The 142,960-nt window shown below is 44.3% G+C and overlaps 2 protein-coding genes and 1 long non-coding RNA gene across 8 annotated transcripts in view; 1 reads left to right on the plus strand and 2 right to left on the minus strand.

Moving 5' to 3' along the window:
• Positions 1-3,531: 3,531 nt before the first annotated feature.
• On the minus strand, positions 3,532-17,056 carry LOC311597926. Its single transcript, XR_014779402.1, has 3 exons — positions 16,986-17,056; positions 16,439-16,509; positions 3,532-3,655 (listed from the first exon to the last, which is right to left on the minus strand). It is a non-coding gene; the product is annotated as an uncharacterized lncRNA (long non-coding RNA).
• A 7,483-nt stretch (positions 17,057-24,539) lies between these two features.
• On the minus strand, positions 24,540-120,367 carry LRRC49 (leucine rich repeat containing 49). Of its 5 annotated transcripts, XM_084783842.1 has the most exons (18): positions 120,066-120,367; positions 119,662-119,755; positions 119,360-119,416; positions 116,935-117,022; positions 112,358-112,495; positions 111,926-112,028; positions 109,309-109,512; positions 105,193-105,259; positions 103,641-103,784; positions 89,396-89,457; positions 66,862-67,009; positions 54,704-54,787; positions 50,149-50,312; positions 41,477-41,714; positions 40,209-40,394; positions 36,644-36,753; positions 30,712-30,865; positions 24,540-25,237 (listed from the first exon to the last, which is right to left on the minus strand). In XM_084783842.1, exons 2-18 carry the CDS (start codon positions 119,680-119,682, stop codon positions 25,034-25,036), a joined length of 2,172 nt encoding a protein of 723 aa, XP_084639968.1. In that variant the 5' UTR covers positions 119,683-119,755; positions 120,066-120,367; the 3' UTR covers positions 24,540-25,033. The 5 variants fall into 5 exon arrangements, with proteins under 5 accessions (XP_084639968.1, XP_084639967.1, XP_084639970.1 ...); XM_084783841.1 differs by lacking the exon at positions 119,662-119,755; XM_084783844.1 differs by lacking the exon at positions 112,358-112,495.
• Positions 120,368-140,731: 20,364 nt separating this feature from the next.
• LARP6 (La ribonucleoprotein 6, translational regulator) overlaps positions 140,732-142,960 on the plus strand; it is a 21,083-nt gene continuing 18,854 nt past the window's right edge. The window contains exon 1 of one of the 2 annotated variants that reach the window (XM_084783958.1): positions 140,732-141,577. In XM_084783958.1, coding sequence (XP_084640084.1) covers positions 141,378-141,577 — 200 coding nt within the window. In that variant the 5' untranslated portion in view covers positions 140,732-141,377. The remainder of the gene's footprint in view (positions 141,578-142,960) is intronic. The other variant, XM_084783957.1, reaches the window with a different exon arrangement.

Raw genomic sequence — 142,960 nt, forward strand, 5'->3', positions numbered from 1 at the left:
TATGTGTATATATTTATATCTTTATGAAATAGTAATTTAGTGGGAGTAACAAAACACCTGTATAATAATGATGCCCATTTAAAACTTCGTTATCAAGAACTATATCCATAATTGAGGAGCTTACCACCAGGGTTGGAGAGTTGGCTCAGTAGGTGTGAGCACTTGCTGCTCGTCAGAGGCAGCAACCATTAGCACATGCAAAGATGTGTCATACACACACACACACACACACACACACACACACACACACACACCTCACAAAAAGGAAAACAAAAGGAAACCTTAAAACAATACTAAGTTTTAATTTTATGTAAATTTTTATATTTTATACTAACTAAGTTTTCCTTTGGGGCATAATTATGAATCCATTGGTCCTTTATAGGCCTAATTTACTTCAAGAGTCCTCAAAAAACTAATACTTTGTGCCAGAACAGCCCCAGCTCCATCCAGAGACCCTTAAGTTGGGTCCTGTGCCCCTTGGCTGCTGCCCCTAGCATGTTTTTAAATAAAACCCCTTCTTTCTGGTAACAGCAGGCTATTTCAGGCTCTTTGTGACTCTCCCAATACAAGGGCACATCTGTCCTCAGAGGGGTCCTGGTTTCTTTTCCTTCACAATCGAGTTAAACAGTGGGCCTGGGAGGGTGCAGATGAAAGGAGACTGGGGGAATCCTGCCAAGGCTGCCGAAGCATCTGCTTTGGAAAATGACCTGTCAGCTAAATCATGGTTTCCACTGGTTTTTTGTTTTTGTTTTCATGTTTTGTTTTGTTTTGTTTTGTTTTGTTTTGTTTGTTTGTTTGGTGCTATATGGAGTTGAGGATGTAGCTGAGCTGGCAGAGTGCGTGCCTAGCATGCAGAAAGCCCTGGGTTTCTCGGCACCCTATAAAATCAGGTGTGACAGCCACGTCTGCAATCCCAGCTCTTGCAATGTGGAGGCAGGAGGAGCAGAAGTTAATACCAGCTACACAGTGGGTTCAAGGCCAGCCTAGGCTACATGACCCTGTCTCAAAAACAAAACAGGAAGCATGCTCCATCACAAAACCCCACTTTTCATAAAGTAAGTGATGCCTTCCAGCACTAACACTGTGTATGTACCTCTAGCAACAGCCAGCTCACTAAGCAGGTGACCTAGCATACTTCAGCCTGTCCCTGAGGGCAGGGACAGTAGGAAATCGCAGGAATTAACACCCCTACTCTGTCCTCTTGGCCATAGAGCCTTAGATGCTGCTTGTTCAAATACCTTATTTCCCTACCACGTGACAGCACCGGGCATAGTTTATAGAGACAGTAGCAAACATGGAGATTAAAAAAAAAAAAACATGTTCATGGAGGTCTTAAAAACAGAAACAAAGGCACAGATTGGAAAATGGATACACCCAGACGCGGACCAAAAAAAAAAAAAAAGGACATTGGCGATAGTGAAGTCCAGGGCTAGAACAGAGCTCAGTATGGACGAACACTGCCCAAGTGGAGGATGTGGGTGCGATGGCATGTGGCCATGTCGTCAAATGCCCTGTATCTGATGTTTCCTTCTTCACCCCCCTTTTAGATTTAATTTAATTTTTGTGTGTGTGTTTTGTCTACATGTATATGTGCATACTATATGTGTGTTTGGTGTTCTTGGAAGCCAGACGAGGTTATCAGATTCCCTGGAACTGGAGTTACAGATGCTTCTGAGTCATCATGTGGGTGCTGGGAACTGAACCTGGGACCTCTGCAAGAACAACAGATGCTCACAAACACTGAGCCATCTATTCGGCCCCTTGCTTTGTGTCTTATAAGTAGCTAGTAGAGACTGGTTCCTGCTGAAACGCTAATGCTTTCTGATCTCCACCCACCAGAGGATAATGGAGAGAGGGGGGTTTATGTGGGGGGGGGGCAGGGAAGAAGGAGAAAGATCTGAGGGATGGAGTGAGAACTACACACGGGGAATACAGTGAGTCAAGAGACCAAAGTAAAAGTAGAGAAACCAATACAGAGGTGATGACTGGTGTGCAGAAGGCATTTGCAGCGAAACGGGAGAGGCAGAGGGAGGAGGTGACTAGACAGGGCCTTCGCTGGACTCCAAGTACAGCGGACAGAAGCATCAGCAGGTGATGTCTGTAACTGAACTCAGATCTAATGTGGCGCGGCAGGACCAGGCTCCGCATCAGGTTTGAATGATGTTGTTGTTTGTCAGTCATCGGTCTCCTCAGATGTGGCCACAGCATCTTCAAGGCCTTCTCGCTGGCCACTGTGGAGTAAAAGCTTTGTTAAGAACCATGACTACTTAGGCCAGCCAGCCACAGTTCCAAACTCCCCTGCTTTCTGACACGCAGGGCTGGGCTTCTCTGGGAAGGCTTTGCTCTCTGTCCACAGGCTCTGTCAGGACCATCCTGTCCTGCTCCCCTCCATCTCTGCCAACACACAAGCCAGATCCTTTATCCATACAAACACTAAGTCTTTAGTCTCTGTGTTACAGCTGTACACTATGACCTGATACCATTCGCCTGCCTGCAAGCCATCCTGGCAGGGATGAAGATATTCCGAAGGACCACTTAATGCTCTCCCTTTGCCAATCAGACTATTGAAATGGTGGACCCTCTCCTCAGTTTGGATTTTCCCCAGGAATGTCACCGCTGTGAGAAGGAAAAGTCCCTGGTGCCAGCTAGGGGGAGGGCAAGAGGTTTACATTTTACAGACCTTGCAAGAGAGGCAGGAGCTGAGAAGATGATGGGCGGGGCCATACCTTGCCAAGGACTACTAAGTTATACATACCCCTGGTCCTCCATTTAAACCCAGACCTCATTTCAGGACACGGAAGATGGACTCAGGGGTGGGGGTGGGGTGGGGGGCGGAGGGTGCCTGTCACTTAACATCTTAGTTCCTCTTCCCAAGGTAGCCACCCTGAACACATGCCCGTTTATGCTTTTCATGATGATATTTTGGGGCTAGGCAGCTGGACGTGCTTCGTTAGAGGTGCCAGCTTCTGACTCCAATTCTGGTGACATCTTTCTAAAGATGTGTCATATTCAGCAGGGCCTGGCCTGTTCCTGTGTCAGGCTCCAAAGAGGCCCTTAGAACAGTGACTACCCAAATCTGCTCCCCCATTTCAGTGCAAGGAAACAGGTATAAGCCCTTGACATTTGAAGACGGGTAAAGTGACCACTTCAAAGTCCCTTAGGGAAGCCATCTTTGGATTCTTCTTTTTCTTGCAAAACCACTTCTTCATATTAATATGGGCTCATATAAAGTGGACTCCTTACCTGACTTCAGGGACTGGCTCAGAGGCGCTTGACTCTAATGACATTAATGGCTAAAAACACTGGTCCCAAAATGTGCTAGGCAGAAGAGCCCTGCGGGAGCCTGTTCACAGGCTGCCAAGGGGGAAAGACAACTACAATTAAAGACTTCACATAGCTCATCTAAGAGAAATGCCTTGAGGTGGGCATTCCCAGGCTAGGCTACAAGAAATGTTTCAAATAGGTCTTTGCTAACCTTCAGGACAGTGTCTTGCCAATTCTGAATTATCTGCTGTTTGAGTCATTCATGGGTCCTTTAAAGTGGTCACCATCACCAACATAAGTTCTCAGGACAGGTACCTAGTCACTGTTGAATGTGATGGGCAGAGCTGATGTACATGCGTGATGAGTTGCAATCCTAGGTGCCCTTGTAAACCTGTTAAGGAACCAAAAGTTCAGGCCGGAGAGATAGCTCAGTGGGTAAAAGCAAACATGAGGACCTGAGTCCAAATCCTCAGTACTTACATAAAAAGTCATGTATGCATATACACACACACACACACACACACACACACACACACACACACACATATATACCCCTGGCCACATATGCTAATAACCTTACCACTGAGGAGGAGAGGAAGACAAATCCAAGGTATTCACTGGCTAGCATCCTAGCTGAAATGGTGAGGCCCAGGTTCAGTAAGACCCTGCCTCATAGAATGAAGGCAGAGAGTGATGGAGAAAGGCAAGCAGTGTAGTCTGTAACCCTCGGGTCTCACTCACACGGTATACACACACAGACACGTGCATCTGAACATACAGGTACACACATACACATACACCATACATATGTACCACCTCACACAACAACCAACAACAATGACAAAGAGATTTTTATGCTGAGAGAGAGAGAGAGAGAGAGAGAGAGAGAGAGAGAGAGAGAGAGAACACTACAGTACCCCCTACCCCCTTCCATCGTTGGAGAGATGTTTCCAGCATTCGGTACACATGCTTTGCATTTTTGTCCTCTTCTGCTCTATGGCAGTTTCATCACGCCTAATGACTTCCATCTTTGGCCACTGCAGTACCCATGAGGTCTTCTTATCTAGTATCAAGAGTACATATTTTCCCTTTTCTGCTCTCTTTGTTGTGCACACATGGTGACTTTGATAAGATGGACAGTTGGCTGCCAGGCAGGACCACCACGGGATTGCTCTGAATGGCCTTTGATGCTGGCTTCTAAAGGCTTGGCATCTGGGAGATGCACAGGCTGGAAGCAGGATGTAAAGATTCCTGGTTTGGGCTTTTTGTTTGCTTGCTTGTTTTGTTTTCTTTTGTCGCAAGCTAGAGTCATCTGAGAAGAGGGAATCTAACTGAGAAAAATGTCCTGATCAGATTGTCCCATAGGCAAATCTATGGGTGCATTTCTTGGTTGATAATTGATGGGGAAGGGACAGTGCACTGTGTAAGGGAGGGAGGCAGCTCACTGTGAGTGGTGCTATTCCTGGACAGGGGTCTTTGGATGTCTGTGGAAGCAGGCTGATTAGCCACGAGGAGCAAGCCAGCAGTCAGTGCTCCTCCATGGTCTCAGGTTCAGATCCTGTCCCCAGGTTCCGCCCTGAGTCCCTCAAATGAGGGGATATGTTGGAACTGTAAATAACCCTCTCCTCCTGAGTTGTTTCTGGTCGTGGTGTTTTGTTACAGCATAAGATGCTAAGAATGGAGTAGGAGACTGTCTCTGAATGGATTTGTCTACAAAGCCTGAGGTAATGCTTCAGGAGACTACTGATATTTTACTAACTGCTAGAGACAGGACAACAAAGGAGATGAGGCATTACAAGCCAACTTAGGCCCCAAGAAGAACAGGTAACTAGAAACTTACAACAATTAAATAACACAGTTAAAGAAGTGTAGGGTGCTGCATGCTTGCTGACAATGGTATCTTACCCAGACTGGGCTCAGTATGATTCATCAAACAGCAGAACGGAAGGGAACACTACAAAGTGGCAAATGATAATTTTCGAAAAGTACAGCAACTGGGTGATGTCACATGCCTTTAACTTAGATCATGGAGGCAGGATGGCTAGAACTTCAAGGTCACCTCTGGCTTTATAAGGACCTTTAAGCCAGCCCAGGCTACATAAGACCTGTCTCAAAAAACAAAAGGCAACACAAAACCTAAGTGCTGAGGTAGTTCTGAGAAGGTAATTGTAGTGATATGGCTTTGATATTTGCTGGGAGCTTACCTCTATGCTCCAGGGTCTAAAGGGAAGTGATGCGACTCATGAGCTAGGTCAAAAGATGATGGAGTTTGGGATGCTTGTTCTTGGGACTTAATCAACATGCTAGGAAGCTCAAGCAGACAGTAGAAGAGGTTTGTTTTACGTGACAGTAACACTGAGATTCTGCTAGTATCCCATGTCAAGCACCATGTGACTAAGCCTCAGACGATGCCAGATCCCAGACTTTCTATCTTCCTTGCTGAGGCCCCAAACATCATGTAGTGGATACAGAGTTTAGTAGTACAGTGAGAGTCAAGCATAGCTCTTCTTGTTGCTCCAATTTCTCAATTCTCACTTTCCCTTGTGGCATTAAAGTAGCTATAGGAACCATGGCTCCACATTCAGAGTGCTTCCCTCTTGTTCCCAACCACACAGACAAGTGACATAAAGCACCTCTCTCTGATTGATCTTACTTGATGAGATGGCTCGGCAGCTAAAGGTACCTGTTGCCAAACCTGACATCCAGAGTTCAATGTCTGGGGCCTACATGGTGAAAGGAGGGAACTGACTGTTTCAAGTTGTCCTACTGTGTGTGGCATGGCATGTATCCTCCCAACTAGAAGAAACCCACCTGGACTTACTGAAGTCAATAATTGATGTGCTCATTGGCTTCGGTCTGGTTGATTTTCCAAGTGTCACTGCTCTACAGGTGGTGTGGCCTGGGAGACTGGAGCTGATAAATGAAGCAGACTAAAGTTTCCTGCAGTAGCCAACTTTATTCAGAGCATCAGACAATTTATACTCTGAAGGTTAGGAGTCACCTGAGTAAAGTGTCCAATCACAAGGCAAGCTTCTCCTAATTTACATTCTAATGTCCACATGCGTTCCATGGTGGCATCTCTCAGTGTTCATGAGAATCACACAGCCACAGCGCCATGTCTGACATGTATTAGAGATCTCAATAGATCAAGCAAGGCACATTGATGCACTTCTGCAATCCTGGCACTCCTCTAGGAGGCACAGGCAGGTGGATTGCTGTGAGTTCGAGGCCAGACTGGTCTACAAAGTGAGGCCAGGACAGCCAAGGCTACACAGAGAAACCCTGTCTTGAAAAACAAAACAAAACAACAAACAAAAAGACTCAAAAGATCCTTGTTGAAGGATCTTTTTTTCAAAGCCTTTGTTTTTGTTGTGATTATCACCAACTCATAAAATTACTAGAGAGATGGCTCTGTGGTAAGGAGTAATTGCTGCTCTTCCAGAAGACCCAAGAGTGGCTCCCAGCAGCCATGTTGGGTGCCTGTAAGTGCCTCCAGCTTTAGGAGATCTGACACCCTCTGCTGGCCTCTGTGGACACTGCACTCATGTTATAGACATACATGCAGACACACATAAGACCAAATGAAAATAAATCTTTAAAAGATGTTTTGTTGAAAGAGCAGTGATAAGTAAATCAACACTAAGAGGCAAATAAGATAAAATAGTGAACTTAGTCCAGGGTAAACAGTGAGAGAATCTGGAAGCCAATGGTTTCCCACAAGTAAAAGAACCAATGTGTGACTGGAAAGCATGGTTGCAGGTTAGTAACTCTATGTAAAGTTTGGGCTTCAGGGGCAGGATGGATGGCTCAGCACTTTCGAGTATGGATTGTTCTTCCAGAGGACCCAGGCTTGGTTCTCAGTACCCACACTGCAGCAACAAGGATCCGTAACTCCAGTTCCAGGGTATCTGTTGCCACTTTCTGACCTCCACCGGCACCAGGCATGCAGGTGGCACACAGACATATGTGCAGGCAAAATACATGTTAGAGGATAAATCCCTCACACAGACATACATGCAGCTACACACCTATGCACATAAAAATAAATAAATATTTTTTAAAATTTGGGTTTTATTTCATTGGTGGCCTCTTTACCTCTAGCTCTTCCCTCCTTATGGAACTACACCAAGGACTACATTATTATTAGACAAATCACAACTTTGGTAAATAAATTTAATTTTTCCAGAACAAACAAAACACACCACTTTATCATATGAAACAGATAAACTCTACTACTAAAGGCAGAGATGAAAATGGCCGAAGCATTGATATTTCATTCCTCAAAGAAAGCAGGTCCAAGCCACATCACTATCTACAAGGTGTAAGCTAGCCATAAACAGGATGATGAATGTTTGGCTGGGTGGAAAGTTGGAAGCCCTCTATCAGTTGTCCCTGGGTGTTATGTAACATCATTGGCACTTGAGGTGGAGCCCAGACACTCTCACGTGTACCTACAGATGTTTGTGGTTGTGTGGAAGACAGGCTGTGTGGAACCCAGATTGGAACTTGGCAATCGGTAAGGCATGTATGGGGGGGGGAGGAGATTAAGTGGCCATCTTCTCCAGACAAGCCCTGGGCTGGACATTCTTTTATTGTTTAGTTGATGCCAATTTTGTGATGTAAACTGAAGACGGGGCCTTTAGGTGCTTGTGATTGGCTGAATATCAGCTATGTTCCAGGCAAGAAAGTTGATGTTAACAAAAGGGATCTATTTCCACCCTGTTTTACAGAATAAAAACGCTGTTTGGTATTTTCTTTCTGTGTGTGTGTGTGTGTGTGTGTGTGTGTGTGTGTGTGTGTGTGTATGCACTTGCACATGCATGTGCATATGAAAGCCAGAGATCAATGTTCTCCCCAGTTGCTCCCTGTCTTATTTTTTAAGACACAGTTTCTCACTTGACCTGTGACTCAATTTGGATAGACTGCATGGGAGCCTCCTGTCTCCATCTCCCCAGTGCTGGGATACAGGCATCCATCATTACCACACACAGCCTTTATATGGATGCTGGGCTGGGCATCTGAACTCAGGTCCTCATGTGTGTGCAGCAAGTACTTTTTCAGCCGAGCCATCTCCCTAGCTAGCCCTCTGGCTTCTGGTTTCTTTGTGTTGAGAATATGGTAAAAATAATTCATCAAAAGGAAGTTGCTACATGTCCGACATTTTACCATGCTAGGGGAATAAATAGGCAAAACTCAGGAGATGTGAGGATGATAAGGTTTGGTACCCAGGAGATATTTGACTGAGCATAAGGAAGAGAATGTCCTAAATGGGATGTCTCTCTCTCTCTCTCTCTCTCTCTCTCTCTCTCTCTCTCTCTCTCTCTCACACACACACACACACACACACACACACACACACACACACACCAAGGCTTAGGGATCTATGTGGAAAAGGTGGAGGAAAGACTGTAAGAGCCAGCAGTAGTGGGCAGACACAGAGTTGCCCAGAGACAACAGCACTGATGCACATAAGAGCTCACAGAGACTGTGGCAGCATGCACCAAGTCTGCACAGGCTCAAGCCAGACAGAGTCCAGCATTGAGAGGGGAAGAGGATCCAACCTCGAACAAAGAAGCTATTTGCAATTGGGTTTCTCCGGTAGAGTGTCACTGGGTACATTACCCACACTCCAGGGCAGGCCTCAGGCCCCAGGAGTAGTGGGGGGGAACACAGAACAAGCTCCATGTTTATTTTTTGTTGTTGCAAGGGGGCGGGCTTTTTACTTTGGCACTTTTTGTCTTATTGTTTTTATTTGTTTTGATTTTGATTTTTGGCTTGCTTTTGCTTCTTTGCTTTTTGTTTTGTTGCATTTTTGAGACAGGCACACACACACACACACAGAGAGAGAGAGAGAGAGAGAGAGAGAGAGAGAGAGAGAGAGACAGACAGACAGACAGACAGACAGACAGACAGACAGAGACAGAGACAGAGACAGAGAGAGACAGAGAGTCAGAGACAGAGACAGAGAGACAGAGAGACAGAGAGAGCAGTTGAGTGGGTGGGAAGGTGGGGGGGATCCGGGATAAGTTAGAGGAAGGAAAAATAAGATCAAAATATAAAATTTAAACCAAAAAAAATTAAAAAAGAAGTGAATTCAGGCTACCTTCTCAGCTAATATGTTCTTTGTGGACCTGGAAGCTACTCCACCCTGAGTGATCCTAACACAAGTGATCTGGAGGAAGGAGGCTTTATGTCACAGAGCCTCAGGTATGAAGAACAGATCACCTGGGCTCCTGGACACTAAAATGGAGGGCTGAAAGGGCAGATCAGTTAGAGCCAGTGGTGGCTCAGGAGACACTAGCAAACAGGGAGGCCATCTGTCCTGTCAGATGGAGAAGACAGGCCCTGAGGATGATCCTGTACAAACCTTTTGTTTGGCACCAATACCACCAGGCAGTTAACCCTGAATAGTGCAAGGACAGGAAATGAGAGCCCTTGTCACAGATGGAGGGAGTGTTCTCATGGCCATCCTTACTTGATAATCTAGCTTGACAGGGAAGGAAGTGGACCACTGTGCCTTCTTTTCTATATACTCGATGTGACTTCGGTACTCCAAGGTATCTTGATTTCAGAATACTAAGACTGGAAAATACAAATGGGATCTGAAAGTTCCCAAGACGAAATGCCAAGCCTTCAACACATGAACCTTTGTGGGGATACTGTGCCCAAAGCATTACGCCATATCAAAGGGAGATGAGACGGACCAAGGGAAAACTGTTTCAAGGTTTTTGCCTTTTCCAGAAGCATAAACATAAATGAACATTATAAATCAATATTAATCAATGTAGAGATAAGAGATTATGCAAATATATTCTAAGGAAATTGTCCTCAAAGTAGAACCAGATTGTTCAGCTCCGAAATCTATAAAGGGTCAAGTATGTGGCTAAAGAGTATTCATGGGGCTGAAGGTTGACCACTGGCTAGTATGTGTGAGGTCCCGGGTTTGACTAGCAGCATCACAACAAACAGCAAACAATTTGGTTTTCATAAACAAAGCAATTGAAAGAATACAAACCATGGGGTAGGTAAGACAAGTAAAAGCACACATTGGGTGCTTACTCAACCCAAGTTAATTTTGTAATTAGTGAATAATAGGTGAACTGAATTTACCTTTTAAAGGGTTAGTTATTGGGTTTTATAGGAATAGACATTGAAACGACACACCTTTAAAAGGAATCACATGGAGCCTGGGTACGGTGATACACGCCTGTAATTCCAGCAGTCAGGAGTCAAAGGCAGGATGAGGGACACAGCTTTAGGGAAGCCAGACTGCAGAGTGAGACCCTGTCTCAAAGAAAACATAACTGCACAACTCTAGCAGGCACAGAGCTCTGGCTTCAAGGTATTAAAGAATCGATCAGCCGTGTAGACAAGTAAAAGGATGAAGATGATTGGAGCAGGTAGTTTGGAATTTTGGCCTAGTTGACACTAATAGATGCTGTGGTCTTCATTCAGAAATGGCATGGAACGCCCCAGTCAGCTTTCCAGTTGGATGTCGATGACATCACACACATGAATCATGAGAGGAAAAGGCTTGGTATTCACATAATGGGACCAAAAATTTGGAAATTGAAAGTATGTCTCTAAACAGACATACTTTCTATGTCACTAGAAAGTGAAGGACATATTTTAAAGCTTGTGGCTCTTCCAAGTTGATTTTTTTAATAAACTGGAATAGAAGGGAATATGTAGACAAAAATTTTTTATAGACCAATACCTTTAATAAACATGGAGACATATACAAATAAATATGAACCAATAAAATCAAGCAATATTTGAAAGGATAATATATAATTATTCTAGGAATGCAAGGTTGGCTTGAACTTTGAAAAGTCAGTGAGTATGATCAACAGCAGCAGCAGACTGAAGAGGAATCATGTGATCATTTCAGGAGAAGTAAGTTCTACAAATTTCACTATTCTACTGTGATTTTTAAAAATTCTCATCAGATTCCATCTAACACCTGTCAGAATGGCTAAGATAGAAAACTCAAATGACAGCACATGCTGGCAAGGATGTGGAGAAAGGGGAACACTCCTTCATTGCTGATGGGAGTGTAAACTTATACAACCACTTTGGATATTAATCTGGCACTTTCTCAGAAAATTGGGAATAGCTCTGCCTCAAGACCCAGCTATACCACTCTTGGGTATATACCCAAAACTTGCTCTACCATGTCACAACTATGTTCATAGCAGCTTTATTTATAATAACCAGACTCTAGAAATAACCTAGATGTCCCTCAAATGAACAATGGATAAAGAAACTGTGGTGCATTTACACAATGTAACACTACTCAGCCATTAAAAACAAGGAAAGCATGCAATTCACATGCAAATGGATGGAACTAGAAAAGATCATCTTGAGTGAAGTAATCCAGACCCAGAAAGACACACATATTATGTACTCACTTAGTGCATTTTATCCATATAGTACAGGATAACCACACTACAATCCACAGACCCAAACAAGATAAATACCAAGGAGGACCCAAGGGAGGATGCTTAAATCTCACTCAGAAGGGGAAATAGGACAGCGGAAGTCGTTGAAGAGAGGGAACAAGGTAGGAGAGGGAACACAGAGAGAAATGGGGGTTGAGATCAGACCTGGGGGGAGGACAGCAGGAGGACGCAGGGCCTGCTGAGAGAAGAGAAACTGTGATGGAGACATCTCCGTGACAAGCCGGAGATCAAAGGCAGGGTAGGCTTCTGGGAGGACATGGGCGTAGCTCTAGCTGAGACTCCTAATAGCAGGGGTCCTGGAGACTGAAGATGACACCCTCTAACTAGACAGGACACCTAGTGGAGGGAGAACACCAACCCACCCACAAGAACTTTGACCCAAAATTTACCCTGCTTACAAGATATGCAGGGATAAATCCGGAGCAGAGATTGAAGGAATGTCTAACCAATGTCCCAGCCCGAGACCTACCCCAGGCGAGAGAGCCAACCCTTGACACTATTAACAACACTTTGCTATGCATGCAGAGCCTAGCATAGCTGTTTTCTAAGAGGCTCCACCCAGCTGAGACTCACAGCCAAACACTGGGCAAAGTGTAAGAGTCTTGTGGAAAGGTGGGGGGCGGGGGGAAGGATAAAAGGACCTAGAGGTGACGGGGGCTCCACAAGAAGACCAACTATAGACCAGATAGAGCGAGTGCACTGTAGACTGGATAGAGCCCCAAATCTTAAAAAAATATTAGCAAGCAGGTTCTAAAATTTATATCAAATTGCAAGAGACAGATTAGCTAAAACAACTCTTTAAAAATAAAAACAACATTCAAAGTATTATAATGCTTCTTTTGGGGACTTATATAGAAATGCAGTAGTCAAGGCAGTGCAGAATTTGTGTAAAAAAAAAATGAAAAAGGGGTACAATAGTAATAAAAAAGAAATCTATACAAGTATATAGAGGCCAATGGTAGACTTTGCTTTTTCTTTTTAAATAACAAGACAGTTCAAGGGGGCAATAAAACTCTTTGAAGCAAACAGTCTCTATTGGAACATGTGGGCTCCACAGAAAAGGAAACAGGAAGTTTGATATCCGCCTCACACCATTCACAAAGAAAATTCCAAGATGAGCATGGTGGGTGTATATTTGTATCCCTAGCACTTGGAAGGCTGAGGCAGGAGGATGACAAGTTTGAGGCCAGCTTGAGTTCAGCCTGGACTACCTTATATCAAAACAACAAAAACCAATCAATCCAAGAAGGACCTTAGTCCCGAGTGTAGTTGGCACAGGTTTAAAGCGTACACTGGTTCTCCACCTTTTATGACCCTTTAATACAGTTCCTCATGCTCTGGTGACCCTAACCACAACATTATTTTTGTTGCTACTTCCTAACTGGAAGCTTTGCTACTGTTCTGAATTGTATGTAATGTAAATATTTTTTGGAGCTAGCTGTTTGCCACAGGGGGTTACAACCCACAGGTTGAGAACCACTGACAGCGAGGTGTGATCTGCAAATGTGAGGTCGGAAGAGCATTTTTAGGGAGAGCATAGAAATCACGCAGCATAGAAATGTATCCACTGCTACTGTGTCTAGAATCCACAGGGGGCTCACATAAATCAATGCTGAAGACAGTAAATAGAGCCACAGGCCTGAACACTTCACAGAAGATTTTATAATGACCACAAAGCATGAAAATGTGCCCAACAGAACTTCACATCAGTGAAAATACCATTAAAACAGCAATGGAATGACCGGAAGAGCCACCGAGCACAGCTGACATTGGTTTCGAAGCTCACAGCATGTGAGGGCAAAGTGCGCAGCTCTTGGAGCCTCTATTCACTGCTTTTGCTAGACGCTGTGTAGAATTGGCTGTCCACAAGGAAAAATGCATGGCCATTCCTCCTAATCTTACGCTTGCAACTCTTTTATGACAAGCAGCTGTGCTGCAGAAAAGGATTGCTGCAAAAATGTCGTTACCTGTTTTACCAGAAACCAGGCTGGAAACAGCCCAGTGGAATGGGTAATCAAATTGTGATATATTTACACGAAGCAACACAAATCAATGGATTAGCACATAACACAATATAGTTGATTCTCAAAGCACCATGTTGAGTAAGAGAAGCCAGACCCGGAAGAGTGTATTCTTGTATGGTTCTGCTCCCAGTGGGGGGTGACCACCATAGCTGCTTAGTTGGGAGAGGGGTTGTCTGGAAAGGACTGACTGGGTTTTCAAACTGCATCAAATTGTGTATTTACTGCATTCTACTGTACACTAATTTGTTGTTAATTTACCAGTGCAGCCTAATAATGTTTATTATCCGGCCTATAATTATTATTTTGACAGTATTTTGTAACCCACTAGCAATCAGTCAAGACACAGACACCTGTTATATTTAAAAATAGCCTTAGTTAACCTGGGGCAGGAAAGATATCAATCCCCTAAACTACTTCCCATAGTGGGGCAGGTATGGGATCCCTGCCCCAATCCCATGCCGTCTGCTTTTAATAACTTTTATCAAGCTACCTCCCACCTATAATCCCAAATACTTGCTAATGTTCTTCATCTGGGCCAGATTCTCCATCCACACCAGCCACATGCTTTTCTTCCATCTTACCCAAGGCAGCCTTCCTTCTTTTCCCTTCTCCTCTGGTCTCCCTTCTTCCTCCCAAGAGTCTCTCTGTCTCCCCAAGCCCGGAAACTTGGCCATGCCTATCCCATTTGCCCTGCCCAGGTGTGAAGGCCTTTTATTAACTACCATCAAAATACATCAGTCCAACACTAATTTGCTTTCTATCACTGTGATAAACAACATGACCAATGGTAACTTGGGATGTGTGTGGATGGTGGTGTTTGGCTTACACATTCTGATCAGCCAATCACTGAGGAAAGTCAGGGCAGAAACTCAAGCAGGAACAGAGGCAGGAGGCATTGCAGAATGCTGCATACTGCCTTGCTCCTCATGGCTTGCTCAGCCTGCCTTTTTGTACCACTCAGGACCACCTGGACAGGGTGGCAACAACTACATTGGGCCAGGTGCTCACACATCATCAATCAAGAGAACACCTCACTGATGTACCCATAGGCTAACTCAAGGAGGCAATTTCTCAACTGACACTCCCTCTTGCCCTAGAGACTCTAGCTCACTTCAAGTTCACAAAAATCTAACCATCACAGCTGTATGTAAACTTTATCTTAATACAAATCCTTGAATAATCTTTCCTCTGCACAAAAGTCACCAACTTAGTATGCACTATACATACAAAACCTGGCACACATAACCTGGCACACACACACAACCCGACACACACACACACAATCTGGCACACACACTACCTGGTGCACATACATCAACACACACATGAACACACACACACACAACCTGGCACACACATACAACCTGACACACACACACACACAATCTGGCACACACACTACCTGGTGCACACACATGAACACACACATGAACACACACACAACCTGGCATGCACACACATGAACATACAAACACAACCTGGTGCACACACATACAACCTGGCATACACATATAAATGCATACATACAACCTGACATGTAACATGAACACACATACAACCTGGCATACACATATAAATGCATACATACAACCTGACATGTAACATGAACACACATATAACCTGGCATACACACACAACCTGGCATGCACACACAAAAGCACACACACAACTTGGCACACACACACATACACACACACACATAACCTGGCACATACAATTTAGCATGCACACACAAACACCCATATAACTTGGCATACACACATGGACACACAAATACACACACAACCTGGCATAAACACATGGACACACAAACATACACACAACTTGACATATACACACAACCTGGCACACACACAAATGAACATAAACACAACCTCAAATACACTATGAGCACACAAACATACAACCTGGCATATTATATACAAATACACAGAGAACCAGACATACTTACATATACATATTTACTTTCACACACCAGAATACAAAACCTGAAAATTTATCTGTCAGTGATGGTGTGGGAAATTGGAGATTGTCTGCTTGTGGAAGAACCTGGTAGACATCTCTTTCTAAAGCAATGTGACAACAGTGAACACAGCTGTGCATGCTGTGGGCAGCAGTTCCTGTGCACACTGTGCGCCACAGCAACGGTATGCTCAACAGGAAGTACTTAACAGCCACTCACAGGCCCCGCCCACAGAGGAAATGACAAACAGCGACCAAGGGAAACAAGGATGAGCCTCAGGAAAGTTGAAAAGAAAACGTAGGAGGGAAAAACTGCACGTGACTTATACAAATTTGGAAACTATAAAACTCAAATAAACTCCCTATGTATTTATGCACAGCAGGCATAGTAGGGCAGCAGGAACAGATAAGCAGCGTGACGACGCACACAGTGCTTTCCTTTAGGGAGGGGATGGGAGGTGGGCTCAGGGCCTCCTCCTCTATTTGTAATGTGTTATTCTAAGAACCTGAGGCAAATATGGAAAATATTAAGATCTGTTATGCTTGGTGGGAGAGCCGGGTATTTATTTGAGATACTATTCGCCGTGCATTTCTGCAAGCTGAAATATTTCAAGATAAACACGAAGAAGGAGGCAGTTCTCTTATTGCTGAAGAGACCATAATAAGGAATTCACAGTTTCACAGTCTCCTAAAGAAACGCTTGCCGCCCGCAGGGACTGTACTTACTCTCTGAGGCTCCTTTACTTGCTAGGGTTTGGAACACACTTTGAGTCTTTCAGGAAAGGATTCCAGGTAGCCTGCAGGAAAAGGCACATACAAAGAACCAGGAAGACATAAATATAAGTAGAAGGTCGGGATCAAAGATGACAAATATTCCATCAATACTGGTTGACCACAGTGGTTGCGATCAAGTTCCAGCTTGGCTCGGAATTTCTTGGCAACAGTAACCACCCCCTCCATCTCGCGCTGACCCAGAAAAGCAGGCTACGAAAACTAACCTCTGTTCTTCAATGTTTAAAATTAATATTTTCCTGAGCAGCCTTCTCTCTTTATTTCTTCTTGTATTTGCTTTGCTGCCTAACCAGGCCCCTCCCTCCTCTCGTTCCCCAATTCTGACCCAGAGTATCTTACTCAATAGTCTCAGAGCTGGGAGGATTAAAGCCTGAGCTTGCCCAAAGGAGAGATGACTGGGGCATGTTTAGGTCTGTCCGACAAGCACGGGGTCACAGGAAGGAAGGGGATGGAGAGACGGCTCAGTCTGGGAAGTACTTGCCATGTGAGCATAAGCGCCTAAGTTCAATCCTTAGCACCAGTGTGAAGCAGCCAGCGGGGAGGTGTATCTGTAACGCCAGCGTCGGGGAGGCGGAGACAGGAGGATCCCTGGGCTCACTGGCCAGCCAGGCTAGCCAATCAGCAAGCTCCAGGTGCAGTGAGAACCCTTGTCGAGAGACCTCGTCTCAAAAAGCCAAGTGGGGAGGAATGTCAACCTCTGGCCTACACACTCACGTGCATTAACACAACTATATGAACATACTCCACACACACACAAAATATAGGAAGATGCTAATTATTATCAACTCTCGATAAACTTAATTATAATCAAATCATCAAACACTAACAGATGAGACTAATATAAGAAAAAACAGTATATTTGTTTTTGTTTTGTTTGTTTTTTGAGACAAGGTTTTTCTGTATAGCCTTGGCTGTCCTAGACCCACTTTGTAGACCAGGCTGGCTTTGAGTGTGCAGTGATCCACCTGCCTCTGCCTCCTGAGTGCTGGGATTAAAGGCATGAGCCACCATACCGGGCATAGTTTTCTTAAATATAAAGTAATATGATACCTGATGCTAAGTGCTGATGGCTCACAAATTTATTATTTAGTTCGCTCCCAGCTCCTCCCTTCACCTATAGCCACACCCACTAAATGTCTGCACTTGGATGTTTAGCCACTATCTGCCCTTCCTCTGGATGGCTGCTCCACGCACCACTGCCTCTTATCTCTGTGGTCAGCTACAGGGTCTTCTCGTTTTCCCAAGCCAATGCCCTAGCATTATTACTCTGTCTCTCCTACTCCACATCCCACCAGTCAGTAAATCTTTTTTAAAATTTTATTATAATTTATTCAGATTACATGCCAATGGTTATCCCCTCAATTGTATCTTCCTGCCCCCTCCCTCTTCCACTCTATTCCCCTCAACAGAAGGGGACTTCCTCCCCCACCATATGGCCACAGCCTATCAGCTCTCATCTGGATAGCCTGCTTCCCTTTCCTCTGTGTGACCACCAGGCCTCTCACCAAGAGGAAGTGATCAAATTGGGGACACCATAGTTTTCATGTCAGAGGCAGTCCCTGCTCTCTCCCACAACCAAAGAGAATGAGCTGTCCATTGGCTACATCTAGGTTCACTGCATGCATTGTCCTTGGTTGGTACAACAGTTTGTGCAGGACCCCCGGGGTGCAGATCCATGAGCCTTGATGGTCTCTTTGTGGTGCTCCTGAACCCTCTGGGTCCTTCCATTCCATTCTTCCATACCACTCTCAGCACTCCACCCAGAGTCAAGCATTGAGTCCCAACATCTGTCCCGATCCCCTGCTGGGTGGAGTCTCTCGGACATCTATGTTTGGCTAATATCCACTTATAAGTAAGTATATACTATGCATGTCTTTCTGGGTCTGGGTTACCTCACTCAGGATGATCTTTTCTAGTTCCATCCATTTGCCCGCAAATTTCAAGATGTCCTTGTGTTTAACAGCTGAGTAGTATTCCATTGCGTAAATGTATCATTTTACATGTTTCTTTATCCATTCTTTGGTTGAAGAACATCTAAATTGTCTCCAGATTCTGGCTATTATGAATAAAGCTGCTATGAACGTAGTTGAGCAAATATCCTTATAGTATGGTGGAACATTTTTCAGGTATATGCCCAGGAGCTGGATCTTGAGGTAGCACTATTCCCAATTTTCTGAGAAAGTGCTAGATTGATTTCCAAGTGGTTATACAGGTTTGCACTCCCACCAGCAATGGAAGAATGTTCCCTTTTCTTCACATCCTTGCCAGCATGTGCTATGACTTGAATTTTTGATCTTAGCCATTCTGGTAGGTGTAAGATGGAATCTCAGAGTAGTTTTAATTTGCATTTCCCTGATAACTAAGGACATTTCCTTAGATGTTTCTCTGCCACTCAGTGCGTCTCTGTTGAGAATTCCCTGCTTGGCTCTGTACCCCATTTTTAAATTGGATAATTTGGTTTGGTGGTGTTTAATTTCTTGAGTTCTTTATATATTTTGGATATTAGCCCTTCGTCAGATATAGGGTTGTTGAAGGTCTTTTCCCAGTCTGTAGACTGTTGTTTTGTTCTGTTGACAGTGTACTGTTAAGTTGCTTGTATAAGATATTTCCAATCTCTTTATGAAGGCACTTAGTGCTATAAATTTTCCTCTTAGTATTGCTTTCATTGTGTCCCATGAATTTAGGTATGTAATACCCTCATTTTCATTTAATTTTAGGAAGTCTCTAATTTCTTTCTTTCTTTCTTTTCTGACCCAGTTATCATTGGATAGAGAGTTGGTCATTTCTACCTGTGTGTAGGCTTTTTGTTCCTTCTGTTGTTGTTGATGTCCAGCTTTAGTCCGTGGTGGTCTGATAGGATACAAGGTATTGTTCTAATCTTCTTGTATCTGTTGAGGCTCGTTTTGTAACCTATAATGTGGTTAACTTTGGAGAAGGTTCTGTGAGGTGTTGAGAAGAAGATATAATCTTTTGTGTTTGGGTGAATAGTTCTGTAGATATCTATTAGGTCCAGTTGATTCATGACATCTATTAGAGTCAGTATTTCTCAGTTTAGCTTCTGTTTGGATGACCTATCCTTGGTGTATGTGTGTGTGTGTGTGTGTGTGTGTGTGTGTGTGTGTGTGTGTGTGTGTGTATGTGCTGAAGTCTCTCACTATTAATGTGTAGGTATCACTGTATGATTTAAACTTTATTAATTTTTCTTTTACAAATGTGGGTGCCCTTTTATTTGGGACATAGATGTTCAACATTGTGATGTCATCTTGGTTGAGTTTTCCTTTGATGAATATGAACTGTCCTTCCTCATATCTTTTGATTAATTTTGGTTGAAAGTCTATTTTATTAGATATTAGAATGGCTACTCCAACTTGCTTCTTGTGTCCATCTGCTTTGAAGACCTTCTTCCAGCCCACTGCTCTCAGGTAATGTCTAACTTTGTGGCTGAGGTGTGCTTCTTGTATACAGCAGAATGTTGAATCCTGTTCACACATGCATTCTGTTAGCCTGGATCTCTTTATTGGAGAATGGAGATCATTGATGTTGAGTGAAATTAGTGGCCAGTGACTGTTAGGTCCTTTTATTTTGATATTGGTTGTGGTAGTGTTTGTGTGCTTGTCTAATTTTTGTTTTGCTAAAGTGAAATTATCTATTTCCTGTGTTTTCCTGGGTGTAGTTAGCCTCCTTGGGTTGGAGTTTTCCTTCTAGTATCTTCTATAGGGCTGATTTGTGGATAGATACTGGTTAAATGTGTTTTTGTTGTGGAATATCTTGTTTTCTACATCTATGGTTATTGAAAAATTTGCTGGGTATAGTAGTCTGAACTGGCATCTGTGGTCTCATGGGGTTTGCAAGACATCTGCTCCAGCCCTTCTGGCTTTTATGATCTCTGCTGAAAAAGCCGGGTATGATTCTGATAGGTTTGCCATTGTATGCTACATGGCCTTTTCCCTTGCTGCTTTTAATACATTTTCTTTGTTCTGTACATTTAGTGTTTTGATTATTATGTGATGGGAGGATTTTCTTTTCTGGTCTATTATATTTGCTGTTCTGTTGGCCTCTTGTATGCTTATAGGCATCTTTTTATTTAAATTAGGGAAAATTTCATCTATGGTTTTATAGAAAACATTTTCTGGGCCTTGGAGCTGGGCATCCTCTCTTTCCTCAATTCCTATTATCCTTAGGTTTTGTCTTTTCATGATGTCCTTGATTTCTTTGATGTTTTGTGTCAGGAATTTTTGAGATTTAACATTTTCTTTGATGGCTGCATCAAATTCAGTCAGTAAATCTTATTGCTTCTGTCTCTAAAATAAATCCAGAGTGCAACCACTTCCTGACAGCCCCACCCCTGCCATCTGGACCCAGCGCTATCTCTTCCTCCATGGGTCCACTATTTGTGCAACATGGCCTCTCTGATGTCATTATTGCACTTGACACCTCAAGTTGATTAGCTACACATTATTGGTATGAATACAGCTAGTATTCTTATACTTTTCATATATCCTGACTACATAGCAGGATGCATGTGTTCATACATATTAACTCCATACTTACTGACATTTCATGTTAGTATTTATACTTTATGTCCTTCAGTGTTCTATACGTATTGAAGAAATTCTGTTTTAAGTTCTCAACATAACAACAAAACACAAAAGCAGATCAAAAAACACCACTGGCGGCAAAATTATTCCTGAGGCTGGTGAGATGGCCTGGCTGGTAAAGACACTTGCCACCAAGCACGATGGCCTGACTTCAATCCCTGGAATCTACATGGTGGAAGGCGAAAACAGACTAATACCAGTTGTCATCCGACCTCCATATGTACACCTTAGTGTGTGCACAAATACAAGACACAATAAGCAAATAAATGTAACACACAATAAATAAATGTAACATACACACAACTTTTTGTGAAAATGAGTGGAGGTCCTGCTTAGTTTTGAGTTGAAATGTACTTAGCTGAGCTGCCAAACTTCTCTCTGCCTCAGTTGTCCAATACTCAGATAGGTGTATCTCGAATGCATGTTTTAAACTGTTGGCTTAAATAAGAGGGCACCTGCAGTGACCCGTGAACGGCCTAAGACACTGCTCAATGAATCTTGGTTTTTGTGGTCATTGTCATTCAGCGAGGAGAGTATGAGTCAGAGCATTCCCTGGCCTGATCAGGAATGGATCAGGAACACGGAAGGACTGTGCTGGGCCACACGCCAGGCATTCGGTGGAGTGAAAGGACTATTAGTGGGAGTTGATATCAGCTCCTTCCTTGGCTCAGTGGCAGCTAAGTCACTTTGGATCCAATGGCACACTCTGTAAGAACCCTTGGATCTGACTGCTGAAGCTGACATGGATGGGTGCAGTATTTCCCTAATGAGGGGAGACTGGGTGTTTCTACATTGGGGGTAACCATGAGTTCAATTTCTGCTTGAGAGCACATTAAGAAAAAAAATGATCCTTTGGCACATAGTAACGTGTACTGGGGGTGAGATTCAGGAGGTCTGTTATTTGCTCTCCTAACTCGATAGCCCTGGAAATCACAAGTAGAATTTGCTCTCCCCTAACAGAGAACTCTGGGTCACCTGGTATCATTTTGAGGTGATTATTTGCACCTTAGAACTCTATTAAGCAAAACGTGCTTGGAGGGTAGAACTTGTCTGATTCATGAGAAAGTCTGATTCATGCTTAGAAGAGATGGAAGAAAGGGGAATGTTCCACCTTTCTGAGTAATTCTCATCAAAGGAATAATTATTCCTCCATCTGTTTACCATGCCTTAAGGTGAATCCATCTTCCTGAGTGGTGGTCACTAGGCCAGGTGACTGACCAGCCCAGCTGGAGTCCTGGGTCTCCAGACAGGCCCGGAGTAGATTCTATTCTCTTGACCAGAAGGAAATGGCTTTCCCTTAATGCATCTGTAACACAGTGAAGGAGATGAGGTTCAGGTGAGTCCTACGCCAGTAAGGAGGTAACTCAGATGCCAAATCACCAGCCCAGCACAATGATGTAAAAGCCTGTGTTCAGCACCAATAGCCCAGGCCTTAAGGTCAACAATTAATAAATGGGACTTCATGAGGCTGAGACGCTTCTGTAAGGCAGGAGACACTGTCAACAGAACAAATTAACAGTCTATACACTGGGAAAAGATCTTCACCAACCCTACATCTGACAAAGGTCTAATATCCAAAATATATAAAGAACTCAAGAAATTAAACACCACCAAACCAAATAACCCAATTGCAAAATGGGGCTCAGAACTAAACAGAGAATTCTCAATAAAGGACAATTGAACGGCTGAGAAACACTTAAAGAAATGCTCAACATCTTTAGTCATCAGAGAAATGCAAATCAAAACAACTCTGAGATTTCATCTTACACCCACCAGAATGGCGAAGATCAAAAATTCAAGTGATACCACATGCTGGCGAGGATTTAAGAGGAACACTCCTTCATTGCTGGTGGGAATGCAAACTTGTACAACCACTTGGAAATCTATCTGGCATTTTCTCAGATAACTGGGAATAAAGCTTCCTCAAGACCCAGCTATTCCACTTCTTGGAATATACCCAGAAGATGCTCCAGCACACAACAAGGACATATGCTCAACCATGTTCACAGCAGTCTTATTCATAATAGCCAGAACTTGGAAACAGCCTAAACATCCCTCAGTTGAAGAATGGATAAAGAAACTGTGGTACATTTACACTATGGAATACTACTCAGCTATTAAAAACAAGGAAATCCTGAAATTTGTGGACAAATGGATGGGACTAAAAATGATCATAATGAGTGAGTTAACCCAGAAGCAGAAAGACTCACATGGTATATACTTACTTATAATTGGGACTAGCCCAAAAGGCATGTCCCAGGAAAGTCTTCACTTACCAGGAGATTGGGATAGATGTGACGACATCCTACTGAGACTCTAGTTAAAAGAAATATAGGCGATGGGGAAATAGGACTCAGAAGATCCTAGAAACCTACAAGAAGAACATCGTGATGGGTGGATCGGGTTCCAGGGGGGTCTGCTCAAACTATTGCACTAGCCAAGGACAATACAAGTAGTAAACATCAAACCCCTACGCTGATCTAGCCAATGGACAGGACATGCTCCACAATTATGTGGAGAGTGGGGACTGACTTTGACATGAGCTCTGGTGCTCCATATTTGACCACCTCCCCTGGGTGGGGAGGCCTGATGGCACTCATAGAAAGAATAAGCAGGCTATCAAGATGAGACTTGATAGCCTATGACCATATAGTGAGGGAGGAGGTCCTCCTCGGTCTTAGACTTAGGGGAGGGGAATAGGGTAAAAGTGGGAGGGAGGGAGGAATGGAAGGATACAAGTGATGGGATAACACTTGAGTTGTAATCTGAATAAATTGATAAAATTAAAACTAATTTAAAAAAAAAGAAAAAAGCCTGTGTTCAGAAATAGCACATTAACCTACCGAGCTGGAACATGGCTTCTGCATGGGAGAGGCTGACAGATCCTAGGGAGGTGGGTCTCTCCTGTGCCTGCAACAGCAGCACTGAGCTTCCTCCTGGGCCTCTGACTGGCTTTTTGCCTTTCATCTCCTTGTTCTTCCATGTCTGGCATTCTTACTGACATGACAGGTTGTAGGCAGAATCTAAGTACATTAAGGATAGGTCACTTATTGACTCTTAACAGACCAGCCCAAACCCCTCATTGTCTTATTTTCCTGTTTGATTTTCAAATTGAACTTAAAAACTAGAATCTTCCATCCCTAATACTCCAAAGGATGAAGACACATGTAAGTCTATTGAATGAGAGCCACAGTGGCCAACGACAGGAGGAAACACCTTTCAAAGGAGCACATCACATAGATGACTGCATCTTACATTCTCTCCAGAGTCCTTAAGACCGAGCATCCTCTTCCTGTGCTCCACTGTCTTCACATTCCCAGCCACAGTGATTCCCTGCAGTCCCTTGAGGTACCTGAACAAGCCTCTTCCTGGAGAGACAGGTGAACAGCAGGGATGGCACCAACAAGAGAGGAACATAACCACATAAGACATTGGACTTTTTTTTAACTAACGTATTTATTCTTCACTTATAAAAAAAGAACATATGCTTGGCTTTGAAATCATGACATAAAATAAAAAGGCAGAGAGAGAGAGAGAGAGAGAGAGAGAGAGAGAGAGACAGAGAGAGAGAGAGAGAAGTCTCAGCTAGAGGTTGGTAGAGGCATCTCATGGTAGCCCATCAGCACTCACTATGTGCTCGGGGCTGGAGCAGGCGCACCAATGAGAGCAGGAGGTGAAGAAGCATTTCCGAGCCAGCAGCCAGGCCTCCTCCAATGGCTGCTTGGTTTCCCAAGGCTGTGTGTGGTCAGCATGCACGGGAAAGGAGTCCTCCGTCTCTCCAGCCTTGCTCTTCTCTCGACAGTGCAGGCAGCGAGGCTTTGATGCCACTCTTTCTGTGGGATCGTGCTGTTGTCTCAACATGTCTAACCTGCATCTTGACAAACTTTCAAAAAGCTCCAATTGCCCAAGTGGTCCGCAGCGGGAGGCCTCCCTATTTCTGGTCAGTGACCTGCTGCAGGCAGATCTTCATGTAAGAATCCTTGCTGCGGATCTCTATGACGGCGTCCCTGACCAGCTCGATGAACATCTGAGGCCACAGCTTCTGCAGAGCTTCGTTTTTCATGTTGATGGCCGTGGCCTCCTTCACCAGGTCTTCTACATACATCTGGCAGAACTTCTTCTTTTCCTTTATTTCCTGTTAAGAAGGAAAAAAATTACATTAAATCATAACTAATCCAAAAGTCGAAACGATAATTAACAGAATCAGAGAACCTTGAAATAATCTACTCTGCACCCCTGCCTCCTGTCGTGTTCCTTCAGGGCAGGAATTCTTTCCCAGCAGCTCCTGACAGAGGGCTCTGCCTCAGTAGACAGGAAAGGCCTCACCTTTCCCAGGCTCCTGCCTCGGTTGAGCATGGGGCTGCCCAGAGGTGAACGTGTTGGGAGTGCTAACACTGAACACTCTAGTCAGTCTGGGGTTAGTCACACCTGTGTAATCCTTTATGTTCTTACTTTGAGTTTATGCTTTAGTATAGAGAAATGCAAAACATTGCCCTGTAGCCCAGACTACCTGGACGAAGTCTGAGGAAAGTGCCAAAGCAGAAGAAGAAATATCACAAGCCTTGGGCCCACATCACATTATGCCCGTAGAAAGAACAGCATCCTCACCCAGCTTCTGGGCCTGGCAGTCTGAAGATGAAAAGGCTGCGTGTAAACACAGCAGGGTGAGTCTGGAGCTGGAGGACATTTGGGCATTCAGCTCCAGTTTCATCGGGGTGCTAATAAAGCTATTCTATTGGGGCTGGGGGCGCAGTGCAGGGGTAGAGGGTTTTAGTCTAGCATGCTTGAAGACCCTGGGTCTGATTGCCGAGAGAGAGAGAGAGAGAGAGAGAGAGAGAGAGAGAGAGAGAGAGAGAGAGAGAGAGATTATTAGAGGAAAAAGTTGGAGGCGCTATCCATATAATGATGAGAAGTAGATCCTAGGTAACTTGCATTGATCAGGATTGGAAGGTTAAATGCTGACAAGAAACCTAAGAAAAAGATCTATTTGAACCGCAAACTCAAAACACAAAAATTCTAAGATGAATTAAACTAACGAACAGAAGTGATAACATCGCTGAATGGACTGGCTGGTCCTCAAGCGGCGGTGTCCAGCAAGGACAGTCCTGTACTGGGCCCTATACCTTCTTCATGAAGCACAGCAAACAGCAGGGGAGCCCGGGCACCTAGGAGATCACAGCTCTCCAGGCGGCTGTCAGGAACTCACAACACGACCTTGGACAATTCCTGAGCTTCCAGATTTCCTCGCCTGTCTGAGAGGAGACCTGGGTTCTTTGCAGTCCCTTAAATCTCTTTTAGATGAGGCAGGAGAATGGACGGCTGGGTGAGCCTCAAGCAACAGGACAGCAATGAATGGGCCTGCTGAGCCGGAAGCGTGGCCGCTCACATCCACTCATGTTCCCAGCCACTCGGTGCGCACAGGAGAGAGAGGCTGGCGCTCCTGCTGCACGGGTGTAAGTGCTTTTCAAGATGTGGGCGCTGCGTGGAAGAGAAGGAGCGCTGGGCTGTGATTCAACAGGCAGTGATTAAGGGACTTGGCCAGGGTCTCCCAGGTAGCAAGTGGTGATTGGGGCTCAAGGCCAAATCTCCTGATAGCTAGCTTGGAGCCTGTCCCAAAGTGTCACGTGTCTTCAGATTTCTTCCTTTGCCTTTGAGCTTTCTCAGACTAGGAGCCCACATCTCCTCACGTTACCTCCTCATTGTGTTTTTACCGACCAAGCCACCTTAATCCAGACTCTGCTTGTTTGATTCTGCTGAAGCAATTCCATTAAAATATTACCTTGACTGCCAAATTTATAAACAAAACAAAACAAAAACCTCCCTGTATAGTCAGTCACTTGGAATGTCCAAAAGTCACACCTACTCAACCAAGACCGTAAGGTCTCCACCTATTTTTTTAAAAATAAAAACTTTAAAGTTTCGGTTTGATTTGCTCTGAGGTTAATTTTTTGTTGTACAGTATGGACGGGTTCAGTATGTTTTCCTCAGCATTAGTTATGAAGTAGACTGGCTCCACCAGTTTGTAATGGCTGTTGTCCACCTAAGTCTCCCACACATGTGCAGTGTTGCTTTGGTTCTGTGTTGTCCAAAGTCTGTCTATTCCCGTCTTGCCTTAACTGTGACATTGTTCTGGTTGGTTCTTGTCAGCCTGACACCATCTAGAGATAGCTGGGAAGAAACGCCTCAATTGAGAAAATGCCTCCTCCACTGGATTGGTCTGTAGGCAAGTCTACAGGCCATTTTCTCGATTGATAATTGATACGGGAGGGCCCAACTCATGGTGGGCAATCCCACTACTGGGCTGGCTGTCCTGGGTGGCATAAGAAAGCAGGCTGAGCCCGCCGGAAGTAAGGCAGTAAGCAGCATCCTCCATGGCCTCTGTTCAGTTCTACCTCCTGCTTCCTGCCTCGAGGTCCTGCCCTGACTTACCTGGATGAGGAGCTACAGACTGTGAGGTGAAATAAACCTCTCCTCCCCAAGTGGCTTTTGGCTAGTGGTTTAGCATAGCAATAAAAACCTATCTAAATCTATACCCTTACCGTAGTTACTTTGTATCTGACAAAGCACTTTTACTCTTGTATACTTAAGGTTCTAGCTCTAGCTGGGAACTTTTTTAGAATTAAATAACCCTTGTATAAACTTGAACCAGAATTGCCTTATACTCGTGGATGTATGAAGGCTTAGCATTTTACAGCATGAATGCTTTTTCTGTGAATATAAACTTTACAGTTCTTCCTTAGTGACCTGCAACAAAGTTTAATTTCCCCCAATAAAGGACATGGATGTATGTTTCTGTTTGCATGTCAAACTGAGAAGTTGATGCCATGTGTTTTCCTCTGTGGCTGAGTCTCTTACTGAATCTGGAGTTCACTGATTCAGTAAGACTAGCTGGCCAGTAAGGCCCAGGAGCCCTCTACCTCCGCCTCCCCAGGGCTAGGACTGCAGGTGCACGCCACCACACCAGGTCTGTACGTTGGTCTGGGGATCCACGCTCAAGCTTGCACGCTTGTGAGGCAAGCACTTTGCTGCCTGCCGTGTCTCCCAGTTATTTTCTTATTCCTCCCCACAGTGTTGGTTTATTGTTTACTGCTTTAGAAATGGTGTCCCATCTTAAATGCACTCCACTGGCTGTACGGACTGTAAGGCATCTGATGTTCTTCTGGATTCTGCTTGACTTCTATTGTTAATTGTGTGTGTTTGCACATGTGGATGCCCTGACCACAGATACCACAGAAGGACTTTGGATCCCCTGAAGCTGGACCTGAAAGTTAGGAACCAATCTCAGGTCCTCTGTGAGAACAGCACGTGCTCCTCACTGCTGGGCGGGCTCTCCGGCCAAACCTGGTACTGTAAAAGGATTTTTTTTTTTTTTTTCATCAACATCTCTAAGTATCAGGCCTGGTTTTTCTTTTCCTAGCAACTTTGGTGGATTCTGCAGTCAATGCTTTGCTGTCTACCTTGAGAAAACAAGAGTTTTCTTATTTTAAACATTCCTCAACAAACTGAAAATTAAAACTCAAATGACCTGTTTTTTGACTGACTTTGAAGTTTTCCCCATGAAATTGTCCCTGCTTGCATGTAGCAATTTTATATTTTTCTAAAACTCTTTACTTTTTATTTAATTAATTTATTCAGATTACAACTAAATTGTTATCCTATCACTTGTATCCTCCCGTTCCTCCCTACCTCCCGCTTTCACCCTATTCCCCTCCCCTAGGTCTATGACCGAGGGGGCCCTCTTCCCCCACTTTATGGTCATAGGCTATCAAGTCTCATATTAGTAGCCTGCTTATTCTTTCTTTGAGTGCCACCGGGCCTCCCCACCAAGAAGAGGTGGTCAGATATGGAGCACCAGGGTTAGTCTCCGCTCTCCACCTAACTGTGGAGAATGTGCTGTCCATTGACTAGATCAGAATAGAGGTTCGATATTTACTGCTTATATTGTCCTTGGTTAGTGCAAAAGTTTGAGCAGACCCTCCTGGGCCCCGATCCACCAGTCACGATGTTCTTCTTGTAGGTTTCTAAGACCCTCTGGACCCTTCTATTTCCTCATCTCCTATATTTCTCTTAGCTAGAGTCAGAGAATTTTATTATTTAGACACACACACACACACACACACACACACACACACACACACACACTATTTGATTCATAGGACCAACCATCCTTAGGAACAGGCTCCTATTCTCACCATCTTGGCTTTCATTTTCCTCTTCTGGCAAAACCAGAAAGTCCTTATTAGCTGATATTACATCTCAGCCTCTTCCTATCAGCCCAGTCTCCTCATGTGACACCTTCTTCTCAGTGCTGAGCTTCTTTAGATTTGGCTCTGTTCAACTACAGAAACACTGGCTGTGGATGTGTGAGTGTGAGGTACGCGGGGAATGAACCCTCAGGCCTGCGCACTGAGCAGATGCTCCACTGAGCTCCCCAGGCCTCCCATACTAGGATTTAAAGCAGAAGCCGAGCTTCCTTCAGGATGCTGCAGAAACAGTTAGCGGAGTTGTCAAGCTGTAGCCCACAGGCTTCTATGGATTCCAAAGATGCTTCAGATAGAGAGCAGGGTGAAGGGGAAGGGGGAAAAACAGAAAGTCCAACTAAATTCCAATGAAAGGAAGTGCTGAGCACTCCCCACCTCATTTCCTCTATGGCACCAGCACATGCTGCTGTTAGACACACTGGCTTTTCAGCCACTCCTTAATGCAGAGATGAGAGCTGTCAGATGAACACCTGAAGGCCGTCTGCCTGCTGTTTTATTTCTAATTTATACACAGACACTTGTGAATCGATCTTTATCTCTCTCTCTCCCTCCCTCCCTCCCTCCCCTCTCTCTCCTTCCCTCTCCTCCCCTTTCTCTCTCCCTCTCTCCCTCTCTCCTCTCTCCCCTCCACTCTCTCTCCCTCCTTCTCTCTCTCTCTCCCCTTTCTTCCCCTCCTCTTTCTCTCTCTCTCTTCCTCTCTTCCCCCCATCTTCCCCTCTCTCTTTACAACTATATCTAACTTGTCTGAGAGCTACAGAGATTTAGATAGACCTTATTTGGGGCTTCACACATGTCATCAGATGCTCAATAAATGTGTCTGCTTCCTTGCTCTTTTGTCGTCTGTCACCTCACAAATCCGCGGCAGCGTGATACACTCTGGCTGTTTAGGTGACATAGCTTTTCAGCTGTCTGGTGGGTGCTAGCAAGGTAAGCACTGCACACCTTCTCCCCGGCGGCTCCAGCCACAGGGGTGCTGCATCCACTCCACAGCCCTCTGCTGGGAACAGAGGTACTGAATGGAATGCATAAACTGAAACACCATATGCCAAGCCAAGAGCTCTGCCATGGAGATTCTGCTGTGTCTTGTGTTGCTCTGGCACCAGCTGGACAAACACCCATGGGAGCCTTTCTCCCTTTTTTCTCAATTTAGACAGATCAGGCATGTGGGGCCTATTTTAGTCCAGATTTTTGGCGCAGCTTTCTTTTGAAGATGCTTCTGAGCTGAGATGGAAACAGTGGAGCCGGAGGCTCTTCCTCTCCAGCCTACGGGCTTCCCACTCCCTGCTAGGATTCCCAGCCCCGTGCACCTGGACTGCAAGTACGAGAACCCCAGAGCCGCGGGCTGTACCTCCAGCTTCTCGTGGTAGAATTCTCTGGTGGTGTAAGTCAGGGTAGAGCGGTTCGTGTTCTCCCCCATGAGCCGCTTGCTGTCGCTAGTCTCCTCATTGACAAGGCCAGGTTTTTTACCTTTGCTTTCCAGTAGATATCGGAATTGCTTTTTCCTGCAGAAGATAGTAAAGGGACTCAGTTATTTATCAGCATAGAAAGATCATGGGCAACTTCTGCTGACTAGAGGGAGTGAATGCTTTTGTTGAATGCCATACTGTGGGTCTGAGTAGTTGTTATTTGAGTTCAGCTTAGAACCCCAGTATTTCCCTAATTAGGGTATCTGACGCACATTGTTTGTTTTGAGACATAGTCTCACCACAGTAGCTCAGGGTGGCTTCAAACTCCCAATCCTCCTGGGTTACAGGCAGTGACTTTGTGCAGAGGCCCGCCCACGTTCCTTTGTTCTGTGACTGCCGATCAGCAACCTTAACACAGCTCAAACGTTTCTACACTGATGAAAGAACCCCAGCTTAACAGGAAACAGTTCAAAAACTGAGTCAAAGCATAAGCCAGTCACAGAGGCAGCGGACCAACCCACAGTCTTTATAGCTATAAAACACGTTGGTTTGGTCACATAGCCACATACCAGCCCACGGTTCTTGTGTTCCTTGCCTGAAAATCAAATCAGGTGTGGAGTTAACTTCAGCAAAAGCAAAACCCAAAGCAGTGAGAATCCCCACGGGTGCCGGCAGGAGGCTAAGCAGTGGCCAGAGGCGGCTTGGAATCCCAACGGGGACACCAGTGGATCCTGGAGCATCACAGAGCTGTCTACCCAGAATCCCACGGGGCTGCGGCTCAGCTCGTCTAACACGAGTCCCAGGTCCACTACTCAGGGTATTCTGAGAACTCATGATATGACTTTATTGGGAACTGAAGACTGGGAGAAGGAATGTTAAAAACTTTTTTCTTTTTCTTTTTTTTTTTTCTTTTTTCTTTTTCTAATTTAAAAGTATAGTGATATATTTTTAGAAAACTGGAGAAGTATAAATTTTGAGAAGTGTAAGTAAATAGTCTACAGTTCATAATTCTATATAAACATCTAGTGTTTGCATTCAACATATTTCAAGATAAAATTCCAATTTCAATGACTGAATGGAAGTCAACTGTGACACAGATCACAATTTTCCTTACCAGTCTCTTATGAAATGTTTAGAGAACGTACTTTACCCATTTTTGTAAAGGAAATAGGGAGTCACAGTAGGTCTGTATTTGCTCTGATGCTTTTTTTAAAAAAAAATATTTATTTATTTATTTATAATGTTTACAATGCTCTGCCTGCATGTACACCTGCAGGCCAGAAGAGGACATCAGATCTCATTACAGATGGTTATGAGCCACCGTGTGGTTTCTGGGAATTGAACTCAAGACCTCTGGAGAAGCAGTCAGTTTGCTTAACCTCTGAGCCATCTCTCTAGCCCCTCTGATACTCTTTTAAACTGATGGTTTTTTTTAATTACAAAAGCAATGTCTACACACATTTTATATCACTTTTAAAACTTTTAAAATGTGTGTGTGTGTATGTGTGTATGTGTGTGTGTGTATGTGTGTGTATGTGTGTATGTGTGTGTGTGTATGTGTGTATGTATGTGTGTGTATGTGTGTGTGTGTGTATGTGTGTATGTGTGTGTGTATGTGTGTGTGTGTGTATGTGTGTGTGTGTATGTGTGTGTATGTGTGTGTGTGTGTGTGTGTGTGTGTGTACATGGATACAGGTGCTGGAGGAAGGCAGAGGGTTGTGTTGGACTTGCTGGTTCCTACGGGTATGGCCTGAGACTCATATGTGCTGGGAACTGAACTCCAGTCCTCCTCAAGAGCAGTGCATGCACTACTGAGCTGCTTCTCTGGCTCCTGCGATAACTTTTACTAGACATTTAAAATAGAGAGTTCCATTTTTAAAAAACACTTTTTCATTTAAGTTTCTTCTGGATTATTTTGCTGTTCTTTTTCTAATTTTCTGACATAAATATTCAGATTATTAATTTTCAGTTCTTACTCTTTCTAGTATGTCCAGTTCAAGGCTAACATTTCTATTTAGCATTGTATTGCTGATCCCATAAGTCTGTCAATGCAGTATTTTCATTATATTTTAGTATAAGGTACTTGCACGATTCCACTAGGAAATTCCCTTTGACTTGTGGGTTATTCAGAAATCTATCTCTTCCAAATACCTCGGCATTTTCTAGCCCTGCTTTTGTAACTGGGCTAAAGCTTCATGGCGTTCGGAACAGAATACACGGCCACGTGGTTTTAGCCCTTTGCAGTCTGTTGTTATTTGCTTTGTGGATTTCATTTGGTCAACTCTAATAATGGTTCCACCTCCTCCCTCCTTCTCCCTCTTCTATCTTCTCTTCTGCCTCTTTTTCCTCCCTCCCCTCCTTCTCCCATTCTTTGGGGGTTGGGGAGAGAAGCTACTAAAATTTAGGAACTGGGTGCTGGTGAGATGGCTCTGTGGAGAAGAACGCTGGCTGCTTTTGCAGAGGACTCAGGCTTGATGCTCAGTCCCTACTGCTGATAACAACTGTCTGTAACTGCAGCTCCAGAGGCTCCAAACCCCCTCTGTCCTCTGAGGACACCACCCACGTGTGGTGCACAGACATAGACATACATGCATGCAGAACATTCATATGCATAAAATAAAATCTTTACTACACAGGTGCTTTAACCAACTAAGCCACAGTGTTCACACATAAAAACAAATCTTTAAAATAATAGTAATAATATTGAAGAAATCATGTGCACACACATGCATGCGCACAACACACACACACACACACACACACCCCTTTGGAATTGCAGGTATTTTTATACTACTGAGATGGCCAGGGGATAGAGACACTAATAGTTGTAGAAGGCCCTAGATGTCACAAAGACAGGGCGCTCTTGTCTGGCCTCTACTACACTGACCTAGCTGGGTCTGATGCAGCATCTCAGTTCGTTATGGTATATTCTGATGACTTCCAACAGTCTGAAATTGAGCAGGCCTACACTGGGGAGTCAATTATGCCTTTACTCGTCAATGTCTTTTTCCTGTTTTTTAAATTTTTTATTTTAAATGTTACATTGCCTCTCTGAGTCCTTCTACTTGCTTTTTCTTTAACTTAGAGATTTTTCTAGATTCTCAAAGGGAAGCCTTTCTCATTAATTCCTTTCTCGTCTTTTAGTGAATACACTAAAGCCATACACATTGCTTCCTCTCAGTGCAGTTTTAGTCATATCCCAAAGGCTCTACCACCCACAGTTCTAGCTGTGAAATGCACTCATATTTATTATCTCAGCTTTAAGTCCTTCCTCAATTCAGAAAAGTTGAAATATCTTTTAAGTACAACACATAGCAGGAAAATGCTGTAAGAGGAACTCCTAGCGTATATTCTAACCTAAAACTCAGTAAGAAAAGAAAGTACCTTTAAAACACTTTTTAAAAATGAGTGTTTTTTTTTTAAAAAGAACAATACAAACAGAACAAAAACTAGGAGAATCCACAACCACACACACACACACTCAACACATATGCAACTTTGAAATATCTATTTACTTTGGCATACAATCAGCCCTTTTTCCTGTTTAGCACTAAGAAGCAATTGTTCTTTTACAAAACAAAAAACAAACCAAAACCCAAAACCCAAACACAATATTTAAAAGCATCCCAAGTATTTTTTAACTATATACCCTATCCTCACAAATTGGAGCCTGCCACACAACTGTTCTATACCTGGAACTTCCTGTTCTGGAACAGCACAACCCACTCTAGTTCCGGTTCTTTGGTGTGACAGACAGACACCGTCACTGAAAGCAACTTTGGAGAGGAAGGGTTAGGCTGACACAGCCAGGTCTCAATCTGAAGGGAGCTTGGATACAAACTCAAGACAGGAACCTGGAAACAGGAACCATGGACGAACACTGCTAGCTGGCTTATTCTCTAGCTCAGGCAGCTCTCTTCTACAGCCCAGGCCCGCTGGCATGGTGCCACGTAGGGTGGGCGGGGGCGGGGCTCTCCCACATCAATCACCAATCAAGATAATCTCTCACAGACATGGCCACAGGCCAATCTGATCCCAAGCAACTCTTCAACTAAGGGTCAGTCTTCCCAGTGACTACTAGGTTGTATGAAATCAACAATAATAGGGCATCTTGTTTCATATAGGAACTGCTAATCGTCTTTACAGTACTAACAGGCATTCGCTATTTTGTTATAAACAGGCTGTGATGGAAATCCTCGGACACATACTTATGTTCATGTAAAATCATTTCTAGAAAGAAATTCTGCTCGGTGACATGGCTAAGTCAGAAGGCATGGCAACTGCAAGTGTGTTAGGCATTGCTACGTTGCCATGAGAAGAACCACAGCATCGGCCAGCATGGACAACAGCATCTAGAACCCCCTCACTACATGGCATGCTGTCAAGGGCGTGGCTCTCCCCACAAAGGTAGCTAGTCATTTTAAAATTTGTATGGCTGTAGCTTTGAATGGGGTCAAATGGGCTCGTCTTTTATTTTTAAAGTTTAAAGCCTCCATATTTTATCTTCTGGCAACTTCATTATCTGGGGTTTGTTATTTTCCCAGTGCACCTAGATAAGTCTGGCTGTCTCAGCACTTCAGCTCTGTGACTCCTGGGCAGCCATGCCAAGCTACCTGCACTGCCACTGCTGCCATGGAGCTGCACTCCTGGGCTCCTAACTCACTCACCACATCTCATTATTTTCCACCTGTAGAACGTTGATCGGAGACAATGGTCTGAGTGAGTTTGGGCTTTAGGTTCGCAGAGATTTCCCTAGAGTTTAAGGTGTGTTCAGCCTCTACAAGCACCCCACACAAGCTTGAATACTTTTTCCCCATCTGCCTTTGGGCATGAGATTCTGAAAACATGCTTTGAAAAATATCTACTTGATAAATTATTTAAAAGCTTCATATTCTTTCTTATTTTATGTATTTGATCTGATTTGTGAGGGCCTTTTATTTACAGGTTATTAAATCTTATAAATACAATGTATGTATCGGTATTTATTCAGCGGAGCATAGCTTTCACTGATTTCTGTCTAAACTATCACTTCTTAGTCCAATACATCCTCAGTAGTTTTGTCCCCACAAGTGTTTTTGTGTATACATGCACACCATACACACACACACATATATGGGGGGTGCTGGACTATGTGTATGTGTGTGCGCGTGTGCGCGCGAGCGTGCGCGCGCGTCTATGGCGTGTATAGGCAGAGGTTGACATCTGGATGGCTTCCTCAGTTGCTTCTTCACCTTATTTCACTGAGACAGGCTCTCTCGCCCACCCGGGAGGTTGTCATTAGACACACTCACTGGCTGGCCAGTGAGCTTCTGGGACCTGCCTGCTTCTGTCTCTCAGCTGTGGGGTGAGCCATGCACCAGCGCCCTCAGCTTGTTGAGTAGGTGTTTTACCCTCAGGTGTTCACTCTTCAGAACTGTTCTGAGGGTTGTAGATGGGAGGTACAGTGATTGAGCAAATGCATTTGAGTAAGACTTGAATTCAGGACCAAACCAGCCTCTGTTCACACTTCTTTTTGTTTGTTAAAATTGATCTCTTTCCCCATGTTCTAAACCTACCCACCCACCCCACCCCCACACTCAGTCCTAAAGAAACAGATAAACAGGAAGCCTTTTCCAGCGTTCTCAATGCAACTAGTCTCTACCTCCAGTGCTCTTGTTGCACCGGAAAAACACATTTTAGTTGTTTCCGTACATCTTTAGCTATTACATTATAACCACAGGAGAGCAAGGCTTCGTCTTAGTCACCTTTATTCCCTCTAAGTTTGAGCAGCGCCAGCCCAAGATAAGCCCGGGCACACTGTCTGCAGGATATGTAAGTGGCACAGTTACGAGGTATTTCTACTGCAACAGTAAGCTATAAACAATTCAGGGTTACCTGGCATCACCCAGAATTGAAATCATGCGGTACTGAGGCAACCCGGAAGACGCTACGTGTGCTAGGATTCCAAAGAGCCTCTCAGCCATTATCATGTCATTTTGTGTCACCTGAGGAGAAACAGTAGAGAAAGGTCAAAATGACATAGCTTCTTAGCTGAGTATAACAAATACAGTTAAAAAAGGAAAAGTCTAGATTAGATATTTTCCTTTAGCCCAGGAAAGGACATATCCCTGGGCTACGGAAGAGTCTTCGCCAAGACTTTGTTTTTCTTTGAGTCTAATTATAGAGAAGATGCTCAGAGGTGACTCCTGGAAGCTGACCTGGGCTGCTGGGTTAGCTCTGATTCTAGAAGGTTGCCTGAGGACTGTGCTTGAGACACCTTAAATTCTTAAGGGATGTTTTTCCGCGCGCATGTGCACGTGTGTGTATGTGTGTTAATCAGGAAAGGACCAAAAGAGTCAGGTGTGGTGACACAATCTGTCATCCTAGCACTTGGGAGGCTGAAGTAGGAGCATGTCACCTCAAGGCCAGCCTTGTGGTGTCACACAGTGTGACCCTGTCCCCAGCTACTCAACCAACCATCCAACCATCTAACCAACTAACTGACCGACTGTCAACCTAAAGGCAAGACTTGGATTAATATCTGGACATATTTAATATAAAATATGGATAAAATAACATTTGAATTTGTGACTGTATCCCTTCTACTACGTTTCCTGTTTTGTTTTTTGAGACAGGGTCTCACTTTGTAGCCCTAGCAGTCCTGCGACTCACTCACTATGTAGGCCAGACTGATCTCGAGCTCACAAGGTCCACCTGCCTCTATCCCTTGAGTGCTGAGATTAAAGGTGTGCATCACTACTTCCAGCCCCTTCTAGTACTTTTTGTAGCTATAAATGCTCAATAAACTTTTGAAAGAAGTTTCTGAGTTTTAAATTCTATTGTCATGACATTAAAGAGATATGTTTGTAAAAAATAATCTAAAATATGGTGATCTGCATTTTCAATAGTTAATCTACATAGTATAATTTGATTCACCAACCAGTATCCGAATTGTTCCCTCAGGAATATTTGGCAAGATCTGGTCTGGCTAGGGGTGCTCCTGACATCTCGTGCACAGAGCCAGGGATGCTGCTAACTGTTTGCTATGGCTATCTGCCCCAGTGTCAGCAGAGCAGAAGCTGAGAACGCCCTTCTTTTTGTGTAAGTAAGTTTGGAGTTTTAAAAACAGAGGGGCCTTCATCTATTTACTTATTTGGTGAGAATGGATGTGTGTGTGCGCGCGCACGCACGCACGCTTGTGTATGTATGTGCATGTGTAGGTATACTCACCAACGCACGCACTCATATAGGGTTGATGTCGTGTCTCCCGTGCCTCTCTCAACCTGCTGGCTATGAGGCAGTTCTCCTTCAGCCTAGATCTTGTAGGTGCACCTAGTCAGGCTGGCCAGGGAGCTCCTGGGACCTACCTTTCTCTGTCCCACCCAGTTCTAGGGGTCCAGATATGTGCTGACAGGCGGGCCTAGCTTACGTGGGTTTGGAGGATCTACCCTGGTTCTCATGCTTGCACAGTAGGCACTTTTAAGACTGAGCCATCTCTGCAGTGCACCATGCGTTTTGGCACCACGCGACAGGGTCTCACGGCCAACCTCCTGTCTCGGCCTCTCCAGTGTTGGAAGAGCAGGTGTGTGTATTTGTGATAATATATTACAGAAGTGTTCTCTAAGGGAAAACCCCATAATTCACACATACAATTCCTTCACATCAGTCGTGTGGACCAGCTCTTCCCTATCCTGGGCCTGCCCAAAGCCTTCCTTTAGCTGACAACTAAGTTGTCTGGTCCAACATAGTCACCTAGTGGCCAGTGCAGGCCACTGCTCCATGTTCTTGATGCTCAGCAGTGAGTTCTACCTCCAGCAATACGGCTGTTACAGAAAGGGACGCACAGAAAGGGAGCACAGAAAATGGAAAGGCTATGTGTGAAGGCATAGCTTTCAGGTATTTTAATAACATGTCAACTATGCCTGACACTGACATTTTTTTTTTAGTTTAGTTTTTCGAGACAGGGTTTCCCTGCGTAGACTCACTTTGTAGACCAGGCTGGCCTCGAACTCACAGCGATCCGCCTGCCTCTGCCTCTCAAGTGCTGGGATTAAAGGCGTGCGCCGCCACGCCCAGCGACACTGACACTTTCTAAAAGTTAAACTAGAATGCTGCACTGGTCTGTTTAATGCTCTGTACAATTACAACATTCTTCCTTATTGAGCAGTGACGCAATCCCACATCTGAGTAGGTCACTATTTACAGCTAATCTGCAACCCCAGACAGGCCAATGAGGAAGAACCCTTCACTCATAGCCCAAAGAACTTTTCTTTATATTTCTAGTCCAGGCTGTGAAAACCATCCCAGTAATTACCAGGCCTTAGGAGCTACAAGCTCCGTCTGACGCAGACCTGCAGGGCACACAAGACTGAATGCTGACTGAATGAAGAGCGAGCTGGGGAGACTTATTGCTATCTCAAGGCTCCAGACTCTCCTGGCACTTTAACAAAAGGCTGACACTCCACTATGGTTGAGGCATAGTATGGCCACTTTTGACACTGGCCCGCATATCTCCATGCTACATGCTGGATTTTGTAGGTTAAGGCCAGAGGTAGCTGCGGTGTCCGAGTCATAAAGCAATACCAGATTTATGCCAGCAAAGCTGACTATAAAGTTCATCTTATAATAGGGGAGTCTTCTGAACTTCACGACCACAGTGAGACTAACAACAGCTTAAAAATGCTTCCCTTCGTAAGATTATTTTGCTTCAACAGTGATAAAAGCATAGTTCCCTCCTTTCCACAAGTTAGTATCTAAAGAGAACACAATCTTTGAGTAGCTGGGAGATTAGCCTTGTGACAAATTCAGGAAAAAAATAAATCTAAAATTAGCTTTCCATTAATAATTTTCCATTTATTCAGCTCATGCCTGAGTTATTCCACATCACGCCACAGCAGCCATGACCAATTATTAATAGAACAGTCCAGACTGGAGCTCAGATTTTCTCTCTTCCCTTTTTTTCTTCCCTTCCTTAGGAGGGGACATTTACTTTGACTTCTCACGTTCTCTTGTCCACCACAGTCTGCAGAGCACTTTGAAACATAACAAAGGTTGTCTCACCTGCAGAAGTCAGACTTTTTAAAATGTCATTTTCTTCAGTGTTTCTCTTCTGTGAATGCTCACAAACAACAGGAGATGTAGCTTCTGTTCACCAGGGAACAGGAAAAAAAATCTATTCACTGGAAAAAAATCTATTCACTGCTTCAGATTCTGTCTACATGGACATGTATGTGTGTGAGTGTGTGTGCGAGTGTGCCTGTTTGTGGGGTGTGGGGGTGCATATATGCACATGCGTTGCCTGTATATGTTTTCTTCTTTTTAATATTTTGAATGCTCATATTTTATTTTTAAGAAACGGTATTTTTAAACAATTCTAGCATAGTTAGATTCCCAGTGTGTGTGCTGTCAGGGGCTCCATCAAGAGGAAGCTCCTTCCATAGTCAGCTTTGCTTTGCCTTACCTCTGTTCCATTTATTTTCTGCATGCTGAAGTGGCTGAGCCTAAACAGCACGTAGTATTTCCAGAGTGTGAAGTTGACCACTGGGTTTCCCTGAGGATCGATTGTCAACTGGTCAACCCGACGAAGTTGTGCTAGGGCGTTGAACTGCTGCAGCATTACAAGGTTGGTCTCCTTGAATTTAAGGTGCTGCAATAATAAACGGCATGCAAAGTCTCTGCTCCGAGCTGAACCACCTTAAATGCTAACATTAACACTTCATAGGTCATTTCCCACGGAACCCTGTAAGCTGCAGGCTTAGGAAACACGTTTTCAGTTACATTAAATCAACAGAAGGCTCTAAGCTTGCTGAACTTCATGTGCTCAATTCATCAGCCATCAACAGCACCTGCCCAAAACTCCAGTCCTTTTGGGTGGCTCCTCTGTAAATGACGTCCTCATCCATCTGCAACCAGGATTCCCTAATGTTATCTAATAACTCAGACTCTTTCAAGCTTTGCAGATCTACACATTTTACATTAACATTACTGTATAAAGGAGAGACTGCAACATTCCAGAAATTTCAAAGTACGGGGATCAGCCTGGTCCTGAAAACTAGTATTGCTAATGCTGTGCCTTTCTGAAAGCCATGCTGGTTACTTCAATTGGCCAGGGAGAATCAAACACTAACACAGAAATGCTAAAGCAAATGGCCAAGCTGCAAATTGGATATTCTTTCTAAACACCTGCTTCTATTACTCCTTATCCTCTTTAGGGCTAAGGAGGAAGAAAGACACACACCATAACTGGGTCAGCAGAAAAGCTCACTGTAGGGAAAGCTCAAGAGGAGCCTCCCTGTGAATCACTGACTCCCAGTGCCTATCCGTAACTGGTGCAATCTGCACGGTCAGGGAGGCTGCCTTCCAGCCAGCAGACCCAAGTGTTCCCAGTGCTGTCCCAGGACTAGTGTCAGATCATGTAACGAACATACATGTCCCACGCACACTGGTTTCAATGCCTGAATCATGCTATAGGGCTGCGTGGCCTTCTTTGTAAAAATTGAGACAGATAATGTGCCTTAAATTCCTTTAGTTTTTTTCTAGTTCGTGAAGGACTGTTCATAGAGATATAATTTCTAATATTAGCACAAACCTGCAAGGCCATTTATGGAAGTAATTTAAGTTCCAGTGCCAGAAAATCAACACAAAAGAACCACAGAAACTAAAGCCCAAACAGGCTTCGGCCTGAACACACAAGTCACAATGAAGAACAATCCAAAGGGAAGGGTTTACCAGGGAATTCGGAAACTTCATCTTCAGTTTGGGGAGCACTTGGACAATTTCATCAAACTCGATGAATGTGAATGAGACGGTGGTGACCATGCCGGCTGTTTGAACACTCCAGTTCCGATCCAGGCACTCCAGTGCCCCCGAGCCATACAGTGAGAGGGTCTCTCCATCCACTTCCACCAAGTGTGTTTCTGTGACAGACAGGCCTTGTAACGCATTGTTGAGTCCTGGATCTAGAGACCTGCAAAAGTCCTTTTTTAAGTAAAGTTTCAAGCATGAAAAAAAAAAAAAAAGTAGCAGGCTAGAACAATGTGTTGGAAAGTGCCTCACAGTTTTACCTTCATTAACTCCATTTTCATAATTAAACCCAGAGCAGTCCAGATTATTTTTTACTTGATTTTTAAAAATTAGATTGCAAAGTAGCAGGCTTGTTATGGCATTTTCCTATTCAGTGTTGTTGACGCTACCCCCCCTCTCCTCCCTGACCTCCTCCCTTTCGGGCTGCGCCCCCTTCCTCCCCACACAAACTCCCTCTTGCCTCCACGTCATGTGCGTGCGTACTTTGGTTAATTTGCCAGATCATCTGAAAGATTAACCTTAACATCCAATCATGTATTTTAGCTGAAAATAGGAAAATTATTAACAGAAACCCACCTCCAAGTCCAAATTATTCATCATATTAATGAAAGATAGTAATTTCATATACTTTAAATGCCATTAAGATATTTTATCAATATAAACACATTTCCCCAATTTATAGCTATCTAGCTAGAAACATACATTTTATAATATATTTCCATAAGAGTAATAAAATATTATTTATAAAATACAACATAAAATGCAAAATATATACCTTTAAACTAGTTTCTATCTTAGTTAACGAGTGAAGTAAGCAATGCTGACTCTATTTTTGAATGGTCTGATGCCTTAAAAACTTTAAGTGTATTGTTCAGTTGTAATCAATACAAATCAAGCATGTCTTCCTCCCCAAATTGAAATAAGGGTGATAAAAACCAATTACGCTACACACCGTATCATGCTGGCTACTCTACTGAGAGGCAATTTCTGTTGTGGCCAAAGTAGGAGCCACACTGCTGCCAGACTCTACCTGATGGCAAGCAGAGACCCAATAGAGCTCCTTGACCCAGTGCAAAATCTTTGCTTTGTATCTAGAAGTGTAACGTATCACTCACTCTGCCCCAGCTCAGCACCTGGACAGCACTTGACTCTCACTCTTTGTATTCCCTCTGTGGTGCTCTCTGCTGCTCCCTGTACAGCTAGCTGGGACTTGCACACTTGTCCAGGGGTTCATGTCCCAGACAAATTACAGTTACATGCTGGCAGTTTTGTTTCCTCCTCTACAAAGTGAGTTCATGAAGCTAGAGACCATATGTTTTCACATCTGGACACTCTCCGGTCCACTAATGGGCTTTCACAGTGCATAATTAGGAAGGATCCCCAATGGGTTTAATGCTGATGTTGAATGGTAAGTCTGACAAACTATTATCCCATTGGTTTACCAGATTTATTCCAAAGGTACCAGTGAACTGTTACATATCTGTCTATGCATTGGCAAGTTAGCCAATGACATTTGTGTACTCAACATGAATGTACAACTAAGAAAATACACACAGTTATTTTATATACCATCCTTAACTTATGTTACAGGGTTAAGATGGGTAATAATCAAACACCCATGAGAAGTGGTGCAGACGAGCTTTAGATGGCCTTAAAAGGTAAAAGTTGCTAACAGCACAGAATAAGGAAAGAACTATTGGCCAGCCTGGTCTACAGAGTGAGCCCAGGACAGCCAAGGCTACACAAGGAAAGCCTGTCTTGAAAGACAAAAAAGAAAAACAACAACAACAAAAAACAAACAAACAAAAAAAGAAAAAGAACAAAAGAACTATTTCCATCCACTGTGCTTTGGACAATAGAGTGAGGCAGGGGGAGCAGCATGGTTCCTGCTGAGATGGGGCAGAAGCCAGCAGCCAGCATTTGCTGCACTAAAAGGAAGAAGTGTGACAGGTCACACAGTCACAGCAGCAGCACCGACTGCGGCCCACTGCAGCACTGCTCACTGAATGCAGCTCCTCGCAAACATCAATTCTGCTCTGTCTACCACAGCAGGGCAGCATCTAGCAATGCCCAGCTCAACAAATATTTCTTGAGTTAATAAACTGAGAAGACTTTGAGGGCATCTATTAAATCTGTAAAGGATGCTGCAACCATAGCTACGGCATGGGCAAACATGCCGAATGAGTGATATGGACACACAATCAGAGTTAACAAGCCTGGCCGGGTGAGGCAGAAACATGCAGTAAAGAAAGGGCAAAGAAAAAATGCTATTTGATGTGGGGGTGACTCATGGCCACAGCAGACAGAAAAGGTTTAATTTTAATGTCAATATAGTGGAGAACTGGCTAAATACCAAAATGAAGGGCAAATGCACTGGGAAATAATCTTGCTGCATCTCAGCTATTTAGGAGTGGTTTACTTTTCTTCTGCTGTGTGATTAAAAGATGGGACGTCAACTTTAAAATAAAAATTCTGTTATCATAAGGTGATTATTTTGTGCACATTTTGGGAAAGCACACTGTTGGAAAAAGGAGTGAAAATGCAATAAGCTGCAGGCAGGATGCTGTACCACTGTCAGGAAGCAGAGCTGAAGGGAGCTGCAGCCGCTGCAGACCTCAAGAAGATGAGACAGGCGGGTGCTGGGCTCTAGACAGCAGAAACAGAGCAGCTGTGACGCAGGTCACACAAGGCCAAGCCAGCTCATGAAGAGGCTGCTGGGGCTAGCCTCAGACTCAGGCCACTGCTTACTAATCTGCTCCTCTAACAGGGCATTTGATTTCCATAAAAATGACACAGAAAGCTTGTTAGGCAATGTTTATATGTTGGAGAGTATCCTTCCAGTTTTTCTCTCAAGAATGGCCAGTATGTCCATATCTTTAGTTAGAGAAATGCACATATTAGTTCATTTATTCACTCAGCAAACATCTCCTGAAAGCCTGCTATGTACCAGTGATATCTTCTGTGGAGATCACACCTGAGTTTACATAAAGCCAAGTACCTTACTACTTACGTTCTCCAACTCAACATTAAGGGATGCCAGGCAGTGGACAGCCAATGGGATTTACCTTCAAGCTCTTTAGTGGATACTTTCAAGTCCAAATATCATCTATTCAAACAGCTCTAAGACAACCAGTAAATATCCTGTGTCTCCCCAACTACTGGAAAAACCTAAGGAAAGATGGGGGATTCACTTGATGCAGGAAAGCGTCAAATTCTTAAGAGCTAGGCCAGCTGTGGACCATACCTCAATGTACATGCCAACAAAGAAGACACTATTCCAGAGGCCTGTATACATCTTTTTTTCTTTTTTCTTTTTTTTCCTTTAGGCTTCTTATAACAAGCAAGAGCAGGAATACTTCAAGTCTTTCGGAAGATTCTTTTCCCACTGAGTAAGTGGTACCGATTCCTACAATAACCCATTTTATGAATTTTCTATTACAACATTCATGTGTGTGGAAATTCATTTTATGCATTATATTTTATTATAGTAGTGTTGGCTAAAACACCAGTGTTCATAGACAGGAAATGACCAAAAATAAACCAGATTCACTGCATGCATCCAATGTAAGCAAAGGAAACATTACACCTAGTATTTTGCCATTTCAGTTGGGCAAAAGCCCTCTGCAGTGTCGTTTACTGTTGAGCTTTCCCCAAGTTCAGGGAACAGTAAAATAATTAATGGAATATGGCAAAGTGTTAAAGAATTTCTTTCCTTTATATAGCCATGCTGTTTCATGAACACTTGTTCCTATGCATTTATGTCCATAGGTCAGGGGTCATGGACACTGTAACAGAAGAATGACCTGCCTTCTTTTTAGCATTATGGAATACTAACGACTATCAAAGATGGTTTAAAGTACAAAAACACCTGTAGTATTTAAACACAAATTGAAATGCTAAAGGAAAGACTTTGTGGCTCTGTATACTAGCTTTCCACTGTTAGGAAGAAGGGCTTACATCACTGCCCACAGGCAAGTGGTAGCTTATTTTTAAAGATTTATAAAGAATGTAGGAAGGCAATCTCTAACATTTAAAATGCAGATAGGGATGAGCACACCTGTCTAAATCACTTGCCTCCAAGGTGCCATTCAGGAACATAAGTGCATAATGACTGAAAAGGTATAAAGTCTCAGCAGCCTGATACGGAAGGCTTGTTGGTGGCGGAGGGCCCAGCGAGCTTTAGGGGGCTGCCACGTGAAGCCTGTCCAGTGCTGAAAAAGGGCAAGCCACAGCCTTGACCAAGATGGCAGCCCCGCTCTGCTGAGAGAGCAACAGAGCCTATTGAGGGATGGATAGGGAGGGAGTGAGGAGTGAGATGGAAGTGGGTGGGGGACACGTGACTGGAGCTCTGAAGGACTAGACCTGGGGACCGAGCATGGTGGAAGAGCTCTCACTGACAACAGTGGTGCCTTGGGTTAATTGCTAGCACTGAGTGAGGAAGAAAGAAACCCCCACCCACTCCCACTGCTCAGGCAGTAGCGTTCAGATAGATCCCGATGGGGAAAGAAAAGAGTATTCTGAATACAACACTAGAGTAAGTGCTTGTTCCCAATGAAGGAAATGAAAAAAAAAAATCAGCCCTTACCTTAAACATCCAAATCAATTTGAGGTGTAACAAAGACTGATAAAGACCAAACTTTAAATACTTATGAAATATTCCTGTTAATCCTGTTTAGCTCTGTGCCCCATTTTTTAATTGTGTTATTTGTTTGTTGGTATTTAATGTTTTGAGTTCTTTATATATTTTGGATATTAGCCCTTTGTCAAATGTAGGGTTGGTGAAGATCTTTTCCCAATCTGTAGACTGTCATTTCATTCTATTGCCTTATAGAAGCTTTTTAGTTTCAAGAGGTCCTATTTATTTATTTATTTATTTATTTATTTATGGTTTTTCGAGACAGGGTTTCTCTCTGTAGCCTTGGTTATCTTGGACCCACTCGGTTATCTTGAACTCACTCTGTGGAGTGGACCAGGCTGGCCTTGAACTCACAGAGATCCGCCTGCCTCTGCCTCCAGAGTGCTGGGATTTAAGGCATGCGCCATCACTGCCCGGCTAAGAGGTCCCATTTATTACTTGTTGATCTTAGAGCCTGAGCTGTTGACCTTCTATTCAGGAAGTTGTCTCCTGTGCCAATGAGTTCAAGACTCTTCTCCAGTTTCTTTTCTAATAGATTTAGTATATCTGGTTTTATGTTGAGGTCTTTGATCCACTTGGACTATTGCTTTGTTTAGGGTGATAAATATGGATTTATTTGTATTTTTCTACACGTAGACATCCAGTTAGACCAGCACCATTTGTTGAAGATGCTATCTTTTTCCATTGGATGGTTTTGGTTCCTTTGTCAAAAAGCAAGCATCCATAGGTGTGTGGGTTTATTTTTGGGTCTATGATTCGATTCCATTGATCTACTTGTCTGTTTCTATGCTAGTACCATGCAAATTTTATTACTATTGCTGTTGAGATCAGGGATGGAGATACCACCAGAAGATCTTTTATTGTAAAGGATTGTCTTAGCTATTTGGAGTATTTTGTTTTTCCATATGAAGTTGAAAATTGTTCTTTTAAGGTCTGTAAAGAATCGTGTTGGCATTTTTATGGAAATTGCATTGAATCTGTATATTGCTTTTGGTAAGATCACTATTTTTACTATGTTACTCCGATCTATCCATGAACATGGGAGAAGATCTTTCCATCTTCTGATATCTTCTTTATTTTCTTCAGAGACTTGATTTTTTTTTTTCTTGCACAAGTCTTTCACTTGCTTGGTTAGAGTTACACCAAGATATTTTATGTTTTTTGTGGCTATTGTAAAGGGTGTTGTTTCCCTAATTTCTTTCTCAGACCATTTGCCTTTTGTATACAGGAGGGTTACTGATCTTTGTGAGTTGATTTTGTATCCAGCTACTTTGCTGAAAGCGTTTTTCAGCCTCTAACTAGACAAGTCTCCTATGAGATAGAGGGGAAGACCAACCCACCCACCAAAACTTTGACCCCAAATTCACTCTACCTACAAGAAGTACAGGGATAAACCGAGCAGATAGGGCAGCTTGAGGGAACAGCAAACCAATGCCTGGCCCAACTCAAGACCCACCCATGGGAGAAGGCCAAGCCCTGACACTATTACTCTGCTTTGCTTGCAGACAGGAGCCTAGCAGAGTTGTCCTCTGAGAGGCTCCGCCCAGCAGTGCCTCAAAATGATGCTGAGACTCACAGCTAAACATTGGGCAATACACAGGGAGGCTTGTGGGAAAGTGGGGGGGCGGGGGAAGGAGAAAAGGACCTAGAGGTGACAGGGGCTTCACAAGAAAACCAACAGAGCCAAGTAACCAGGGCCCAGAGGGGCTTGCTGAGGCTGAAGCACCAAGCAAGGAGCAGGCATGGACTGGACCTAGGCCCCTACACAGATGTAGCCGACGGCAGCTCAGGCTTCATGTGGGTCCTCTAGAAACGGGAGTGGGGTCTCTCTGATGTGGACTCTGTTGCCAGCTTCTTGGTCACTTCTTCCTAGTGGGTCTGCCTTGCTAGGCCACAGGGGAGGAGGACATGCTCAGTCCTGTGCAACTTGATGAGCTGAGGTGGATGGGAAGGTGTCTTCCTTTTTCTGAGAAACAGGGGAGGAGGAATGAGAGAGAGGAAGGGAGGACGGGACTGGAAAGTGACAAGAGATGGGGCTACGAACAGGATGTAAAGTGAATAAATACATTAGTTAATTTTAAAAAACACTTATGAAACAAAATGGGGACAATATTTTTATGATTTCTTTCTTATGCAACAACTAAATGAGCAAGCCACAAAGGAACAGATGCATATTTTGGTGCCTTTGTCTATATACGTGCGATTTAAAGTTACTGATGTGCACAAGCTTCCTGATTCGGATAGTGGAGAATAAGAAAAAGATCCCAGAGCAAGGGGTGAGGCTGAAAGGATGGAAAAAAAAAAAAGAAATAGAAGCAAATATGAGATCAAAATATAGTACCAGAAAAAAAGAACACCCTACTAATGACACAACAAAACAATAAAGTTCAAAGGAAATGACAAGTCTGGATTAGTTACGGTGACAGTGGACTTCAAGCAGTGAAGCTCCAGTCAAGAGACAAAAGAGAAACTTTGGACTAGGGTCTAGGTGCATTTCTTTCAACTTTAAAAATAGGATGCAATATGAAATTCCAGATTAAAAATAATTCGTGTAAGAAGAGAATGGCTCAGATATGAGGCAAACTACAACGTGGGAAGGTTTGAGCACATTTTGAGATGCGATGAAAAGAGGGTGTCTGAACTTGACCCTGGGCTCCTCTCTCCAGGTGCCATGGAGAGCAGAAGGGCTGGCGTCATAGTACATAGCTTAACTCTGACGTAAGAGTACGTTAGGTCCCATCGACGCTTCAGCCCTGCCAAATAGTTTTTGAGGTTTAAGCGCTTGCTATCTGCTGACAAGCTCTGCGTTTGCAGAACAGCTATGGGCGTTACTGCTCTCACAGTGGCGCAGCACAGGTCATGCACTCTAACCAGAGTCCTGAGAGGGAGGGAACAGGTGGGACAGGGGCTAGATTACAGACTCCAGTCTTCTACAGAGCAACGCGCACCCTGGGGAGAGCAGACAGATCAATAGTCTCCAAATTCTGACATCTAAAAATGGCCATAGCCAGAGGAATACTCACTGCAGAACAGCAAACGGTCTGCTGTACTTTAGCAAGATGGACTGGCACCCTCACTCCCCTGTTCTCCCGCCATAGCTTGTTGCTGGTTTTGAAGATGACAGCCACACTCCTGGGGCAGGTTGCAGGAAACTAGTGGACACAGTACAGACCACAGTCCCCAAAACTGTGGCAATATTTTCCTGTGTCTGGATTTGACCCTTCCAAGGTCTGTCCTTGTTGAGGTTGCCTTGAAGTTTCCTTGGGGTTAAGGCAGCTTCTGGGTAGCATTTGTCCAAAGCATTTTCAGTTCTAAGGACTGGAACTGGCCTTGTGTATGCTAGGCAAGTGCTCTCCCACTGATACACACCTCAACCTTTTATCACTTACTTTTTCTTTAATTCTGAGACAGAGAACCAGTAAGTTGCCTGGGCTAGCCTTGAACTTACCCTGTAGCTCAGGCTGGCCTTGAATTTGTGACCCTCTGGCTTCCCAAATAGTTGGGGCTTTGGCACCAGGCCTGGCTTTCAGAAATGTTTAAAGGTGCATGTAGAAGCTGCTACTCGGGGCACAGGACAACAGATGCAGCAAGCAATAGACTCATCAAAAGCCTAAGACAGAAAAGGCTTGGAAGGAAAGGAGCTGCACTGAGGATGGGAACGATCAGACACTCTGTTGAGCCAGGGTATCTAGGAGGACATGTGTATGGACAGAGGCCTCAGGGCTGCATTTAATCATCTATACTTCTCCCCTCCAAAAAATAATGAACCACCTGGGGGCTTTTTCATTAGGGACATGTTACAGCAAGAAATATTTCTAATTTTTCTCTTCTTAATTTCAATTTTGACTTTCTTAAAAAAGATTATTCCTCAAAAATAATTATGTGTGAAAAATGGTCTCCAATCTACATTTTAAATTCAACTGTAGAAATGCCAGTAGCATGAGAGAGTGCCATTGCGTACCCTACTTCCTCTGGGAATGCGGAGATGGTGCCTCCATCGATCTGACAGGGTTCCTGAGGAGGAGACTCGGAGTCCTTTCTGTCCTGAGTGGTGGCAATATTGGCTACTCGTTGCTGCAAGTCCCACTTTCGAGCGACGTTGTTAATCGTTAACCTTTTCTTTTCCTATGGGAAGTTAATGGAACAACAGTTATACAATGCATATTTGGAAGAGAGAAGCACTAGCGTCTGGTATTTATTTCTGAGAGAAAATTCCTTGCACATAAACAACCAACACACCTGCTAAAGCAAGCCCATGAGCCGGTGTTCACTCAGCGCTCAAATCTCTAAGTAATGATGTCAGCCTACATGGAAAATTATCTATGAGATGAATACTTCTTGTTCTGACTAGTGGGTTATATATTTATTTCATTAACTGAAACTCTGACTTGGCAAAGCTATATGTTCTGTCTTTAAACAAAGCAAGAAAAACTACTTATACTTTCAACTTTTACTCATTAATAAGGGAGACGAGAAAAGGGTAGGGATTGATTGGTGTTTCATATTTCATAGTATATCTTGGTTTTATTTATGTGTGTGTGTGCGTGCATGTGTGCATGCGTGTGTGTTTGTGTGTATGTGTGTGTGTGTGTGTGTGTGTGTGTGTGTGCGCATGTGTGTGTGTGTATAGGTGCCCAGGGGGGTCAGAAGAGAGCATCAGATGCCCTGGAATTGGAGTTACAAGTGACTGTGGAAAACCAAACATGGCTGGACCAAACTCAGGTCCTCTGCAAGACAGCAAGTGCTTTTAGCTGTTGAGCCATCTTCTAGTCCCATGGTATATAAATCATGAAATTTAAGAATAAAAGAAATATTATATAGGTTACTAGAAGAAGCTGCGTTGAGTAAACTTTTTTTCTTGATAACTATTATCATTCCAGAAGAACAGGAAAGATGAGTTAATTAAAGCCACTGACGACTTAGGCAGTGGCTCTCAAGTTCAGGGTTTTAAGAGCAGATGCTGAACCCGGGCCACTCTGACTGAGCATTTGGAGGGCTCAGGAGTCTGCGCTCTAACAAGCTCCAGTACTGCTCACACGCTGAGAACCACTGACTTGGGGCCTTGAAAGGCAGCGGTCTCATAGGAACTCTGCTGAGAAAAGGCAATGTAAACCTGAAGACGCTGTGTTCCGTTGAAATGCTCCATTCTATGTAGATCCGAGTATAGTGCCTGAGTAAAGGGCTCCTGTTCTGGTACTACACCATTATCAAAAGATAGGACTTTATTTTATTTTAATTTTTAAAATTGATTATTTTATGTGTATGGGTGTTTAGCTTGCATGTCTGTCTGTTCCACATGGGTGCAGTGTTCACGGGGCCAGAAGGTGTCAGATCCTCAGCAGTGAAGTTAGACAGTTGTGAACCACCATGTGGATGCTGGGAACTAAACCAGTGTCCTATGCAAAAAGTAGCCAGTGTTTTTACCTGATGTGCCATCTCTGCAGTCCTTATTTTTATTACATTTTGGTGTGTGTGTGTAAGTGTGTGTGTGTGTGTGTGTGTGCATGGCTGTATGTGCCATGATGCACATGTATGGAGGTCAGAGGGCAAGCTGCAAGAGTCATTTCTCACTTTCCACCACGTGAGTTCTTGGGTCAGGGGCCTTCTCTCCCACCCCCTTGGTGCCTGTATAAATGAAAGCAAGCGTTTCTTGAGTCTCTGCCTGTATCTGTTTACATAACAGTCAGGCAGGTGTGTGTGGCACTGGATGGACACTCCAAGCGATGGCTTGTTTAATGGGACTAACCTTTTCAAAACTCGATTTCTAAGTTTAGAAATATTTTGAGCCTAAGTTCTTTGTTATGCAGCTTGTTATTTCAAATGTCTGCACAGCGTAGAGCACTGTAAATACTGTGCATGTATTTCTGCGATGATTGATATTTTGTGCCTAATGTTCTTGTACACAGCAAGTGAAATCCTGCTGTTCTACTATAAAATACTATTACCCTGATCCTGAATTTAAAAACAAAATAAAACTAAGCTTACTATGTGGAATTCTATTTCAGTTATTTGCTGATGGCTATGCCAACCTAAGCCCTAATCTAAATGATACAGTTACTTCCACCTAGTGGCTCCATCAATTTACTTCCTAGCTAGAAAAAAAATCAAAATGAGATAGACAGAGCAGTGCTTTTTAAAAAGCCATAAAATCTCTTCCCACCACTGGGTATGTTTCAAATGTGTAAAAGATGTTCTTTGAACATGCGAGCACTTTCTCATGCCCATACCAAAGTGGAGCTTCCTTTCCGTAGGTTGCTAAAAGCAGCTTGGTTCTAGGTTGACTGAGTGAGGAGGAGGTGATTTTGTTGGAGTCTGGATAAAGAAAAGGGTGCATTAAGTCAGGAGTCTATTCTGAGGTCAGGTGGGCATCCCCAGTTGGGCAGGGAGCCATGGGGGGGGGGGCTCAAGATGCCTATGAAGGCAGAAAAAAAGGAAGTCGATTATGGCTCTACAAGACCAAAAAGGTACCAGGAGTACCCTGCTCGCAGAGAGCACAAAACACTGACATGCCAGCTGGATCCGTGCCTATCGTCACCTAGGTGGCTCCAAATAGCCAGGTGTAGATGCAGAAGTGGCAAATTTCTGAAGTGTGGCGCTCATCTTCTGCCATTTGAGTCTATTCTTCATTGTACAGGCAGGACCTCATTAGTGTGTGTCACAGTGAACGTTTCCTTTCATCTCAAAGGTGGCATGTAAAATAGGAAGATGGCAAATGTGGCTGAAGAGACAGGCCTTGCCCACCTGGGCTCCTTCCCACCCAGCTGCCCTCACAGCCACGATCAGATCCACGGCAGGAGCGCGGCGTTAGAAATGCCGGAGCTCTGTCTGATGCAGCGTCAACTCTCATCAAGGGCTAGATCTGGGCCTGCTGACGTCAACACTTCTCTTATTAAAACCAAAAAGTTAAACAATCTTCATTATCAACCAGAGCTCGAAGACTTCAAACAGTCTGCTACTTTCTAAAGCTGTCACTAAAACTTTGCAAAGACTCTTTAAATGGTCACTGAAATGTGGCCTATTTCCCCAAATACTGACGGTGAGAAGCAGCTGAACTGGGGGAGGGGTGGACAGGAGGCGGCTAACAGTGAGATGGACAGGAAGGACAGCTGGTTTCTGTGCCTGTCCCCGGCTCTGCTCACACGGGCAGGTCGGCAGGCTTCTAGCTAAACCATCGACAGAATGTCCTTGCTCGTTCTCTGCTGTGCTCTGGCTCTATTGCCCAAGAGGGCTCCACAGGCCTCGTCTTCACCACGAGTATGTGTTTTGGATTGTTGACTACTAACTCACTCACGTGAGAGGTGGACAGCAGCAACTGTGTGACAGAGAAGGCCACTTCCCCTGCAGGTGCAATATGGAAAGGTTTGCCCACAGTATGACCTGCCAATGGCAAATCATGCTCCTATAATTGAAAAAAAAAATACCCCCGTAGTTATATTTTTTATAAACAAAATATTTTTAAAAATTTTTTATCAACTCTTAGGGGTAGTCCAACATAAGAAAATTAAAGTCCTGCTAAGTGATGAGTAAAGAGTAGTCTTTGAGTAGAGAGGAATCTACACAGGAGGCAGAGGCACACTGACTAAGGGAGGGGTAACCACCAAGGATGGGGGTGAGTCTGGAGGTCAGAGGTAACAGCAGGGAGGGTAATCATGTGCAGTTAGCACATTAACTACACTAGTTACTTTTACGTCTATAGACTCAATATTCAAGGTGTTGGGGACCAGCTTTGATGCTAAGTTAGGAGTCATTCTCATAGTGACGAAGGCATGCCCTTGGATAGCCTGGATCCTACCAAGCCACAGAACAAGGGACTAAGGGCACGTTATACATAGCTGTGTCCCTTCTGGTCACTTTGAGTTTTATGTCACTCTTAAGAGAAAAGCACCTACGTAAGAAAAGAAGCACTGTTCAGGATGACACGTATTTTAGAACCCCGTGTGGCACAGCTAAAAGCTAGCCATTCGAATCTGTCATTATCAAACTTTGTGATGATAAGTACTTTTTAATCACTATTCAGGGAAGTTGTTATTGCCTAGAACTACTTTAAAACAAATTTTCATTTCCGAATTCCTTGAGATTTTCATCATTTCTGGATCAAAGGAGTTGATGGAGGAACATTTTAGGTTTTAAACACTGTTATTAAAAACTCAGAGCAAAGCTCATGAAAAACAAATCAATAAAGATGGCTGTCGATCATGGGCTATCCTAAGATGGCTGTCAATCACGGAGCTATCCAAAGTGGTGTGCTAGTGTCAGGTGACACACACGAACCACACTGGCAGGAGAAATGCCCTAATTCCCTTTATATTGCCACTGCGGCTCCTTCTTTCAATCCATCTCGCACATCCTGTATTATGCAGCCCGTCTGTACTTCCTAAGTTCAGTTCTGTCCACCGTAGAAACCTCAGGATGCTTGTTTACGAAATATACACTGAGTTTAGAAAGCCGCGTTCCTGCAGGCGGGCAGTGCCGAGGGGTGCTCCTGCACACAGTGGCAGCCACACTGAGGGAAGTACCTTCAGCAGGGACTGCTTGTGACTCTCCCTCTTCTTTTCCTCCTCTTTCTTGGCTACGACAGATGCCACACGTCTTTCTTCTTCCTAAGGGGGAAAAGTTTTTTAGAGAAAGCACCCTGAGGTTAGCCGTATTGAGGGAGGCGTGTACTAACAGCGGATAGTCCAAGGAAGGAAGGGGGTATCCTCTCTTTCCTTCTCACCTCCCAACTCTAAAGAGAACTGTGTATTTGTAAGTCTACACCTAACTCGGTAGCTGAGACAAGTCTAGCTAATTAATAGAAGGAAGGCAATAGGAAAGGAAAGAAAGAGTGGGCCAGGTTGTCCCATTTTTGCATTATACAAATGTTCCCTGTAATTTTGCCAATTATACTTCAATAAAGATGGGGAAGAAAAACTTGTGAAAAGAATTCAGGACATATCAGAAAGATCATTCATCAAAGTTGGCTTTATTTCAGAGATGCAGGGATGGCTCAACATATAAAAATCAATAAATATTATATATTATAAAAAATGGAGTGAAGGACAGAAATCACACAGTCATTCAACTTGATATGTGCAGAAAAAGTTTTGAAACAAATTCAACATCCTTCATGATAAAATTCCTGAAGAAACTCAGAATGGAAGGACCACACCTCCACATGATAAAGACCACAAACAACAAGCCTAGAGCCCGTGCTGTAGTAGTGGAGGAGAGCCTACAAGCATCCGCACTAAACTCAGGGACTAGGCATGGTGTCTGCTTTCTCCACTGTTAGTCAACACAGTAGCGGAAGTCTAAGCTAAAGCAGTAAGACAAGACGAGCAGTGGGAGAAGCCAGAGCGTCCTATCTGCAGATGACATGAGGCCATACTCAGGAGATCCTAAAGACTGCAGCAGGCAACTCTGAGAACCGATGGATACCTTTAGCAAAGTGGCAGTCATAGCCTTTCTGTACACCAATGATAAACATAGTGAGGAAGAAACTAGGGAAACAATTCCATTGATACAAGCCTCCAAGGAAACCAAGGAGGTAACTAGGAGATGGAAAGACCTCCCATGCTCACAGGTCAGAACTAGTATTTTAAAAATGGCCGTCCTACCAAAAATAATCTACAATGCGATCCCAATCAAAATTCCTGGGTCATTCTTCACAGAAATGGAAAAATAATCTTAAACTTCAATATATTAAAAAAAAAAAAAAGAGAACTGGATAGCCAAAACACATCTGAACAAAAAGAATTCTGTAGGAGGCATCACCACGCCTGACTTCAAGTCACACTACAGTGTCAGAGAATAAAGACAGCATGGTATTAACACAAAATCAAACCCCCAGAAAAACAAAAACAAACAAACCAAAACAAAAAACAAACAAAAAACCAATGGAAAGAAAGAGGAAAAGAAGGAAGGGGGGAGGGAGAAAAAGGAAAGGAGAAAGGGAGGAAGGGAAATAGGGAAGGAACGAGAAAAAAGATACAGGAAAGAAATGAAGAATGAGTGCTCTTGCCAGGCGTGGTGATGCACATCTGTGATCCCAGCCCTCGGGAGGCGGAGGCAGGTGGATCACTGTGAGTTCAAAGCCAGCCTGGTCAACAATGGGAGTCCAGGACAGCCAGGGCTACACAGAGAAACCCTGTCTCGAAAAAAAACCTAAATAAATAAACATACAAATTTGAAAAAGAAGAATGAGTACTCTGAAAGGCTCTGGCTCATAATGAAACATGCAATGACAAAAATCAGACCAGAAACTGTCTCACTTGAAATGTAACCTATAATGTTGCTGCTGCTTAAAAAGGCTTATTTAAGCTTGCTTTTCTAATTTTAGAGGGACCAAGAAATGTTTAGAACCTAGCAGTGTTTTGTCAGATGACATAGTTGTTTTAAAGGGAATGAAAATTCAATGTGATTATTGGTAATTTTAAAGTATTCTTTTTTTACAATATGGAAAACAATTCCTAGTTAAAACAAAGCTAAGTATAAGAACAGGAATTTTTTTTTTAAATGTCAGAACTTTGCTTCCCAGCATCACAAAATAGCTGGTTTAGTAATTATGCCAAATTTAATTACTGATACATTGGGTGTTGACTTCTCTTCTTTGTTGAGGTGGTCTAAAAGAAAAACATTGCCTAACTTTCTAGAAAAATGAAAAAATACTATCCTTGTGATTTGAAGGACTGTGCATGAGGCACAAGGGGTGTTTACAGCTGTCTGCTGAGGTGGCTCTTCAGCTGCCTTGCCAGTTAACCTTACAGTCTACTCAGTGACTTCAGCTTGCGCTAGGCCAGTACTGAAGCCACAGCCTCTGATGTACTCTGTGTGGATTCTGAAGGCGCAGAAAGACACTGATGCCCCAGTGGCCTCATCTAGAAGATGCGAACTGGAAACATCAGACATTGCAATTCCAGTGGACAGATGCAAACGCTACTGGAAGCTGCGTGGATCACGTAGGGCACATACTTCAGAGATGATCTCATCTGATTTTCAGAGAGAATACACGTCTAGTAAAGGCAGTAGGACTTTAAAAGGAATTCTAAACCCTGGAAAACTGGATTTACCCCAAATCCATTTAAACATCCAGGGTTTTAAAGATATGTATGTGTGTATATATTGCATATATGTATGCACATATATGTACATTGATGATTATATTTTAGCACACATAATAACCAAATAGCTAACTTTAAAATATGAAACAAACAAACCTGAATCTCTGTTGTGAAGATGGGCCATGAGTCTGTTGGCAAGAAGGAAAAGAAAAACAGGGAGCAGTTCTGGCACCTCTGAGAGACTAGTTCAGACTCTGGGATGGAAGCCACGTCTATCCTTTCCACAGCAGAAGGAGACCTATCTGAATCAAGAAACGTAGACATCTCTCCCAACTTTAGTTTGGCCAGGATGACTCAACATAGAAACAATGTCAAGTGAGTGAACCGGCGCCCTGTGACCTAGATCATGCTTGTTCAGCAAGTCATCACAGCTCTAAAACAACCACAGACTATGTGACAAGACCCCAGTGTATTTTCAGTAACACATTTTAGAACACACATCTAGGGGTTGGAGAGATGGCTCAGAGGTTAAGAATCATGGACTGCTCTTCCAGAGGTCCTGAGTTCAATTCCCAGCAACCACATGGCGGCTGACAGCCATCTACAACATGATCTGATGATGCCCTCTTCTGGCCTGAAGGTGTACATGCAGGCAGAGCAGTGTATACAAAATAACAAATAAATCTTAAAAAAAAAAAAAAAAAAAAAAAAGGAACACACATCTAGAGCCATTGTTTCCCTGAGTACATAAACACTAAAGCACTTAGGATCACAGACACTGTGTTCTAGGAAGGAGAGCCAATACTGTTCACCCAGTCTCATTACACAGAGAAAAGTGGTTTTTTTTTCCTCCCAGAGTCTTAAATTTAAAATTAGGCTTAGCCAAACTAAATAAAAGGAACACTCCTCCATTGCTGGTGGGAGTGCAAGCTTGTTCAGCCACTTTGGAAATCAATCTGGTGCTTTCTCAGAAAAAATGGCAATAGTGCTATCTCAAGACCCAGCTAATCCACTCCTGGGCATATACCTGAAAGATGCTCCAGCATACAACAAAGACATTTGCTCAACTATGTTAGCAGCAGCTTTATTTGTAATAGCCAGAATCTGGAAACAACCTAGTTGTCCCTCAATCAAAGAATGGATAAAGAAATTGTGGTGCATTTGCACTATGGAATACTACTCAGCTATTGAAAACAAGGAAATCTTGAAATTTGCAGGCAAATGGATGGAACCAGAAATGATCATCCTGAGCGAGGTAACCCAGACCCAGAAAGACACGCACGATATATACTCATTTATAAGTGGATATTGGCCAAACAATACAGGATAGCGACACTACAACGCACAGACGTAAACAAGCTAAGTAACAAGAAGAACCCATAGGGAGGGGGCGCTGCCGAGACTGAGGCACCAACCAAGGACCATGCGTGGTGAGGACCTAGACCCTCTGCTCAGATGTAGTAGATGCGCAGCACACTTTCCTTGTGGGTCCCACAGCATCGGGAGCAGGGACGACCTCTGACATGGACTTGGGTGCCCACTCGTTGATCACTTCCCCCCCGTGGGGCAGCCTTGCCAGGCCACAGAGGAAGAGGATGCAGGCAGTCCAAATGAGGCTTGATAGGCTAGGGTCAGATGCTAGGGGAGGGGGGAGGGGGAAAAGGGAGGGAGGACGGGACTGGGAGGAGACAAAGGAAGGGGCTACAATCAGCTTCTCTGTTTAAGCCAGGTGCTCTGGAAATGCAACAGATGGCTGCTACCTGCCTGAAACAAAGCTGCAGCTCAGAGGCTGGAAATGCTCAGTGGGCAGTGCTTGCGGGTAAGCATGAAGCGCAGGCCCAGACCCATGTGAATTCGGGGTCGGGAAGGGCACGGCAGCCTCTGTGTAAGTCCAGCAAGCCGCACTCCAGAGGGGGACAGGGCATCCCAGGGGAAGCTGGCTGCCCAGATGAACTGAACCAGTGAGGTCTGGGTTCAAATGAGGAACCTTGTCTCAGGAAATGAAGCAAAGAGGGACTGTGGAGACTCCTGAGAGCAACCTCTGGCCTCTACATGCACACATGTATATCTATGCAAACATGCATACACTCACACACACACATACAAATCACATATATGAACACTCTAAAAATAATAGTTCAGGACGAGTCTGACCATTGAAAGGAAAATGGGAGAATATCTCTCTTTTTTTTTTTTTTTTTTTTTTTTTTTGGTTTTTCGAGATAGAGTCTCTCTGTGTAGCCTTGGCTGTCCTGGGCTCGCTTTGTAGACCAGGCTGGCCTCGAACACACAGCGATCCACCTGCCTCTGCCTCCCAAGTGCAGGGATTAAAGGCGTGCGCCACCACGCCCGGCCTGGGAGAATATCTCTATTTCTTGCTTTCGTCATTTCTACAAATGAATACAGTTTGAAGCCATGCTGGCTGCCATTTCATAGTTCACTCAATTTTATGCAAGTTTTTCCACATGCATGGCTCACTCATCTCTCCCCACACTGGGACTCCTCAGCCTTCTTACTGTTTTGAGTAAATATTCCTACACCTCTGTTAGTGAGTCTTCCGTCTGCTGCTGCTGCTGCTGTAAAACCAAATATTTTTTCAACTGATCTATTGTTTTACCCTTTTAAATTCTTTTTATTTTGCAAGATAAAAGGTCATCTCTTTTTTTTTCTGTAAAAGGCAGAGAACTGGGCCAGACATGGTGGACAGACACCTGGTGGACAGATCTCTATGAACTGGAGGCCAGCCTGATCTTTATAAAGATTTCCAGGCTGTCCAGAGATACGTAGTAAGACCCTGTCTCAAAACAACAACAACAAATAAATAAAACCACAGGGGCTGGAGAGATGGTTCGGTGGTTAAGAGCTAGAGCTATTCTTTCAAGAGTCCTGAGCTTAATCCCCAGTGCTCACATAGCAACTTACAACTGTCTGTAACTCCCAGGGTATCTAACACCTTCTTCTGGCTTCTGTGGGCGCCAAGCATGCATGTGGTACAAACATATACATACAAGAAAAACACTCATACACATAAAATAAACAAAATTTAAAACAACACACACACGCATGCATGCACATGCACACACACACAACTCTAAAAATTGAAAAGTTAAAAGTTAAAAAGGCTAGATGCCAAATTTAGGCTTTGTGAACAACATGTAATTTTTGTCTCAAATTCTTCTTTACTTCCTTTTCAAAAACAGTATTTAAAAACTATTAAGCTCTATTCTTAGCTTGACAGCAAGATGAAAACAGCCTTGGAAGGATTTGCTGCAGGCGCTGTTTACAAACCCTATCTCAGCTGCTGAGCAGCTTCTGGATCCTGACTGGATCGGCCTATGCACCGTCACCTCTAACTGGCTGGATCGGCCTATGCACGTCACCTCTAACTGGCTGGATCGGCCTATGCACCGTCACCTCTAACTGGCTGGATCGGCCTATGCACCGTCACCTCTAACTGGCTGGATCGGCCTATGCACCGTCACCTCTAACTGGCTGGATCGGCCTATGCACCGTCACCTCTAACTGGCTGGATCGGCCTATGCACCGTCACCTCTAACTGGCTGGATCGGCCTATGCACCGTCACCTCTAACTGGCTGGATCGGCCTATGCACCGTCACCTCTAACTGACTGGATCGGTCTATGCACCGTCACCTCTAACTGGCTGGATCGGCCTATGCACCGTCACCTCTAACTGACTGGATCGGCCTATGCACCGTCACCTCTAACTGGCTGGATCGGCCTAGGCACCGTCACCTCTAACTGACTGGATCGGTCTATGCACTGTCACCTCTAACTGACTGGATCGGCCTATGCAACATCACCCTAACTTCTCTGGCTTCTATCACCCACATACTTTATCAGCACAACACCAATATTCTCTCATCTAGACATTAACCCAAAAGGTCACAGAATGGGCTGGAAGAAAACCCATTGTCTACCAGTAGAGACTTCTTGAGGCTGGCACCAATCAGTTCCTCTGTGCTCTGTGGGTATGTGTGAATCAAGAACCTGCAGCCACCCAGCTCAGCTCAACATGACAGCAACAGACTTTGCCAAATGCTTTGCTCAAATACCAAGCTATGGCCAATACCCATATCTGAGAGGAGCTACTACTAATAATGGGCCACTGTACTGTATGTACACACTGTAACAATGTCCTATAAATATGGACAGGTATCATGTCAACTAAAAATGTTTCAAAAAGATGATTCATTTTGCCTAAAAGGAGCAATGCTCAGTGAGCCGATGCTGCCTCCTAGTGAGCAAAGCCTGCAGGATCCTTCGGTCAATCTCAGGCTGTCACACTGGGGATTTTGTATTCTTTCCTTTTGAGATAAGACTGATCAGCTAACCTTGTCTTTCAGCCACTATGCTATTCTGCACACTAGGCCAGAATATAACCTTTACAATTATTGATGTATGCATGCATGCATGTATTGGGGTGTGTATATCATGACAAGACCATGGAGGTCAGAGGACAATGTCAGGAGTTGAGTCCTCTCCTTCCATCATGTTGGTCCTAGGGATCAAGCAAAAGGTGACAGGCTTGGTGGCTGGCCCCTTTACCACCTGGACCATCTTATTAGCCCCAGGTGTAACTTTTAATAGTCCAGAAAAATCAGTCAGTATTATATATAGATCAGAGCTTGACAAAATCCAGCCCACAGGCAAAAGGCCAGTTTGCACTTGGTTTGTAAGTAAGGTCACTGACACAATGCTGTGCTCCTTCCCTTCTATGCTGTCACATCTGCTTTCACACTGCAAGAGCCGAGCAGTTTCAGCAGACTACCTACTCCCCAATGTTGCAAATTCTCACCCTCAGGTCCTTTACAGATGAACTTCGCTAATTTCAGCACTACACAGGCCTGGACTCAAACCTATCCTCACTTTCACCTTACGAATCTTCAGTCTACTCTTGCCCAACCACAGCCCAGTCTTCTCGGACCAATAACCAGCTAAATAAGAATTGAGGACGTAAGGGGTAGGAAGCATCGCCTTGTCCTTTGCTAGTTCTCTGGACCAGATGCCAACATCCTCCTGCCCTGGAATAACTCTTTGCTTTACATCGCGTGCCCACTCTGCCCTCCCGTGACATCCTGCAGGCTGAGGACCAGAGGGACAGCATTTTCCCATTATTCTTTGACAACACCATACATATACATAATGTATCTTGGTCATTTTCACCCCCATCACTGTCTCTTATCCTCTCCCACTCCTGCTGAACCTGTTCTTCTCAACAAGCCCCTCCCTGTTTCCATCTTTGGGGGAGGGTCAGTTATCCATGGTTATTCCATGAGATTTAATTAGAGTCATTAGCATGAACATAGCTGAGGAGTTATCTTTGGAGTGTGGGCAACTTACCAGTGGCTACAACACCTACAGAGGGAATGACTTCTCCCTGAGGTAAGCATTAACTGCCAATAGCTTCTCAGGAAGGGGTGGGGCCTCAAAAGCTCCTCCCCCACGCATAATGGAATGTTGACACGCCCTATCTTGTTGGACAGTAATTTTAATAGGCAAACTGGTTTACATCTCTTGGAGTCTTTAGAAGTTCCTCCTTTTGAGTGGCAAAAAACCTTTAAACCCACTTAGACATTTCCCCCCAAAGCTATTCTCTCTCTCAGACACCCAGTGATTAGCTAAACTCAACTGCTGCTATCAACTGCCACATTCCCTCAGCCCTCCCTGCACTGTGCGCATCATTCCTTGCCCTGAAAATACCACTCCAAGCACTGCCACATCACCCCTCTGCACTGTGCATTCCACCCTCTGCACTGTGCATTCCCTTACAGGTAGCACTGTGCGCATCACCCCTCTGCACTGTGCATTCCCTTACAGGTAGCACTGTGCGCATCACCCCTCTGTGCTGTGCATTCCCTTACACGTAGCACTGTGCGCATCACCCCTCTGCACTGTGCATTCCCTTACAGGTAGCATTGTGCGCATCACCCCTCTGTGCTGTGCATGCTACTCCGCTGTAGTGTGCCTGCCACTCCTTGCACTGTGCATGCGAGCTCTCTCCACTGTGCACCCCACCCCTCCGCACCTTGCATGCCCCTCCCCCTGCACTGTGTACCCCACCCCTCCGCACCTTGCATGCCCCTCCCCCTGCACTGTGCAAACCTTTCCTCTCCACCCATTCTATTTCACTGCTATTCTTCAATTCCTGAGTCAAATGTCTTTCCTTTAAAACTTCTCTCATCTCTCTGGTAAAACCAGGAGTTACTTTGCTCTCTCACATCATTCTGCCTCAAGTGTTTATGAGCACGTAAGCATGTAAGAGTGCATGTAAAGCAGCTAGACAGGTAGTCAGACAGACAAACAGAGCGTGTTGTGTTTTCTAATTGTACTGTCACTATGTATTGTAATCTGGCTGCAGGCTTGCCTCTGTCATAAGCTGTAAGGAACTGTGACTCTGATCTTGTCATCTCTGGTTCCTCATACACACTCTGCTGTAGACATCTCTGCCCAGTGTGTATAAAGAGCAGGTGAAGAACGCTTCACAGTGCTTTGGGCCAAAGGGAATATATAACAATTCCCTTTCCTAAGTACTTAGGTCCAAGCAGCTGAGCTGGTCTTCACATTCTAACAAAGTAGACATTTGAAAATGCAATATGGGAAAATGGAAAGATACATACTTTATCCCATCAGTAAATAACCACAGTCAATTTACCAATGAAAAGCATGTAAGTTGTAGGGTGTCTCATTCCTTAAACCCAGTATCACACTGGGCACCAAGACCCTCATTTCCTGGTCTAGAATGACTTGGGACAGCTGCTTGTTTTTGTTACTGCTTTATGCTGATGAACACCAATGGGTCTTTATATAGGGAACAGGATCATGATTAGAAGGAATCATTTCATATGGAAAAGCCTACAGGACAGGATCTTCATCTGAGTCAATAGTACCATCAAAGAGGTAAGCCTGAATAACATACCTATTGACATATGTAATTCAAATAAGAAAAAAACACTCCTGTTACATCAATGCCAAAAACCTATGTTACATAAGACTTAGTTTCAAGGCAAGAGTGGGAACTTTTGCAGTGACAGTCATTCTACAAAAGAACTCACCTATACCCTTCCTAAATGTCACAGTCAGAAAGGGGGGAAAGGAGGAACCTGCTCTCTAGAAACAATAAACAGGGACATGTAACAAAGCGCACCTACAGGCAGCATGCAGTTCTGAACTGGGTCATTTTACCATGAAAAGCATGATAAGCATGGCGGAGGTTGAATGTGGCATGAGAGTTAAATGCTAGCTAGCCACTTCCCAATGTTAGTGCACAACTGTGCTCGTCAGAATGTGATCATATGAGTGTGTCATTACTGTAGAACTGTTATACAGTTGGCTTAGTATCATACTCTAAAAGAATGTTCTGTACTTATAACTTTTATTTAAATTTGAGATTATTTTTTAACTAAAAAAAAATTGAACTATGGGAGAGCAGGTGTGCTGTGTACTCAGTCTTTATGTTTGCGGCTGTGTGTTCAGCAGAGCAGGTGACCCTCCTGCCATGCAAATGCGTTCCATGGACTGTACCAGGGTAACAATTAGACACGGCATTATCCTCCTTTATTACATATGAATTGTAAGGAAATTCCTATGACTTAAAAAAAATTGTTATTGGAGCTTAGAAACTACAACTGCAGCACTATGTGAGGCAGAAGGAAGGGGGGCCACCTGTACAGCAGCTTGCATCAGATAGGAAAGAGGATCATTTCTGTACCTAAGCACTCTATGCCGCTAGGACAGACAGGTCTGACATGCAACAGTGTACTATCATGTACTCAGCTACCCGGAGAGTTAGCTCTACATCTTTCTACAGCATCTTCAGCAAGAAGGACAGTCAGAAGTATCATGGATGCTCAATTAAGAAAGACATGAAGATAGTGAAAAGAGAAGCCATAAGATACAGAATACTGTTGACAGCAAGTATCTCAGTAAACAGAGGACAAAGAACCTTTTATACATCATAAAGGAAGAGGATGAGAAAACTCCAGGGCCGTGGTACTCACGAGCCCATCTACATGTTTAGCTGTTTGCCACTCACTCCAGATGCCCACAGTGTCACTAAATGATCAATGGAAATGTCACACAGTGAGAAGCTGACATTCAAAGAATAAGTCACGAGCAATAGAGTGAACCTAGCTGCAGAATCCACATTAAATCAGTATGGTGTAAGGGGAAAAGCAAGTAGCAGTTTGGTATATTTTCAAGGACAGATGCAACTGACACTTCTTAGGTTGTGGGTTCCTTTCTCTCCCACCCTTCTCCCCCGCTTTACTTCTTCCCTTTCAACCCCCTAGATAGGAGAAAAAAAAACGATGCATAAGAAAGGGGGCGACACTATCATTACACTACTTCCTGCTGACCAGGGGCTTTGAGTTCCTTAGGGCAAGTTTGATCTTTTCCTCTGATTTCTTCCCATTTCTTTGTGTAGACTACTTGACAAACTGCAACCAGCAACAGTAATTGCGCTTCTCGGGGCCCTAGCGCTTACATATCCTCTGAAAAGCTCCCAGAATACCAAATGTCACAGAAACTATCTGCAACTGGCAGTACCATGCCCCTGCTAGAGCACGAGGCAAACCACAGTCAGCTGCTGCAAAGCAGTCCTTTATCCCCACACCTGGGATTAAAACAAAAACGTTCCCATAATACTTCTGTGTCTTTTAAAGAAACCAAAATTGTCACTACAGGTAGAGATGATGACACTGAGGTTATCCATGGATATTTTCTGAGAAAGCAAACACTGGAATAAACGTGGGGTGTCATGAAAGAAAGGCAGGTAGGTCTCATTACTACAGTGTCTTGGAGCCAAGCCAGCGGGCGCCATGCTGGTATACACTGTACACTGGAGATCCCATGCGGGCTCCCTTAGAGCAATGGTTACATTACTGATATGACATCTTCATCAACAGCATTATAGCATCCACAAAACTACACAAAGTTCTGGGGGACTCATCCCACAACCCTGTGGCATGGGGTACTTAGGGTTACTGATTTACTTGAAGGAAAAGGAGACAGAGACTGAGTAAGATGCTAAGGAGTCTCATGCTGTTCTCTGGCTCTAGTACGGCACTGTGTCACTTATGAAACTCTCTTTTGTCATTTCAAAATAAATTAACTAAATACTGAGCAAAAATAAAAATAAATGTAGAGTTTGATCTAAATAGAAGCCTCGAGAGTTTAAAGTCCTATTTGATGAAACTGGAAATAGGGATGATGGTTAAAAATTTTAAAAACCCTATACTTACAATTATGAAGCATACAGTCACAATAACCCACAGTTCCAAATTAGTAAAATTAACAAGCATTCATGCAACTGGAACCCAAATTTCCTAAGCCACACTCAAGGAAACAGCAAGGTTCATAGAAGGCCACACTCAGGCAAGTAAGGAGGTACATGGGAGGGCACTCTCAGGGGAGCAGGGAGGTCACTCTCTGGGGAGCAGGGAGGTACAGAGGAGGCCAGTCTCAGGGGAGCAAGGAGGACACTCTAAGGGGAGCAGGGAGGCCACTCTCAGGGGAGCAGGGAAGCCACTCTCAGGGGAGCAGGGAAGCCACTCTCAGGGGAGCAGGGAGGTACAGGGGAGGCCACCCTCAGGCAGGTGCACAGAAGCGTGCTCACCGTGATTCGCTTCATGTCTAGCTGGCGCAGCTGCATCATATTCTGAAGGACCGTGTGCTTGTACCATGACTCTTGAGCTATTGGATTGCCATCAAAGGTGATGTCCGAGAGGGAAGTTGACTCGGCAAGGCAGGACACACTGTCAAAGCTGCACAAGAGAGGGCACTGCATTATTCTCAGTATTATTTTCAAATAATACTTCCAGGTTTTGGTTTTGGTTTTGGTTTTTTGATTTTGTTTGTTTGTTTGTTTGGTTGGTTTTTTTTGGATTTTGTTCTTTTTTTGTGGTTGTTTTGTTCTGTTTTAATTTTAATGACAGAAAACTTACTGATTTCTTTCTTTCTTTCTTTTAATTCTGTTTTGGTTTCTGAAGGCTGTCTGGGTTTCTCTTCTACGATTTATAGTTTTGAGAGTTCTACATTTAGGCTTACAACCCATTTTGAGTTAATTTAATGGAAGGTCCAAATTCACATTTTCCCACATTGATGAACTGCTGCTTTTTTGTTGACAGCCATCTGGCTGTATCTATGTGGCTATTTCCAGGAGTGTGCTTGGTTCCACTGATAAATGTGTCTATTCTTTCAGCACTGCCTGGCTGCCTTAAGTGCTGTGCAATACAGAGCAAGTCTCTGTATTGCAGCTTTGCAATGAGTCTAAACATGATAGTTCACTCCGAATGACATGTGTCACTGACAAGAATATGAAATGCAATCTTCCTTCCCTTGAAAATGTGACATTGTACCTAATCAGGTCACAGGGGACCTACTACTAGACCACTATCAGACTACTACACTCCAAAACATGCATCAGTCCCCACTCCCCACAGACATACTGAAGACCCCAGCCTATGGCAGGGCTGCCTCTGTCAGCTGGGAACTGTTCTCACACTTGTGAGTGTGAAGGGGCCCTGTGTGCCATCATGGATCTTGCCTGTACTGGTCAACACACCCCCACCCACCCACACACACACACACACCGCTCCATGAGGACGTGCCATAGAAAAATACCCCTCAGCCTAACTGGACTTCATATCTACAAAGGCTTCCTTACACTCTACTCCAGCACCCAGACTGTAAAAAACGGGGTTCTAAGTGACACAGAAACCTCCTGTGTGGTCACTATGCCTCAATTGTCAAGTGCATCCCTTTCTCCCTCATCAAGCACTGTGAATAAAAACTGAGGACTCCCCACAGGCTATGAACTGTGTGGTTCATGAAATCGCAGTTTCATGGTCAACTCCACTAAACTGTACAAAACAGTCCTTAACAGGCTAGTGTGAATCTTCAAGCTTTGTTCTTCAGTGTTAGGCCAGGACTCTGGGTACTGGCTGTTGAGGGTTGGACTGGTATTCTTATGCTAATTACTGGCTCCCCAGATCCAGCTGCTGCCCAGAGGAGCACTTCTCCCTGGTCTTTGTTGTGTAAACCTTGCTCTATCTATTTGAAGTTGGTTGATTGGGGGAAAAAAGACCTACACCTGGGCAGGGCAGAAGGAAGGGACTGAGCAAAAGTTGGAGGGCTTCCAGGACAGAGAGGCTCTTGGGAAGGAGAGAGGCACTGGGAAAGAGGAAGGGAGCAGAGCTGCCTTGATGGGTTAGCGTGGAGAGAAGCATTTGGCTGGATCAGCATGGGTGGAGGAAAGCGTCCCAGATAAAGAACACTAGCAAGTATTTGGGGTTTTCAGATGGGAAGTAGCCCAGATAAGAATAATTAAACCAGATGGCCTGGGATGGGGGCTGGGAAGTATTAAGGTTAGTTTAGAGGGTTAATACCTGCCCAGTCCTAGGTGAAATGAAGTTATTCTAAAATACAACAAGTATCTATGTGTTTTATTGATTGATAGTGGGTTAGATAACACTGCTGTAATAATTATAGGTTTTATTAATAAACATTATTTAGAGATATTTTTTAATATACTTACTATAACAATTGACCCTATTCTACACGAGGTGTAGAAATCATCTTTCGGTATCTAGAAAACCACACACTGAGATTTTGTTTTGTTTTGTTTTGAAGGCAAGAATATTCATTTTATAAATAGCACTCCTGAAAAAAAAAATCTGGGGAATTAATTTACATCAGAGGTCAGCAAGACTCAACTAATACAAACACGTATGCTGAAGAAGACTTTTTCAGGATTTATGTTGCCCTTACACCTCTCTATGAAGATAAGAAGACACAGAATAAATAGTGTGCCACAAAAACAACTGAGTGACAGGTAAAGTTGAGTCTCCTCCTGCCTTACTGCCACAGCCAGCCAGCTCTTCATGTTTTGATCAGAGTCAAAGTCAAAACATCCTGATGCTGTTTCACCTCAGAGTTGATCTTTCCGGATCTGTAGGATGAGGTCACGACCTGCCTGTGTGTCAAGGCATTTGAGATGTGGCAGATAATTACAGGAAGGCGTTTCGTGTTAGGATTCTGCTTCAGTCCGCCTACCTGTGATGTCATTGCTTACCTGCCATGGAGGTGTGGCCCTGCCCAGGGTCGTATAAAAGAACAGACCCTCCATGAGGTCTCTCTCTTGCCCCTCTACCCTCCCCCCCCCTGCCCCCCCTTATTCTTCCTCTGTCTCTGTTTGTCCCCTCTTTCCTTCTCTCCCCATGCTCACTTAATAAACCTCATATAATATCTGCTGCCTGGCAACTTATTATCTTAGCTTATTTTCTTTTTATTAATCATAATATTCTGTACTCGTAAAGTCCTACAGGGAATAGTCATCATGGCCTTAAGAAACTCCCCTGCACTTTACCCAGTCCCCAAATTCCCGGTAAGCACCGGTCTTTTACTCTCAGAGTTCTGCAACTTCCGGGGTGTTGGGTGGCTGGAATCATGTGCTATGATACACTCTAATAATGGCTTCAAGTGTAGGTAAATTTGAATAAACAGCTGCCCCTCTACCTTGATGCTCTTCCCCAAAACCAGTGACTGTGGGCAGGAACAGGGAGGAGTCATCAGGGGATTTTAAACATGAAGTGATGGCAAGCGATGGCGTGGAGTGGGGAGTGGGTGATGGAGGCAGGGTGTGGGAGCCGTAAAGTGATCAGAACCGCTGTTCAGAAAGAACACAATGTAGTAACACTATGTAATGGACACAGGAAAGAAAAGGGACAAGAGTGGGAAGTGAGCTGTAAATGAGACTGCAGTGGGAGGTGAAAGGTTGTTGGATCCTAGCACAGTAAGAAGCATGCTGGTCTTTCTGGGGATAGAGAGCAGAGGGTCTGCCAAGGGCTGGGTTGTGGTCAATCTGTAATCATTTGGAGGTGATGAAGAGGGAACGATGAATAAGGTCTAGGCTTCTCTCTTAAGTGACTGACTGCAATTGTGGTTAGAGGGTATAGACACTGTCAACATTCATCAGACTCTGCTTAAAATGGATATGTTCTATTACATGTAAATTTTTTCTAAAAAAAAAACTGATTCAGAAAAAAATGGAGATTACTTTATGAGAAATACACAGTTGTAGGACTGGATGAAATGACAGGACAAAGTCTAATTATTCCAAAGAACTTCTTGCTGATAAAAACTGATAAATCAATCTTCTCGTCCTATTCTTAGAGTTATTGTGTAAAAAGGTCATATGCCATTCAAGAATTATTATGACCTAAAGTATATTACTAATCAGATAGATACATTGAAAAAATGCATATACAGCACCCAGAATCAAAGAAAAGTGGGATGCCTTTATTTCATGACAAGTGGGTCCTACCTGTATTCTTATTTACTATCTGCAACTAGGCTGCAGAGCCCATGATGTGCTTCTTATTGCTGTGTATAATTTTAAGGTAATGTTATCATTAAAATGTGAGCTAACAAAAATTTTCAATACGCTTAGTTTAAGTCTTCTCAGCCAGGTCTCTCGAGTGTCCCTTTAGAGCTGGTCTGATGGTTATCAGCTGAAAGAATGGGTGGAGCCACATGCTAAACAAAATGCTATCTTCAACGAGTCAAGTGGAAAATGTGTTTGTGTGTATAGTGGAAGGCTCTATACCCAGTGAATGTGATGGTGATGCCATACTCCAAAGGTTTGACAGACCTGGAGAGCCAGCCGTCCACATCTGCAACTCAAACACAACAGGAAAGACCGCAGGAGGGGAAGCGACTGAACTTCTAGGCATATCCTGTCCTTGATGCCAGGTCCAGCAGCTCCCTCCTATACACACTCACGTACTCACACACGCCCTCTCTCACACACTCAGATTCACACTCACACATATTCATGCTACACACACTCATACAACAAGCATGAACTCACTAGAAAGATCCATGAAATATGTGTCATTAGAATGTAAAGCATACTTAAGGCAAAAGGCAATTACAGGAATGTGTATTGATGAACTTAAGAGGTGAATAAAATGTATTTGAAAATTCTCAAATAAATTGATCTGCTCCAAAAATCAGAAAAGAAGAAAGGCAGGAGAGCAGGAGAAGGAAAATGAGGAGGGTAGGGGATTGAAGAGGAAGAGAGGCAAGAGGAGATGAGGAGAGAAGGACAAAAACAAAGTGGAGGAGAGGCAGGAACACAGAGAAGGAGAAGAAGAAGAAGAAGAGGAAAAAGAAGTAGAAGAGGAAGAGGAAGACAAAGAGGAAGAGGGCGGCCAACAAAAAAACCTGAAATGGGTCAAATGGGCTTTTCTGCCCTGGGGAACTTGCTGACCCCAGTGATCGTAAGCTTTGGTTTGCAGGATCTTCAGTGGTGTGAGGTAGCAGACAGGTCCTGGGAACAGATCAAGTTAGAAAATCTAACCTGACAGTAATTCATACATCCATGTCCTCAACCGGGGACATCCCCGGAGACACTGTCCCATCTCAGCACTTAGCCTTGGTAGGAAGGGACAGAAAGTTTTGCCTGATTGTTTTTAAACACAAACCATAATTTGAAGTGTGAATCCTCATTGAATGGCTCTAAAATATTCCAAGAGGAGAGACTTTAAAAAAAAAAAAAAAAAGACATCCAAGTGAGGTGTGGTGGTGGACACCTTTAATCCCAGCACTCAGGAAACAAGGAGGCAGGTGAATCTGTGAGTTCGGGGCCAGCCTGGTCTATAAAGCAAGACCAGGACTACACAGAGAAACCCTGTCACAAAAGACATCCAACTCTGCTTGTGCCAATAGGGCTCTGACAGCAAATTAGATTCAAGAACCCCAAAGAATTCCCAATGGTTAGATATTAAAGGTCACACACAAATACCCACAACAATGAAACAGCTCAATCTTATGACGAAATTAAGAGCTCTGAGGGCCTGTTAAAAACAGGTGGCATAGTCAGACTGGCTAAGACTTCAAATATTTGGATTATCAAAAACTATACAGTCTTAGAGCCCTAGAATAGGGGCTGGAGAGATGGTTAAGCATTTTAGAGCACTTGGTGCTTTTACAGAGGACAGTGGTCCAATTCCGAGCACTTACACTGAAAGGTTCACAACTGTCTGTAATTCCAGCTCCTGAGGCTTTTCCTCCCTTGTATAGACTCTATGAGCACATATGTGTGAGCATGTGCATAAACAGACACACATAAAAATAAAATAAAAATTTAAAGAGGCCTATAATGTTTTAGGAAATAAAACCAGGCTTGAAAATATGAGTAAAATAAAAATATTTAAAAATCAAAGAGTAAATAAAGGGATCAAGCTTATGTCCTGTTTTCTTGTATCATCTTCTCTTTGCAGAAATTAAAGGCACAAGAAATTCTATTTTTACAGAAGAATTACAGTTAAAAGCAGAAGGCCGAAGGGAGAAAGGCTGTTCGGAGTTGATCTGAATCCTGAACACCGTGATGGAAGCAGACAATGGCAAGCAGATGCCTGGCCAAAAGGAGATGAGACACTTTACTAAAAGTAAAATAGTCAGTAAGATCGGAGCCCAACAATCAGTTTAACATCGTAAATAAGCTGTCAAAAGATAACAGGCACTATCTCAGGTCCCAATAGTCTAGGTACCAATTTTACTTGGCTATCAATTTATAACAATTATTATTAAAGAATTATTAAAGAATTACACCCTTGTTCTAGTCCTAGATGCATTACTTACACACACACACACACACACACACACACACACACACACACACACACACACACACACACATATATAAGCAGGAGCCTTTCTAGGTCAGCTAGACAGATGGCTCTGTGAGGTGAAAGACTGGAAATAGAGCCCAGGAGGGAGCATGGCGCGGATGGACACACACACAGAAGGGGGGGCTGACTTTAGAGTGCTAGTGAAAAGAAGGGTCTGTTAGTGTGAGCAAAAGGTGAAGCTATGTGCCCACATGAGCACCTACTCCTACTGTTAGCTCTCTGCCCAGCCGCCTCCCCTGCTAACAGGATTCTTCCCTGCAGGAAAGCCGTCCCAGGCTGACTCCACTCCTAGTTCCCGTATGCTGCCTGCAAGTGCTAGGCCGTGGTGATTGCTTCCTACTGGTACCTGACCTAATTAAGGACACTTGAAACCCTCTCCAGCAGCACCTCCTAAATGTGCACTTGAGTCACAGGATCTCCAGAAAGTAGCAACTGTGATCCTGGGGTGGGGCTGGGGGTGGGGTCATCTCTGTTGGGGTGTGGCGAGCTGCACTTCTAATAAGCTTCCCACTGAGGTGAATGCTGATGGTTCAGAGATTTTGAGCATTCCCTTCCTCAGAGACTTGCTGCCAGAGTTTGCAAGGATGGAATGCTCTTCAGCGCAGAGCTGTGACGGGCCCACTGTACACACGGCGCTGGCTTTCCTACAACCTGCTGCATTCATGCCTTCCTCGTGGGGTGTGGTGTTCTCTGTGACTCAGCCATACAGTCGTAGGAAACAAAGCCCATATATTCAATCTCTGCCACTCTCAACAATGTCACCTTTGGTGTTTCACACAAAGAAATGTGTGAGAAACGCCTATCAACAGCTGGCTGGAATAAAAAACAAGTTCCTTGAGGAAAGAGGTGGAGAAGACACAGCGCTGAGCTGGGAAAGGATGCAACAGACGACACCCGCCATAGCACTGGGCAAAGGTGAACTTTGCTCCATAGCCTTGAGATTTTCCTGACTTGCCCTCTATGAAAAACTGGGAGCCCACTCAAGCTCACTTTGGAGAACAAAAGGCCAACACCCTGATGTGTAAAACAGCAAGCTCCGGGTCACAGCAGAAAAATATTGCCCTTGCTAACACACTCATTCAGTGCCTCCCTGGAAATCTTACTCAAAGTTAAAATGAGTCTCTGACTTGAAGGTCTACAATGGACATTGCCAATTTGCTTTTAAGCTGTCAGTGAGAAGTTTTATGAAAAAGGACTTGCGTAGACATTTCTCGAAAGCGTGTATGCAGCCAGTCAACAGGCGCATGAAGTCATAATGAATTCCAACTGAAACTACAGTGAGACGCTACCTCATCCTGCTTGTAGGAATGGCGGCTATCAAAACTCATGGGTAGGTGTTGGTGAGGACATGGGTGTCATGGTTTGATCTCCTGTCCCCACAGGTTCAAGTTCTGAATACTTGTTCCCACCCTGTGGTGCTATTTTAGAAGGCTTCTAAAGGTTAGGCCCAGCTGACCCAGCAGGTCACTATGGGGTGTTTTCCAAGGCTATACTGCCCCTGGCTCTTGCCTTGCTCTCTGTTTCCTGGTCTCCTGTGATGTGAAGGGCCCACACTACACCTCTGCCTCAGCAGCGTGCCCTCTTCACCACAGGGGCCCGAACCCTCAGAGTCCTGAGCCTAAATGAATCTCTCCTTCCTTAACCTGTGTCTGTCAGGTATTGTGGTCACAGTGATGCAAAGGGAGCACAGGAGAGAGGGAACCTTGGTATACCTTCACATGCTGTTGGCAGGGACTTAAGTCAGCGTAGCCAATATGGAAAACTGTAGAGTAGTGTAAAAATTATAAACAGAGATCACACGAGCCAGCAATCCTATTTTTCTATCCAAAGGAAATGAAATGACAATGTGAGGAGACAGCCTGTCTCCATGTTCATGGTTACACTACTCACAATAGTTACAATATGGAAGGAACCAGCTTAAGAGTCTATTGGCAGCTGAATGGATAAAGAAATGTGGTATACACAGACTTCAACCCAAAATTTACCCTGCCTACAAGATGTGCAGGGATAAAGAAAGAGCAGAGAGTGAGGGACTGTCCAACCAGTGTCTCAGCACACCATGCTAAGAGCCAACCTCTGACACTACTAAAGATATTCTGCTATGCTTGCAGACTGGAGGCTGGCATTGCTGTCCTCTGAGAGGCCCCACCCAACAACAGATCTAAACAGATGCTCAGACTCACAGCCAGACATTGGGCAGAGCTCAGCGAGCCTTGTGGAAAAGAGGGAGGAAGGCTAGAAGGACCTGGAGGGAACAGGAGCTCCACACGAAGACCAACAGAGCCAGCCAGCCTGGGCCCAGGGGGGCTTGCAGAGATTGAAACACCAACCAAGGACTATGTATGGACTGGACCTAGGCCCCCTACACATATGTACCCGATGGGCAGCTTGGTATTCACGTGGGTCTCCTAGTAAGGGGAGCAGCGACTGTCTCTGATAAGGACTTTCTTGCATATTTTTTGATCATTTCCCTCTGGCAGGGCTGCCTTGCCAGGCCACTGTGGTAGAGGATATGCTCAGTCCTGATGAGACTTGATGTGTTGGAATGGGTCAGTGGGGGGAGGGGGCTCCTCTTTTCTGAGGGGTAAGGCAGGGTGGATACTTGAAAGAGGGAGGGAGGGTGGACCTGGGAGGAGAAGTGGGAAGGGGCTATGATTGGATGTAAAGTAAATAAATAAGTTAATTAATTTTTAAAAAAGCAATGTGGTATAGTTGACAAAGCCTGATGAGCAACATCTGAGGGTGCCCTATGCCATCCACATGTATATGTACATAGGTGCACTCTTACATGCATGTACGTAAGCACCTACACATACATGAATGTGAACATGCACACACACATGAAGAAAAAAGATGTGAGGTATATATATATATACACACACACACACATGTACATACACACATAGCACAGTCCTAGTCTACCTCAGAAGGAAATCTTGTCCTTTTTACAACAGAGAGAAACCTGGAGGACACTGGACTGAGAGAAATAAACCAGAGACAAAGGGACAAATCTTTTTTAGCTCACTTACATGTGAAATGTAAACAGCTGACCTTATAGAAGCTTCAAACAGAATGGAGGTAAGCAGGAGTTAGGGCAGGCTGAGGGAGGGGAAGGGCGAGTGCAGGGGTCTTGGCAGAGGCCACTACACTTCTACTAGAAGGAACGAGTTTAGGAGATCTGAATATTGCATAGTGATTATGTTTAATAACAACGTATTATTATATGTTTGAAAAGTGTAAATTGATCTGGTCATTCCACAAGGTATACAACTGTCCCACTTTGCTTTCTGTTGCTGTGATAAACATCACTATCAAAAGCAATCTGGGAGGAAAGGGTTTTTTCCACTCATACTCCAGGGAAGTCAGAGCAGGACTCAAGGCAGGAACCTGGAGGAAGGAACTGGAGCCGAGGCGCACAGCCTACTGTCTTGCTGAGCTTGCATTTTGGCACAGCTCAGCACCACCTGCTCAGGGATGGCACAGTGCACAGTGGGTTCGCCCCTCCTACATCAATAGCAATTAGGGAAATGGCCCACAGACATGCACACAGGCTAACCCGAGGGAGGTAACACCTCGGCTGAGAGTCCCTCATCCCACATGTATGAGGTTGATGACTGAAGCTAACTGTGACAGCATATATCTAATTTTGAAGTTGAACATAAATATATATAATTTTACAAAATAAAAAGTATTTTTTTAAACACTAAAACAGTGCCCAGAGACTAGCTGCAAGTTTTGAATTATCCTTTCAGATATTTGGAGTTTACACTTAGGTCACTGGGATGGCTTTTCCTGCACTCAGGGCAAACAAAGCTGTTAGATTTCCTTTCACTGCAAGAATCCAGAAGTTCCCTCACCTCCTTTATTTGCATGCAAGGAAGAGGTCCTTTTGTTTGTTTGTTTTGTTTTGTTGAGACAGAGTCTTTCTACATAGCCCTTGCTAGCCTGGAACTCACTATGTAGACCAAGCTGACCCAAACTCATAAAGATCCGCCTTCCTGTGCCTCTCCTATGCTGGGATTAAAGGCATGCTCCTCTAAGACCAGCTGGCCTGCAAGGGTTTTTAGAGGAGAAAACAATGCTTTCTCTTTTAACTAAGTCAAGTGCTCTGCAGGGCTGGGCACTTCTCTTCCTTCCTGGGCAGGTCAGGGTTCAGTACCACATAAAAGGCATCCTTAATGCTAATGAGGACATGCACGCAAGAGTGAAACTCGGCTGTCTAATGATTCCCACACCACACACACCGCCTTTGTAAAGTTGGGATCTTTGATGCTACCAAAAAGCTGCTGTGTTAAGATCTGGCAATGGTATTCAGCGGCCTTTGAGAGGTGACTGGGTCACAAGGGTCCTGATCTCAAGCCTGCACTCACAGCTCAATAGACTACAGGAAGAGTGGGGGAAACTCGAGGAGGTGGGGCCTGCTTAGAGAAGGAAGTCCTTAGGAGTGAGCCTGCAAAGTGCTTATTGTGTCCCCAGCGCATTTGTCTGTACCTTCCCCTCTCCTTGCAAGCTGCCAGGCATGTCCTGCATGATATACTGAGCTACTGCAACCTAAAAGCAACTGGGCCAAAAGACCCCAGAACTCCAGAACCGTGAGTCAAACTAAGCTGTTGTCCTTTGATTTCTCAGCTATTTTGTCACAGCAGTGGAAAGACGGCAGACACACCTTCTTTCAAGAAAATCTTCTCAAAGAGGCAAATGCGATATATCCCACTGGAAAGACTGGAGGGGCCACTGCACACAGAAGAACCCTTAGTTCTCTTTGTCGTTTCTGAACCCTGGTACCAGAGCTGTATCTCCACCCCTCCCAGAAAAATGGCTTCCACCTTCCAACTCCTCTGGCAGCAATGGTGTGAGCAAAACTCTACTTGAAAAGATATATTGTCTGATTGGGGGACTGGAGAGATGCTAGATCAGTTAGGAGTGTTTTTTGCATAATTATGGGCATTAAAGTTCTGATCTTAGCTCCCAGGTAACAAGCCAGGCTTCCCACAAACACCTGAAATGCTAGCTCTTAAGGACCTGATGCCCCATTATGGTCTTTGTGTGCACTGCCCCCCTGTGTGTACATGCACTTGCATAGATCTCTCTCTCTCTCTCTCTCTCTCTCTCTCTCTCTCTCTCTCTCTCTCTCTCTCTCTCTCTCTCTCTCTCTCTCTCTCCCTATCTCTTTCTCTCTCACACACACACAGTTATGCCACCCACATGTATAGGGAGGAATTTCAACACATGGTAGGACCCCAATTATTAGCCCCAGAATTTACATAAGGACCTGTTTACACATCTGTACCTTCTCTCTAGACAAAAAAAAAAAGAAACAGGAGAGAGAGGCCAACCAACCTTATCTTCCTAACATAAATACATCCTGAGGTGAGCAGGCAGAAGTCTCTTAGCCAATTAGCCTTTCAAGTTAAGCGAATGGCTCCTGTTTTTATTTCTGTTTGAAACGTAAACACATAGCTCTGGGAAATACATTTCTAGATTACTCTCAAGGTCTCTGATTAATCCCCCTTTAAAGCCTCTACCATAGAGTCATCTTCTGTGGTCCTCCTGTACTTGAGGCCTGACTTCGAGGGGTACGGGTACTGCAGGGCATAATCGGGGAGTTCAGTGAAATTTCTTCACCCTAGAATGCCCTTGTCACCTAGTTCCGGGTGGTCTGTAGATGCTCTTGATCTCACAGCCCTCAACAGTTACATTTTGCTAGGGTTCATAGCATCAGTTTTGCATGTAGCCTGATACTCAGGCTCAGAGACCCCCATGCAGGCTTCTGGGTCTCCTCTTCACGTCTCAGCACTCCCAGGAGACCCAGAATCTGCTCCGTGTTTCATCTCACTAGTGAGACCTCTGTTCTCTCTTTGGATCCAGTGCCGAGTGCATCCTGTAGTCTGGAAAGTATCTCCAGGCAGAAGTCAAGGTAAACGACTTTCATGTGTGTTTTCTCTTTTTCTCTCAAAGGGCACAGGCCCTATACTATGTCTTATTTAGCACTTAGATTCTATATTTCTCCTGTTTTATAGAAGATTATTTTGGGATTAAATAGTCTGATATCATCATGGCAAGGGGCATGCTTCCCCAAGGGGCAAAACAGAACATGAGAAGAAATGCCGCTAAACAACTGTCTGCCCTGGGGATCCAGAACCCCTGTGTTTAATGTAAGAAAAGCACAAATATATATATATATTAAAATGTATCATCTAGTTCTACAATAAGTATTACATTAAATCTGCCCTGCTCAATTAAAAAACAACTCTAAACATTCAGATTTTGAGTCTCAGCTAAATCAACGTTGACAGTCCAGCACGTTATCCAACAGGAGCTCAGTACTTCTAAGCAAGGCAGCATAGCCCACACTCGCACCAAGCTCTTGGCATTGTGGAATGGCCAAAACACAATTCTTAAAAATTACCACACCAGAAAATAAGCAATAAAATAGAAAACCTATGTTGAGAAGGGGGAAGAAAGTACCAAGGAGGACATGGCAGTCGGAAGCAGTAAGGCCGGCCTTCCAACAGTGTACGTAGTCACATCTCCATAAAGTCGGACCTTCGCACACACTAAGGGTGCTCGCTTCCTTTTGTAACAGAGGATTCAGGAGCTACCACAAAGAAGCTGTCCGTTTTCTCCAAGAAGGAAATTTGAATCTTTTCAAAAGTTCAAAAAATATTCAACTGACAACTTAAAGCATTCTTGGTCTGGAAGATCTTGAAACAGTTGTGAACAACAAAGCAAACTGAATGTAACACGATCCTAACTTAGCTTCTGTGTCCTATTTACTTTTGAACAGATTTACATTCTGGGCAGTGGCCACAAGAAGCATTGAGAGCCTGAATTCTGAGACAGCTACAAGAGAGAATTTGCTGAATGAGGCCATTAAAAGATCTATGAAATGCCTCTTCTGGCCTCTATGGGCACCAGAAACACACAGCAAAATACTTACACATGTGCCTGCAAAACAGTCAAACACATTTCTACAAAGTTACTTATGAATATTGAAAAGCATCATATTCAATTTGACTTTATTTAGTCATTCATTAAAGTGAATAATGACTGTCACCATCTGTGCCAGGTGTGACATGCTACAGTAACATGAACTGACTGGACATCCTGTACTCTATGAGACTGGGTGTAGAGGAAGGCAAGGAGAAAACCACTTCTTCATTTGGGTTGTATTCCCAAAGAATGAAAATAACTCTTTCCATCTGGATTTGAGTTTTGATTGTAAAAAGAAACACATTTCCCTGCAGTGGATCACACTTAAAAGTTGTGTAACTGAAAGGACACGTTTGGGTTCTGGCATAATTGATTGTAGACAGGAATGTCTGCTCAGATTAGCTGACTGGTGTGTGCAGTCACTTCCATCTTTGCCCGTGTCTGTTTGCCTTTGCATCAAGCGGCCACCTCACTGCAGCTAGGGTTTCATTTGAACGCTAAGGACTACATCTTGCCTTTGGCAGTGTTTCTACAATGCATCTACAAAACACTATTAGAGAAGGTGAGCCACTTAGGACTGTTCCTAGGAGTTAAACTGTGCATTTAATCTAGTTATACCTTAAATTTGTTTCTGAATATACTTTTAATTTCTTCCTGTTATGAAAACTAAAACAGAAATCATAAATTCATATTAGTCTCAATTAGTCATACTTGTTTGCTTCTGAACCAAGAAAAAAAACCTACCAATATTTAATCACAGGTAATTTTAAGGATTAGCAACCTTCCTTTTAAAACACTTAACAGTTCAGTTATACAGTAAGTTCAAGACCAACCAATGCTACATAGCAAGACCCTCTTTCTAAATAACTAATATATACAATTATGCTAATTCATTGCCAGGAATAGCTATCAACCTCTCAGTTTTCTAAGTGTGAATTCAGCCTGATACAAGGTGTTGAAACAGGCAGCAACCAGGGCCTTCATTTAATTCTAGTTTAAACAGGCTTCTTTTGAAAAAAAAAACCACCTCAATTTATTTGAACTCATGAAAAATGAACCTTTATAACTACAATAAAAGGAGCTAGAAAAATTCACTGTAACTTCAAAATCGTACGTGTTTACTTATAAGGTGGGTGAGAAGGGACAGACAATGCCACGCCTCAGTTCAGAATGCCTTGCGACAACCCAGGGCAGTATTTTTATGTGCTTTCCTACCTGCAGAATTAATATTTTAAATAGCTACAGATAAGATACCACAGAAGTAAAGGATAATAAAATAAGGTATGTAGTAATGGCTAAAAAAAAAAGAAAAGTAACGCCGTACATTAGATGTGCTTTTCTCCTTCGGTGACCACTTAAGGGAATAAACAAGCCTGGTAGAGGTCCCCAGATTTCCCACTAACTTACAGACTCACTTTCATTTCTCTCTTTTTTTTTCTTTCCTTTTTTTCTGTACCTACTTCATGAACTCTGACCCTTCAATAAACTGTAAGGTTTACAAACACTGTCCTCAGAAACATCAGTTTTGATAGTTGCTAAGACTAGAAAGGAAAATCACAGGCAGGAGGGGCTGCTGTAAGGAAAACACGGAGAGCCACATTTCTCAACTTCTCACCAGCCCATTCAAGCAAGATGGCTACAGCTGAGATTGCCTAGTTTTCAGGGCTCCCTGATAACTCGAAGAATGAACATCTATTCTCTACCTTCATCCGTTAGACGCTTTTGTTGGCAGTCAACTGCATACACAGTTTAGTGAATTAGAAGACACTGTGTAAGCACATGCTGTTAATAGGTCAAAGAGAACCTCACCCAAATTATAATTGTACAAAGTACAAATGATGCAGAAGACACACAAAGCAGTTGACTTCTAATGCTCATTTGTCTACAGAAACATTTACAGACAACGTTACACCACAAAGTTCTTGGAGACTGACAGGGATGCTAGTTTGCATAGCAGGGGGGAAGTCTTGTACTTGCCTAGCATGTACAGGTCCTGAGCTCCATCTGCCCCCAGCAACACACACACACACACACACACACACACACACACACACACACACACAGACACATACACACACACACACACACACACACACACACACATACACACACACACACAGACACATACACACACACACACACACACACACACACACACACATACACACACACACACAGACACATACACACACACACACACACACACACACACATACACACACACACACAGACACATACACACACACACACACACACACACACACACACACACACACACACACACTATAAGGAGGGAAGAGATTTAATAGTTATTCCTTACAGAAACCATTAGAGATTTTCCTTTTTTAAAAAGTGTGCGTATCTCACATGCATGCCTGCAGAGGTTAGAAGAAAGTGTTGGAAGCTGTCTCTCCTGCCACATTAGACACTTTTTTTTTCTTAGACTGGTTTTCTCTGTGTAGCCATGGATGTTCTAGAACTCTGTAGACCAGGCTGGCCTCAAACACACAGAAATCCACCTGCCTCTGCCTCCTACAGGCGTGCGCCGCCACCACCCAGCTACATTAGACTCTGTAACAGCACTGCGTCCTCAAAAACCAAAATAGCTGGGCTGGGGGTGCATGCCTGTAATCCCAGCACTCAGGGACGCAGAGACAGGTGGATCGCTGTGAGTTCATGGCCAGCCTGGTCTACAAAATGAGTCCAGGACAGCCAAGGCTACACAGAGAAATACTGTCTAGAAAAAAAAACAAAACAAAACAAAAACAAAATCGAAGCCTAGATTAAAAATTCCAATGTCTAAAATAAAAAAGCAAAACAAAACAAAAATTCCAATGTCAGGGCCTGGGAATGGATCTGCAGGTGCCCCCAAGCCTGGTACCCTAAATTCAATCACTAAGACCACGTGGTGGGAGGAGAGAACTAATCCAGCAAGTTGTTCTCGACCTCCACCTGAGTGCTGTAGCACATGCCCAGTAATGAATAAACACATGTGGAAAGATACACTGCTGAGAACACCATGATTGTTTGTAAAAAGTGAGGCTAAAGACACGGGTCAGCGGTTAAGAAGTCTACATGCTCTTGCAAAAGACCCAAGTTCAGTTCCCAGCACCCACATTATGCAGCAGTGCACAACTCCTTTCAACTCCAGTTTCAGAGGATCAATGCCTTCTTCTGGCCCCTAAGGGTACCTACAGGAATGTCACACACCACACGCACACACATTAAATGCAGTGTGGTGGCTTACATATGTGATTCCAGCATTTAGGAAGATGAAGCAGGGACTGCTCTGAGTTCAGTCTGTTTACAGAGTAAGGGCAAGACTCTAAAAAGGCAACAAAAAATGACCAAAAAGTTTCATTAAAACATGGAGGAAGTGAGTCCAAATCATTATCTTACAAGGAAAGGGGGCCTTGGAGGTACATCCTAGCGGATTAATGCTCCATCATCCAGGGGGCTCAGGAATTCCAGTGCATAGAACAGTAGAAGGCAATATTATATTTTTCCTTTTCTTTAAATTTAAATACATTCCCATGGCCATTGTTCCTGAATAGCCATAACTCAAAGCAGACCCTATCATTGATAGGTTCCACTGCATATCTGAAAGCCTTCATTTCTGTAGGTTTTTCTCATATCTGAAAGATCACATAAGGATGGCAGCCTTGTCAGCAAATCAATACAGCAACCTAGAAGCCTGAAACATGTGCCATGAGAATGTGATCGCTTGCAGCTTTAAACCTCAAAGGTCTAGGCAGTAAACACAATCCAAAAGACCAGAAACAGCATGGCCAAGGGCACTGCAGAGCAAGACCTTGAGCACCCAGGTAAGCCTCCGCACTTGAGGAGTTAGAGCATGCTTGGGGTTGTTGACACACTCATCAGCTTTGTACAAAAAGCATGCTAGGTGCTGGAGATGAAATAATGGGCAGTGCACACTTACTCCTCAGTCACTGTCCAGTTTACAGTCTAGCGGGGGATAATTTAAAACCAGATTGCAAACCACACATGTTTCAACAATGACACAGCCAGCTCAGGAGGCTCTTAGAGCCTAATCAAGACCCCAGAGCAGTTCCCAAACTAATAGTGAGAAATCTCCATATTTCCATATAAACTACCAGTTCACATTTCTCTAGAATTAAGTCTGTCTGTTACTCTCTGTCTCTGTCTCTCTGTTTCTGTCTCTCTCTCTCTCTCTCTTACACACACATAAACACACACACACACACACTGGCAAATGGAGGTAGGAAGTTTTCATGAAGCACTACTTCCCTTACAGTGTAAGGTGGACTCCGGTGTTTTCTCCTCTGTCTTATTTTACTGGTCCTGAAGAACCAAGCTGGCTGCAGCATCCCTGGATATGTTCTGACTTGAGGTTGCAAAGCACAGACCAGTGATACTTTCAAGTCAGGTATAATTACTTGCTTTACTTGTGAACTCTTCAACTGGGTTTAAAAGTGCAGAATAGGGGATAGGGGAGGCTATCAAATTGGAATCTGCAAAAAGCAACTCCAAATTTTGTGGCTCTTGGTATCATTTAATCTGAGAGGTATAGGATAATCTCAAATTATTCTGATAGGGAGAAGAAATGGAAAGGTGATTGTCAAAGGTAAGGGTAGACACAAAGACTGAGCAGAGGCAGAGGATGTCTTTACGGAGACTAGATGGGAAAAGATGTGTGTACTGTGGGGGGGAAAACTGAGACTGGGAAGGTAAGCCCCACCTATTCTGAAAGTTCCTTTTCTGGTGTTTTCTAAACTATGTCAAGAATACGTGAGTATTCAAACATAGGAATGAAATTCTGCTATGTAGCAACACAGATAACCTTGAGTGTATTATGCTAAGTAAAATGGGCTACACATTAAAAAACAAACAAACACTGTAAGATTTTTTTCATGTGAGGGGCCTCCCTCTCGCAATCAACTTCAGAGACAGAAAGTAGAACAGAGGTCCCTAGTGGCCGAGCACAGGGACTAGTGGAGACCCGGTGAGTGAGGATGGAGCTCCAGGTTTGCAAGACTAAAGAGCCCCTGAGATTGGCTGCAAAACCACATTGACATATCTCCCTGTTGTACTTAGGATTCCTATTGCTATGAAGAGACACCATGGCCACAGCATCTCTTATAAAGGAAGATATTTAATTGGGGCCAGCTTCCAGTTCAGAAGTTTAGTTCTCCATCCAGATTGTCAGGCAGTAAAAGTGAATGCCACACTAGGCCTAGATTGAGCATATGAGACCTCAAAGCCCACGCCCACAGTGACGCACTTCCTGCAAAAGAAGGCCACACCTGCTCCAACAAGGCCACACCTCCTAATAGTGCCACTCCCTCTGGGCCACACATTCACACACATGAGTCTGTGAGGCCCATAGCTATTCAAAGCTCCACACTCACACATTTTAAATACAGCTCTACACTGCAAGTCACCATTGGAGCATCAGAGGATTTCCTAGAACAGTGATAGCAAGTGTTAGAAGGAATTATTAGCAGGCTGCACAGACAATTCTAGCAGGGTTTGGCAGGAATATACTATTTCTTTCATAGTGAGCTGATTCTTGAACTGAGCTCAAGCTGAACATGGAAAGAGAGAAGAAGGTCAGGGTTCTAAGCATGTTCTGATGGCCAAGGTCAGCAGGGCTCCTCCGCTCCCAGGAGACATGTGTCCTTACTGTATGTGCACATCCTAAAGAAAGCCCAAGTACGGAGCAGATATGCTCCCTCCCTCCTGAATTTATCATCTGCATCCACAGGGACTTTGAAATTAGTCCGTGTTGTAGAAGTAAACTCTCTTACTTCTATTGCTATGAAGAGACACCATGACCATGGCAATTCTTATGAAAGAAAGCATTTAACTTAATTTAATTTAATGTGGCTTCAGAGGTTTAGTTCATTATCATCACGGCAAGAAGCATGTGGCATGTGTGCAGACACAGCGTTAGAGAAGTGTCAGGGTTCTACATTAGTGGACTGGCAGGCAGGAGGAAGGCAGCAAGAGAGCCAGTGGGCGTGGCTTCAGCTTCTGAAATCCCAAATCCCATCCCTAGTGACATAGTCCCCTCAACAAGGACAAGCCTAGTCCAACGAAGCCACACTTGCCAGTACCACTCCCTAAGCACTTAAATATATGAGTCATTCTCACTCAAACTACCACAGAAAGATCTTATAGCCCCGCACTTCCTATCCTGGGTTACAGACTGTGTCTCAAGAGGAAAAAACAAAAACAAAAACAAAAAACAAAGAGAAGGAAAACTTACTAGCAAAAACAGACACAGAGTACTTGGTAGTTTGAACAAGGGTGGCCCCCAGAGGCTCCTCTGTTTGAATACTTGGTCCCCAGTTGGTGGCACTATCTGGGATGGATTCGGAGGTACAGCATGGCTGGAGGAGGTGTACCACTAGAGGCAGGCTTTGAGGTTTCAAAAGATTCACGTGATCCAAAGCAGTGCTCTCTCTATATCTGTCATGGACCAAGCTGCGAGCTCTCAGTTGCTCTTCCCTCTGCCATCATAGACTCTAACCCTCTGAAACCATAAACCATGCAAACACTTCTTTATAAGTTATGTTGGTCGGGGCTGGAGAGATGGCTCAGAGGTTAAGAGCACCGCCTGCTCTTCCAAAGGTCCTGAGTTCAATTCCCAGCAACCACATGGTGGCTCACAACCATCTATAATGTAATCTGATGCCCTCTTCTGGCCTGCAAGTGTACATGCAGACAGAACATTGTATACATAATAAATAAATAAATAAATCTTTTTAAAAAATAAGTTATGTTGGTCATGCTATTGTGTCACAGCACTAGACAATTAACAAAGAACATGAGGTCCAGGAACAACAAGGAAAGCCAACTGCAGCTTAGAAGAAGGGCTGAAGGACAGAACAACCGCATGTGGAGACTAAGTGTACACAGCAGGCCTCCTGCTTTGTCACAGGCTGTTTCTCTTGGGGTGATCATGAGCAACGGACTTTGGCAGATCCCCCCCAGCACCTCACAGGCTAGGTGAGCACACGGGGTTAGTGCAGGGTGGCTGCACCCCTCACTTTCCTAAAGCCTACTCATCTAGAGCGCAGCCCTGTGCCACTTGCCACTCGGCAGCTGACAGGCCTTTATCTCTGCTCTCCTGCTGTCTGACCATCTAACCAAGTCTAACACATGCGCTGCAGTGCGCTAGCTCCACCTGTGCCTTCTCTGTGAGACAGCCAGCGCTCTGAGGGACACTTAACAGAAGCACTGTCTACTGACAGAAGTGACACGGATACGTGGGCCAATTCTCTAACAGTGTTTCCCATGCTTACTGACAGAACTCAGGGCACCATTCTGCTATTTTCAGGAAAGCTATATGGGCCGTTCACTGCTCACAATTAGCCCACCAGTTAACATAAGGACCTAGTTTTCCTTTGCTGTAGTTCTCTGAATTCCATAGTGAAATCTCATTTTGGAAGTTCCTGTATTTCCACAAGGCATCTAAGAGTTGAGCAAGTGGACCATTAAGATTCCAAGTCCTACAACAGGAAGTCCTACAACAGAAAAGGTCAATGGGTTTTCTCCTCAGAATAGCCACACATTATCATCATTTGCCAGGTGTGGTTGGCATCTCCACAGAGAGGACTAGAAGCTTCTATAAAATGTGCCTTCACTTTGTTGCTTCTTCTCTTCACGACCTCCGCTACTCCGGACACAGGACTGTCAAGCCTGGCAGCTCCATTACCCACAACACAGAGTCCAGAGAGAGCAAAGCTGGAGTTAAAGGTGCTCTCTAGTGGTCTATAGCACAGCTGACTGACACACTTCAAGCTTACGTGAAGTTTACACAAATGTTTTCAAGGCTTGCTCTCCAAGAGGTTTTTCTTCCCCAGACCCAACACATTCATGATTTAAAAAAAAAAAAAGATTCTGGGCCATAGACATCAATACAGAGAAAAAAATCCACTTTGTCTCCTAAGCAGATCAGGTAGAAACATGATTTAAAAAAAAAAAAAAAAACCCTAAAGCTCAGATTATGGAGAAGCACAAAGAAAGCACAAAGCAAAAGCCTTGAAATGTTGCCTCACCTATTTCCCAGTTTCTTAGGAAATTGCACCTTTTTTTTCCCAAGAAAAAAAAAATCCCATTAATTTTATTTTGCTGGCTGGGTGAACTCCCTTCCAGATTTTGAAAGAAAGATCTCCAGTATATAAGCAACCAAGAGGCCTCCTTATAAGGCAGAAGCTTAGAAGCTCGGAGAGCCGGGGCCCTGGGGCCTGGGAGACACACACTGAGTTTATAAGCAAGTACATATCTCTTCAGTTACTCACAGGAGCAAGAATGACGCCGAGTTCACCCTGGACTGGCGACATCTAAGGGTTGGCAGCAGCTTAAACATTGAACATTCTCTCTAGAGCTTTGGCAGTCTTTAGGTTAAAATCCTCTGAAGAAAAACCAATGGCAACAAAAGAGCCATGCCTCACCCCTTAAACACACACACACACACACACACACACACACACACACACACACACACACATGTTCATGCACATGACAGCAAGGCAGCTAGAACAAGATGTAGACTGAGAGAACACAGGAAGTCCTTCAGAAAACTTTCATGAGGAGAAAAAGGAGAAGGAATGAAGGGCATTTCTTCTGAAATACTCTCTCTAAAACGCTCACCATCTTGAGGTAACTTTTCTTTCGGAGATGTAAGCTAGGAAGTTGAGGTTAAACTTAGGTATGAGCCGGGATGAGAAAGGATGTGAGCAGAAAGATGCAGAGAGCTCCACGGCTCTGTCCTGAGAAGCTCAGCCCAAGAGTCCAGGAAGAGATAGATCTGCCTTTAAACTTAATGGTTAATCCTTGCACAAATGCAAGTGCAGAGAAGAGCCTTGAAGAGAAACCAAAGAGTGGAGGGGAAGTCATACAGTCAATTTCAAGTAGAGGGAAGGAGACAGAAAAGACAGTAGGGCAGTGGGAGGTCTTTCTGCGCTGAGAAGAAGGCCTCTGCCTCTGCTTCAGTTCTGCAGCCTGCCACACTCACACTGGGCAAGACATCTTGATGTAAGGGCAGGAAGTAAAATGCGTGCATTTGTGTATTCAAATGCCCTTCTCTTAGCAACATTCACTCTAAGCAGAGGCTCACTTTGAAGGCAGGCACGGCCTAATTCCCATGCAGCTCGGTGATAAATATAGCCTGCTTCATCAAAACTGCTCGGTGGCAGTACAAATGGCAGATGATAATTTATGAAAGAAACTAATTCAACTGACTAAGGCTGTGGCTGTCAAACAAAGGACAGCAAATCCATACTGACGGCTTCCATGCAGCCCACCAACGTAACTACAGAAAGGCTTGCTTGGCTAATTGCATCATCTTTAGCAACAGAGACAGAAAACACAAGCGCTTCCTTTTCCCAACAAAGAACTTTGTCATGGGCGGTCCTCCCATTTTCAAATGTAAAATCTTTCAGGACAGTGAAACTCTCCATGCATTGACAATCTCCGAGCGCTAGAGCCCACACAGACAAGTTATCTATTAATGAGTTGGGAGTGCCCACATACCTAGATATATTGTTGAAGCTGAGGAAGAGGCGTTGGAGGCAGGGCAAATTATCCACATCTCTCTAGAAAAAAACAAAAACAAAAAACAGAAAGCAAAAATTTATCAGTTGAAAGAAAAAAAATTCCGTATTAAAATGCCTTCTTGTTCAGCTGCTAGGAGCCGTTCACGTCTTTCCCCCTCCCTCAGCCCTGCTCCACCGAGCATTTCTAGTGGACTCGGAGATCCATTCTTTTCTGCTGCAGAGCGAGCAAGTGGGAGGGTTTCAGCACATCCGCAGAACACGCTGCACCAGCGCTAGCAAGGTGAAGAGCCGTGGAGAAAGCAGGGAGCGCTGCGGCTAGCCTCCTTCGGCGTGCTTTTGGGAAGGGTGCCAGGATGCTACCTCAGCAGCTACTGTAGCACACGCTGTGTGATCAGGGCGTGTTCCAAGTCACTTTTCAAAAGGAGACAGTCAAAAGCTTTCCAAACAATGGTACGGATTTCAAAGCAATTGGCCTCACTATTCTCAAAGGGTTGGAAATAGATCACTCAGTTATAAAGACCCAACACAGGGACAACCACCCCCCAAGCTAAAAGCTGATCATAGTGTCAGTAAAGGGCACTACAAAGCCAGCTCCCTATCAGACTGAATGGCTAGACTGTATACTCAAAGTTGTGCTATTTCAAACGGTTGCCCTTAGTCAATACTGAAAGATTTAGGCTCAGATGACTAGAAGAAAATCACAAAATAAATAGACTCAATTCCATTTGGTCTAACAACAACAGCAACAAACTCCAAAAACCAAAACCAAACAAACAAAAAACCTTCTGAAAAGATTGACATTCTAGAGAAATGGACTCTGCTGAGGAAACGGAGCAATCCAATTTAGTCTAGAGAGCAGCTGAGGCGGCTGCAGGTGCAGTACAAGGGGCTGTCAGGGTGGAGGGCACGTGGGCTGGCACAGTAGCCACACAGCCCCAGAGGCTGGACTTCAAGCACTCTGCCACTGCCCATGAAAAACTATTTCATTTCCAGTACAGCATCTTCCTTCTACGGTAACTGTCATTCTCAGGCCTCCCTGAAAACCTCGATCCACGAAGGTGAGGCAGTTTCTAGATCTTTCTATGGTCAGGGTATAAGTCTGTAGAAAACAGGCCAGCAGACCAATCCCCTCCCTCCTCGTGAGTGGCCGGCTGTGTAAGTTGGCAAACCTCTAGAATCATCTCTTAAGCCACCTCTCTCTGGCTTTCCCAAAACTAAAGAGGAGAGGAGTGTAGGTTTCAGTCCAGGACCCTGTTTCCTACAGGAAATGATAGCTTCTTCCTTATCTCTCCAGAATCAAAAGTCAGAGCTGACCTGAAAACCCTCACTCTACTCTCTTCCTCCCACAGTCCTGCCAGAGGCCTGCCTGGGACAAGCAAGGCTGGCGCCCAGCTGGGGACTGGAGGCTGTGCACTCATCTGCTTTGACTCTGAGCATCTTTTGAGAGACTGCAGTCTCACTGACTCTCCCATAACACAGGCAGAGCATACACACTCCTTTCAAGACATACTTGTTTTGAAATTAAAGCACAAACTCAAATTACTTTTAGGGACATATTAAGGGATTATTTTTGACAAAATTGTAATGCTCTGTATTTATTTTCTTTATAAAATTTTTTATTTAAATAATTTATTTAGATTATATCTCAGTTGTTATCTCCTCACTTGTAACTTCCCATTCCCCCTCCCTCCCTCTTTCACCCTATTCCCCTCTCTTAGGTCTGTGACGGAGGGGAGCTCCTCCCCACCGTATGAGCACAGCCAGCTTCCCCTTCCTCTGATTTATCTTCTTTTATGAAATCAGTTTTTAGCAGTCTACCAAGTTTTCAAAACCATTAACTGCCATTTCTTGATAGTTATAAAATAGTCACACACACCAAAGTGAAAACTAAAATTCTGAATTTAGTTTACATACATCTCAATAGCCACTTCTGAAGCTACCCTTTCCAGAACTTCAAAAAGTAGAATAATTACCCTGTTGTTCTAAATTTAACATCATGAGAAGATGACTGTTTTTTAATTTTTCTAAAAATTTTAACATGTATTTTCATAGCAACCTTCTAATGTTACAACATATAAAAAGAAAACATATTTGCCATACCAACTGATCATCTAGGCATGAATCTCTTTAATAAAAAGACCTGTTAGAAGCTACAAGATACAGCCTTCTAACAAGGAGACATCTGTAAGATGCAGCTGGCAGGACTCACCACGCAGGGAGAAAAAGAGAACCTGGTAATGTCTGCATGGCAGGGGCCAAGGGCAAGCTCACACAGCCTCCCTCACACACGCACAGGGGTCCTGGGGGGCTCCAGGGACAAGTGGTACAGATCACCTGAAGTCTGACCACAGAGAGAAGTGTTACTGCACTCAGGGGAGCTATGGTATTAAAATCCAAACCCTCAATTAAGTGGGTGAATGAGTTAGTTCTGATTCCAGAACAAACAAACAAACAAACAAACAAACAAACCCAACCTCTGAAGTTTAACATAATGGTCCAAAACGAACTTTGAAAACCTCATATCACTGAATCTACTACAGGACAAAGGGATCCATTTTAATTGAGCATTAAAAGGCCTACATTAAGGCCTTACTTTTATAGAATATTTAATTTTTTTGTTTTAATGTATTTATTTTATCTTATGTTTTGCCTTTGTGTATGTCCACACACCAGGCATATACCTCGTGCCTCTGGAGGCCAGAAAAGAGCATTGTATCCCTCAGAACCGGGCAGTTAAGTGCAGCCAAGTGGTGCTGGAAACAGCCTGAGTCCTCTAGCAAAGCATCTAGCTCTTAGCCAAAGAGCTGTGTCTCCAGCCCCTTAAAGTCTGATTTTCTTTCCTTTTCTTTTCTTTTTTAATAAATATTTTTACAAGGTCCTTAGTTTTCTTTTTAAGATCTTGTAGGTTGCTTTTGTTATTGTTTAAAGTTTGTTGTTTGCTTGTTTTAGGTTTTGACATTTAAATGCCATTACATCATTCCTCCCTCGCCCCACCCTTTTCATGGACCCTCCTCTTTTTCTTCAGCTATTGTTACATATGCATATTCCTAAATGCATAAATTCAGGGGGCTCAGTTGCTGAAGTGTTGCTTGCATGCATATGATTTCAGGGCTGACCATTTGGTATTGGAGTCCCTGGAATGGATGTCAATCAATGTCCTGTGTCACCTTCAGAAACCAGACCAACACTACACTGAGGTAGTGGGCTTCAAGCTGTGCTTTGTCAATAAGTTATTCTGAGAGGATTCAAAGCCAACCATCTGTCTGGTGCCAACTATGGTGCAAGTATTTTGTGATGATAGAAGAAGGAGAAAAGGGTTGGAATTCTGTAGAGATGCTCATCATATCTAATTAAGGAAAAGCCAATATATTAATACAGTCAAAGATTCACCAGTCTCAGCACATCTCTTATAGAGGTAAATATTCCATAAGCAGAGAAACTATTATGGGACAGCTAGAATATTAATATACATTAAATAAATATATATTAATATAATAAACATGGAAAGAAAAAATTGATATCTACAGAAATATTTACAGGTCACATTATTAACCTGCTCATCACCTTAAATTTATTGGACTTAAAACCTACTGGAAATTGTATTCAACAGACTTCTGTAGTATGAATTAAAAGCATTGTTAAAAATAGAGCTGAATGAAATTGAACTCTAAGACTGATGAGAGGATTAGAAATCCTTATTTTTCCAAAGAATAAGGGCTTTGCATATGAAGAATTTGTCTCCTCTACTCAACACTGTTCTCCATATTTCCTAACTTTTTAACAGAACTGAATGACTCAGCAATCTGTCTGTATAGTCTGTTACTCATGACTCAGCGATCTGCCTGTATAGAATGGCTATTACTCATGACTCAGCGATCTGTCTGTATAGTCTGTTACTCATGACTCAGCGATCTGCCTGTATAGAATGGCTATTACTCATGACTCAGCGATCTTCCTGTATAGAATGGCTATTACTCATGACTCAGCGATCTTCCTGTATGGAATGGCTATTACTCGTGACTCAGCGATCTTCCTGTATAGAATGGCTATTACTCATGACTCAGCGATCTGCCTGTATAGAATGTCTATTACTCATGACTCAGCGATCTTCCTGTATAGAATGGCCATTACTCAGGCTATTCTTAGTGACTCTTCCTAAAGAGGAACAAGGAAGATGCAAGGTGAAGATACAGGGTGTAGTAATGCAGGAGAAAGAGGAAGAACCATCTTTATTATTGTTTGTGTTATTAAGATAAAAGTCAAGGTATAATACACATACCAGAAATTATTTTAATTTGGAAAGTTACAAATGAATTTATTGAGCATGTTTGAGAACAGGAAAAAGAAAATAGTACTCCTTTTCATTAAGAGACTAAATTAATTCCAAACTACTTGTTACAGCCTTCATTTTGCAGCACAGACACATATACACCATCTAAGGCTGTAACTACTGAGCCATAATAGACACCACTCGAATCATACATTTATTTAAACATCAAAAAATCCCAAGCTTTCATGTTTCTGAAAGGCATCAATATTTGTATCTGCTTTTCCCAGTTTCCTACCCTTTCTATGGCAGTCAATATCAATCAATCTAGATGCATCCTGCTTTTCTGACCTGATTTTCATCTATATATTGTCATCTCATCAAGGAAAAACTCAAGAAGGCATTAAAAACCAGACGAGAAAGTGGATGCTGGCATGCTAGTTAGGGAGGTACCCTCCCCTCACACTACCTTAACAGCCAAGAGGAAGAGGACCCAGCAGCTCCGTGTCATACTTGGGGCCTTCCTGTACTTGAATGTGTACCTGAAATTTATATTACAAGCTAGATAAAACAAAACAAAAAAACCAACCAAACAAACAAACAAAAACCAAAAAACCCTGGTGAAAGTGGCACTTGATATACAGTGTCTAAGCCTCCTAGCAAAGCTGTCTGGAAGACGCAAACTCTCTCAAGTTTCGTAGTGCTCTGCCCATCCCAAACTACAGAAAAATTACCAAGGAAGATCGAGCTGAAAGGCTAAGAACTGCTAAGGCAGAGAGAACAATCCCAATGCAGACTAGGGACATCTACCCTTAAAAACCACTAGAGACATAGGGGGACACCGCAGCAAGAGTGAGGAAGCTCGGAAGCGTGCGGAAAACATGGCGCACAACTCCTAGAAGAAACAAAGGCAATCACTGAAGACAATTTTGACAAACATGAAGATTCATTTTTCATGGAAAAAACGGGTCTTTTCAACAAAACATAGCCAAAAATAGACAAAGTGAGCTATTGCCTCATGAAAAGTTAATTAAAGGTAGTTCACAGTTCTGAATGAAGAGATAAAGCTGTAAACCTTCTAGAAAGAGCACAGGGCTCTGCAGTCATGCAGTCTGTTAAGCCCCTCAGAATATAGTGCAGGCATCTCATTACAGTGTTTAGACCTTACTGTCTCTTTTTTAATTTCTCCCAGGTGCATCTCCACTTCATTACTTCTCTACTTACACCTTGAAATCAGTTCTTTAAAAACAAACAAACAAACAAAAACCCTCTATTTACTCCGATTTGCAGTCATGACTCTGCAAAGGGAAGAAGAGCCCTCAGGCAGGACGCAGAAGACACTGGTGACAGAGATGACGCTACCAAAACCGAAAGCTTCCACATACTAAACATTGTTTTAAAAAGGAAAAAGGAAAAGCCATGGAAAATGTACTCTCTACAGTCATGCAGATAGATACTGGGATAGAAAGACAGACACATAGACAAATAGAGAAAGACAGAGGCAGGAGACAGATACATAGCCGTAGGGGACACACACACACACACACACACACACACACACACACACACACACACACACACAGAGAGGGGGGGGGAGAGAGAGAGAGAGAGAGAGAGAGAGAGAGAGAGAGAGAGAGAGAGAGAGAGAGAGAGAGAGAGAAGTCAAAAGGCTGAATGTAGGATGTCAGACAACTTATAACATCAACAGTCTAGAGTGATGCTGTATCACGGATGATGAACAAGATGCTTGAAAGACATTCAGTGCCTTTAACTCATCAAGGAAATGCAAATCCAAACCAATGAGAATTATAGAATGAATTGCACAGGCGCTCAGTGCCAACTGTTTCTGATAAATTTAGCGTTTCCAATAAATTCAGGCAGTTTCTGATGAATTTGAACATTCACATGACATTCCTTTGTTTCGCCCTAGGAAAAATAGGGCTTTAGGCCCACTAAAATAAATAGATAAATAAAGATAAGAAGGTTATCCATAGCAACTTTGTGCTAGCCCAAAAATAGATTGGAAAACAAACAAGCAAATGCTACGGTGGCTTTTCTCCAGTGGAACCCAACCCAGCAATTTAAAAAAACCAAACAAACAAACCTACTATAAACACAAACTGGTGCCTATCAAAACATGGCAAGTGCAAGAAAGAGTTGGTTTATCTACCCACGTGCTACACAATGGCCTCGCAGCTAATGACTACACACAGAGTACAATCTCGGTGTGTGCGGGTCATACCACTCAGGCTTATATACAGTCTATGATGTCACTGCAACAACAAAACCACCGAAGACTAAATTTTCAGGCAGGCATCTCTGCTGTGACATAGTACGTGTTGCACACACTTTATATAAAGTACAAATGTAGACAAGATTATTGAGAGACAGGTATCAGAGTACCTCTGGGGTATGGACAGGACTGTCCAGAAAAGGGGTACAGGAGAACTTCTGGAATAATAGAAATATTTCAGACATCTTGATCTGGCTGGCAGTTATAACAAAATAAAAACACATTGAATTGTATAGCTAAGATGAAAATTTTTATTGCATCTAGATTATAACTCAATCAAGTGTGGAAGGAAGTCCTTGGCACTGTGGGAGCATGGAGGATGCAGATGCTATAGAAGGTCTTCCTGTATACAGGAATGGTCCCAAGCAGTGACAACTCATTCAGTAAGTAAAGCAGAGCAGGGGAGAGTTCAGTGGGTGGGGGTGCGTGCTGCCAAGCCTGTTGGCCTGATTGATCCCTAAGACCAGTATGAAATTGGGAGAGAGCTGACTTTTGCCAAATTGTTCCCTGACCTCCACACCCATGCTGAGACACTAGCCCCACTAGCCCCTATCAGCCCCACAAAATAAGAATGGAAACATTAAATAAATAAAGCAAAGGATGAACTATTGACATGGTTCTTACTTTGAAACTTCTTTTGCACATTTCAGGGGGTTGCTGAGTTTCTCCTGCTTTCCACTGCACCGTTTGGCAGGCACAGGCAGCCTCTCCGAGCCTAGCTCGGTGACAGCACAGAACAGCTCCAAGAACACACAGCTGCAATGCTCTTGTTGCTATATTTGATGTTTAATTATAGGAGTAGATGAAAGTGTGGTCATCTCCTGAAAAACCCATCTATTCCACCAACACTAAACTTAGGTTCTCACTTCTCCAGTCCTCCCTGTCACTTTGGAGAATGTCTCTCAGTGTGGACTTGCCTAAAGGGTCCTGATCATTAGACTCTGCTCATGTGCTTTGGGGAGGGCCATCACAGGAAGAATACTGAGTCCTTAGCACTGCTGTCAAGGATTCATAAAGAATGCATAACGCACAGCCCCTTAATAACAAACACAGTCAGAGACTCCGTGTTTGGTTGGAGACTGCAGGCCATAATGCTGCTTGTGATTACTGTGTGTGTTTGGGTTGAAGACCTGGGGGTGCACATAGCACATGCTCCCACAATATTTCTCGGTAAAGTGTAAGCAATCAAGAGTGATAACACATAATGATGAAAGGAATAATTTGCCAGGAAGAAATATCAACTGCAAAGTTATATTTTCTAGAACATAATTTTAAAATATTGACCATGCGCTAGACAAATATTGATGACATGCTAGGCAATACGACAAACTTTAAAGAACCAATCCATGTTCATTGACCACAAAGCAATTAAATTAGAAAAGACAGCAATGATAAAATAAATAAGGAAATAATATATTTCAAAAATTAAAACTACACTCCAAGGACTAGGGACGGGTTTCAGTGATAATCTACTTTCTGTAAAAGCAAGAGGACCTGAGCTAAAATCTCCAGCACCCATGTGGAAGTCAGACACGCAGTGCACACCCGTAACCCAGCACTGTGACATAGAGACAAACAGACCCCAGAAGTTCTCTGTCCAGTCTGCCTAGCCTGAGGAGTGAGCTTCAAGTTCACTGAGAGATCCTATCTCAAAACCCAGGATGGAGCCAGGCATGGTGGCACACGCCTTTAATCCCAGCAGTCGGGAGGCAGAAGCAGGCAGATCGCTGTGAGTTCGAGGCCAGCCTGGTCTACAAAGTGAGTCAAGGACAGGCAAGGCTACAGAGAAACCCTGTCTCGAAAAAAAAAAAAAATCAAAACCCAGGATGGAAAATGACAGAGAAAGACACACAATGCCCTCCTCTGGCTTCTATATGCTCACCCCTACCTCCGCACTAAAAACACACACACACACACACACACACACACACACACACACACACACACTCCCCAAACCACATGCAGTTCAAAACATAGAGCTTGGAAAATACTTTAAATAATAATGATAAGAAAAATTCAAGGGGCTAGAGATAGAGCACTTGCCTAATATACGGGACTCCATGGGTTCATCCCCAGCACTGGGGGAGAAAGGCTAGATTTCATTTTTTAATTTAAAAGATGTATGGTGTACACATGTATGTACTCATGCATGCATACGTGTGTAAGTGTGTGTGTGCATGCCTGTACTTGTGTGTGAGTGATTGCATGCACGCATGTGTAGGCTCCAAAGCCTTAACTCAGGTCTATTGGCTTGCACTGAGCCATCTCCCCTTGGAATTTAGTTCTACTCCAACAAATATTAAAGTCATCACATACTCTGAAACAACCCTACTGCTTAATGCAGAATGCTTCCTGCACAGAGCTCCATGCAAGGTCATCCTTCAGCAACAGACTGTAGGGGCCCTGGCCGAGGCCTGCAAGCATGAGGACTGCGGGTTCTAGGCTGGCCTGAGAAAGACAGCAGGACCCTGTCTCAGAAGACCCTGCCCCTCCTGCTAACAATGATAACAAAGACTTTATAAAATTTAAGATCTGAGCAGGGCATGGTTGTGCACCTCTATAATCTGAGCATTCGGGAGGCAGAGGCAGGCAGATTGCTATGAGTTCGAGGCCAGCCTGGCCTACAAAGCAAGTCCAAGACAGCCAAGGCTAAGACAGAGACCCTGTCTCAAAAAACCAACAAAACAAAACAAAACAAACAAAAAACAAAAATAAAAAACACAAAAAACCAAAAATTAAAATCTGTAGTCAAAAAACAAAGGTAGCTTTTAGGAAGAAGTTATTTCTATAAATGCTGAAATAATAAAAATAATAAAAGCTAAAATATCAAATGTCCACCACAAAATAAAAAAAGAGAGAGAGAGAAAAACAACAACAGAGAACAAGAGAGATGAGAATAAAAATCAACAAAATTACGTTCTTTAAAGACTACAAATAGATTCAGCTGGTTTTTTTTTAAACTATGACTAAAATAAAAAATACTAATGAAGAAAAGAGAAAGCATAAATAAGCATTAGAAGTGATAAGGGAGCAGGAATACAGAGTGATCAAAATGCAAACAATGAAGACCAGTGTCTTAGAGCAAAAGAAACTATCAAACAGCCAGGACCACCCAGTCAAAGACACCCAGCCAATGTCCCAATTAACTTCCACTAAATGTCTGAGGAGGGCGTTGTCTTTACTCACAGCTGCAGATTTCTAAGGAGGGGGAGGGAAAGCAAGGGGGAAATCACAGGATGAGCAAGTGAGAGGTCCTCTGCAATGCCCTCGGGACAAGCAGAGCATCACAGCATCAGTACCAGAAAAGTAAGAGAAAAAGGAATTGTGGGTCACATCACATAGCGTAGCCTAAGTATTACAACAACAACCTTAGCAAAACCTGCAGAACTGTGTACAAACTACAGCCTACAATATGAGAGCAAGATGCTAGAATGACCTAAGGATCTTGAAAATTAATTTGCATGCTCCATAGATAAAGAATGGAATCTAATATGACTTATGTAAAAGTTACAGAAAATATTTCAATAAAATTCAATGATCATTCATAATATAAGCTCAAAGCAAATTAAAAATAGAAGACAACTTCTTGGGATGGAGACCTGCTGAGTGCCTGTGCTGTGAGCATGAGGACCAGAGCCTGCATCCCCAGCCCCAGCGTAAAGTGCTGGCATGGCTGTGCACACTGATCTCTCCATCAAGGTAATACAGATGGGGTGCTGAGTGCAAGATGCTCCGCGTCCTGTTCTGCTCTGCATGCACACAGATGAGCACTGAACCCACATTCACATGCATATACACACAAAATTTCTTCAGATCAATAAATACCAGCTGCAAAATGATTAATAATATTAATGTACACAGGAGATTAATAAAGCAGCACTTTTCTTTAACCAGCTAGTTCCCCAACACTTGACACAGAGAGGCTATGATTTATTATTAAACTGTAAGCACTAGGCTGGGCAGGTTCAGAGCTATTCTGATCCTACTACACTTAAAACCACATTAATGTCTGTCCCTTGACAATCTGATGACTCCTGGGTGGCTCCTGCTCCATCAACCTGTCTTCAGGGCGAACTTCTCTTAGCCCCATGCTCCTAGTCCATCCTGTCTAGTCAAGAGCTCCTTCATCCTCTCTTCTTCCTCCTCCTTCTCCTTCCCATTGGAGAGGGGGACTCTCTGACTCCCAGCCCAGGAACTTAATTCTGCCTACTTCTCTTTGCCCAGCTATAGGCTGTCAACTACTTTATTTAACCAATCAGAGAATAATGGAGAGCAATGTCACACAAAGTCAAGTACACAACATCATTTGGTGTGAGTGACAACCAGATCTTGGGAGTTAATAGTTAGCATTAGAACACATAGCACCAGACCAAGCCCCAACAGCCAGCTAATGAACGCAGCCGGTGATACATTTTCTTTAAAATTGGGAGTGATCCAAGAATCCACTTGCACTTTCGATTCAGCCTTGTATTCAAGGTTCTTCTAATTCAGTGGGACACAGAACCATGGAATTCAGTGTCTAGTGAGGGGCCTTCACTTGATGGCACCTTCTATATGTCCTCATACAACAGAGAGGCAACAGGTGCCCCCAAGCCTCTCCTATAAAGAAATTGATTCAATTTCCCTACTTCCTGTGCCTTCCACACTGGAGACAAAGTCTCAATATAAACTTTAGTGAAAGACAAACTTCTGGGCTTCAGACCTGGGACAAGCAGCTGAGGCGCCTTTTGAACCAAGGCAGACCTGACCTCCAGGTTCTCCCAGCATCCCTCTGTCCCTACCTGCTACAGGGCGTGGCTGGCATGCCCTGTTCTCTACCCTGAATTCCCTAGCCCAAGGGCAGGGCTTCCCCTCTCCCAGAGGCTCTTCACTATAAGATCTAGACATTCTGGGGGCTGGAGAAATGGCTCAGAGGTTAGGCACACTAACTGCTCTTCTGGAGGTCCCGAGTTCAATTCCCAACAACCACATGGTGCCTTACAACCATCTATAACGTGATCTGATGCCCTCTTCCGGCCTGCTGGTGCACAAACAAGCAGAGCTCTGTATGCATAATAATAAGTAAATAAATCTAAGAGGAAAAAAAAGATCTAGACATTTTGGTTTCTCCTCTTCTCTTTCCTTTTCTCTTCTTCTTCTTCTTCTTCTTCTTCTTCTTCTTCTTCTTCTTCTTCTTCTTTTCTCTCTTCTCTCTCCTCTCTCTCTCTCTCTCTCTCTCTCTCTCTCTCTCTCTCTCTTTCTCTCTCTCTCTAAGCAAGCACTTTCCTGTCGCCCCTGCATGGCAACTTCCCTGGGCCCCGTTCTTTGGGACCAGTGAACCCACCTAGAGTTGCTCCCAATAAACCTGCATTTAGAGACTTTAACTTGACTTGAATTAACTCACTGCACCGCTGCATGGCTCCTATCAAGGCCCACTCTGGCTCCCGCTGATCTGGAACTCACCACGGAGCCACGCTGTACTTCAACTCACAGTAAAGCTCCTGCTTCTTCAGCCTCCCAGCAGTTGGGAGGACACGCCTGAGCCCCACTCCCAAGCCTTAATTTGTAAAAGGGAACAACACCATGGAAACTAAAAAGATATTTAGCTTGACGCTGACCCAATTTCCAAGAAAAGACTAGCAAACAAACTTGAGTCTTGACACTGAATGCAGGGCAGGGTAAAGTAGGTAATATGTTTCCTTTCCAGAGTTCAATAGAAACACACTAACCTGAGTAAATTCTCAGAAATCAAGAAAGCAGGAGAACTGTCAGAGACAGATGGACATTTTGTGTGAATTTCAGAAAGCTGACAGATCTTCCTAAGAGAGCACCCTGAGCAGAGGGACTGCAGCTGAGGACCACAACAGAGATGCTACACTGGACTCAATTCACTCTGATGGGAGGCCATGGCAGTCACCCTCAGTCTGGACTTGCAAAGATCAGGCCTGCACTGCATGAGGACGCACACCAGGTGGGTGTGTAATTAACACCTGTCTGCTCAACAGCAACTCCTGAGCCGCTGGTGCAGGGAAACACAGGCATCCAGGGCAGCTGCCTAATGGCAGCATCTCAGCAGGCGCTCAGACCTGTTCTCTCAACAGCATGTACTACGGTAGGGTGGGGTGAGCAAGATGCTTCTTCTAGGAAGATGGTTAGTAACGACCACAATAGAAAAAAACAAAGTCTTTCCACCCTACAAAGTAAAACCGTTATTTCAGCAATAACCAAGTAAGCCAGCAGTTTCCCTTCCACTCATCCTGAGGGAATGTCCAGAGGGGCGAGGAGAGATCTACTTCCATTTACAGTTAAAGAAGGGTTCAAACACCAAGCCACCACCCAATGTGAGCTTTCATTTAAAGTTACCAGTCGAAGGGCTGTGTCTTTCAGTGGCAGAGCATTTGCTTAAAGATTACCAGTCGGGGCTGGAGGTGGCTGAGTGGTTAAGAGCAGGTACTTTCAGAGGCCCAGGGTTCAGTTCCCAGCACCCACGTCAGACTGCTCACAACTACCTGGACTCCTACTTCAGAGAAGCGAAGCCTCTGGCCTCCTCAGGCATCTGTACCCACACTGAAAATTAACAAAAAAATAAATCTTAGGATCACTAGCCATTAAATGGGGGCTGGGGGCAGCCAGGTATGGTAGAGCACACCTGAAACCTCAGCACCTCGGAGGTGAAGGCTCGAGCACTGGGGCATGACAGCGTCTCACCCCAAGTCTCAAAGAATAAGTATGCTAACTGACACTAAGGATAAGAAAAATTTGATGAAGAAAAAAATATGTAACCTCAGATTTTAAAGTCTTGGATTTTAAAAGTGAAGCTTGTGCGACAGGCATGGTAGCTCACACATCTTTAATCCCAGCACTTGGCAGGCACAGGCAGGTAGATCCATGTGAGCTCCATGCCAGCCAGAGCTACACAGGAAGACCCTGCCTCCAAAAACACATTGAAGGAAATAGTGGATGCTTAATTGACTTGAACTTAAGAGCTGAACTACACCCGTATCAACAGAGCATGTCCATTCAATCACATGCACCACACTTATCATTATAAAGGATATATGCATGGTTCTGGTGTCTTTTTAAGTTTCATAAGGGGGTACAATCTCCCTTCCACAAGCTGCTGTCTCGGCTGCTGCAGTTGTGAGCAGAGACAACACTCAGCAGTCAGTGAGTTCCTGGATGAGCAGGATGCATTTTCCAAGGGAAAGACAATCTCCATGCAGGAACATGCATGCAAGCGAATTAAGCACTCTTGGGATGCTTCCCAGCCCCAGGGTCCTGAGGCCAAGCAGCCTGTCCTAACTTAGCAACACAGTACCGTAATCCAATCTGGAAGCCCACTCTGCAGTTCTTTCCAACCTGGGGAGGGCTTGACAACGCCACCACTCCATCCAACCTGGGGAGGACCTAGCACAGCTCAGAAAGTGTGCGATAGATCCATGCCTTGGGAAGGGTTCCGAAAGTATCCCCCCCTTTCAGAAGTGCTAGCTGCCTGAGAGCTTCTGGGGAAAGGGAAAGTGAAACCAATCTGCCGACGAAGCTTGGCAGCTAGACATCATCTGTCCCCCACATCTGCATTCTGGAGAGCACACTGTACTCTGTCCTAACTTCAGACTCGACATTGCACACAGGATACTGAACGTTTACATCCATCCCTTCAAAGAGAAGCACGGTGGTACTCACCACAAAGGTGATCTGATTGTGTCGAAGGTTAAGTTCAGTTAGTGAATCCAGCCCATTGAGATTGTCAACATGACTCAAGAGGTTCCTGGCAAGGTTTAAAACTCTCAAATCACACAAATGATTAACATTTTCGATTTTGGTAATCTGTTTTAAAAAAGGGGTGGAGGGGTGGGGAGAAGCACGATTAGTATATACACGTTATAAAACTCCAAAAATAAAATACTCAAGTCACCAGATTTAATGCAAGTTTGTATGGAGACATTTAAAGTCCATTTAAGTGTCATTAGCTAAGGCTCCTAGCTGATAACTTGACCGTAATAAGCCTATCAGGTAAGTTTCCTCCAGTAGTGAGTTCCTTTGGACCAGCTCTAAGCTGCCAGGTCCTACAACTACACACTACCTGTTACAGACACTGACTCTGGCTCCAAGCCACAGGCTTACAATTCTTTGACAAGGTAGATCAAGATCGAGCCTCTCAGAGCACAAGCGAAGGACAGGACTGACATGGGACTGCCAGGACCTTCCGAGCAGAAAGATCAAGAGAGGAGAAGATGGGCTCGGTAGCAGACGTGCTTAGTACAGGAGACAATGCTCAGCTAGGGTGCAATGGTAGCCCTGGCCTGTGGAACAAAAGGACTTGGTTGTGGAAGCCTCAGGCACATAAGCCCAGGCCACAGCAGAAGAACCCTGGTTCTCCTCCTGGAGTGAGAGAGCACGGTATGATTGTAAACCCCGTTGTTACTGCTCAGCCAAACACAGCACCACAGGATGAGGGGCTCCAGCACAGGAGGTGGGAGGGACTCTAACCAACCTCTTCACAGGCATCCTTAAGAACCGCTCATACTACACTTCTCACTAAGGGGGTCTTTTTCAGAGACTGGAGAGACCCTCAGGGTTGAGAGAGTTTGCTGATGCTGCCGAGGACCAGAATTCAGTTCCTGGCACCCACATGGAGGCTCACAACCGCTGTAACTCCAGCTCCCGAGGATCCAATGCCCTCTCAACTGAGGATTCTTTCCTTTCAGATAACTCTAGCTGTGGCCAGTTGACATAAAACTGGCCAGCACATATACACGGTATCAGTTCTGTTCCTGTGGAGACCCTTGACTATTAAATATGCTACAAGATAAAATAACAATTCCTTACTGGAATGCAAGGAAATCAACTTTAAAACCCTCAAAAGTATGATGGGCACAAAATCCAGGACTGAGATGCCCTCTGGTGAAGAAGAAAGGGGCAGGACGAAGGAGAAACACTGAGGCAGAAGGGAGTCAGGAAAACCAGAGCTCTTGAGAGTTTTGCCTGAGTATAAATTGTCATAACGAGGCAAATCCCCAGGGTCTCCTCTGTGGATTACTTCTAAGAAACCAGGAAAAGCTGCACCACTATGCTGAAGGCCTTAGACAGTCAATGAATCTGTAAAGTAACTCTTACAGTCCAATGTTAGCAGGAGTCTTGAAACATTTATAACAGGAAATGTGCTAGAGACTTTCAAAGGAGAAGGGAGGGAGAGGAGAATGCAAAGGGGGGGAGGGGAAGAGCTGCACAATACCTGATTTCCATGAAGGTCCAAGACATCTAAATTTTTTAGATTTTCCAGATTTGAGATTTTCTTGATTCTGAAAACCAGAATAAGCAGAATTGAATGGAAATGCAGATGTTTCACATCTGTGAGTATATCAAAGCCTGCTGAGGTAAGAAGGTATACTCATTTTTGATATTTAAATTCTTGCTCTCCCACTGCATACCGCAGAGTAGTAACAGATGTATGCTACTAGGGAAAGAGGCACAAATGTCTTATTTTAGAGAAAAGCAATTCTATATCTAGCCTTAAGTCAAAGCGTGTGCTGGGGAGGGGGCAGTGCCAGGCACAGTGGCACCTGCCTGTAGTCCCAACTACTTGATAGGCTAAAGCAAAAGGGTCACTTGAGTCCAGATGTTCTGGAATTCAGAGCCAGGCCAGGGCAACAGAGTAGGATGATGCTTAAAAAAAAACAAAAAAAACATAAAACAAAAGAAATATAATTTCATTGCTAAAGTTAAAACTCCCAGTGTGGTGGTTAGGTCTATCCACTGCTGCTCTATGGCTGCGTCTCCTGCCCTGCTGCCCACAGCACATGAAGGTTCTTCTTCTTTTCTTTGTTCCTACAGATCCACACATTCACACCGTCACTACTCAGTAGGGAGAAGGGCATGTGAAACGCTCACCCTTACCACCAAGGGTCCATCGCTACTTACTCCTGTTGTCATTATTATTGTCTCAAAGAACAATATCCACTTCCTAAATGCTTCCAGAAGTCAAGCCATCATGTCTTTGTTTTTCGTTTTGAGGCAGGATGCTTCTCCAAACCCGAAGCTCACCTTTGAGTACACTGCCTGGCCAGCAAGTCCCTACAACCTGCCTGCCTCCACTTCCCATCACTGCAGTTACAAGTGTACATGACCATGCCTGGAATAATTTTTTAATGGAAATCTGAACTAGGTCCTCATGCGTGGGTGGCACCCTCACTCTCCAGGGACAAGAGAAATTGTCTTCACCCAGGGCACTCTGCTTGAGGCCCAATGGAAGCCAAGTGCAGAGTAATCAGGGCTCTCTAATACAGAGGCTCAATGGACCCAAGTGCAGTTATCAGAGCTCTCTAATATAGTGGCTCAATGGAACCCAAGTGCAGTTATCAGAGCTCTTTGATCTAGGATCCCAATGGACTCATATGCAGTCATCAGAGCAAAGTGGGACAGAAAATTCTCGGGAAATCATGTAAATGACATTGAGCCTGAGACCTGAGGGCTAAAAGTACATAAAGGCAATGGCACTGAAGAAGCTCCACTGGTTATCTGAACTTAGAAGCTCATATGCTCTGCTTCCGCCCTACCAAGGTTCAAAAGAAGCTGGAGAAATCTGTTTTTACCAACAGGGGGCAGAAGGCCATCTACAACACAGAGCTGGAGATGCTCAAGGCAGGTCCCTTCTGCTCACCAGAGCTCTCCAGAACTCACCAGAGCTCTACACAGGACTTTTGTCAGAAGATGTCTGGCCTCAAGCACCAGCAGCTGTTTTCAGAATCAGAGGTACAAGTTATGGAGACTTGAGGCACACCTGATCTTGGAAAGTATATCAAGTTTTCTTGTGACACGTTTCCCTTTGATTCACAGGCCCTAGCAGACCAACAACTGTTCAACAGCATCTCCTTAGCTGTCCAGACCGTGCAAGCAAAGACCAAGGAGGAGGAAGAGGAGGACTCTGGGTTAGTTTGTTTCTATTGCAGTAAAGTAAGGACACAGCCGAGGGCATTAAGTGTCTCACAGTAGGAAACCCCATGAACTTCATAAGGCCGAAACAATGCTGTCTTCTAATTCAAGAAAAACAAATTGTTTATAAGAAACTGAAAAGTAGAGACAGGCAGAAAAAAATAGAGAGATGATTTTAGCTGAATGCACTCCAAACCAGCATCTGAATATTCTTTGAAATGAGAGATAAGATCATAGATATCTCTAGAAAACAGTTTGACCTAAGGATGAAAAGGGAGACTTTCAGGACTGGAGAGATGACTTAGCAGTTAACAGCACTGACTGCTCTTCCAGAGGACCGAGGTTCAATTCCCAGCACCACATGGCAGCTTACACCTCTCTGTTAACTCCAAGATCTGACACCCTCGCACAGACATACATGCAGGCAAAACACCAATGCACATAAAATAAAAATAAATAAATACATTTTAAAAAGAATAGGGAGACTTTCAGGCAGTGATACTACAGACTAAGTGTGAGTTCTAGACACTAATAGCTGAGAGAAGCAGAAAGGAGCCATGTCTGTGGGGAGCAGCATGGAACCCTGGGAAGGAAAGCCTTAAAGCTGGCAGTCAGCTTGGCTTCCCACCTCACTTCGCTCAGTGAGATGCCAGGAAACATCCTCCTGCTGTGTGGTTGTAGTTATACACAGCTGACTACGGCAGATCCTTTCAACCACTCCATTCCCACATCTCTGAAATGAAAGGACTTATTTCTGAGGTCACTTCAAATATTAATATTCCATGGTTCTATAACTTCTTAAATCATCTTGACCTATGTGGAACATTTCTTTTTCTTTTCTTTTTCTGTTTAATTATATGTTTACATGTATGGAGGGCAAGTGAGTACAGTGTTCATGGAGGCCAGAGGAGAAGGCCAGGTTCCCTAGAGCTGGAGTTATGTTGAGGGCAGGCCTGTTGTGGGTGCTGGGAAATGAACTGAGGTCCTCTGCCAGGACAGTATATACTCAACCACTGAGCCATCTCTCCAGCCTCTCAAGCTCTGTAATTTATTTTTTAGTGGAATTCTTAACACATCATTTGAACTAATAAACTACACTGATAAATCTGTTGGAATCTTTCATTATTGGAGTGTCAGCCATAAATCTTGTAAAGGGCGAAAGCAAAGAGTCTGCTAATCCTTCTAAGGTATTAAAAACTATTCGGAAAAACTGGATGAAAAATCATGAGTAATCTCAAAGCCATGAGTCAGCAATTGTGTAGCTACTACCTGACAAAGCTATAGAAAAGGGACCGGGGCAGTACACAGACAAGATGCGACAATAACATGTGATATAAGATCTATCACCAACTAGTGACACTGATGGTTGGAGGGATGGCTCCGCTGTTAAGAGCACTTGCAGCTTTTGCAGAGTTTGGTTTGGTGTGGTCATTGATACCCACATCAGACAACTCACAGTGGCTGGCAACTCCAGATCCAGAGGCACCAAGGACACAAGGGTGCAGAAACATACACTCAAGTAAACATACACACATATACATAAAGTCAAAAACAAACAAAGCCTTAAATAAAAACATACAGAAACTACTCTCTGAAAAAAAGAACCAGCCAATGATTTTACAATCACAAAGTAGCAAATGTCCCCTTCAGCAAACACAAGCAAGTGACCATTCAAGCCTCAAGTGAGCACACATGCTTAAAAGATATCCTAAAAAATCATAAAGTCGAAGATAGATTGTTCCTTTCACTTCTAGTTCAGGTGTGGCACTGGAGCAATGCCAACAAGACTGAGATCAGGATGGACTTTTCGAGTGCTCGAACTCAAGCCAGGCTCTCATGCATGCTAGGCCAGGAGCTACCACTGGCTTCCCCTGGGCTTTCCTCTAACAACGCCCACAGAAGCACTCTGCTGTGGCTTACCCTGGACACTATACAGATGCTATTAGGTGACAGGCGAGAGCCACATGAGAGCTTAGCAGCTAGGAGTGCTGCCTCTACAGGCACAAAGAACTGAATCTGCATCACCAATACCCACATAAAATCTGGGTTGTAGCAGTGTCCACCAATCATAGCACTGCAGAGATAGAAATAGGACTATATTCTCGTGTCTCACTGGACGGCCAGTCTAGTGCCCCCTCATACCCAAAAGACAAGCTCTAGGTCCAGTGAGAGACCTGATTCAAAAGAAAATAGGAGAAAGTGACAGAGCAGGACACTGAAGGTCCTCCTCAAGCCTCTATACCCACTGTGAGCACCACACAAACATGTGCTTATATGCATATGTTCCTATACACACACACATATGTGCACACACACATAAGAACACACATGTACAGTGCACACACACACACCACATATGCATACCCCTCCCAATACATATAACACATGCCCACACACAGAGAGTTTGCTTTACAAATACCTGTTTTTCCCTAAGAGAAGGACACGGAGGGATCTCAGAGTAGAAAGCCCACTAATTTCTTCAATCTGGTTATCATATAAGTCCAAGAAAATTAACCTCTGTAGATTAGAAATATTTTGAATCCGAGTTATAAAATTGTGCTGGAAGTTCAACAAACGAAGGTGCTCTTCCCCATCGATGATAGGACACACGGTCAACTTTTGTCTAGAAAAAAAATGTAAAGTGAGTAAGATTCTGAGTCAGCACCCTGTTTCCTCTGTCAAACACTATCAAGTAATGTGTGTGTGTGTGTGCGCGCGCGCGCGCGCGCATGTACGTGCGCAAGTGTACGTGCGCACACATCCAGGCTTTGAGAAGGGTAAGATATGTTGGGCTAGAGAGATGGATCAGCAGTTAAGAGCACTTACTGCTCTTACAAAAGACCCAGTTTCAGTTCCTTGGACGTCACAACTCAGCTCTCAATCACCTGTAACCACAATTCCAGGGACCCAGCATCCTTTGCTGACCTTTACGGGCTCAGGCACATATGTGGTCCAGACAGACACTCAGGGACTCATGCACACATAAAAAATCAGTATTTTTAAAAGAAAAGGGTAATATGGACCACTTCTTGCCCTCAGGGATGAAACCTAAACTTAATGGTAAATTGCACACCAAAAGTAGACACTAACAAGGGTAATTACTAAAATTAAGTGTAAACTCTCACTGTATTTTAAAAGCACATCTCTAGTATCAATTATTTCATGTGACATTAACATCAAAACCTTTCAAATATAATTGTCTTCTGTGTGAAAGGTTTAGATGGTCAAACCACATCACAAAAAGGGGGGGGGGGGGGAATGCCTTTGATATCAGTCACTGATGTCGTGGGAGAAGAGCCATACTAAAGGGCTTCTTTTACAGTCACTGACTCAAAAATGTGCGTGAGCGTGAGAAGAAACCCTGCCATCTACAACAGGAGACTGCTTGACTGCAAGGCCCTTACTGAGCCTCTCTGCAGGAGGCTGGACGCTGGGTTTGAGCGTCCAGCGCTAGCTTTAACTCTGCAATGCGTGCGTACTTCTCCGAGACCAATGAAGACATGAGTCTCGGCGTGTCCAGTTGTACACGGCAGTGAGCCCCTTCTGTACGGACAGCTGGACTCCTTCTTCCGTGAAGTGAGTAAGTGCACGGCCCTTGGAGAACTCTCCCATCGTAACACGGGTGAGGAGACTCTACCCAGACCTTAACACAGTCCTGCGGGATTCTGCACGAAGAGTCAAAGGCTCTTCACGGAAAAGACAGCTGTCTATGCATCAGAAACATCACTTCAGTGAGAATCACATGAATGGGAGCTTTGATGAAGATAAATCAGAAGGCTATAAACACAGGCAGAATATAGAAATGATCAGAAGTCTTTTTGCAATTAAAAAAAAAAAAGAATGGTTACTTGGGAGGCAGAGGCAGGTGGATTGCTGTGAGTTGTACACCAGCCAAGTCTACAAAGTGAGTCCAGGCCAGCGCCAGGGCTACGCAGAGAAATCCTGTCTTGGGAAAAAAAAAATGGAGAGCAGGAACAAAAAGAGACTATTAACGGTCATGAAGATATGATATTTTAAAAACAGACCCTTAAAGCTGCACATGGTGGTGCACATCTTTAATCTCAGCACTTAGGAGGCAGAGGTGGGTAAGGATGGGCAGCTAAGTTTCAGGCAACCCTGATCTACATAGTGAGTTCTACGGCAGTAATGGTTAGGCAGTGAAATCCTTGGCGGGGTGGGAGGTGGGGGGGTGGGGCAGGGAGAGAGACAGAGAGAGAGAGATTTTGTAGAAATTAGTTTAAAACCATTTAGCACTCATCCCGTGCTGTATACGCTCACAGATGATGTTGGTCATGCAAACTATAACTTCAGTGATTACAAACATGCTAGCAGAAGTTTGTATCTTTGCTCTTATAAACAAGGCTCCTGCTGGCATCATGTAACACAAGCCTGGGTAACTGTTGTTGCCCATGTTTTTAGAGACTGAAGGGAAAGCCCCTACATACCCTTACACATTAAAACACTCCTGGGAAAAGTATAAACATAAGGCCGTGTCTAAGATGGGACTCTCAAAACTCACCCACTTTCTAAAGCTGTCATGAGAGATGCTATTCTCTACTTGACTGTGCCTACTGAGCAGAGCCTTTCCCTGACACATGCTGGGCCAATTGCATGTGTCAGCTGCACCCTGCTAAGATCAGCTGTGCAGCGCAGAGATGCTCTATCTGACCTGACACCCAATGATCCATTACAGATCTCTTCCTGAATAAAGAAGGACATCAGAGTTCATTTGTTCGCCCCCTTACACACCATCTTACTCTGTCCTAGGTGCCCGAGACACACAACAACCAAATGTAGCCATTGCTGAAGCTTATGCTCTAGTAGGTCGCAAAAATAAGCATAAGTGAGCATTTAACACATTAGAGGCCGCTAAGCACGAGGTGGACAGTAAGGCAGGGATGTGGGTCTGCGTAGGTGACAAGGACTGTGTCTGGGGAGAAGGTGGCCACAGAAAGTCACCCTTCGGATGAGGGCTTCTGAGGGAAGCAAATAGGAGATACGGATGTCATAAAAAGGAGAAAATAAAACATCCTCACCTTTCCAGGGTCAGCCTGTCTGAGTAAAGAACTTTCTCTTCAGAAGAACGCTGGAGAATAGGAAATGACGGCATTGATGAGGTCACCAGATTATTGTGATCACCTATTGACAATGATACAGAGATCACTTGATTATGACAAACCTTGACAGCTGTGAAACCAGAGCCACTGTTCATTTAGAACTCTTGGAAGCCTACAGATAGCTTTTCTAGACCTTTCCACAGCTTCTGTACTGGAAGCTGATATCACACTGGGCTTGCCTTCCTCTTCTCAACCCTAAGCTCTGTGCTCGGTGGGTGCCAAATAGCTTTCCCTTGCCTTATAGGTCAGCAGAAAGATCCAGAAAGACTGACACTGTCTTTATCCCTTTACAGCTCTGATTCCTGACACTATATGCCAACCACGATACGCTACACGATAGCCCCTCATTACCAGATACATTGGGGCCAGCACTATGACAGCCCTGCCGGATTCTGGGCTTTGAAGGTGTCTGAATGGAAGAGTCTCCAAATGCTGACAAGGAGCTTGTGGCAGTTCTCAAGTCCAGCCCACAGAGTTCTGTCACGTTAGCTGTGGATGAGATGCGTGATGACTTATTACATGGCGAAGGACTTATTACTCCTCCATCTCCTTCAAAATATCAAAAACTTTATTACAAAGCTACATAATGTCTTTGCTATAGGATACACACAGAACGGAACGCAGTTTGGGGCAGCAGATGTAAACCTCTCACCATCGTTTTCTTCCCTCTGTGTAGGCAAATGCTATTACTAGAGAATGCTGCCAAGACACTGGCACAAATGTCAGTAGTTAGGATCCAGAGAGAGTGTGATACCCTGTGAAGTCTTTGGGCTGTTGGTTGAGTGTTTCTGATAGGAGGAAGAAGCTTTTTATCTTGGAGAAAAACACATATGAAATGAGTAAGCTAGAACAATGTGCAAAACACAGGATGTTAAAAAACAGTGCTGCAGAGGTAGCTCAGTGGTTAAGAGCACTGGCTGCTCAGGTTTGACTGCTAGTAACCACATATGGCCGCTTACAATCATCAGTAACTTCAATTCTGGACTATCAAGCTCCCTCTTCTGGTCTCTTCAGGTACTGCATGCTTGTGTTCAGGCACACATGCAGGCAAACATCCACGCATAAATTTTAAAATTACTTATAGCTACTCTTTAAAAAGAAAAATAGTACGTTTGCACTTAAGTGTACCTAGTTACTGGTTAGTGAAGAACATCAGAAGTGAGTTTAAGAAGAGGTAGAGACTAAGACACATTCTAAAGAACGAGAAGATTATAGAATGGTCTGGAAGCAAAGATGAAAAGTTCCAAAAATGTGAATACCAGAGTATATCTAACATATTTTTCTCTGTAGATAGAAAGTCCACGGAAGTCAGCAAATGATAAGGAAGTACTTGGTGTGAGCACTAGGTTGGATGATAGAACCCGAGGCTATCACAGAATTCTGATGCTTAAACTACCAGACAAGAAAACCAAACCAAGCTGGGCGTGGTGGCACACGCCTTTAATCCCACCACTAGGGAGGCAGAGGCAGGAGGATCGCTGTGAGTTCGAGGCCAGCCTGGTCTGCAAAGGGAGTCCAGGACAGCCAAGACTACACAGAGAAACCCTATTTCAAAAAAAAGAAAAAAAAGAAAAAAGAAAACCAAACCTACACGCTACATACTTTCAGGAGGTCACTGAAGATATAGTAATAGCCTAAAATCAAGTCACACCGGCTCTTAACTGTAAAGCAGTGGTATCAGTATTGCCTGGCCTTTTGAGTCTACAAGACCAGATCATCTCACCCTTTCCAAACAACAATCAGTGCCCACATCTCACTTTCCTAAAGATCAAGACAGCTAATCATGCTGTCCCAAGCGGTGAGCATCTGGAACCAACACCCTGCTTATCAACAAACTCAAACAATGGGAACACTCACAGACAGGATCCCCAAGCCACAGGAACCAACAGCCCAGGGATTAGCTACAACAAAAAGATTAGCTGTCAAGGACAGTGGAAGATAAAGAAAGAAATTTCAAGGGAATAAAGAGTCTCATTTTGTCTGATTAACATTTCATTAGGTTCTTTGAATTACCAATTAAAACTTCAGGCAATCCCAGACGTAACAGTAGGCCACACCCTTCCATGACTTGGAATGCAGAGGCAAATATCAAAGAACAAATTTCATTTACACTTTATGAATAAAAGAATTCTATCCTTGCATGTTTCAGCTCCTCTTACATACAAATTTGTCATTATCTTTGGCATGATAAGTTTACCATTGATGTAATATACACCAGACCATAAACAGCAAAACAAAACTGACTGGGTAAGAAAAAGACCTTAAAATCTACACACAAGATCCTGTCACTGGGACACACTGGAGTCTGAACAGCCATGTATTTACGTCTGTCTAAGCACATCTGGCTGCCCCCAGATGTCAGGACTTTCACAGAAGGGTTGGGGCCACTCTTCTGTCACCCTGGCCCTGACTTCCTCACCAGTTCTGTAAACTCCTGAGAGCTAGTCTCACTTTACATCTTAGCAGAATTTAAATGCAGGAGGCAGTCAGTAGATGAACTGCTTTCCCACTTTATATGAGCTGAACTGAAACTCCACTTTGTGTTACTTCTATTGAAGAAAGAAAACCAGAAATTGCTGCATTGTATGTAAGTAGGTGTCTTAAAGTGCTTAGAGGCAAAATGCTCTACAGCTGGTTAAAACACTCAGCATGGTGTAGGCTGGGGAGCTGGCAGTGGACATGTGAGATTGCGGTAGACACACAGTGGCTGCACAGACAGCACAGCACACTGAGGGGAGCACTGCCTCCTCCTCCCGCCATGTCCAGATTTTACCTGATTACTTAAGGGACTTAATGAGATTTTCATAGCATCACTGGAGTAGCTAGCTCTTACAAAACCTTGAGGACACAGGGCTAATGCTCAGCAACCCCCAAAAGGCCTGAAGGAAAGACACATCAAGGCTCAGCCGAGTGAGTTTTGAAACATCAAGCTCTTTTATTTGACTGAGTGCTACTTAGGTCATGTTGTGGTGGTAGACTGTATGTGTGGTTAATTTTTAAAACTAGTAAGTGTCTGAAATGGGTTGTGGAGGACTACAATGAGAACATAGTTTATCACACAGATTTTTAAAAATTTTTTAGACCTTGTCAATCTAAAAATTTTCCAGGGTTGTATGCTCTAGGTTGTAGAAAATTAAGGACAGAGGTGAGGATAATAGCTACAACCTGCATGGCTTTCCTTACATAACCCTGCCTAGAGCATGGAAGAGGGGCACGGGGCAGAGTCTGCATTTAAGATGTGTCAAATGAGTGTCTTGTCACAGACAATAATTTTGAATGGAATCTTTTAAATAAAAAACAATTCAGCCATGGGTGGTAGCACACGCCCTTAATCCCAGCACTCAGGAGGAAGAGGCTGGAAAGTCACTGTGAGTTCGAGGCCAGACTGGTCTACAAAGTGAGTCCAGGACAGCCAAGGCTACACAGAGAATCCCTGTCTCAAAATAACAAAAAAGATTTTTTTTTCAATTTTTTTTGCCTAAACGTATTTTTATTTTATATGTTTATAATACATCCATAGTATTTCCTCATCAGTAGATATCTAGTAATGCTTTATCGACTTATCATACAAATATAAATTAACACCAATTCCTTATTCTAACTCTAGAAAAACTGTAAAAAAAAAAAAAAAAGTAAGTTTCATTCATAGCTAAAGGGAAAAGTAAGATGCTATTATGTGAAAGAAATTCACAATGAATTTGCAGGCTCCAATCTACAGCTCACTGCTGGAAACAGTAGAGAGAGCACAGCACACACTCTAGAAAAGCACGTGGAACTAAACGAAGAGGCAAGACCAGACCACTGTTGCCTGCACTACAGATCTAGAGCTAGGCTGATGTCAGTTCCAGGAATTGACAAAGTCCTGGGTGGAGGGTGGAGGGAAGAGAAAAGACACATAAGGTTGTAGAGGTCCAAGAGGAAGGCCCAGAGGTACTAAAAAATAAAAATAAAAAATCAGTATTTAATATTCAAACTATTCAATACTGCCCTCAGTTCATATAGTAATGAAACAGACAGCTGAAGAACCTCTATTGATAAGCCTTCTTGCACAGACATCTAGACCCAGCAGGCAAATCTGCAGGGCCAGAAAGCATGGGGTGAGATGGGGTGCAGAGCCGTGCAGAGAAATGGGAAGCAAGTGCTCCTAAGGGGGAGAGGCAGTGCTATGTCCAAGGAACTGACTACTACTAGCACATACAAGTAACTAGCTCGGCTGGCAGTCACATGACTTACTTTGATTCTAAAAACACCCTTCAGAAGTACAACCCAATCATATTACTGAGCATCTGCCCAAGGGTGGTCCACAAACCACATCCGCACCACACCTGTCAGAATCACTGTGGTACCGTGAATGCACACCCCGACCACCACCCAAAACCTATAGACCAGCACGGGAAGCAGAGAGGATGCACTGAGAATCCGGATTCTTAACAAACTCCCGAGTGACTCACATCAAGACTGCGGCTTCTGACTGTGTGACAGTGTGACAGTGTGACAGTGTGACAGTGTGGGAAGAAGACAGTTTGTTTCTACTCCTGACTTTCCACTTTTCTAATTTCAGAATCCTCATCTCATCTTCCCGTACCCTCCATTTTAACTGCTTAGCCATTATTTTTTATCTCTGATATATGATCAGACCACTCTTTCCCTATCCTCTTTTGTAACCTACATTCAAATTAAAATAAGGCTTGGGTTTTTATGTATTGGAAGCAATCCACGGTGGTGTGTGTGTGTGTGTGTGTGTGTGTGTGTGTGTGTGTGTGTGTAGATCTATATTGTCGATTGTGATTTAAACAAATATCGAACTAATTTGATAACAAATCGAACTATTTCATTTTGTAATTCCGGCTTCTTTGGCTCTAGTCATACAACAATATTAAATAGTACTGTCAAAGAAAACGAATCTGCTCCCTGCTCACTGTCAGTACCTTGCCTACTTGCATAGTTTCTCTCCAGGTCATGCTGTAACAGCCTGCCAGGAAATGATGGTGTTTCTCTATTAAGCTTGAATTCAACCTGAAAAACAATATTTAAGAAAAGATAAGGGAAATAAGTTAACAATCCGAAATGAAATTTATTATCAGATAACAGACAAAATATGCTTTTAAAAAGGGATAACCCAAGAGTATACCAGGGAGGGCCACAAATTCATAATTCCATTTGTATGAACTACTCACAACTGGAAAATTCATAAAGGCAGCAAGGATATTTGTGGTCTCTGGGGGGTAGGATAAGTGCTTAGTGAGTGTGGAATGGTGAGTATATTCTAGAACTGAATAGACATGGCAGTTGTGCACCACCGTGGATTTACTTACTGCCACTGAGTTATAAACTTTAAAGTGGGCTAAACTAGCTGGGAGTGGTGGCGCACGCCTTTAATCCCAGCACTCAGGAGGCAGAGGCAGGTGGATCGCTGTGAGTTCAAAGCCAGCCTGGTCTACAAAGTGAGTCCAGGACAGGCAAGGCTACACAGAGAAACCCTGTCTCGAAAAACAATAAATAAATAAATAAATAAATAATAAAAATAAAGTGGGCTAAACTGGAGTTTGCATGGGAGGTGTAATTTTCCAAATATAAAATTAAAGTCAGTTACACAAGATCAGATTAAAATACTTCCAAGCTCTCCACAAATATAATTAATGAAAACACAATAACTGAAAGAATTATTTGCTCAATCAAAAAGAAATGCAAACAATAAAAGCTAGGTGGAACTGTTTTGATTTTTAAATCCTTTACATGTCAAATTATAAAATATTAAAATTGCATATTTAAGGATGTTAACTATTTCAAATACTTTTCATAGCAGAACTAAAAAGCAAAAACCAGAATGACCTCTCAGGCTTACCCATAAAAAACTCTAAATAAAAATATATCTTCAAAGACGTATAATGTTTCTCATCCACACACCGTGTCACATCAGCACTTGCATCTTATCATTATGAACATCACTTGTCTACACACAAAGAAGTGACTGGTACAGAAAGGATGTTGACAACACTGCACTGGCAGAGAAGGACTGACCTGGCAAAGGCAACTAGGGAAGCCTTACAGAAACCTATTATGTCTGAGTCTAATAAGAAACACATTTTCCATTAATGCAGCTGTTGTTGGGCATGATCAAATGATGAGACCAGGAGATTCAAAGAAGGAAGTGTTCACTACTTTCACATCTCAATGTGATTAGTCAATTGCAGCCTCTTAGCTAGTGGTCCCTTCCATTCACCCACCTCTAGCCCTCGTCTGCTCTCTTTCTGCTGCTGTCTATCTGGCCTCTATACTACAGAGCTCTTCCCGTGATGTCCATTCTACAACTGAAACGTGATGGTTGAGAATGTATCATTCCGTTAAAGGGGGAAGTGTACTGTACAAATAGTGTGGACTAAGGGTGGGGCAGGGCCGGGGGTGGATATATGTGAGTGCCGAGGTGAGGCAGGAAAGGAAGAAAAAACTTTATCTCAAAAGCAAAACGCAGCCGGGCGTGGTGGCACAGGCCTTTAATCCCAGCACTCGGGAGGCAGAGGCAGGCAGATCGCTCTAAGTTTGAGGCCAGTCTGGTCTACAGAGTGAGTCCAGAACAGCCAAGGCTACACAGAGAAATCCTGTCTTGAAAAAAAAAAAAACCAGATATTCTGGAAATTTCCCAGGTATTACAAAAGTACATGGTATGGGGATAGAAAGATAGTTCAATGGTTAAGACCCCTGCTATTCTCCCATAGGACCTGAGTTGGGTACCTGACACCATGGCAGGTGTCTCACAACTGCCTGTAACTCCAGCTCCTCAGGCCTCCTATGGCCTCCACAGAGACACAGGCACAGGCACAGGCACAGGCACAGGCACACACAGACACACACACACACACACACACACACTCACACACACACACACACACACGAATCTCCGTCAATGCAATATGAAAACAATGTAACAGCATTCCCACTGCTAAGCTACTTTTTCTTCTCGGATTTGAAATGAATTATAGAGTGACACCCTCCTAAAATGTCATTTTTGTCCTTCTTGAGATGTCACAATTAGAATGACCCCATCACTTTACCTATGTCTAAGAAATAAAAGTATTTCTCAATTAAATTATGTCATGCAACCAAATTTAAGAAATGACTTTGACAGAAATGTTTAAATGTCAGGGAGGGCTCTTGAACCAATGGAATGACCTAGCTGATACATGAGGGATGATTTGGCTTTATGTAGGCAGAATATAAAATCAACTTTACATTGAAGACCAAATAGTTATACTCAATCCACAGGTCAGAATCTATTTTTAAAACATGCAACTATTTGTGTACAATATCTGACAACTTATTTTCAATTTAAATACAAATCGGCTTAAGTCTTACTTTGTTTTTGTCAGAAAGTGATGACGTTTGAATAACCAGATGAAGTCCACAGTTCACCTGAAATGCAGAAATTAAATTACAAAATGTATTGTTAATACACACACACACACACACACACACACACACACACACACACCATAGTACAAGACATCACAATAATTGGAACACAGTCAAAAGCTCCATCTTTGTTTGCTTTTCTGGTAAATAATCAGAAAATAGCCAGAATTGTAAAATCATGTCTAAGAATTGAACGCCTTCATTGATTTATTTTTCAAAATGTCGGAGGCACCGATTTAACCCACCTTGTACCTGAGGCTTTGCATCCCTGCTATGTCTCTTGCCAGTCAATATATCAGTGTTCGAAGGAAGGAGGTGGGAGTGTCTAAGAACAGGTTCCTTTCTCAAATGAAAAAAGAAGGAAAAGAAAGGGGGTAGGTGGTAACTAAAGGCATCCCAGGGTTTGCCTAGAAGACCAGCTCCACCTTCTGGGGAGCTCAGATCCTGGACACGATTTTAAACACCTATCACACAATACTCAAATACTCTCGGAGCACTACGGACTGGCCCAGGAACCCCTTAGCCTCAGTGAGACAATAGCTTTAGCAGCCCTGGTCCCAGTAATTCATCCCATCACCTAGGACAAAGACTCCAGTCAGAGAGGACAAGACGAATGAAAAGGAAGAAAAAGCAGGAAGGCCCAGCTCACGTTGTTTGCAGCCCGGCCAGAAACGGAGCGATATTTCCCGGGAATCATGGCAGGATACTGTCCAGGATGTTCGATCCTCCTTCGAGGTAATGCTACAGATAAAATTCAAAGAGACCAAAAGGGGTCATCTCCCAGGCAACCCGCTCAGGGGTTGCCATAGAAACCACCATTTCCGGTCTGGTCCTCGCCCCAGATCTGCGGTCCGTCCGAGTGGCTAGCCTCCGGGTGTATCTGTGGGGCCCCGTGCGTCAGCACTTCCTTGTTCTGGCTTTTTTTGGCGGGGGGGGGGGGGGCGTGAAAACAGCGAGAGGATCCGGAGGAGGATAAGATGGGGAAGAGGCTGGGCACATCGGTGGCTATGGTAACCGTGACTTCCGGTCCTTTCCTCTTTACGACCCGCCTCAACTCTGCCCGCGGGAAGTTTGATTCCTTTTGCCTGCACTTGCGTGTTTTCCTGGAAGAATCGCCAGGAAGAACTGGAGAAAGATACCCAGAACCTTCCCATTTCGAACCGCAGTTAGGCACTTCCGCTGGGCCGAGGCTAGGAAGGATATAGCCTGACTTGGAGACAGTGAAGAAGCTTAGTTTCTGTGAGGCCACTGCGGCCCGAGGGGCCGAGTGCGCCACAGTTGGGAGCCCCTACTGACTGTCCCCAAGACTGTCGACCTGTTAAAAAATGACTGAGGAAGGAAGCTGTGAAGCTACTGATGAAGACGAGCCTTGCTAATAATCCCTTCCTGTACTTAAGCTTCTTTTGACTGATACTGGCTACCTTCAAGTTCATGTACCTGGGGAGCTTAACTTCCCAGCGTGTCCTCGCTGCTTACTTTTGACCCTTCATAAACACAGGTTACACTTACCTTGCATCTGATTACCGCTGCTTTCTCTCTTGAAGACTTCCAAGCCCTCTTTGGGACAATTAAGCTTCTGCCCTATCACCATTACGTGGATTAAACAATGAATGGCTCCCTAATTGTACAAAAGAAGTGCTTAATTCTAAATCTGATAAAAGTTTGCCAAGAAGTCAGGTGGCCTGTAACTGACATTTTGGCTTTTAATGTGTGAGCTATGTATAGAATAGGGCTGAAGGAAACGTTATTTCTCAGCTAGTCCACACCAGTCATTTTACCACGTGGAGACTCATGCAGATGTTAACTTCCCCAAGGGCCTGGGATTCTTACTATAGCTCCAATTACAAGACCAATAGAGTCTTTCTGCAGTACTGACTTGCATCCCACATCTGGGTGGATGCCTAAGACCCTTTCTCTAGTTGTATTCTAGCACTGTTTGGAATGAAACATGTAAATTTTGGAGCAAAATTATAAACACAACTTACACGGCCATGCATGGTTTCTTTGTCCTTGCCCTACCACACCTGTTCAGTTTAACACTTAACACTGTCTCAACCTGTTCATACATGTAAATATTGACCTTCTTAGGTTTTGGGTTCCCTATATTCCTTTCTACCTAGACTGCTCTGCTGTTTCATGCAGTAACCAGAGTGATTCCTCTCCTGTTTCCTAGGACCATCAATAAAGTCCTGTTCATTTTTAAAAGAACAATCAACTGAAAAATATTTTCTTTGGGTCCCTAACTTACATATTATCTTTTTGAAAGTATCTTTAGTGGTGTGTGTGTGTGTGTGTGTGTGTGTGTGTGTGTGTATGTGTGTGTGTGTGTGTGTGTGTGTGTGTGTGTGTGTGTGTGTGTGTGTTAGCAAAGGCGTGAAATCATGGCTGTTACGAGAATGAACTTGATCAAGTCCCGGGGTTCAGTTATGGTTCTGCCGATTACTAAGCATGCTCTCTTACCATCCTGTGCCCAGGTTTCTCGCCTGTAATGTAAAGATGTTAATCACTTCCACTGCCATAGTCTTTCAAGAACTGGAGGATCGTTAACTACTTAGAGCAATGTCTGATGTACAATACTCATCACAGTAAGCATTGGTTGTAATCGCAGTCAACCCTTGGCCCATGTGCCTTGCTTCTGAAGCCTATGTTCAGCCTGTCCTCTCTTCATTGACTCATTTTCAGGCAATGTTTGAATGCTAAATACCTCTGGAGTTCATGGAGATGCTAGACCTGGTGTTGAGCTGAAGCATGGAGGGAGAACTACCACTACGGAGCTGCGTAAACCCATGGGAGTTAGTCTATGCCTGTTGCAGCCGGGCCTCAGGGGAATTGTCTATCTGATGTGACCTTTAGCTGCAGTGCTTTCAAGCAATCCAACTGTGATGGCAAATCTCGTGGGTCAGTTTGGCTAGCTCTGTAATCAACTAACATCTAAGATACTAGGAATTCCTTTGAGAAATTCCCTTCATCAGGTCATTTGAGTCAGTAAGAACCCACCCTCAATGTGAGTGGCACTGCCTCATGGCAGCCCAGGTGAAAGGAGATAGAAAACGGAACCTTTGCTTTCTGCCTGCCTTTGCTTTTTCTCCTGGCAAGTTCTTCTGCCTTGTTGTTAGAGCAAGCTTCTTTGGGCTCTCCAGGAATACTCCTGGCCTTCAGTGTCAGACTGGGACTGCAGAGACATCCAGCCTTGTGGATTGAGCAATTTGCAGATTCTCAGCATCGTTGGTGTGAGATGACCACATCTAATAAACTAATCTAATAAATCACCTCTTAGTACATATTGAGTATATCTGTCCTATCCTTCTAGAACCTTGACTAAAACACGTTGGGGACAGTAGGCCATATGGCCAGTGTTCAGCCATCTTTTCAGAGCTTGCACCTTTAGGCTTCTATTGCTCCAGCAGTCTGTCATTTACCAGAAACTAGCTGACCCTGTTGTGGTTCGGCAGTTAGACAAAAGATAAGATTAAGGTAGAGCCACCCTGTTATGGCTTATCAGTTAGACTGGATCAAGATAGAGCAAAATATTCGGTGTGGCAGAGCGTTATGACCCTGCCTGGAATTCCCTGTGTCTTGAGATAGCCTGCAGCTAGGTATCCATAGCAACCCTCGCTTACGCAAATACCCATGCCTCTGTGCCTATAAAAACCCTGTGAAATTTTTCAATAAAGGGGGTTTGATCAGAATCCAGACTTGCCCCCATTTCTTCGTGTCTTGCGTTCTGTCCTTCATACAGGTTGATTCTCCTCCCGAGCTTTAGTTGAACCCCAGCAGCCGGGACAAAAACACCAGCCTTCCTGTTTCTGACAAACCCAAGCCCACTCTTCTCCAGAAATGGTTCATTAATGAAGCTGGACACTGGACACTTTTGTAAGTCCCGCTTAGTGGATTTCTCTAGAGTAATTGGATCAAACCCAATCAGCCCTGTCAGCTCCCTATGGGGAAAAGCATCTATGTCCTTGGTGTGTTTTAGTAGACGCTCAGCGTCTACTGTTATGTAAATGATAGACAAGTTCCATATATTTAAAGCTCTAGACACTTCAGGTCTTGATGCTGTGCAAAGGAGACCCTGTCAATAATGGACTCACTCCTTCCGTGTATATGTCCATCCTTTTCATTTTCCAGCTCCCCTGAAAAGGTTAGAGCTGAAAGCAACTTGGGAAAGCATCCCGTCAGAATGCTTCATTTTGTCAATGAGAAAATGCAGTCAAGTGGTTGCCAACACTTGCATAGCTGTTTAGTGACAGTTGACATCTTCCGCCGTAGCCCATCAACTTAAAAAAAATTACTTATGTCCGACTAGATGGCCCAAGCCTTAAAAGCACTTGCCACCAAGCCTGGTGACCTGAGTTCAACCCCCAGGACCCACAAGGCAGATAAATGGAGAGAACTGCCTCCCTCAAGCTGTCCTCTGACCTCCACATGTGCATCAGGGCATATGTGTGTATGTACACATCCACATAAAGTAGTAACTAAAAAAAAAAAACCCAAACTGTTTAACTGCTGTAAGGCATTTTCTACCTGCCCTTTGAGTGTCCCCTAATCTTTCCTCTAGGTTGTATTCTCAAGCTTGTTTTTCATTTAAATGATTCCCTCTGGGGCAGGGCTTGGTGTTCACGTGCTTCTAATTCCTGATATTGGTGTAAAAAAAAAACAAAACACTCAGCTACCAGGTGTTGTCACACATTTATCTACTTTCTAACACCGAGGTCTTAATTCCTGCCCTGGAAAAGAAAAGGTGGATCTTCTGTCCTGCTGGACCCAAGAGGGATGGTTTGGCAGGTATTCTAAGGAAACTATCACTGCCTATTTAGTTTTAAGTCAGAAGAGTCCCAGACACCTAGGACATGTTTGGTACTGTTCCATAATGGTATTTGTAGCTTTATAGTCTCAGTATTATACTGCACACTGAGATAGCGAAAACCAGATACTCCTTAGACACGTTTCCCTAATTGGACTCAATTTTAATTCATGTATTGTTTAAGCTACCACCACCAGGGAATAAGAATTTTTTTTTAATATTTATTCATTTATTATGTATACAGTACTCCAGCTGAACATACACCTGCAGGCCAGAAGAGGGCATCAGATCACATTATAGATGGTTGTGAGCCACCATGTAGTTGCTGGGAATTGAACTCAGGACCTCTGGAGGAACAGTTAGTACGCTTAATCTCTGAGCCGTCTCTCCAGCCCAGGAATAATGAATTTCTATAGCCAACGATTGTATCTTTGGCTGTCTGTGGGCCTGATGCTTCATTTCTTTACTGACAGTATTACGTAGTTGACAGATTGTACTAAAGGCCCCCAAATTCTGGCATTCCCATCAAGACATAAAACGTGTGTTTTCACTTCCTGACTTTGGGTTGGCCATGTGGTGGTGTAACTTACTCTGACCAATGGGACATCATGAATGGTAACTCAAGCTGAGATATGAAAAGAGCCTGAGCAATGGGGTTGCCCTTGATGTGGTCCTGACCCCAGGACTAAGAGGAATGCTATGTCATGCTGAGAATGAGTAAGCCATGTGGAAAAACAGCTGGCTCCTTCAAAGAGTGCTCCAGCTGTCCAAGTGTGGATGAGGACACTGTGGGTCACTGAGTCTCTCCTTACATACAGGATAGCTGAACAGACACGAGTAAAGCTAGTAAACCATGAGCCTCCAAGATAGGCCTTCCCAGCCTACCCAGTCAATTGTGAGACGAGTCAACAGTGTGTTTTAAGCCATCAAGTTGTAGTATCATTTGTTATGCAGCAAACACCATCTGATATACCAGTAGACCATCAGACTGACTGACTGACTGACTGACTGACTTTTTTCCTTCTTTTGGATTTTTGAGACAGGGTTTCTCAGTGTGGCCCTTGCTGTCCTTGAATTCTCTCTGTAAATCAGGCTGACCTTGAACTCATAGAGATCCACCTGCCTCTGCCTCCCAAGTGCTGGGATTAAAGACATGTGCCACCAATGCACAGATATCAAACTCTCTTTTTTTTTTAATCAGTTACTACTTTTTTCTCCCCTCATCGTAGCCCTCATCTTCTTATTCTTCTACACTGATATATGTAGTTAGTAATTTTAAGTGAATATGTTGTTTTACTTCAGTGATGTAACAGTAGACTATAATTATAAAATAAAATCAGGCCATTTAGGGGCCTGGAGATAGCTCCTCAGCAGCTCATAAATGCCTGAAACGCCCACATCGGGTCCCCACCGGCCTCTGAACATACAGACAAGTAGGCACATTCACATACGCACAAATAAAAATAAACAAGCATATCTTTAATTGGGTCAATTGGAGATGTTAACTAAAATCCAGCTTGATAAGACATGTTTAGCCTGCATGTTTTCTCTCATGGGTTTTGGAATATCTTGAAGAAAAAAATATGTTCCCAAATTCTCTCTGTGTTCTACAATTTTAGAACCAAATCACTTTCCCCAGTGGACAGCAGCTGTCTTGGATCTGCTTGATGAGTCTCTCTGGCTTAAACTGCCTCTTTTATTAAAAAATGCCAGTAATTTTCTCCTTCTTGACAAACTTCCTGTTAGGACATGTAAAGTTTTGGAAAGCCTAAATTACATCATTACTTTATCTCCAACACTGGTCCAGGCCTCCAGATCATGATTTCAGATTCCCCAACTGGACACCTCGGGGAAGTTATTTCCAAGTACTCGTTCCTTAGTTTCATGTCTTTCCTTCCACTACGAACATTTTGCATTGATTCAATAAACTAAGGATAAAAGAAAAACCAGGTTTAAAAAAAAAATCAGTCCTTGCCCTCAAAGATCTTCTGGTATATTAGAAGTCCAAAAATGAATTTCCACGCTTTTCAATTTAAAATTTGTTTCCCAGTAGAAAAAAAAAATAAAAGATCAGGCACTGGGCGTGGTGGCACACGCCTTTAATCCCAGCACTCTGGGAGGCAGAGGTAGGTGGATCGCTGTGCGTTCGAGGCCGGTCTTGTCTACAAAGTGAGTCTAGGACAGCCAAGGCTACACAGAGAAACCCTGTCTCAAAAAACTGAAAAAAAAATCGGAATCCCAGCATGAGGAATACTACTCAGCTATTAAAAACAAGAAATTTCTGAAATTTGTGGTCAAAGGGATTGAACTAGAAATGATCATAATGAGTGAGTTAACCCAGAAGCAGAGAGCCTCAAATGATATATACTCACTTATAACTGGACACTAGCCTAAGGGGCAGGTCCCATGAAAGTCTTCACTTACCAGGAAAGTGGGATAGAGGTGAGGACATCCTATTAGGACTTTAGGTGAGACAAATATAGGAGATGGGAAATGGAAGGATCTAGAGGATCCTAGAAACCTACAAGAAGAACACTATGATGGGCAGATCTGGGCCTAGGGGTTCTGCTCAAACTATGGCACCAACCAAGGATAATACGTGCAGTCATCATCAAACCCCTACCCAGATCTAGCCAAGGGACAGGACATTCTCCACAGTTAAGTGGAGACTGGGGACTGACTTGCACACGAACTCTGGTGCCCCATATTTGGCCATGTTCCCTTGTTGGGGAGGCCTGATGGCACTCAGAGGAAGGATAGCAGACTACCAAGAAGAGACTTGATACCCTAGCATCATATTCAGGGGGAGGAGGCCCCCCTCAGTCACAGTCATAGGGAAGGGGAATGGGGTGAAAGTGGGAGGGAGGGAAGAATGGGAGGATGCATGGGATGGGGTAGCAATTGAGATGTAATATGAATGATTTTATTTTTCAATAAAAAAAGATTTATTTTTTAAAAACCAGAATCCTGGCATGAGGAACCTGGGAGAGATAAGGAGGGAGCCACCAGGTTTATTCCTCATGGTCCTGTCATGAGCTACGTCACAGATTGGGACCAATGCAGTGTCACGTGAACCTGGAGGGTCACAGAGACGAGACGCGGTAAGGACTGTACAGCACTCGTGCAGAATACAAGTGGTAAACCACACTTGGCCTGTGTGGTGTCGCAGTAGAGTTCTGATGACAACGTGTGGGCTGCTCCGCGGCAGCCCCTCCCAATCCCAGTTGCCCGTGACTCATCCATTCCAGGCTTTCAGGTCTATAAATCACCAGGGAGAGCCTCGCTCCACATCTTCCATTCTGCGTTGGTCTTGCTGTGGGGATCATCCCAGCCCAGCGCAGGAACAGAATTTTGCTTTGACGTTTTCTGAAGTTAAAACAAACTGTCTCCAGATTTTGTACCAAGCTGAAGTAACCAAACAAAACCTCCCAGTTTCTGGAGCTGGGGTGTGAGATATAAAAGTGTCCTAGAAGGGACAGGGAATCCAGAAGAAAATTCTCCAGTGTGTTCTGAGGTTTTGTTTTGTTTTGTTTTGCGCTGCAGCTCATTACTGTCATTTTAGTCATATTTTCTTGTTAACAACAACAACAACAACAAAAAAGCAAAACACGCAGGGAAGTCAGAACAAACAAAGTTATATAAATGAATAGTCGCCTGTTACTTTGGGGCATAATTACAAGGAAGAGAAACCCGCTCTAATTAGCTCAAGGCCAGAAGAATAAGAGAACGGAAGCGGCAACCTTTTCTTACGTGTGTCCCTTCCCCATTGTGCTGTGTGTGGAAGATTCTAGTGCACCTTCCTGGGTGGGGCACGTGTTTGCTTCGTGGTTACTGGGTGTGTGTTGTACTGACCCTGGTAGCTAATGAAGCTGCAGTCTGCAGCCGCTTCCTCTACCAGTCCTGGCTACGGCGCTCACAAGCCCTACGTCTACATGTAAACACTGCACAATAGCTGCCTAACCACAGTGTGAGGCTTTACCACTCCAAATTTACAAGAGCCACTGATGGACTCACCTTGGATCAGGTGTCTGTACAGTATCCAAACACCTACCAGCTAGGAAGATGAGGTCCCTTGAGATGCAGCATCGTTGGGGAGGGCACTATGGAAGGTGGCATTATGGGTGGGAGACATTATTTTAGGAGATAAGGTGTGAGAGAAATGCTTAGCACTTAAACTACAATATGCTACCATCGAGAAACCATCAAGCTAATATTTCAGTGTGTTCTTTAACTGGCAGGCTGTAAGGCAGCAACAGAGAGGGGCTTAAAGGTATAGTTGATATACATACAAGTCACCACATAGCCTTGGCTTTCCTTTTGTGTGTGTGATTATGTGTGTGTGCCTGTGTGTGTGTGTGCACAATTGCACATGTGTGTACATGCCCATAAAGGCTAGAAAACAATCTCCTCATGTTTCTCAGGTGCCATCCATCTGTTTCTGTTTGAGGCTGGTCTCTCACTGGCCTGGAACTTTCCAAGCAGACTCGACTGGAAGGTCTTGGGGATTCACCTATTCCTGCTTCTACAGCACTGCGGTCACAAGCACACACCAACACACCCGGCTTTTTCTTTTAAGACTTACTTTTAGGCCAGGCATGGTGGTGCACGCCTTTAATCCCAGCACTCAGGAGGCAGAGGCAGGCAGATCTTTGTGAGTTTGGGGCCAGCCTGGTCTACACAGCAAGTCCAGGACATGCAAGGCTACATAGACAAAACAAACAAACAAAAGACTTATTTTTATTTTTAATTATGTCTGGGGGTGGGGCGTGAGTTGCGCCTATGCCTGCAGTGCCTGAGGACACTGTAAGAGGGTGTCAGACCTCCATGAGTTGGAGTTACAGGACATTGTGAGCCACCTCATGCCCATTTCTGTGCTGGGGAACCTCCTCAATTCCCTGGGAGAGCAATAGAGCCTGCGACCACAGAGCTGTCTCTCCAGGCCCATGCTTGTCTTGTTTTCATGGGTTCTGGCGACTGACCTTAAATCCTCCTGTTTGAAAGGAAAGTAAGTGCTTTGGTAGCTGGGCCATTTCCCCAGGCTGGCCTGGCCTCTTCATTGAGTAAAGTAACACGAGCTTTTTAATCTTGTCATTAAAATCTAACCCTAAGTATCTGATAATGACATAATACTCCATTTTCGGGAATTACCGCAATTGATGAACTGTTGCATATGCATATCATTTCCATAAGTCTACCGCTTTATACCTTTGTGCTTCAAGGAGCAGAATGATGCAACGTAAAGGCAATGGGCCTTCCTTTAGAACAGTGGTTCTCAGCCTTCCTAATGCTGTGCCCCTTTAAGACAGTTCCTCATGTTGGGGTGACAGCCCCAACCATAAAATTATTTTTGTTGCATTGTTTCACAATGATAATTTTGTTACTATTATGAATCAAAAAGCAAATATCTGTTTTTTCCATAGTCTCAGGTGGACCCCTGTGAAAGGGTCGTTCAATGTCCCCAAGGGATCACGACCCTACAGTTTGAGAACCGCTGCTTTAGCAGGTCTGGCCTATAAGCCTGAAGGACTCCCTTCTAGTTCTGCAAATGTAATGACTTATTACCCTGCTGTGCCTTTCATTTCTGATGACTTCCTTAGAGAGACCTGAGCTTGAGGTTTGTTAGACGGTGACTTCTTTATTCCTACAAAGTTTATACCGAAGCGTTCTCTGATCTGCAGTGATTAAGTTGGGGGTCGCTGTAACTCCCATTTGGTCCACACGTTGTGACAGAGGGGAGGTTTTGCCAGTCTGATTCCTTGATTTGGTTGAACGAAGTTTAAAGCGATTCTGAAAGCATGGTCCCCAGACCAGTGACATCGGTGTCACCTCAGATCTCATTGGAAAAGCAGACTCATCAAGCTCTTCTTAGACTTACTGAAGCTGAAACTCAGAACGAGAGCCAGGGAGGGAGGGAGGGAGGGAGGGAGGGATGGAGACAGACAGACAGACAGACAGACAGACAGAGACAGAGAGAATGAGTGTGTGTGTGTGTGTGTGTGTGTGTGTGTGTGTGTGTGTACAGAAGTTAACGTCAGCTATCTTTCCCGTTTTGTGTAACAGTCTCTGGGCTTTGCCTGGGGCTTCCTGATTCAGTTAGGCTGACTGCGCAGGGACCTTGCCTGACTTAGCCTCCCCAGTACTGCTGTTACAGGCAATCGCCTGCGCATTCACATTTCCTTTCAGTACTGGGGATCAAACTCAAGTCCTTGTACTTTCAGAACAAGCAACTTGCTGACTGAGCCGTCTTTCCAGGCACAGGATTTGAGCTTAGGAAGCCGTCTGGATCGCGTTTAAGTTTGAGAGCCAGTTGGAGGCACTGACGAGTCCTCGCCAACCCCTCAGGAGTGTTCGCCACTTGCCTTTAAATGCCCACATCCCATTTCCTGGGCCCTGGCCATTTATAAGGGGTGGCGTGATGTGGCACAGAGGGAGTGAGTCGTGGTTGAGAGATTGCTGCCCTGGGTGAGTCCCTAGTGGGTATGTGAACAAACACATGTGATAATGACTCGTAACACTGTTGTCTCTTATTGTCAGGGTGAAAATGTCTCTGTATCACTTAGCCCAAATATGACACTGGAAGGAAATTGTAAGTTAAGTTATACCAGATGTTCCATGGTTATGCAAGAATGTGGAGCACAACATGTTTTCCTTAGTGGATAAAAACACACTGTAAGTTTTCTTTAGCACTGTGGCTAGGAGCTTACAAAATGGAGTAGTCTGATCACCCTTCAGGCCCTTAGCAGCCCTCCCTTCCCCCAAGGCAAAGGACAAACAAGCCAAAGAGAAGGGAGAAGAACACAATGCTCTCAAGGCCACAGCTGGGAACGGACAGGGCTGCAACATCTGGGATGCAGGAAACAGAGATGACATTGTGAAGTAGAGGAGCACATGCGGCCACTTCTGCTTCAGACTGCTTTGTTCAGAACGACTCCAGAAGCCATGGCCTGTGCTAGCCTCAAAATAACCCAGATGGCAGCTACAGTGGAGAAAATTAGGGGGGGGGGAGTTGTTTCCAGTTCTCTTCAAAGAGCATAGCAGACACGAATCTCTCCTTCACCTGGATTTAATGATGTCCCCACTTCTGAGATGTGTCACGCCATTGTCTCATGGCTTCTTCAGAAGAACGCTCCACGGTGTCATTGGACAGGTGACAACTGGATGTTGGCTAACACCATTACAAATCTCCATTGTGCCAATTCCAGCCACACAATCTTTAGCAAGTGAGGTGGGGCCATCCTGATTGGATAAAGAAGTGCCTAGATCAGAGATTCTCAACCTGTGGGTCGTGACATATCAGATGGATGGCATATCACATGCTTATATTATGGCATATCAGATGTTTACACTATGACTTGTGGCAGTGTTTCATGAAGAAACAATGAAAATAATTTTATGGCTGGAGGTCAGCACAACACGAAGAACTGTGTTAAAGGGTCACAGCGTTAGGAAGGTCGAGAACCACCGAGCTAAATTAATAAAGCACACATCAGAGTATGTCTGTGAGGACATTTCCAGAGAAAATTAATGTGTCCTTAATGAGGGTGGCACCATCCAGTAGTCTAGAGGGCCAAACAGAATGGAAGAGGAGGAGGAGGAAGAAGAGAAAAAGGGGGAGGAGCAAAAGAGGAGCAAGGGGAGAAAGAGGGAGTGGAGATGGGGGTGGGGTGGGGGGGTTGGAGGGGGTGGGGTGGGGGGGTTGGAGGGGGTGGGGTGGGGGGGTTGGAGGGGGTGGGGTGGGGGGGTTGGAGGGGGTGGGGTGGGGGGGTTGGAGGGGGTGGGGAGGAGGGAGAGGAGACACACTGGTGTCTATTCTCCTTCTCTCTCTCTCTCTCTCTCTCTCTCTCTCTCTCTCTCTCTCTCTCTCTCTCTCTCTCTCGTGTTCACTCTCACTCTGATCCCTGGCCGAGGTGGGCTGCTCAGAGCTGCCCTACCCTCCTGCCATGAAGAACTGGAGCCTTAAAAACCACAACCCAAGCAAACCTTTCCTCTCTTACACTGTGTTGTTTAAATACTTTGTCACAGACAAAAAAAAACCACGCGGCACTCAGATCTGCTGAGCTTCAGTTTCCTAACAAGATCTTACTGGGACAGCTGCAGGGAGGAACGGAGGCCACATTTAATGGCCATTTCCATCTTCTTCCCTGAAGTGCTCCAGTGTCATTTCAGTACCTCAGCTCCCTACCTACTTGGGGCGGGGGACAACACCACTGAACTGATATTCAGAAAGATCAAACAAATCCCATCGTGCTTTGGGGCATTCCTCCACCGTGAGGAAGCGCTTGTCTAAGCGTTCTTGTCTTACTTTGATACCTCACTGTACTCCTTACAGCCTCGCTAACGGAGAGCTGAAACGAGGATTGCCTTCACAAAGTCAGGCCTTTGTGACTGGGCCTGTATCCCGGCTGGACCGTCCTCTGGAGGCAGGAGAGAGGAAGCGGAGAGCAGACTCTGAGATGGAGTAGCCTGCTCTTGGTACTTCAAAATCCAGCCTAGATCAGTCACCAGCTGAACATCACAGTTCCTTAAGCTTATCACCAAAGCCCCAGGCCAGGTTTCCTGCAGGTCAGACTTGGCCTTGAGTTGACCTGTTCAGACCAACTCTGTCATCTTCCTTCTCAATCTAAACATCTCCTCATCCTCTGAAACCAATCGTCCAAAGAGCTTGAGGGCAAATGAGGAGGCGCTTGCTTTTTTGGAGTCTGTCTTCACAAGTTTTAGGTCCTTCCCTCCAACCCTTCTCAGCTGGTCACGTTATAATCTGTTCTGGTTAGCTTTCACCAGCAACTTGACACAACCTTTCGATTGAAGAATTGCCTAGATCAGGTTGGCAATGCGGACAACTCTGTGAGGGGTATTTTCTTGATTATTAATTTATGTAGGACAATCCAGCCCACTGTGGGAGGCACCATTCCTTAAGTCCTGGGATATATACAAAAGCCACTTGCACTGCCTGCTATTGGCCAGCAGGTAGGATTCTCCATGGGCCATGCCATACTTCTTAGGCTGTGGAGTGAATTCCTCGGTCAGAGGCAATGCTCTGTGGAATAGCAAGCATGCTCACTTTCAATTTCTCGCCTTGAGTTCCTGCCTTGACTTACCTCAATGATGGACCATATACACTGGCATTGTAAACAGAAATAAGTTCTTTCATGCCCTGAATTGCTCTTGGTGGTCCAGGCATTTCTCACAGCATCAGAAAGGAGACTAGAACACCAGCCAGGCTCCTAGGCACTGCCCAGGGATCTGTGGCCATCCCTGTTACAAGTGCTCAAGTTTAACTAACTAATTACTTGGCCCCACCCTCTCTGTTAGACAACTGCCTATCCACTGAGCCTTTCTGATATTGCACTGGGCACAGTTGTGTCCACAGGCACCCGGGAGGTGCCAAAGCTGTGTGGCATTGTTCCCTGCATCAGCTGAGGATGCTCATCCATGTGTAAGCTCAGTTGCTGGAGTTCCAAAGTCATGGCCTTTCTGTTAAGTACATTTGTAAAGGTTATAGAGAAACAGCACTTTCCGTTTTGATGTAGTCTCCTCCGGCTCCAATGGGACTCACATCTACAACCACCAGCTGTAAACAACAAGAGCCTGGCCGGGCCCTCAGGCAAACAAGCACATGTCAGACACTGATCTGAGCCCCAAATCATTCATCCTTTCTGACAGTAGAGGCTTTGTTAGGGGGTCAGGCTGTGGTGCCTGCCTCCCACAGCCCTGGGATGAGTATTCAGTGTCTCTGCTGGAGTTTTCAGAATCTGCTTATTGGTTCCCTGGAGATGCCAGATCCATGTAGACTTTAGCCAAGGTCACCGTTTGGATTCCTCCTGTCATTTGCAGTTTTGGGTTGTTTCTACTGCACTAGAGTACTTGAAGAAGGGATGGGATTTTTTAATTTCAATTACATTTAATTCCCCCTTCCCCCCTCTCTCTGTATGTGTGTGTGTGCTGTGTGTGTGTGTGTATGTATGTGTGTGTGTGCTGTGTGTGTGTATGTGTGTGTGCTGTGTGTGCTGTGTGTGTGTGTGTGTGCTGTGTGTGTGTATGTGTGTGTGTGCTGTGTGTGCTGTGTGTGTGTGTGTGTGTGTGTGTGTGTGTGCTGTGTGTGTGTGTCCATGTCATAGCAGGTGTGTAGAAATCAGAAGCTTACTCATGGGAGTCAGTTCTCTCTGTCTGCCACATGGGTCCCAGGATCTAGCTCAGGTCTTCAGGCTTAGAGGCACGTGCCTTTATTTGCCTAGCCATGTTATCGGCCAGGGATGGAATTTTTATTTGGTCCTGTAATTTCTCAAAGGTGATGTAATACACTTGAGAAATTCATTCTGGAATGTCCCAATGTCTCAGCAAACTCTAAGAAGACCCTGGGCTTGAATTTATTCTAGTTAGTGGCATTTTGTAGTATGGGGAACCAATAGTTAAATACCAGATGTGTAGAAAATGTGGGCATGAAATCCCTGGCTGGCACAGATGTTCTTAACTTGTCTGTACGTAGAATCACTTGGGGAACTTGGAAAGCCTGGGCAGATGTGTGATGCCTGAAGCTCACCCCAAGAGTCTAACTGAACAGAGTATTCAAAATATTTTAAATTTCCCAGGTGATTCTAATGTCCAGTCAGAGCCATGGATTTTTGACCTATCAAAGCCCTATCCTGATCAAGGCAGAACATTGACCTTTGTATGTTTTCATAGCGATTGGTGGGCCAAAGATGGCATCTCCTTTCTGACTAAAGTGGACAGCTGTTTCTCTTTATCTGTGTGGTCCAGGTTTGTACGTGCTCTTCAGGCTTCCCCTCAGTGAAAGAGTGAATTCCTTTGCCTAGGTGTTCACCCCTGCACCTATAGACTTCATTTACTGGCTTTGTCAACCAGTCCTTAACTTGCAGTCAGAGTCTGAAAATATGCTCTGACGTATTGATAAACAGTACAGTTCTATGCTGTAACAGTGGCTTTTCTCAGTGCTGGGACAAAATACCCAACAGCACAACTTGATGGGAAGGAACTTCTTTTGGTTCATGATTGGAAGGGATATAGTCTGTTGTGGTGACACGGCAAGGTGGCATGTATGGGTCAATTCCAGAACAGCCACCGACAGGGTAGTCAAGAGACACAGGGGCTTCCTATGACTCATGATGCCCCTCACCTCCAGAAACTGTCTTCTTCTAGTTAAACCTGTATCCCACATCCTCCCCCAAATAGTGCAAACAACTGGGGATAACATGTTCACTCAATCATACGGGGAGATGTTATATACAAACCATAACACACACACCCTAGGGAACACCTGCTTTAGTAGAAATGTGCTGTTTACATTTTGACATTTATTTAGTGGAGGAGGGTACACATGTGACATGGCATGCATACAGGGTCAATTCATTTATTCCACCTTGTAGATTCTGGGGGATCTGGGAGATCCAACCCAGGCCATCACGAGGCGTGGCAGCAAACACCCTTACCCACCAAGCCAGCTCATTGGTCCCAATGTGTTATTTTTTTAAATGATGGGACAATGCTTTTTTTTTTTTTGGAAGATTCCTCCAACGGGTGACAGTGACCAAAGGCCTTGCAGAAGCTACAGCCATCTCTGCCACTTGCAACAGGGACTGGAATTCCATTGATTACACTGATAATGCGATTCTTATAAAAGGGATGGGGGAAATAAAGACCCTCGTCCATCTCGGGAACTTAGTTGCTTGTTCTAGCAGAAGAACCATATTATTCCTTTTGGAATCCTGCATCATTCTTATCATACCCTGTTCATACTTTAGGCATACAATAAATTGTTAGATTATTACATTTCTTAAAATCCATATTTTAGAAGATGGGAAACCAGTATCTGATTTGTTGAGCAGCTACTATATCCTGGGGCCTAAGCTAGGCGCTTCCTTGCTGTACTATTCAGCTTTAGTACTAATCTTATACCTTAGTATTAGAATTAATACTAGGTGTTGTCTAAGACGTGATCAAAGCTGTTGTAAGAAAGATACCCCAAATGCAGTGGATTAAATAAGGTATGAATTTCATCTCTTCTTTCCCAAATCATGGCTCTGGTTACAACACACAGATAAGTCCAGAGGTTTCTTTTAGCTCAAGGGGTTTCCATCTCTGCCCCTGACATGGCTTTTCTAGACAATGGGTGGAGGGAAATGTTTGGGAAAGCATATCTACATCTCCAGGGATGACAAAACAAACAAACAAACAAAAACAAACAAACAACAACAACAACAAACCAAACTGTATTGACCAGAAGTTAGCCAGGTGGCTACACCAATATGCAAAGCAGTTGGAGGGATAAAACTGATAACGAGTTGGCCATGTATCTATCTAAAATTGGAGTTGGGTATAATTAGATAAAAGAGACCAGATATTGGTTAACAGTTCGCATTAGAACTGCTGAGAATAAGTGGCTTTAAGTGCCCAGCCCTAACGGGACACCTCTATCAACCCCTTCATGGCTCAGGGGACATCTTGGAGGAGGGAGTGAAAAGGATACGTGGGCCAGAGACTGGAGACGAGTGCTGCTGTGGAACGCTGTCCTCTGGCCATGCCACGCCGTGCCACTCATGAACTCCCCACAGCTATGGTTGCCTTCACAACACCCACACAAAAGTCAAGCCAGGTGAGGCAGCCAGCATTCCAGCAGGCAGCACTAATTGGACTCAGTGGATTGGGGTGGGGTCAGGGGGCTACACGACACACACACACACACAAAGGTGAGAGGGTTCTTGTTGGAGGTGTCTGGAAGGAGTAGGAAAGGGCATGTGGGTGTGGTCAAGATACATTACATACAGACATGAAATTGACAAAGAGTAAGTAAAATATTTTCCTAACACAAAAAAGAAACCTCACAGCTATTTATAAGTATCTCAGTCCTTATTGAAGTTGGGAATAAACTACAGGAAGGTGCTGGGTATTAGCTCAGAGAAATCCTTCACTTTGCCAGTGAATTTGCAATCAGGTTGACTCTGAGTGGCTGACTTAACTTGTAACAGTTTGGTAATTATCCCAAAATAGCAAAAACCAGAACCGTAATGTATTGTTTGTTTTGTTTGGTTTGGTTTTTGAGACAGGGCTTCTCTGTAACAACCCTGGCTATCCTGCAGAACAGGATGGCCTTGACCTCACAGAGATCCACCTGCCTCTGCCTCCCAAGTGCTGGGATTAAAGGTGTTTGCCACCACCACCTGACCAGAACCATAATTTCTTAGTTTACTATGGAAGGAGATGAAGACAAAGAAGTGGGAATGTTTGTGCACGCAATTCCAGCTAAGGGTTCCCTAGTGTAGCTGTATTTGGAAAGCCACACCCCCTACCATGTACTAAGCATCTCCCTGCTTGGTTGTGAGCTAGACATTTTCAACAAATCATCTCATTCTAATCTATATGTCTAGCTCCATTTGATAAAGATCATTCAGGCTATTTTACAGGCAAGAAAACTGAAACAGAGAGATAATGGAGCTAAGAATTGATTAGGCTAGCATCTGTCTGAGCCAGGCCTGTTTGATACCACGGTGGAGGCTTTTTCTTACTACACTGCTGCTCATGAGCTCACTCACAAAGTAAGCTTCAGGGGCTGGGCAGGTGGCTCTGTTGAGAAGGTGCTTGCTGGACAGGCATGAGGACCTGTGTTCAGTCCCCCAGTGTGCCTGTGATAAAGCCTGACCTTGGTGCCCTGTGCTGTGGAGGCAGGGCTTCCAGCCAGCCAGCCTAGTTCTATTGGTAAGCCCTAGGCCAGTGAGAGATCCTGCCTCAAAAGAAACTAACCAACAGCAAACAAATATAAAACAAGATGGACAGCTCCTGAGGAGCAACACCCAAGGTAACATGGAGCCTTTACACACATGTGCACCTGTCCATATAAACATGTACACATGTACACAAATAATGATAAAGCTACATTTCAAGGCATCTGTGATGGTGCTTTGTGAATTTGATGCATTCTTCTTATTATAATCTGCATCTCCAGGGATTCATTTCTTATGCCTCAGTCATTTTGCCAAACTGAGTGTGGTCCAGGGTCTGGTATCTGGCACGTGCCTAAACAAACGATAAATCGAGTCCATAAAAATACCCTCAGATCTCTGAGTGAGTTCTCTTTAACACCTAGCCATCCCAATTTTGCTGCATTCACATCTTATTCCTTGGTCCTTCACCCTTGGTTTACAACTCTCCTGCCAGATGCCATGAAAATATTTTTAACTGATTAAAAAAAAAACAGCAGGCTTTTATGTACTGGGAAGGACCTTGCAGGGCTGAGTTTTGGTCCTTCACTTGCCTATTCTGTGTTATCCTCCGGAGGCAATGAGAAGGCTATCTCCACTCCGAGTTTGTTATTCATACAAACCTCTAAGATGAATACTTCTTCATTGCTACTGGGAGTGAAAATTTGTACAGCCACTATGGAAATCAATACAGTAGTTCCTCAGAAAATTGGGACTTGATCTACTTCAAGACACAGCTATGTCACTTTTGGGCATATACCCAAAGGATACTTGGGCATATATTCCCAAGGACACTTACTCAATTATGTTCATAGCAGCTTTATTCATAGCCAGAAACTGGAAACAACCTAGATGATCCTCAGCAACAACAAGAGTGAAAATTGTGATGATTTATATAATGAAGTATTGCTCAGCTATTAAAATCAATGGTACCAAATGGATAAATGGTCAATCTGAGTGAGGTAACCCAGACCCAGAAAGACAAATGTGGCATGTACTCACTTATAAGCGGATATTAGTGTAAAGTAAAGGACTAAGCTACAATCCACAGACCCAGAGAGGCTAAGTAACAAGGAGGGCTCAAAGGGAGGGGGGACGACACATAGGTCTCCCTCGGAAGAGGAAATAGAATAGATTTTGCAGGTGGGCTGGGGGCGGTGGGGATGGGAACAGAGTGGATCTGGTGAAAGGTGGGAAGGACAACTGGAATTGGGGGATACCTGGGGGGCCAATATAGAACCTCAGTGCAGTGGAAACCCCCTGGAATCTATGAAAGTGACCCTAGTCAAGTGTCCTAGTAATAGAGAATGTGGAGCCTGGGCTGGCCACCGTCTATAACCAGGCAAGGCTTCCAACAGTAAGACTGGGACACAAAGCCCCCCGCCTTCCATTTGTCCTGCCTGCAAGATGTGCTGGGGTAGTGATGGTGCAGGAATTATGGAAGTGGCCTACCAATGACTGGTCCAACTTGAGGCCCACGCTCTGAGAGGGAGCCCACTACCAACACTGCAGGACAGCCCAGAGACCCAGAATAGAACCAAACACAATGGGGGGGGGGGAAGCCAATGAAATGATTCCTAAGGATGTCCTGTTACACTCATAGATTAGTGCCTAGTCCAATTGTCACCAAAGAGGTCATCTCCAGCAACTGATGGGAACAGATGCGGAGGCCTCCAAACACTAGGTGGAGCCAGGGGAGCTGTGAAGAAGAAAGGGGAGGATTGTAGGACCCTGAGGCTTCACCTTGAGAACACAGCCCACAGAATCAGCTAAGTAGGGCTCACGGTGGTTCACAGAGACTGAAGGAACAACACCAGCCCTGTCCTATGCATATATGTTATGGTTATGGAGCTTGATATTCTTGTGGGATTCCTAACAGCGAGACCACGTGGGCTGTCTCTAACTCTTTTTGCCTGAGTTTGGGACCCTTTTCCTCCTACTGGGTTGCCTTATCCAGGGCTCTTAAGTGCTGGGTCATCTCTTCAGCTTTGGGAAGAATATTTTGACTATCTGCCTCTTTGTCAGAGTAGCTCATTTTCCAGAAACTGTGAGCAGAATGTCTAGTGTAGAGAAAGACACCTCCAGGGGCCTTCTCTTCTTTCTTTTACTCCAGGGCTTTTTATCAGAAGAGATCTGACATGGGGTAATGTTGTGTGTGGGGGGTGGGGGGGTGGGGAGGATGCTCAGGCCTTTAATCCCTGCTCTTGAGAGGCAGAGGCAGGCAGATGTCTGTGAATTCACTCTGTAGCCAACCAGGCCTACACAGTGAGACTCTATCTTAATGAAGGAAGTTAAAATAAAATAGACCTTACAATGGAACACAGATGTAGTCAAACCTCCAAAAGAGGGATCATGAGAGTGAGGATATAGTTCAAAGATAGAGCGATTGTCCTGAGCCTCTGGGCTCCATTACTAGCCTTGAAGGGGGGAGGGACTTCCTTTCTGGGACATTAGGTCTCTCCTGGCCCCAGCCCAGTTACCAGGGCTCAACGCATGGTCCCCTTTTACCGGGACACTGCCTTCCAAAAAAACAAAAACAAAAACAAACAAACAAACAAACAAAAAACGGGATTCCTGAGTATCTCTGCCTTGGAGTCCTGCAACAAAGCAAACAAACACGCGGGCCAAAGGATCTGTTCTTTGGTGTCCTGATGTGGCTATTGTGATAAATGAACTTCGTGAATGCAAATTCAGGTCTTATCATCTCCCGGGTTTCTGGGTATTAAGGCAGCTGAGATGGAACTCATCTTAAAGCTAACTGTGAATGTTTGGCTGGGCTTTAGAGCATAGTGGCATTTAAATAGTCCCTTTAGTCACCCAATAAACACCTGAGTGTCTCAACACCATCTCAATCCAACAGTGGGTTTTGAAACTTAGGATGTTCTAGCATCTCTGGGAGCTCCTTAAGATGCAAATCCCGATTCAGGCACAGAGCCTGACAATTTGGTGTTAGAACAACTGCCCCGTGTGTCTGGTGCTGTTTAGGAGACAGGACACGGGAGAGATGAAGCTCTAGGCATCCTAACACTCACCCTAACCTTAAGTTGGCTATGCTAGAGGAACTAACTGTAAACATTGTGTTTTCCCTCACGTTGGCCAGTATGTCAGGGACACAAACCTGGGAGCTGTTGACTTGTGCCTGGCGCGGCTAGTCCAGCCCAGAGCCAGAGCGCGGCAGGGAGGAGGAAGCTGTGGGGCTGGGGCATCACCAGACAGGGACGCAGGGAGGGACCTGGTCTGGGATTTACCCCGGGACAGGCCTGTGAGCACGGGTAAGTCGTCCCTGCGCGAGCGCTCAGGGCGGTGCCCGCGGCGCGGCGCGGCGTGGGGCGGATCGCGACCCCCCGTCCCTCCCCGGGGCCGAGTCGCCGCCGCGCGCGCGCCACCCACGCGCGATCGTCGCTATCACGGGCTCCGGCCTCACAGCACAGGGACCTTGCCAGCCATGGCCCAGCTAGGCGACCAGACTCTGCCCGGGCCCGAGACCACAGTGCAGATCCGTGTCGCTATCCAGGAGGCCGAGGACGTGGAGGATCTGGAGGAGGACGATGAAAGGACCTCGGCGCGGGCAGCGGGGGACCCAGCCCGGTACCTCAGTCCTGGCTGGGGCAGCGCCAGCGAGGAGGAGCCAAGCCGCGGACACAGGTAGGCGCGGTGGCGTGGGCCTGGCGGGGGTACCCGTGGCTCTGGTGCGCGACAACTCGCCAGGAGAGAGGGGTTGACTCAGCCCGCCACGGAGGCTGCAGGCTGAGTCAGAACCCGCTTTTGGGGGGCACTCTGCGCCCTAACCCTCAGCAGGTTTTGATTCTTGATTGACAAGGCTTCTGAGGTTGGGGGCGGGGATCTGAGGGACCTGGACTTGGGGCGGGGGGTGATTTGGGATGCAAAATGGGTGATCTGCATGGGCCATCCTCGCCATCCCTACTTCTGAAGGAGACGCCCCTTTCGGTAGAAGCACCCCACTAGACACTTGACCTAGCCTGGAGTTCCTCTTGATGCTCAGCCTCCTCTTTCTGCAGATGACAGTGGTCCTATAAAAAATCTTCTTCTTCACCATCTCATCATCATCATCACTTCCTCTGCTCATCAATCCAGTGGCTTCACTTGGCCTCTGGTGGGCGCAGGCCAGGCACAGCTGACACACGCTGATGGGGGCATCCAAGAAGGGGTGATTTCCTGGTGGGGAGAGCTCTCTTCCCCTCAGTATGAGATGGCTGAGAGCTTTGCTGCTTTGCCTCCCTCAGCCTGGGGATTCCTGTGTCTGCCCGTCTGCTTGCCTGCCTTCTGTGTCTGGGGCTCACTGACGAGTGGCTTGTAGTTGGTATAGCACTGGTCTGACCTTGCCCCTGGGCCGTGAGCTTTCTTCTGGGCCAGACAATCATCACTAATGTTTAGGCCCTTCACAATCATGGTTTCCTTATTGCGGTTAAAGAGATATCCCATATGGAGCTGATGAGAAAATGACATTGGCACTAGCAAATTCCAGGGGATGCCAAGAGGCCTTTGGTAAGAGCCCTCCTTCGAGATGCTGTACATGGGCTGTCAGCTATGACGACTTTGTGGAAGTGCCTTCTCTATGCCTGAGAGGAAGGCTCAATTCCAGCATGGAAGCATATTGGGGCCAAAGCCAGGGGCAGGGGGCTGCCTCACCTCCGGTTAAAAGAGACTAGCCCCTGGTGAAAGGAGTCAGGAACGCAGAATTTCAGGCCAGATCAGCAGAGGCAGCTGTTATAGGGGCAAAGGCCGGTCTCACAGTTGAGGGCAGGAATGTCAGTGTCCCAGCTTTATATGTACAAAAAGCTCTCTCTATGCCCAGGATAAAAATGACGAGTATGTGAAAACAGCCACCGAACCATAGAATTCCAGAGGTCATGCAACATACCTGCATGCTGCTTTCCGTATGCCTTTGTGTCTACAGCAAAAACCCCGCTCCCTCCCAAACAGCCAAAGTGAAGGCCCCACTTATTTCTTGGTACTAGGAAGATTCTCTCTGGAGTCCTAGGAGGAACTGATCCCTGGGACCTTTTT

This window comes from Acomys minous (genome assembly GCF_964271855.1).
Source record: "Acomys minous genome assembly, chromosome: 5".
NCBI lineage: Eukaryota > Metazoa > Chordata > Mammalia > Rodentia > Muridae > Acomys > Acomys minous.

What these genes read in the sequence shown, in the direction of transcription:
- LRRC49 (XM_084783841.1), bottom strand. Translation starts at nt 120,113, where the DNA reads ATGATTCCCGGGAAATATCGCTCCGTTTCTGGCCGGGCTGCAAACAAC. An exon ending in AAACTATGCAAGTAGGCAAG is followed by an intron (nt 112,496 to 116,934) that starts GTACTGACAGTG and finishes TCTCATCCACAG; the next exon opens with CTAACGTGACAGAACTCTGT. An exon ending in TAGACATGAAGCGAATCACG is followed by an intron (nt 54,788 to 66,861) that starts GTGAGCACGCTT and finishes TTTCCCCCTTAG; the next exon opens with GAAGAAGAAAGACGTGTGGC.